The 111,014-nt window shown below is 39.1% G+C and overlaps 2 protein-coding genes across 7 annotated transcripts; one reads left to right on the top strand and one right to left on the bottom strand.

The window, feature by feature from the left end:
- Positions 1–265: 265 nt before the first annotated feature.
- On the top strand, positions 266–34,150 carry UBP1 (upstream binding protein 1). Of its 4 annotated transcripts, none has more exons than XM_050332036.1 (16): positions 266–799; positions 9,033–9,184; positions 13,258–13,334; positions 15,474–15,579; positions 16,183–16,289; positions 17,542–17,694; positions 17,845–17,955; positions 18,491–18,598; positions 26,357–26,460; positions 27,266–27,320; positions 27,510–27,603; positions 29,078–29,168; positions 29,802–29,884; positions 30,995–31,137; positions 31,479–31,530; positions 32,268–34,150. In XM_050332036.1, the coding sequence occupies exons 1-16, from the start codon at positions 687–689 to the stop codon at positions 32,303–32,305; spliced, it is 1,587 nt and encodes a 528-aa protein (XP_050187993.1). In that variant the 5' UTR covers positions 266–686; the 3' UTR covers positions 32,306–34,150. The 4 variants fall into 4 exon arrangements, with proteins under 4 accessions (XP_050187993.1, XP_050187984.1, XP_050187976.1 ...); XM_050332027.1 differs by having other exon boundaries at positions 268–799; positions 27,513–27,603; positions 29,802–29,911; XM_050332019.1 differs by having other exon boundaries at positions 277–799; positions 29,802–29,911.
- Positions 34,151–34,366: 216 nt separating this feature from the next.
- Positions 34,367–86,205, bottom strand: FBXL2 (F-box and leucine rich repeat protein 2). Of its 3 annotated transcripts, XM_050332071.1 has the most exons (16): positions 86,094–86,205; positions 71,123–71,184; positions 57,998–58,052; positions 56,482–56,556; positions 53,773–53,867; positions 50,778–50,846; positions 50,596–50,691; positions 50,161–50,287; positions 49,892–49,966; positions 46,520–46,650; positions 42,440–42,500; positions 40,977–41,021; positions 40,633–40,689; positions 37,279–37,491; positions 36,198–36,307; positions 34,367–36,050 (listed from the first exon to the last, which is right to left on the bottom strand). In XM_050332071.1, exons 1-15 carry the CDS (start codon positions 86,094–86,096, stop codon positions 36,200–36,202), a joined length of 1,272 nt encoding a protein of 423 aa, XP_050188028.1. In that variant the 5' UTR covers positions 86,097–86,205; the 3' UTR covers positions 34,367–36,050; positions 36,198–36,199. The 3 variants fall into 3 exon arrangements, with proteins under 3 accessions (XP_050188028.1, XP_050188018.1, XP_050188035.1); XM_050332061.1 differs by having other exon boundaries at positions 34,367–36,307; XM_050332078.1 differs by lacking the exons at positions 56,482–56,556; positions 57,998–58,052; positions 71,123–71,184; positions 86,094–86,205 and having other exon boundaries at positions 34,367–36,307; positions 50,596–50,710.
- Positions 86,206–111,014: the final 24,809 nt, after the last annotated feature.

Genomic DNA, 111,014 nt, shown 5'->3' with positions numbered 1-111,014 from the left:
GGTCGCGCTTCCCCCTCGCCCCTCCGCGCCCGCCCCTGATTGGGCCCCGCGGCGCTGCCCAGCCAATGGGCGGCGGGCGGGTGCGGGGAGGCACCGCCCCGGCCGGCGCTCGGGGGCGGGCGCCGCCGCCATGTTGCCGTGAGCGGCGGCAGCGGCGCTTCGGACGCGCCGGAGCGGCGGGCGCGGCCCCCGGGGCGGCCGGGACCTCCCGCGGCAGCGGCGCCCGCTCCTCCCCGGCGGGTGCCCGCGGCGCTGCTGCTGCTGCTGCTCCCGCCGCAGCCTCCCCCCTGCGAATGATGCGGCGGGAGGCGCCGCTGGGCTGGGTCGGAGCTCGGGCGGCGGCGGCAGAAGCGGCGGCTCCGGGCAGTGCCCGGTTAGAGGAGGAGGAGGAGGAGGCGGCGGCCGCCCGGTCCCCAGCGCCCCGCGGCGGCCGGGCGGGCGCAGGATGCTGAGAGCGGCCCCGCGGGCTGGTCGCGCTGCGAGGAAAGGGCCCCCCCGGGGCTGAGCGCGGAGCGGCCCCGTCCCGTCCCGTCCCGTCCCCCGCACGTGCTTCTCCTTCCCCCCTCCCCTCTCTCCCCGCGTCTCCTCCAGCCCCTCGCCCTCCCGGCGCCGCCCCCCCCCGGCGGCCCCGGTGCCGAGCGGCCCCGCCCCGCGCGGCCCCTCCCGCGGCGGGAGCGCGGCGGAACATGGCGTGGGTGCTGAAGATGGACGAGGTGATCGAGTCCGGGCTGGTGCACGACTTCGACGCCAGCCTCTCGGGCATCGGGCAGGAGCTGGGAGCCGGTGCCTACAGCATGAGGTAACTCCCTCCTGTGACCCGTGCCCGGGCGGCGGGGCCGCGTCCCGACCGCTCTCCCTGGGCCGGCCCGGCCCGGCCCTGCCCGTGCCGCGGGGCGGCGAGCGCGGGAACGAGCTGGGATCCCCCACGCCGCTTCCCTAGCTTTTTTTTAATGGCTCTGGCTCCCGGAGGCTCTTCCCGAGGAGCGGGCACGTGTCGCAGGGGCTCCCGCCCTGCCCTCCCTGTGCTCCTGGCAGGTGGCCGCTTGGAAAGGGCGGGCGAGCGGGCGGGGTGGGGGGGCTTTTCCCTTTATTTGTGCAATCTGTACCGTAAAAATGACCCTTCGCTGTCCCTGGGAGACGTAACCGGAACCTACGTTCCAGAAGATTGTCATCTTACACTGGGCAGATATAATTTCTTGTTCACAATAAACGCTAGCCGTTTTCTCCGGCGTTTAAAAATGTTCTTTCTTGAGCAGGTAAACGTGGTTAATAGGGTAGTACTGTGCTTGTATTTTAATCAGTATACTTATTCGTCTGTATTTCTGTGGAGTGACATTTTTCTTTTTACTCTTGCCAGGTAGCTCTTTCTGTCCTTAATTTAGTGGTTTCCTTACCTTTTTATTGATTTCCAGCTATTACAAAGTTTAGATGTTAAAGTAGCATTTGGGTGTGCTTTTTCAAAGCTAAGATGAAATCGTACTTGTTTGAAATGAGTTAATTTTATCTCGCTTATGGACCAAATGTGTGGATTCCTGAGTGACGATTTAGGATGGGAAAGAGAAGCTGTTTTGGAGGCACCGGGAGACATTTTAGTCCAAGAGTCTTGGACAGGGTTTGTCAGTGTTTTGAGAGTCTGGAGAAGTAGAGCAGTTGCATTTGATAGTTTTGAGGCCTAGCCTGTATGGAAGGCACATTCTCTCTCAGGTTTCATCACGTTTCATCTGTTACGTGTATTTTAAGGCAGTACTTCCCAGGTGAAGTGTTGGAAGTGCAGTGTCTTTGCTGGAAGTTAGAAATAAGGCCTTCAGCTGAATAGAAATGAGGACCTTTCTGTTAGTATTTGGGATTGTGAGCTCAGCAGGTCGACGGTGGGGTATGTTTTTGATGGGGGATTTGTTCTCTGTGCTGTTTGTTGGTTTTGTTTTTTTCTTTTTTTTAGTTAAAAATAACTTTGAGGACTTGGCAGTTCAGGGAACAAGGTGATTCATCGCTCTTGATGAGAATACTCTTGATTTTATATTCAGCTTGTCTGTATTTTATCCCACTTCTGTCCCATTTCTGCCTTAGCAAACATTCATCCCATGAAGTGGTGTGCCAGTTTTTGTGGGCAGCTGCATGGGGGTTGCCTGGATGGCTTCTCAGTGTGCAGACACCGATGGATAATGCATGTGCTCCTGTTCAAGAACTGATCTTCCTTGTCTGTCATGACTCAGTTCTTTCTAGGATTTCTTATGATTAAAAATACTGAGTTTCGATTGGGTTTTAAAAATATTTTCCTTCCTTTTCATAGACTTCAGTTCTCCTCCCAGTAATGCTCACTGTCCAGTTTCTTGGACCTGTAAGAATTGTAACCCTTACTGTGGTTGGATGGATTGTTTTTTCTGCTCGTGTCATCCTATTATGGTGGGGAGCAGTCCTAGGTGGTTTTTAGTTACAAAGACTACCTATTAGGACATTCTGAATCACCAGAAAAAGAGGTATAGCCGTTAAAAACACTTAAAAAGTAATATTGCACAAATTAAGCGATGTATTAGACTTAAATTTTCTTGCATGCTTTGTCTGGGATGTGTTTTTGGATGACACAGGCCAGTAGTATTATTTGTAGCTCCAATCTCTGACCACATAGAAAAAGGGATCACCTACTTGCAATTAGGGTTTGCTGGATTCAGAGTGATTTCAGCAAGCATGAAAGTTATTTTATGTATTATTTAGATTTCTACTTTAAAGAAATTATGGCCTATTAAATGATGTGAGGGGGGAAACTAAGAGAAGTAACATAGCATGAAGAGTGAGAGATGCTGCTCTCTCACTGCTCTGTGCCAGTGGAAGCTAATTACTTGTCACTTTCTTATAAAAAAATGATAGAAAAAGAAATATTGCCTAGAGGAGAGTGTTGGGAGAGCTCCCTAAGGTATATTCCATATTTTGTTAGCAAGGCCTGCATGTAACTATTTTACCTATTAGGGTTGCATATAAGGTAGTTGATGTGTCCTCGAGTTGATGATGAGTCAGTGCCCTGGAGTAGAATATATGGCATTACTCCTGTGTTTATTCTTATTAAGAAAGCTGCTCATGTCTGTTGATCAGTGACTAGGTTTTTTTTTAGAAGGCAGCTAAAGGCCTCCTGAATTTCTCTGCTGATCCACATGGTTTTAAATAGTTTTCAAAATTTCCTTATAAAATCTTGAAACCCAGTTTTTCTGATTACTGTTTTGACATACTCTCACACAGTAAGAACACAAAATTCAATTCGACTGATAATAACAGTTGTCAGATATGTCAGATAACACCCCCCCCAAAACCTATATAAAAGCACAGTACCTTTAGTGATAGTGAGTTTTGAGTATGTTATATTCAGTTGGTAATGACATCCATCATGTTTTCTTACAAATCCATCCTACTATCCATTGTAACACAACAGGAATTGTCTACTTTTGGGAACTGATGGTTACTATGAATGGTTAAAAAATGGAGGCTGTTTAATTGAAAAGATGTTTCATAGAACTGCCTGTCATCTCTAGGAGAATTCCATTTTTCATCTAATGAATTATTAGATTAATGACTCAATTTAAATTAAGTTAAATGAGCATTAGTAGACAGGCAAGTATCTTAATGACTGAATTTTTACATGTAAATTGGAAGCTTAATATATGCAGTTATTGAAACACTTGCAGTTCCAGTGGAGTTCATAGTCTAAAATTCAAGTTTGTCTTGGGGAACTTGATGGTTATTTCAGGAGTAGCTGTTTTGGTATATATTTGTAGATTAAACCCTGAAGTCTGTTAAACAAAGTTGAAAAAGATAACTCTTGGCTCTGAAATGGGAAAGTCTGTACAAAAGACTGTATGAAAATACATCCAGAGAATCCTCCATTCTTTTGAGAATTGGGTCAGTTTGACTCTGATGCATCTCCCAGACATTGAAGCGTCTTTGGAAAATGGAGGTGGCTGCTGCCTTGGTTGAAAAGAACAGAAGCCTAATGCTGTGGAGAGCATTGGATGGTGAGGGAACTTTGTGTATCAACTCCCCTCCAGGGTTCAGGCCAAGGTAGCCATTAAGGTGGTCAGTAAGGAGTTAAAGGGCTCTTGTCTTACAACTTACAGCTTTGTTTTTAGGTTCAGAAGAGAGGGAGGGTGTTGTCTTCTAACAGCTTTCGGGTCCCTGACATCCCTTTTTTGGCTGATGAACATGATTGGGTCATGGCAGTTACTGCCTTTAACTTTATAGTCGCTGTGCAAAAATAAAAAGAGTTATCTCATTCCGGCCCTGCTTTTGGCTGCTGTTACATTATGACAGACAAAATGACTTTATGCTTCCCCTAACGCCTCCCACTCTTTTGAAACTCTGCTGCTGGATGTGGTTTTTTATTTAAGAGGAATCCTTACTTAAGGTATCCTGAATTTTTTATTTACTTTTTCTTTTTCTGACGTACACAGTATTTTCTGCAGAATACATTATAAAGCTTCTGTTGCAGTGGTCTGTTCTATTTTTACGCTTTGCACTGTAGAAAAAAATAATTTTCACTGACGTCTAGACTCTGTAAAATAAAATTTTACAAACTGATTAGAATTGGAGCTTGATTCTTTGTGCAAGCGCACAAATATGTAAATACCTGTCAGGAAATGGGCATTTGAAGAAAAAGAGAATCCACAAACATAATCCTCCTCGCTTTGTTACCATAAAACATGCTGAAAGATAAACCTCATGTTGTAGATCACTGACATTGGCTTGGGGTTGAAGTTATTATTTTTTTTGTTTCTTCCTAGTTGAGTGTGTGAATACATTACAAAAGGTCAGGTGCCAGTTTAATTTTTAAGGAAAAAGTTTCAAATTCTAGAACTGTCTTCTCTGTTCCTGTCACCTCTCATGGTGGATGGACATCTCTGAGAGCAGGGCAGCAAGTCTGCCCTTGTTTACTCTTCATGCATTACTCCTGTGTAGGAGCAATCTGTACTAGAGCAGCTGCCTGACCTCCTTGTGTTGAAGGACTGGATGGAGAACTCTGGATTAGTCATGGTGAACATTCTTACTTCTTTTCCTTGGTGCCATCAAGAGCTCAGGAAGACACAAGTTTTGGTCTTGGCATTTCCTTCTTTCTTTGATTGGTTGTATTTTGTATTTTGTGCCAGAATCCCCTTAAGCTGAAGCCTTTAACCATTTGAGTTTCCATGTGGTGGCTTGTGGGATTCCCAGGAACAGCATTACATTTGCACCTGTTTCTCATTTGTGTTGCACTTCTTGACAGCTGCTGCAGAGCAAGTTGTGTCCCAGAAATTAATTCCAAGGCTCTTGTCTCACATCAAACTTGCTTTTGCAGACACAGGGAAAATGTTAGGAAGTACCAGCTCTCCCATTGCCTTATATTTTCCTATGGCTTGTTCACACTTCTTAACAGTGCAGAGCTTGGCTTTGAGATCGTAATTCTTAATTCAGATACTGCTTGGGAAAAATTTTTCTCGAGGTATTTGTCCTCGTAAACTGTGCTTTAAAGTTTCAAAAGGCCTGTGTGTTCTTGAGATGCTTTAGTACTCACACCCAAAAGTATACAATCCAGAAGACAGATAAGGCAGATGATTGATGGAACATCACTTCGAATTTTGATGACATAGCAGTTCCTGTTCTTGTAAGGACAGGAGGTTCTTCATTCATTCTGTGACCCTGTTATTATTAGGGAGGATTTTTTGTATGTGTGTTTTAGCTTTTTTAAAAATGCTTCAGACAAAGTGTTGAAAAAAGGGGTTTAAATTTATGATGAAGGTGATTTTTGAAGGCTGACAAACATTTCACAAGCTTGGGAGGGTAAATTACTTTTGTTTTCCATCTTTTTGTGCTATGCTCATGTAGGCTATATAACATAGGACAGCTTATGTGATTCATCCCACTGGATGCTTTAGTTCAGGTGTTTCATTGACCTTGCTTCCACTTCTAAACTTTCCTACTTTTGTGTGGTCAAGTCTCATTTATGCACTTCTGTAGCATAGCTTGCAAAGACTGGGTGTTGGAGGATATGTTTACTGCCTGCTCTTCATGTGTAATGAAGACTATTTCTATTCAGGTCTTTCTGGGAAAGGTTTTCCCCATCTCTCTAAGAGGAAAGAATGCCCCTCGTTTGAATGCTTTAGATAACAATTTTGAGGGACAGAGATAAGACTTTTCTCACTGGAGCTCATAGTTTCAAAAACTTGGTCTCAGCGTTCCTTCTATGAGGAGAGTGTATAGAAACCTTGATAGGTTGACTTTTTCAAATGATATCAAAAATCTGATGAAAGACGCTACTTGTCCTTGAAAACGTTGCTACTCACACGCCAACTTGTTTTTAGTAGTCTTAGAGTTCATTTAAATGAGACAAGTGAATTAGTCTTTACTTCACAAGATCAAAAGTTAACAGTGGCAAAAAAAGAACAGAATCTCTTAAAGGTCTCTCTTCTCCTGTGGCCTGAAATAGTTTCAACAGTAGCTATTTTGGAACACTTGCTTTTCCTCCATCTGGGCAGCTCTGCCAGTGGGTGCTTCAGTGTTGTTAAGAGATTCTTTGCCGTGTAACCTGAGCAAAGTTGCCAGTAAAAGTCCCTGTCACTAATCTGCACTGGGCCAGCAAAAATCACACCTCACCAGGTGAGTAGGGAAATAACTAAAGGATGGACACATAAGGATACATAAACATGGAGGCTACCAGAGATTTACTGGGGCAGATGATTTGTACTAGCCAGGCCACTGGCTCATTATAAATGCAGAAATTGTATTGAGGGTCTAAGGGGAAAAAAGCTGGAGCTGAGAAGGCACATCTGCTCTGCTGGTTGGTTTTTTTCTTCTTTTTGTTTTGTTGGATCTTAAAATAGAATCACTGTAAGACTAGAGGTGGTAAAAAGACTGATTCAGCATCTCCATAGTTTCTGGGAATGTGATTGACATAACATTTATTATTTGCAGTTTATAATCTTCACTTTATGTAAAGAGACTATTAAAAATACTAAATTTCTGTTTCCCATTGGTTTCCTTCTCTGAATTGTGAGCACTCTTTGCATATTTTCTTCAACTGTGCTGTGTGAGCGATGAATTTTATTTTGTAGAAAATCCTTGTCACTGAAGTTTACCTGGTCCCTATTTATCTGACACTTTAAAATCTTGCTTTCAAGTATTTTACTCATACTTCATTGACTGTTTCATTTGTCTTATCTTTTCTCTGTTTAGATGGGGAAAAACTGTATGTTCAAGTGTGAAAACACTGATATTTCATTCTTTATGAGTGAACATATCAAAAAGTTGTTTAAATTATATTTCCTTTAAGGATAGTCTGGGAAGGATTTTAAATTACAATGGTGTCTCTTTTTCTTTGGAATGTACTAGTATCTGGAAGACTCTTTTGTAAGAAACATTTGCCTTGTGCTGTTTTCTGGAGTGTTTTTTTGGAATGGTGGCATTTAAGAATGAACATCATGCTCTTTACAGCTGAATTGTGGGGTTGTGGAGTTGAATGTGTTTATTTTTATTTCTTCAGTGGCAATTAGTCATTACCACTTTGTATTAGCCAAAGCAGGGTTAAAGCTGGTTAAATTGGTCTTCCATTTGTATTTGTTGGCTTCCAATGCCTTGTCTCTTAACTAATTCATTAACCACATCACACTTTCTTAAGCCAGACCAGCTACAGTTTTACCTTTAAATTGTGGGTGGAAAATGAAGGCTTGAAAGATATTTTTCATAAATACATGAAAGACTTCTCGCTTTAATCTTGTGTGTTATGTGAAGGCAAGTGCTGCAGAACTCAGTTGAGAATTAACAGGTTATTTCTTTGGCGAGATACACTGCGTGCCTTCGCTGTTGCACGTCGACTCTTATGTGTATATTTGAAACACTGCTCTTGTTTCCATGTTCTTGCCGTTTTAAAGTTCCTCCTCATAAAAACACTAGTGTTTTATGTGCCAAAGTGTGTGGTGAGCAGCAGATCCTGTCTTGGAACTGTGCTTCCCTCTGCTTGTGGCAGTGCTCCCTCCTGTGTTGGGCTACTGTGCTGCCCTTCTGACTGACCCCAGTGGCACGGAGCATCTCATTGTTTCTTCTGAGTCATCCTCAAGGAGCAGTCTCCAATGTACAGAATTTTCTGTCTTACTCGTGGATGTTGATCCATGTAAGAGATAAAACAAGATACCTGTTGGTTAAAAACCGAGTCAGTAGGTGAGGTGGTATGAGAAATCTTTGAAAATCCATTTCTAAACTGAATTAAGAAAGTTTCATAGATCTTGCAGACGATTTCATCATGAACAAAAGTTCAGTGCAAGAAAAACTCTTTGAAGTTTAATTTATGAAAGATTACTGTATACAAGGGAGACTAATCTATTGCTAATACGGATTGTTAATTCTGTAGAAAGCAGAAGATGCGTTTGCTGGTTGAGGGAAAGCTGTCTTTCTTACAACAGCCTGTGGACAGCATGGATTACTCTTTACTCTTCCAAAATTTAGCAATTCTGAAGTTTTCTGGTGGTTGTGAGCCTTACATAAGTGAAATGAATCTTGGCATAAACTTTGTATAACTTTGTGAATATGTATCTTGATAATTTTTGGGCTAAAGCCTAAGAACAGTTATGATTGAAAAATCTTCAGTGTCCCCAGAATTAATAGGTTAGATATAATGGTACTAAATGGGGAGAGATACTTTCACAGTGTAGGTAACTTGCTTTGGGGAAGCAATGCATGTCTGTTAGGCAAGCTTGCCTATGCTGACAGGCAAAAAGTTTAATGAAAACTGGATTTTTTCAGTGGAGACAAGAACTGAAAATTAAAACTTCATAGGAACAGCACAACTTTATTTATTGCCTGCTTAGGTCTCATGGCATTGTTTATGTATCCTGGCTTAAAGTTCTGGTGGACAATGTTTTGGGTACTGCTCATAGGAGTTTTACTAATAAACTGAGTGACACAGTTCTGTATATGTATTTCATTGTGAGGTTTTTTTAAGTAACAAATAACTTTTTTCCTTAACTCCAGGCAAAACAGGGCCAACAGTCTCACAAAGTTATTTGTTTTGTTCTTTTCAGTGATGTATTGGCACTGCCTATTTTCAAACAGGAAGATTCCAGCCTTCCACAAGAAAATGAGACCAAACATCCACCCTTCCAGTATGTTATGTGTGCTGCAACTTCTCCAGCAGTAAAATTATATGATGAAACTCTCACATACTTGAATCAAGGTTGGTATACACATGTGAAGGCAGCTTGTGGTGCAGGTCTAAAACTGGAGTGGTATTTCATGTTTTGATACATGTATATATGTATATCCAAAATGAATGCATGTCATAAATGAGTTTGGATGCCTTACTAGTAGTCTCCTTTTTTGTCCAGCTTGGAGGCTCATGTATGTTGTTGCTTCCCCTTTATAATAGGGGGGGATGGGGGAGGTGTTTTGTTGTTGTTGTTTTGTTTTTTTCCTGCTGTGTGTTGTCCCTCTCCTTCCCCCATATCCCCCAATAAAATCAAGCCAATAGAGCTTTTAGAAGACAAATTTCAGGTAGTAATAGCTTAAAATACAGGACTGATTTTGCATTCCTGTTTAGACTTGATTGATCTTAGCAAGTATTTGCATAAGATACACACAAACTACCCTCAAAAGTCATACTAAACGTTACAGTATCAATCCCTGAACAAAAGGTGTTGCACAACAGAGGCCACTGTAATTGCTCTCAAATTAGCTATGCATATTTGCCTGGAACAGTATTTTGTTTAAAACATAAACACAAGTGCAGCTACCTTTGTAGTTACCTTTGGAATCTGTATGCATTTCACTATTGTCTGTCGACGTTTATCAGAAGTTAACTAGATATATACTTCACCTGAATTGTACTGGGGTTTTTTTTCTTGTAGCTTGTGGTTAATTTACATGAAAACTTAGGGGTTTTTTGTTGTACAGAGGGCACTGACTGCTGGGTAAAGTAATTTGCATGTAGTCATTGCCACATGATATAACCTCCCTCACCTCCGGAAATTACACTGAAGTCCTAAGTTTAATCAACTGTTATTCTGAACTCAAAATAATTTCTTACTTGTTTTGGTCCATATCAATAGCTTTGTACCCTCCTACCCCTCTATCCCTCTTTGACTTTAATCCTGTAGGATCACTATTTCTGGATTTAGTTCAGCTTTCTTTTCCTTGTGGATTTTGACTCAAAATCTCTACAGACTGCACTGTAATTAGCAGACAGCACAAGGCAGTGGATTGAAGGAAGAAGGTGCTTGCCATCTTGCTTCTGAGAAGAGCTTGCTATTTAAGTGACAGTGTCTGAAATGAGTGTAAATGTTTCTTCTGTGCTTGAAAATCTTCTTTAATACAAAGATTTCATTAACAAGAAGTTTTGCTGGTTTTTGGTGTCCTCTGTAACTTTTCCTGATGTTGAAAAATGAGGGCCTTGGAATGCCTTTTTCTAAATAAATATGGGAAGAAAGAAACACTTGGCCAACTACCTTGCTGTGCTAGTACTTCAGAGAGAAAGACAGTATATTTACTGCCTAGATTAAGACCTTTTCATAAACATTCCTCTATTACCTGTAAGTGCTATATATACACATATAAGTAAAAATGTGTATCTTGGGATAGCTTTGAGACGTGACCTCTTTCCTAGTGAAGCCAGCTTAAAATAAGGATTGGTTTGCAACACTGAGTTGTGCTGATACATGTTTGTATAATGAGTTGGATTAAGTCCTGTAGAAAATGAACAATTTAAATCCCTTTCACTTCAGTTACCTGGTTTCTAGTTTGCTCCCATTAGCAGGCTGTGTCTGGCTTACGTCATTTTCAGGATTTCAAATATCCTCTTTAATTTCGTCAGCAGTTATCTTAGTCTCCTGACTTGGGAATATCAGAAGCAATGGTAAAATTTGGCCTGTCTGTTAAACTGTGGTGACATTCTCTAAGGCAGTACTTAAGCAAGTCCTGACTTTACCCTCTGTCAGTACGTATTTTAATGAGAACAGCAAAGAGTGTCGCTCAGAGTACATCTGGCTGACGCTCTTAGTCATATGATTTAGCTTTAGGTGGTCCCATGAGGAGCAGGGTGTTGGACTCAATCCCTGTGGGTCTCTTCCAACTCAAGATATTGTATGAGAGCAAATGGAATGTTTAAGGTGATCAGGTATTCAGCTGAAGCTGATTTGAGAGGTTCAGATCTTGGAGTGGTGATGGTTGATTGTTCAGGGGTTTCCAGGGTTCTTACTGACTATGAAGTCTCTTAGATGAGTCCATTGAGAATGCATGTTTGAGTTGTGGGACAGTGTTTTGAGTTGGCTGTTGTTCAGCTTGAGGTATATATATCAAATAACAGAAGGACTATGGAAGAGAATTGCTTTTGAAAGGGGGAGTTTTCTTTAGGTTGGCTTGCACAGTGTGTGGCTTGGCTTGAAGTTCTGTGAGTGCAAGGAACTGCTTGGGAGAGATGGGATCCAGCTTGGAAAGGGGAGCAAAGGTATCCTTGCCAGCCTGATGGGTTACCTGGTAAGGAGGGCTTTGAAGTAGGAACAATGGGGAGGCGGAGAGTGACCAGCAGTACTTGACACTGCCATGGACATGGTTGACGAACAGAGGGGACCTGGAATGATGTGCAGAAAGGGAACACAGCATCCACAAAAGGAAGCTTCAACAGAGTCACCTCCAACATTTGAATGTAAGCAAACCTCTAAAGCATCATTATGAGGACACCCCGAAACCCTTTCTGTTAAACCAGCATGGCATCTGAAGTACATGTACATCAGTAGTGCAAGCAGCATAGTAAGTGATGCTTTTCACACTTCCAGAGCAGCTACATGTCCAAAACTCCAGAATGGAGTTTATCTCCTCCATTGTCTTGAAAACCTCCCGAGCTGTTCTTACATTTTTCAAGTCAGGTATCCCTTGATTTTGACCTTTACCAAATTTTCAGTCTTAATACTGTTATTTTGTACCTATAAAAGGTTAGCCACACTGTTGAGGAGGAAATCAGAATTTTTTTCTTCACCCACCTCGCCCAAAGACAATGATGAAAAAGAACAGAGAAATACTTGCAGAAGTTTATTAAAAGTACTAGATTTTAAAAAGTGCTGACTGCAAATACAATTAGACTTAGAATATCTCTGTGAGTAAAATAAGACTGGTAATTGAACAAATCTCACTGACAGGAAAAAGGTTTCTTCGTGTTAAATATAGGAGGAGAAATTTTCTATTATTTACTCAGCTGCACTAGGTTTATCTAAATTTTATATAGTCACTGATGACATAAATCCATATAAATGTTCACATGCTGCTGGAGTAAAGAAAGCCTGTACATATGTAGAGTATCTACATAAATGTAATAATTGTGTTACAGCAAAAAAAAAAAACCCAACAAGCTGAAATGGTCCACAGTTGAAGGTAACTTTGGTCTATGAAGGACTGAAAGGAGCTGAAGAAATCATTTGCTTGTTTACAGGGTTATTTTACCTTTCAGTGCAAGTCAAAATGTCTTTTAAGTGTGGTGGTATACATTGGAGTATAAAGGTACTTCAGAGGGCAGTGTAGAAGGTGATGAATTTACTGCATTTGATCTTGGTGAACATGTTGAAATTTATTTTGTCCTATAATTTAATTAGGGAAATGTGATTTTTGCAAATGAATATGTGCTCCTCACATTAGAAGGAAAAACAAATGCCTGTGGTTTAAATAGGTTACTTCAAGCTTTCCCTCCTTTGAAGCATGACAGCTTACCATGTTCACTGGAAAGATAGGTTTGTCCATCCATACCTGTTTGATATAAACAGTAACTGTTTCTTTTAAAGGCTTATTTCTGAAATCCTACAAAGCCTAAAAGTCATACAAAGGCAGCAGGTACATGGACAAAAGTAAACATGGGAGAATAGTATTTATGTTGTGGGAAGAGTATAAAAGCTCTGCCGGAGTTTGTTTTGGAAGACCAGCTAATGGTTCTCAGCATGTTGCCTTTCATCAGTTTTTTTAAAAAGTAAAGGAATTCGACTTTGAAATGTTTTTCTTCAGAAAAAAAATAGAGAAACACGTACTTACACTTCATGTAAAATGAAATGTTTAAACTTTGAAAGTATCTGTAGTTTTAAAAGGACCGTAAAGTTTCATTTTTCTCCATTAATTCCAATGCCATGAAGTACACATGGCTGTGAAGATCTCAAACACAAGTTTCAGGTATTGGTATTCCTGCAAACTGTGAATTTTAGTTTAAATGCGTTAAACACAAAGTAGCCTTGTGCTCTGACACTTTTACTGATACACTTGTTTTTCTCTTTGAAGGTCAGTCCTATGAGATACGGATGCTAGATAATCGGAAAGCTGGAGACATACCAGAGATCAATGGAAAACTGGTGAAGGTGAATTTAAGTTCTCTAACTAGTGTTACTAACAGACCAGAGACTGTATTCTATGGATTTTTTTTCCCTGCTGTCCCTAGATATTTGTTCAGAATGTGTGGACCAGCGATATTTACAAATAAAAACATGGGAATATAAATACCCAGTGCATATAATAGGTGTGTGTGCTGAAGACCTGAGTATTTTCTGCAAAGCTGAAGATAGTTGTTTGTAGATTGTATCCAGCATCTCCTGAGCCATTACATTGTCCATTTCAAGTGATTAGGAGAGGTGGGAGGAAGCTGGAAGATCATTTAGATGGAAGTGGAGGTATTCTGAGCATGTTTCTTTATAGGGGTTACAGGGAACGCCTGGAGCCAACCTGTGGTTTTTGCAGCAGTGGGATATTGGAGATATATCCATAGGAAAACAGATGTCTCTAATTTTGCTGTTCATTGAGCAGTTTATTCCACAGCTGAGCTCCTTTTCCCAGTTGCAAATTTGTCTCCTTGTGCTTTAATGTCAGCAGAAGGTACCGTGGATCTGTATCAAGTACAAGAATGAGGCAGACTAAAAAATTACCCAATTCATGGTGCAGATTATTAAAAGAACTGATGAAGGGGAAGGGTTTGGATTTTTCTTTTAAGCATCTGATAAGATTTTTTTAGATAATTCAATAAAATCTATTTGGGTATTAGGAAAGAAGGGAAAAACGTCAGTTGAAGTCACTTTGAAAGTGGTGCTGATAAATGCACAGCAGCAGTGTGCCTGTGGGAGGCTGAATCTTACCTGTCAACTTTGGGTTGTATAAATTGTGAACTTTGGCTTGCTTATATAGTCCGATGCCTTGTTCTTATTTGTCTGTGGGATGGTTGTTCAGAGACCACTTCAGGAAGTGTTAAGCATGAGCATAATATTGGGATTTGTGAGTTCTGTAGTTAAACTTGTTACAACCTGGCATCGTGGCATACGGAATATTCGCAGCCTTAGGTGCTATGTCCGTGTAGCCTTGGGATATCTCTCTACCGTAATTGTCTAGGTTTGTATGCAGGTGATGAGTCATTTGGTAGGTGGAATAGGACAAAGCAGCGTAAAAGTTTAAAAAGTAAATTTTACCATAGCAAGGTATTGTAATGCTGCATCAATGAACTTTTTGGTTTGGACATTTAAGTACTGGAATCCCAGTACTTTACCAAAGAAGGCATTCCATGATGGTGGAGGTTAACTGCAGGTATTTCCAAATTCCAAACTTGCCAGTTTGCATTGCAAACTGAGTGGTATGTTTGTGTGTGTTATCTTTGAAATAAACCCAAGGAAATGCAATGAAGAGGCACTCCATTTAAAAGCTCTTGGGTTTTGTGGACACTTTTGGCTGCTGTTAATACAAGGAAGACTGTAGAATAATGAAAAAAAAAGATGCAAATATGTCTATATTCTATTTGTTGGGTAGCAATTAACGTATGTAACAATTGCTTTGTATGTGCATTCCTATGTGGTTTGTGCATTCATACATTTAGCAGTACCAAAAGCGGTCACAAAAATAGGTGTTGTTAGATAATTGCTTCTACCTGAATAAAGCTAAATGATGTTGTAGTTGTTTTAGAGTAATATTTCAGATAGAGTAGTTGGGAAAGTTTGGAAGGTTTTTTTATCCTTTCTTTTATTAATTAAAATCACAGATTGTAAATATGCTTTTAAATACTAGGAAGGGAGTTTCCTATTTTAGTTCTCAAAATGTACTATAAACATTCACAGAATTCCCATTGAAAAAATGGTCAGTAATATTCACCACTTTTCATAAAAAATGAAATCTTTTGTGTTGCTGTCTAAAATAATTTGATGTTGCTTACACAGCGTTGATACTGTGCTGTCAGTGTTGCTCAGTTCTCTGCATGTAATTCATAGTGACCTTTAGAATATGCAATGAGATGTAATTCTCTCTTGCATTTTTTACCACGTTTTCAAGTATCTCCTGCTGCTCAGTTCTATTTCTGTGTTCTGGAATATTTTGGGATCCTGATGGTTGCCAATTTTTTTGCTGTGAACATGTATTTATCAGCTCTGTGGCTATTTTGAACTGTTTTAGTGCTTTATGTTTAGGCCGTTTCTAAATGTGCAGTAAGTTTTGGGTCATCAGATGCTTATTTTCTTCCTTATTAGAGTATTATAAGAGTTGTGTTCCATGACAGAAGGTTGCAATATACAGAGCACCAGCAGCTGGAAGGTTGGAAGTGGAACCGCCCTGGGGACAGACTTCTTGACTTAGGTATAATTGTTTCTGTTGTTTGATACTGTATGGAATTCAGTTTACAAATTTAAGTTGATCATGTTCACATTTGCGCTGGAGCTGGTGAAAAAGGACAGACCACTTTTTCTGGATTCTGCTTTCTCACTGTGTGTATTTTGAATATGAATGTTCTTGCTACTATCACATTCTTTTAAAACTATTAAGTACTATAGAAGTAAGGTAGCAACTCTGCAGCCTTACACATTTAATAACCTTTCTAATTTTGATTACTAAATGTTACAGTAATTTGGTGAACACAGACAAAAGTAACTTCTTCTAGTAGATTGTGAAAATGGTACTAACATGGTTTCTGTACTTTGCATAACTTGATCTATTTTGGTGCATAACTTTGGGTGGCAGCAGGGGAGGAGAACCAAAAAACACCCAAAACCTTGAGCACTTTATATGTTGAATCTGCTAAGTTCTTCATATCCTAGGAAACGGTTTCTGGGCTTATGTCAAACCACCAAAGCATTTACCCACCCTGCCTTGTATATGCTGATGGGTAACCTTTTTACAATTTATTTATAGTGTTTGCTTGCTATATGATTATTTTGATATATATGCTGCTTATTTTAATAGATATTCCAATGTCTGTTGGAGTCATTGATATCAAGACAAATCCAAGCCAGCTCAATGCAGTTGAATTTTTATGGGATCCAACAAAATGTACATCTGCTTTTATTCAGGTTTGAAACTTTATTTGACTGGATGTCTGTGTTTGGTGCCTTTCAGGTCTTAACCAGTAGTATGTTTGCACTAGAAAGAGTCTCAGTTTCTTACTTGTGAGATGACCATTAAATACCATCTTTGTGAAAAAACACAGGTTCATGGTTCTATTAAGGTCCCTAGCAAAGTTTTTCAATTTACTTTAGGCTTATAGAAAAATAACTAAAAAGCTTTCAAAAAGCTCTTTAACGAAAGCTGTCATAGTTAAAATATTTAGTTACAAGAAGTATAAGAATTAACTAATATCCCTCTCAGTAACTCACTACTACTTTCTTTTTTTCAAGTGAGGAGCTCACTTGCCTGGTGGTGGGCTTAAACAGAATCTTGGCTTGAGGATACAAAGTGAAAAGTATCGTGTTGCAAACTGAGGGGTTTAAATCAGACATTCAGAGATGTTTCTTACTATATCAATAGGCTTCCTTGTAGTAGGAATTTTATTATTTGTGTATTTAATATTCAGGGCAACTGAACATTCTTTGTTTGGAAATTATTAATATGGAATGTTCAGGTTTGCATTGGAATTTTTACTTTTTGTCTCAGATCTGGTTTTATTATAAAAAATATAGGTATAAAGGTTGAGGTAGCAGTGTTACTTACTGAGGCTGTCAAAATAGATTAAATTCCATATTGTCAATAAATGATCTTTGATCTAGTATGATAAAAGATACTTTTTTTAGTAATAGTTACATAATTACTAAAATGTAGTCTCTCTGAAGAAGTATGAGATAAACTATTGAATATTTTTGTTTATGCACTTCCTAAGGAAGTGGTAACAGACTGAAAATAGAACTGATGCATGTTATGCAAGTATGGTTCACTCATTCTAAAGGCTCACTTAAAATTCCATAAGGAAGCAAAAAAGAAATTGTGAGCGCTGTCCAGTGAGATTCATCATAACTCCTTCTGTTGCACTGATTTTCTCCTTAGATATCTTTAAGGGGTATTTCTAGCCTATAAATCCAGATTTCATATTGATGTCGCACCTGAGGCAATTCCTTACTGATTTAAAGCTCTGCGGACTTTTATTATAGAGTTGGGCATATTTGAAAGTACCCTGATACGAGGGTGTGTGAGATGAGAAACTCTTCTAGTCAGTGACCTCTTATAGCTTTGCTAATATTTATTGCAAGAAACTGTATGTGATGTTGGTAACATGTAATAAAGTTCATGTCTGGAATGCTTCTGAGGGTCGTTTTTGTTTGGTCTTTTCAGGTACATTGTATCAGCACTGAATTTACCCCTCGTAAACATGGAGGAGAGAAAGGAGTTCCTTTTAGAATTCAGGTTGACACTTTTAAACAGACTGAAAATGGAGAATATACAGATCATCTGCATTCAGCTAGTTGTCAGATCAAAGTTTTTAAGGTAACAGCAGAAAACAGATCCTTAAGTCTCTCAGAAGTTCTCATAAAGATGCAGAACATCTTGATGTTGCTGCTTGACTTCTGAGATCAGATTTAAATTATAAAACCATTAACCACTTGCGTTCTTGTTCACGTAACTGTTCATTTATAGCCCAAAGGAGCAGACAGAAAACAGAAAACAGACAGAGAAAAGATGGAAAAGCGAACTGCTCATGAAAAAGAGAAGTATCAGCCTTCATATGACACCACAGTTCTTACAGAGGTAACAAAATAAAAGTGCATCTGCTGACTGAGGAGAAAATACATAGATACAGCTGCAGTCTTGGAAGGGTTGGGGAATAATTAGTTCTACGTAAGGATAAGGTTTTTATTTGACAAATTTGTCCAGTGAGCAGCAACATTAAATTTTAAGCTGTTGTTTGGTTAACTTGCATTTAGATACTCAATAGATTCTTGTATTTAAACCACACTAAGATTGAACACTGATTGACTGACTGTACTGAACCCTCAAGACTTTTGATACAGATCTAAAAATCTTCCATCTGAAAAGCAAAAACAAAAAAAAAAGAGGGGGGACTCCAGAATTTAATTACCAAATTTGAGCTTCAAAGTCTGTTTTTCAGAGATGACTGAGTTTAAGGCCAGAGCCTCAGTAGGTTTTTGCATTTTCTCTTAATTTGAACATCAGTGAGTTCTATGCAGTTTTCTAAATATTTCAGAAGTTTTTAAAAGGCTTTTAGATCTTTCCTCACTGTATAATGAAAAGAAATTGATCCACATCTTTGGTGTTTGTCCAGATGAGGCTTGAGCCTATAATTGAAGATGCAGTTGAACATGAGCAGAAAAAGTCCAGCAAGCGGACTTTGCCAGCAGACTACGGTGATTCTCTGGCAAAGCGAGGCAGTGTAAGGGACTTCCGCTTACCTTTTGATTATGCAAGATACCTTGTGCAGTGTTAGATATAGGAGAAACTTCCATTATATTAAGTAAAAATATTTTGATTGCTGTGTCTTAATTTTATTCACTTTTATGTGTTCCAATTACTCCATGTTTGTTTTCAGCAAAGGAATCCTTCCTAAATCTAACACTTAAACTGTTGCAGAGGGACTGTGTAACTTAAAAGTCAAGAGCTTTCAGTTTATGTGCCTTTAAATGAAATAGCTTTTTGCTTTCCTAAATGTGTGTTACTAGTGGAAGTAAGAACAGTGAAATTTAGTGGTTTGTTCCTGTTTGTACTTACATTCAACAGAAGTTTTCATGTACATCAGTATTTTTAAAGTGCCATGTGTTGTAGATGGTTGTTAATGATTTTTCTTTTAACCATCTACATACTGTGCTCCAGGCAGGTTTAATGCAGCTCAGAAGAGTCAGTTCATCTTCCTGACGTGTTACATTAACCCTGTATGTTCACCCCAAAAGGAAGCAAACATATATCCTATGTCCTCCCTGATGTATGTCCTCTGCAGTTGTCCTGTCAGGGGTTAGCATTTTAGATCACTTAAATGCCGTTCCTTAAAGTGAATATCATTAAGACCTTACATGTTTAAGAGGAACAATCCTGCATCTTTCATTTAGCAAGTTTGAATGTCAGTTAATAGCGTGGCTGTGAAATACAGGTAGACTGTTCTTTGAGCAGGCACACTGTGCTGACAGTGATTTCCTGCCAGTGCTTAGGCCATGACTGTCTGACTCCTGTCCCTCAGACATAACTTGGTTTGTATTTATGGTCTGATAAAGTGATGTACAAGGTTTTATATTTCGGTTATAAAATACTTCAGTGGATACCTCTTCATTATAAACCATGTAACTGGGTGGCAGGGAACAAGCAATATTAAGTCAGAGGTGTTCTTGAAGGATTTGTGTTTTTTTTTTTTTTGTGTTGTGCACCCTGAAACTATTGTATGTACTGAGCTCTCTGAATTTACCTTCTACTGTTTGTGGCGGTTGGGTTGGTTTGTTTTCTTGTTTTGTTTTTGTTTCTTTTAAGGTGCACTTTAAGGATTTTTTTGGCACTGTATTCTTTTATTAGTTTCAACTGGCCGTGAGGTAGAAGCAGGGCAAAACAGGATTTTATCACTTTCACTTATAAAGCATCTTTTGAAGCTGGTCTTTGGAGGGATTTCTGTGTTATGCTTTACCCCATGCTCTCTTCTTCTGTTGTTATTTCACTAAATGACTGTTGCTTATTGGAAGAATAATAGAAAAAGGTATTTTTAAAAAAATTAAACAAATTCATTGTCCAGAGTAGAATGTGCTATAACCAAATGATACCTGCAAGTTGTCTAATCTTTTCTTAACAATCTCTTGAAATACTAAGCTTCTGTGAATGGAAGCATTGCCTTAATTGTACAGAAAAAAAGCTCTGAGGTGTTAGAAGTATTGGACTTCTAATGCCTTTCCCAAAGCCCATAAAGGATGATGACTCACAGGCTATTTTGAATGACAGGTATGCACAGCTTTCCAATTCTCTTAATTGTGCAGTTGACTTTTCCTGGTTTGCATTTGCCCTTAATAAAATGTCTTGAGAACTCAGTCAGTTTGTTCAGATGATTTGGAATTTTATCCATGTAGGATGAAATCCTTTCAGCCTTGCTAACTTGGTATTGTTTGCAGATTTAACACATGATATTTCCATCATTACAATGATTTTTATCATTAGCAAAATTATGAGAAATCGACAAGCCCCTAAAAAATACCAAGAAACACTATTTTTGCTGTATTCGTAGCATACCTTGGTAATTGCTATACACTCACTAATTACTGGTTTTTAGCTGTGTAAGTTGAATGTAAAACTTGTTTGCTTGATCGAGAAAAAGAATATCTTGATTTACATCTTGAAGGCCAACTCATCAGGCATTCTTCTCTTGTCACCGGACAGTCTTAAACTTGGCGACCCTCTAAGTATGAACGGGGATGATACATGTTTCTACTTAAAGCAATTCTGTCCTTGCAAATCTGTCTTCCCAGACGTGGCCATCAGGCTGTTACCAGACTTCTCTCGTACATGTAGATCAGATGTTCTGTATGTGCAGTACAGATGTCAGAGAGGGGCTTAGACACAAAAAGTGAAGGCCTGTTTCCATACATCAAAGTATGAAAATTTGACACTGTTTTACGTATTATGTGTGATGTATCTTTTTGCTTCGGATGTCCTAGGAACTGTAGCTCCATTACAGAAAAACAGTATTGTTTGGAGTGTGTTTTTCTTGATGCAGTCAGGAGTGCTGGCTGTTACTTAGACAGTGCTGCTTCCTAGATGCCCAGAAATAGTTCTCTGTTACCTTTCCTTGAATTCTGGAAATTAACATGCATACAATGTTTAGTTCTCTTCGTTTTTATAGCTGTGTATTCTTATCTTCCTCTAACACATAACCTATTATATAGGCTGTCTTTTTTATTCCTTGCTTTTTGCATCTCATTTTGTGTGTTGTTTTTTCTATTTTGTCCCTCTAAGATTCTGCTGTTCTATTTGTTAGATATTTCTGGTTTTTCTTTCTTTTTAATTCCCCTCCCCTAAATGATTACTTCCAGCTGAGTCACAATCAGATTTGGACAGATCAGTTTCTCACTGTGTTTCCTTCAGAAAACATTGAATCTAATATGTTTTCTTTCCAATTTAATTTGTATGGGATTATAACACAATGCAAGGAGTTGAGTGAAGCTTCATTTCTGAACAGCCATTCTGCTCTTTTCTAAGAACCAGAGGGTTTTTTCTAATTACCATAACCCATCTTTATCACTCATTTTCATAAGAATGCCATCTAGGTATGCTTTTCCATTACTTCTCTTAATTCACCTGATGTATCAAATTCAGTGCATTTATTGCAGTTTCTGCAGTGTTTATCTCAGTATTTTCCAAACAGATACATAGTTAAACTTCTTATTAAGACACTTTTTTTGTGCTATGGAGCACTGACTTTCTCTGTAGATAAATGTACTGGTTTAAAAGTAAACCGGTGGGAGAAATTAACCCAGCTCCAGAGAGATTACAAGTCAGAGTTACAATTTACTAAAAATGTTACAATAAATGCAATGATACAGAGAAAAACTGGTTTTAACCCACAAATACAGATGTATATAACCCAGTACCTTGGGACAAGAACAGAGCAGTGTGCATTAGTCCCTGTGCTGAGCACCACATGGCCCCCTGGGTGCAAAATAAAAGGAAAGGAAACCTGTTGGTTCAGATGATGGTCACAGTTCTGTTCAGTAATGATCACAGTCTTGTCGAGAGTCCCAAAACCCCAGGATTATAAATGCTTAGGTTCAGGTGGGAATGTCCAGTACCTCCCCCCAGGGCAGGGAGTTTCACAATGGGTGATTTAACTCTGTGAGTCTTGGGATGTTTTTGGAATCTGTGATGGTCTAAGTCGTTGCAGCTGCCTATTATGCCAGTCCAGGATGGCCCATCAGCAGAGATGACCCCTCAGGCTGGGTGTGAAGGTGTTAATGTCTCCCCGGAGGGGAGTTATCAATGTGAAGACAAAGAAACCCCCCTCACAGGGTTTCTTTAACACCCAGCTTGTATCCTGAGGTGTCAGGTGTGCCTTGGACAGCTACTGCAAATGATCCATTATTAACAGTCCATCAGAAATGACAGACGGTGTAGAACACACAGTTTTGGTTATATCCACACAGTGGTAAACTGGTCCCAACCACTCTAACTAGGGCGATATAAAAGGCTACAAACTCAACTCTATTTTCTGGACCTCGAAGTGGATGTTGATGTACAGATGACCTTCATTCAGGAACCCTTTTTACCAAGGAGGCACTTGGTGTTTCCTCTCTCCTAATATATAGAGGACAGTGCTTATGTAAGGCAAAAGAGAGAAAACCCCACCAGATTCTTTCTTTCTCCTGCTTTGAATTTGGAGAAATAGGAAAATTTGGATTGTGGCAGTTGGGTCTTCACACTTTTTTCTCTCTGCAGTATCTTGGTTGATTTTTATATTAGTGTATAGTATATGTCACGAGCTAGAATATATAAACTACAATTTGACTAAACATGGTCAGATGGTAATTTTTTTGCAGATTGGGATGGTTATAGAGCACATGGAAGTTAAAAGACTTCCTGGTATAGACCTTTAAATAAATTAGTACGTTAAGTTTTGGACATGAAAGATTGGAGCAGAAGTTAAATATTTTCTGTTAAGTGACTTAAATTTAGAATATAAAATCTTCTAGAGGCTACATGAATCAGAAAGTGGAGCTGGAACAAGACTAATTTAGCAACATGAGCATAGTACTTGTTCAATCTTTACATCTATATACTTTGTGTAGCAGTACAGGCATACAGGATATGTAACATGGGTGACTTCACATTTTGGGAATAACTTCTGCACTCATAACAATTGAGTCTGTATGCAAAGAAGTTTTTTGCTTTTGCCAGCAACTGTGTTGGTTTGGGGCAGACTGTATTCTATAGGTTTGTTGAAAAAGCTGTATACCATGTGTGAGAAAATTGATGTTCTTTGCTCTCTAAAGATGATTTTGTGTGCTCAAGTATAGTAAGTCTGACTTGGAGAACAGATTAGACTTACCATATCTTGTTTTCATGTTTATTTGGCATTTGAATATAGTATAGAGTTCTTTGTCAAGGTTCAGTTTAAAAAAGGCATGAATTTTGGGCATATTCCAGTAGATTGGAAGTAGGAAGGGAAAAGGCATTGAACGGTGGCTTAGAATTACTTGAGATTTTGCAGTTCCTCAGAAGCTAGGAACATTCTGAGTTTAGGTGCTACATATACTGAATCTGGAAAGTCACTCTGTCATTCTTAGAAAGATTTGATTTTTTCTTTTTAAATCAGTAAAACTAGTGCTCAACACTTCATAACTTCATTCGTGGCCTATACAGAAGGCTATTAAAGATTTGAAACCAAAATAGTTTTTCTTATGAATTAATCCACATTTGGAAATCAGACATAGTTTCCAGAGTCCAACTGTATCAGCAGTATCACACCAGTGTGCTAGTAATGGGGGCAGTTGGTCTTGAGACCTCAAACACCTGATCTTTGGAAATTCACCAGTGTATATTCTTTTGTGTATTACAGGTAAAGGTATAATGCCAATCTTGTTTCTGTTCTGGGATGGCTTTTTACAGAGTTGAATGCTTCCTTGTGACAGGATGATGTTTTTCTCCTGGGTTTGTGTTCACTGGCCAGGGACTTCAGTATTAATATCATTATCTTGCTGAATGTCCTTTGCTTAACTCAGTTTTACCTTAGAAATATGAGAAATATCCTGATTGATCAGAGGATGTCTGTGAATTCCAGTGTTCTGTTCCCCCCAGTGGCGATGGCAGGTGCTGTTTCAGGGAAGCCCTGCCACTTTCTGTGATCCATTCTCCTTGTAACCACCCACCCCCACTAGGATCCAAAATCATCACGCAGGATGTTAGAAAGCACATCTGCTCAGCCTTTTTAGTGCTACTGGATTTGATGCCCAGGCCTAACCCTGTTTCTGAACATGTGGGTTTTCTGAAGTGTAGGGCAGTTGTGCCATGGAAGTGATTCCGAAAGGATAATTAACTCAGCTCAGGTTAATTGCTGGAAGACGTTTTTGTTGTTCGAACCTTTCAGAATTAAGTATCTCAGTGCTCAGATACTCGTTTTTTCCTCCACAACCTGCAAGACAGAAGAAAGGAGAATGGAACCAACAGACATGTTGCAGTAGTATATCACTTACTACTACTTTTTTTTTTCTTTTTAACCAACTGATTCAGTCTCAGTGGATAGTTGGTGATGTTTTTGCTGGAAGAGGAGACTAGGTAGGAAAATGTATTTACTGGAGAAGAGAGGCTACTTGCTTTGGGTTGGCATTCTGTTTCTTCAAATACTTAAAATTTGCTTCTTCCTGGATTTAAACCCAGAGTTCTGTTGTGAAGAACTTCAGCTGGTTTGAAGGACAGAAACTTTGCGAAATGCCTCCAAAGATTCTCTGGCACCAGTGCATTCTTTGCTGACTCTGAATTTAAATATATGGTGAATAGAATCTTGTAAGGGAGTGGTGGCTAAGGATGTAGGGCTTGCATGTGTGTGTCCACATAAACATCTTAGATTAAAATATAGGAAAAGAATGTCAGAAAATTAAAGAATTTAAATTGCTCTTTCCAACTATTTCAGAAGAACAAAGTTAACATTATCGTGTTGCGCTTTTATTTTCAAATTGTGGCTTTGGAACACATAATTAGGGAATGAAGGTCTCTTGTAACTACCTGTGTGTTGTAATACATCATCTTTGATATTAATATTAAAAATGAACTTGAGAAGAGAAACAACAGATGGGAATATACAGAACAGGAGGAAGAACATGTCATCCTACAAGGTCACAGAGGAGCGTGCTTTGTGGGTGGGGCACTGTTTGTAGGCTGAAGGGTGGCTTTGACTGAATAATCAGAGATTGTGTATGCAGTGGGTAGCAAAAATGCTTGTTTGAATCAAATCTCAGACAGATAAAGAATGGTCCCAATTTTTAAGCTATTTGCATGCAAGACTAAGTTTTTTTTTTTTTTAATTCTGTGCTGGGGAACTTGCCATCTTAACTCTGTCAGGTGAGGGCTGGAGTCCAGCACAGAAGTGTTGTTGCGTCTCTTAGAGAAGATGGCAGCTGGTTGGTGTTGCACTTGTTTACTGTTTACCCTGGATGGCAGAAAGGTCTTTCAACACAAAATTGTTGAAATAAGTTTGCACTGATGTTAGGTCATACTTGTTCTCCTCCCTCCTCCTCTTCCTCCCTACAAGGCTATTGTATAACTCTGGAAATTCCTTACAAGGTATTTAGGTGGTGCACGATAAGTATATCAGAAATCTTTGTTGTTTTAACAAGCATGGTCTTAGCTTACCTCATCTTGGGCTACTTGCTTGTTTTAATCACATCTTCAAACATACCAAAATGTGGTTTTTGTTCTTCTTTAAAATATTGGATTTTCAATACTATCGGAAGCACTAAAGGTAGCCTTGTTTTGAAGGGCTTAATCATCATGATTTAAAAAAATACCCAAAAAAGACTGACAGAATTGGACAGCTGGTTTATCATATACTTGTGATGACTTAAATTTGTGTAAAAAATTCTAGCTTACCAAGCAGTTCAGAGAAATCAGTCCATGTAAGTAAACATATTTTAGTCCTGCAGTAAAGTAATAAAAATTTTGAACTTAACAGAATTTCTACTGAAAATTCCATTTGCATTTAATTGCTGTCAGGGCAAGTACATTCATTTTATCCACAAGATATAATCTAGCTTCATAGCTTTACTTACTGTTACTGAGCACCTATTGTCATGTTGTGACACCTGCAGTTTAAACAGCCCTTTCATCCCTTGCAGGATGAAAGAAGGTTTTTTTCCAGCAGATGGCTGGGGGTTGGTTGGTTTTGTTTTAAACTGAATAATCTGTACAGGTCTTTTGTCAGCTTCACAAATAATACCCTAATCTTTTTAAACAGAAGACAGTATAACTAGGAGTCTTCATGAAAGAACAAGATAAAACAGAACTGATTTTTACCTGGAATATCTGCATGTAATGTGTGGGATAGAGGGAATCTTGATTTGGAATTGCACATCAGAATACGCTGTGGATAAAATCCTGGCTTTAAATGAAACAACCGTATATCAGAGTAAAGACTGTACTGTCAAGAGAAACTGAAGTTTTAATTCTTTATCTTCAGTGCTCACCGTGGCCTGATACTCCTACAACATTTGTAAACAACAGTCCTACTCCTGCTCCAACTTTTACCTCTGCTCAGCATAATACCTACAGTGTCCCAGACAGGTAGGTTTCCATTCTGTACCCCAGTTAAAGATAGCATTTTAAAATCAAGATTATTCAAAAGTGTGTTCTGACTAAATTCAACTCTGTTCTGGTTCCATGGGGAGTTGAAAGATAATTTTGACCTATATATTCATTTTACAGTGTGACACTGGTATTAGTTGGTTCAATTATAAGGTTGTTACTTCTGCATCACCATTTTTCTTTCTTCCTATATGTTTTTGAAAACAAGTTCTTGCCCTTTGTCATATAGCAAATATTCTAATTTAGTCCTTGCCTATGGAAACTATTTTTTAGCTTTTTTCATTAAGAACAGTTCATTCCCCTCATACACGGTTAATATAATTTGTAAGAGAAAAACCCCACCAATTGTCCTCACAAGCATTTCAACAAAAATTGCATTAGTAACACTTTATATTGAGTCATTAATTAAACTACTATAACCAAATTTGCATTTGATCCAAAAGTTATTTACAGTGGTATTGTCTGGTCTGTATACTGTTTTTTGCCTTGTTTTTACTAATTCTTCCTCAGCCACCCTTTTAAGACAGTGAAGTGGCCATGTAACCTCCCTAGAGTGTTGGTAAAGCTACTCCTCCAGTATATAAAGGATATACAAAATAGGAACCAGATCACTTCCATATTAAAGCGGGATGATCTTTCTCTTGAGTTTAACAAGTTTCAATCTGTGTGGTGTTTGTCTTTCAACTGTGATATTTATTGTTTTGGGAATTTCAAGTTATTTTTCAACAATATTTTGGTTTATAAAATTCTAGTAATACTTTTCTTTTTGTTTTTTAATCTGTAGCAATTCTTCCTCCCCAAATCATCAAGGAGATGGAACCTCTCAAGGGTCAGGAGATGTGAGTGTTTGCTTTCTGATACTGATCATGGCTATATTTGTAAAGTTGTGTTAGAACACTTGATTTATACTTGATACTAATAGGTACTGAGGAAGTGTTTAACTGAGGGAGATTTTTTAATGGCTTGGGGTCTGTTGGTTTTTGGGTTTTTAGTATCCAAATTATCATATCCAATCTTGTTTCTTACAGCAGCTTCATCCTTCAGCCACAATCCAGGAAACTCAGCAATGGTTGCTCAAGAATAGGTTCTCTACCTATACAAGGCTTTTTTCAAATTTCTCAGGTATCTGTAGTTTACTTTTTTACTTTCTTGGTGTTAATGAGCAAGTTCTGCGTTGGAAAATAATTCTCTAAGAACAATATGGTATACATATTTATTTACTGATTTGCTTATTAAATAGCAATGCAGTTTCCACTTGTGTTTCTGGACACAACATGTGGCAATAACTGCACTGTGTGGGGTTGTGTTTTACTGTTTGCTTCTTCAGTCTTGAATGTAATCGTGCAAAGGGTGGGATGACACTACACACCATAAATAAAATTAATTTTCTGTTTTCTGTGGTGACACATGATGAATGATGCCAACTCTCTGCCTCTCAGCTTAGCTCGTGCTGCAGTCAGGATTCCCTTTGTACCAGACTTCTTCCCTGGCCAAGGGAAGGTTTATTCTTCTGCTGCTGGGTAGCTGTTGATCTGTGCTTCTTGTATTATGGTTGTGAAGCTTTTTCAGTAAACTTCAGTACCAAATTTCTGACCAAGACTCTTGGAAAACTTTTCTTCTTTTTCATTAGTATCGTTATAAAAGTCAAATACTAGCTGGCTGGTTTTTCTTTGAAGCAAGAGGTGTGGTGTATTTGGGTTTTATTACACTACTTCAGGTGTGGGCATTTTTTTATTACAGTATTTAAGGACCATGATAAATTATTTTTGCTGGCTTTTACCTGTGCATTCCTAGATAGTTTGTGGAGTATTTTCACAAATAAAGATTTTTTTTTTCCTGTTTTCCCACTCATCTATTACAGGGACTGATTTTTCAGGTCGTTGATTTCTTTGTTGACACCTATGCTGATTCTTCAAATGGAAGAATCCTTCCATTTTGTGTTTAGATCTGCTTAGTATCTCTGATTAAGGCTTCTTTTTCTAAAGTAAATCTTCAGGGAAGCAGTTGTTTTCACAGATCTCTTATTCCCAGCATCATTTAAAAAACAAACAAACCAAAAACCAAAGCTGATTCTGGATGGAAGTATCCCACAGCCTGGACTCGCCCCAAGTTGCTGATGTACTGCTTTAGTTATGCCAGCCTGTAGCAGCATTACATGAGTGCATTGTTACAACTGAAGTGCACGGAGGACATGAGGAATGAGTTGAGTGCCTGGGATAATTCACTGAGTGAAAAGCCATCGAATATCTTTGCTCTGTATTTTGCATTTGTTCAAAACACCCTAACCTGGGTGCCAACAAAAACCATTGTTTGTGTATAGAACAGTTGACTGTCTCTACAGAAATTGCATGCCTTGCAGACTCGTACTGTTTCAAAGATGTGAACGCTGTAAAGTGTAACTTAACTACCTCTGGAAAACAGGCCGATATTATTTATCGCTCACTAGATGCTAATCTTAATTTTACTTACTCCTGTTTGCTGGATTCCATTTTTATCATGGTGAACTTTGTTGTTATTGGTTACAATGAACATAGAATTTATTTTAAAAAGCATTCATATGCTAAAATAATCATTAAATCCTCATGTATTTCTCCAGGTGCTGATTTATTAAAGCTGACAAGAGAAGATCTGGTACAAATCTGTGGTCCAGCCGACGGAATTCGGCTGTATAATGCACTGAAATCCAGGTAATATGCTGATGGTGAGGTTGTTGGGTGTTCTGTCATTTCCTACAGACAGGGAATTCCAGAATTGGGAGATTTGGGAAGTTAGTATCAGGATGGACCTTGATGCCTGTGTGAGCTGCCTCGGGAATTGGCAGCAGGACACGTAAAAATTACCTATTATGTACACCTCCAGGGCAGAGCCAGGAGAGATGCAGGTGGGCCCTCCTGTTTTCCTGATACAGGTGGATTTGTTGCCAAGACACAAAACTTGTCATTCAGGGATGCTTAGAACAACCTTAGGCTTTTTGAGGTTCCAGGCATTGAGTGCTAACACAGAGAGCATCCCAAGTGATGTGGCTGATTCCGTCTGAAATGGGTACTTGATGCTGTTGGCCTTTTTAGAAGAATTGTTGTTGTTGCTCAGTAGCTGTATTCCAGAATTCCAACAAAGTGTCCTGATGAACTCTTGATTGATTGAAACGTTGTTCAAATGCAGAAGCATCTGAGAGACCAGTTACCTTTATATTAATTTAACTTTGGGGGGTCAGTGAAAGAGAACATGTCACGTGTACTGTTAACCTAACAAATCTATCAGATTCTGTATTTCCTGGGCACATAGCCTTCTCTCTGACATGTGATTTCCTTGAACTGCAGGTCTGTTAGGCCCCGTTTAACAATCTACGTGTGTCAGGAGCCACTACGGAGCATACAACTGGAAAGACAAGATGCAGGCAATGGTGAGAGCAGCAACGGTGCAATATACGGTACGGCGCACAGCGGCCTCTCTGCACACCATTCCCTGTCTTAAAAGTCTAAAACAAGATTTTCTGTTAAGAGTTTGCTGTCATTTTCTGTGCAGCTGGTCCAAAACCGTAGAGCCTGGACAAGTCAAAACAACCAAGCAGTGTATGGGCTCTTGATTTTAGTATTATTTTTCTGAAACATAGCTGTTGTTTCAACACAGATGGGAACACATTGTTTGTAAATTCATGTCAATCTCAAAAGAATGGTGCTCTTTGAAATAATTTTCTTGCTCATGGCTTTGAGAGAAGAGACCTCTCTTTCCCAGCTGAAACTTGTGCAGGCTGCTGCTGCAATGGTGTTTGTGTATTTTCCATGCAAGAACTGAGGTGGAGGAGGATCTGTAAATAGAATACTGCTGCTGTCAAAAACATATTTTCCCCCAGATAACTTCAGTCTTTGGTTTGAGGCAACAGAATGTGCAAACATGGAGTTGCCCAGGGTTTCAAACACTATTTAATAAAGCTACAGAACTGTAAATACAGCACCAAACTGAATAGCTGCTTTGTCTTGCTGTTCTGTTTGTGTGCTGTGCTGTATTTTCCCCTGCCACCCTTCAGCTCTGAGGTGATCTCTAGGAAGTTTACTCAGACAGTTGCAAAAGGCTTTCCTTACCAAAAACCCGAAATCCATATCCCTGTTTAAAGCAACAGCATAGACACGTAAGGCAAATATAGGTATCACCTGATTCTTTTGAGACTGCCCAAAACTACTTCCAAAGCCATCTTTAGGTGACTCTCTAAAGATCCAGTTAAGTCTGTTTGATGTCACTGTGCCTTTTTGTGCAGGATAGAGGAAAAAACGCCTTCAGTCTCAGAGCAAACAGAAGCCTCACCCTTGTCAGAGAGTTGTGCTTATGACTTTTCCTTGAAAGAAAAGTCAGAGCAGTTCATGCTTCTTAGTGAAAACGGGAGGAGAGTAAACTATATGTTTTAGTTTCTAAAACTTTTAAAAGCCTGGTGTGTAAAGAGATTCAGATTTTTTTTCATATGGTTACTTGTTATCCATTAGTACCATGCTTATGTAAATGCTTTTTTTTCTTGTAGTTTATCATGCAATCTACTTAGAGGAGATGGCAGCCTCAGAAGTCACACGCAAGCTTGCTTTGGCATTTAATATTCCTTTGCATCAGATCAACCAGGTTTACAGACAGGGTCCTACAGGCATCCACATTCTTGTTAGTGATCAGGTAATGGAACTTTTATTTTCTTGGCATTTTATTTATGAATTAGAGTGGAGGATTTTCTTATGCTTGCTTATTTATTACTGTTTTTTTCTGTTTGATAATGCAGCCTAATATTTTCTGACATTTTAGAGTATGTTTTCCTTTACATGGAAACAAGTAGAAGGATTCTTTCAATGACGCTCTTTCTGACTAAATTGAGACCATGATGAGAGAGGCAACTGGTCTGTATAGGTCTATATAGTTCATGTATATAGATGCTGCAGTAATTACTTAGATTTTTTTTTTTTTTGCATCGGTCTTATTCAGGAGGGTTTTGAAACTACTTTTTTTTTTTCTTTTTGCAGATGGTTCAGAACTTTCAAGATGAGAGTTGTTTCTTATTCACCACAATAAAAGGTATGTTGTCTTTTCTGACATTCTAAAACTTAATTGTTTATTTCACCAAGGAGCTTTCTGTAGTGCAAAAAAAAAAAAGAAAAATCTGTGCACACAGTGGCAGAAAATACCAGAGTGCTTCCTCTCCTGGTCAGAGCTTTCAGCCTCTGTGTAGCATCTCAACCGTTTCTCCAAGGTTTTCAGTTCAGCACCAAAGCAGCATTTGGTAACGAACCTCATACAAAACTCAGTCAGCAATCACTGGACAGTGCTTACTGCTGATAATTGTTGAGAATGGTGATGTTTCAAAATAATTTAAAATCCTGGCAGCAGTACCTCTGAAATTCAGAAACTGAATGTTAACTGAGTCATGAGAGTCAGCAGAACGGAGTGCAATGTTCTGTTCTTTCCTTGCTAGTCGATAATCATCTTCCGTGGGTTGGTGCAGAACCCCACCCTTCCTTAGGAGTCCAGTTTGTTTCTGGTGAAAGGTGCCAGCAAGTGGCTGTAACCAGCGGACAAGTTTGACTCTGTGCAGACTTTACCTACAGAAACTGTCCCGACTTCGAAGATCCAATTACAAATCATTAATCATCGCCATCTTTGTGTAGCACAAGCAGAACATTTTTAAAAGCTATGTTTTTGCTGTGGATGAGCTGTCCTTTTAAAACCAAGTCCGTACGTTGGTGGTTTGGTGCACTGGCTCTTATTTTTACGATTCTGTTTCAGAAAGATTGACACTTTATTCTTTTTTTCAGCTGAAAATGGTGAAGGCTTCCATATAATTCTGAAGTGACGTCACACAATTGCTACACTGATACTCCAACGCAGAATGAAGTCCTGCCTAAAGATTATGAAGATCATCCAAAACCTTAGGATCTAACTTCACTGTATAAGATGTTTCATATTGAAAACACAAAATGACCTTTCTAATGAGCTGTTTGATAGGTGAACTTTCTTATCACTGCCATAGCTAAGTGTCCTCATGAGAGGTTTAATGCCATGACAGCTTACGTACAGGCATGGAAGACAATGTAAGCAAAGGTGCTTGCCCTTTACTGAAATAAGGCAAATTATGGCCAGTAGATACAGTTCATAGAAGCAGAGCAGTGTTGCTTTTCTATTATCTGTATCCAGTTGGAGATGAATGTAAACTTATTTTGGGGCATTTACCTTTCTGTGCCAGTTTGTCTATTACGTGCTTGTACCTTACGCTGGTTTTATTTTTTGATGTTAGCAGAGCACATGCTAATCTGTGTGGAGATGAGTAGTTAAGGTGATAGTGATCAGGTTGTCAGGTCTTTGAGAGTAAAGCTGTCAAAACAGCTTCCCGTGTAAATTGTGTATAAGAGTGTATGTAAGAAGTGTAAATGCCAGAAGAGGGCTTTTAAGAAGCCCTAGACAGATGCAATATATGCATGCAGCAAACTGCATTATCAATAGTACCTTATTGGAGGGATTAATATAAATCCTATGGGGTACCAAGTAATTGTGTTTTGCTTTAATGAGTTTAATGGAAAAGAATTGCCTATGCATCCTTTATGTTTAGTTTCGTAGGTTCTCTGCGGAGCACTGCTGCAGTTTAACTCTTTGCTTGTAAAATTGTGGGTTTTAAAAATACAGCAGTGAGAGGTGGGGTTTTCTGACATAGTGGAATTATGCTGATGAGGGAGGATGACCCACTGGCACCACAGGGCTGTCATAGCTTTTCAGCAGCATCGAATAAATTGCTTCAGAAACACTAAATACACACCCTGTAAGTCTCCTTCCCAGCAGGGAATGTCCTGCTGGAGTTGCTATTACGGACAAACATCTTCTTACCTTTTCTGTTGACCTTTCTCCGCCCTCCAGTCCATACTGTACACCTGTTACAGTGCCTCTTCCATATGACCAAATACTCACTTCTCTCTGAAACAGGCGATGTGCTTTTTCGGTATTTTGAATATTTCTTGTAAAGTCATGGCACAGCATTTCCTAGGGTAACATTAAGTTTCAACTGGTTAGGTACTTAAAGGGGAATATTTCCAAACGTATTGGGTGACAGTTTCAGAGCTGTCATTTTGTGCCTTTGGAAAGTTCCACCTTTATCTCTGGCTAAAAGCTTGGGAATAGTTTTGCTTTTTATGCTGCAGTGTTCCGCGTAAGCAACTACTACAGCATGTAAAAAAGCAACTTTGATTTTTTCCATTTCCCCTTTCATAACTGGCTCAAGTGCTTAGCAGAAAAGCTTCTGAAAGCTGTAGCATTTTGAAAACTTAAATTCATCAAACCTAGAGGGTTTTTTCCTTTTTTTTTTTTTTCCTGCACTGAAAGTAAAGTTTTATGTACTTACTTAAACATTTCTGCCTACGAATTGTTCATCTTTGGGTATTGTTTGGTCCTAGTATTTTCTTGAACTGACACTTGTGTCTTTTTAGTTCACACCACATTCAAATCCAAATGTTTTATAAAAGTGGAAAAATCCTTGATTGGAAAGTATCCAAATATCTAATTTTAAAAAATCTTGAAAGTTGTACAGTAGTTTGTCCAGCTCACTCAAAATTGGAATTAAATTATGGCACCAGCAAATTGCTTTTGTTTTTTAATAAGATGTACACATTTCAATTTAAGTATAATAAATGTTTTTCAATAATTTTGTAAATGTGCTTTTCTTTTTACTTTTTTTCCCCTCACACACATTTCCATTGTTAAGACTCAGATTAACTGCAAGACCTGCCCTGGCACTAATGGTTTGTGAAGGCAAGAAAGGGAAGTAAAGTAGCTTTGTAGTGTATCCTGCACCCAGCACAGCCACACAGATCTTCTGCTTTCAGTAGCAAATATTGGGTAGATTTGAAATAATTGCAACGAATTCAAGTTTGACATCAGCTGATTGTTTATTTAAGTGTCCTATATCAGAGTAGGTTCCATTTGTTTTTGTACATCTTTAATGCAATGGACTTACAAGGTTCATTATGGTCTTAGAAAAAAATGAGCCAACAAAAGGCAACACATCTTGACATATTGGTACCAATGACTTTCCTGGTACAGTTGAAAATAAAATCTGCTTAAAACTCTTATTACAATAGCAGTGTCTTCATGGAACTCTAGGTACGATTGTAACAGCACTCCACTACTGTGCAAAAGAAGCCCAGGTTGGCTTACTTTGGAGTAGTAAAGAAATCCATGTACTGTACTCTAAGCTATAATTTAACCCCAACGCTGAGGTCTTAATTTACTGCCCCCATCCTCTGTGAATCATGAATGCATCCCGCCTGTTGCTATCCATAAAAGTCTCATGTTCACACTCCTTTTTAGAAGTAGCTTAAAATTTGGCAAGGGGGGAGGAATTGCATTACTATCCAGTAGTAGCTTTTCCCACTGCATTTTAATTTTCAGTAAACACAGCCCCTGAACTCTTAAAACGTACACACACACAATCAAACTTACACAAAAAAAGCTTTCCGAACTGTCAAGTAGTTTCTCTCAGATAATTAGGTTGCTTAATATAAAAAAGTTTATCTAATCCTCTAGCACTGAAAAACTAAGGATGAAAGCATGGCCTTAAGAGTTAATACACAGATTTCATCATTATTATTATCGTTCAGAAGTTGACAGCTTCTTACCCCAACCATGAAGAGTTGGGTTTCCTACATTTGAAAACCACAGGTTTGGTTTGGTTCAATTCCTGCCTACAGAGTGATTTGTCCTATGCTTGTCCCTAAAACAGATGGGACAAACAGCTTGGATTCCTTGCTCCATCGTATTTCCTGTAGCTGAACCTGGTTTCCGTTCTTCCCCTGTAGAACAGCGTGGATAATACACCCCTCTTCCTAGAACCGCTGCATCCTTTCCCTACAACCCGCAGAGGTAACTGAGGACACACAGGAATGGCGTTACAGTCAGCACCATGTATGGTTGTGGCAGCCAGTTACAGTAGAGTGCACAAGCTCTACCACAGTGGATTTCTTACCCCTGTTAAAGGCCGATGGTATCGGGCATAAACGTGCGTTTGGTGACGGGCAAGCTTTGTACGAGCATAGTTCAACTGAACCAAGTCCAAAAACTTGGGAAGTACTTCTATTTATATAGTTATCTTGAGGTACTATCTTACCTTTTGACATTACCTATTATGTCCTGTTATGTATTTAAATATGAAGCTGAATCATGAAAAAGAATAAGCTGCTGTTTCACTGTAAGAGCTTATGATTACTTTGCATTTTTTTGGTCAACATCTGCTAAAGCTGATTTGTCCTTACACACCTGATACTTAATCTGTCATGTATGTTACAGAACAGCAGGTTCAGTTCCTTGGTGTGACTGACTCCAGCCCCACATTAAGTTAGAACTTCACACGGAGTAGCGCTTACAAATGCAAATTAACTTCCATGTTTTTTAAGTTCCAAGTTTTCCAACCTTTCACCAAGTGGCTGCTATGCTGCAATGCCCACACGTTTTACACGGTACTGCAGTTCTCATGCCAACAGAAGGAAGGAGTTACTAATACAAACCAAAGCATCACCAACTTAATCCACAGCTGCACATTACGTTAAGATTTTTACCTGGAAAAAAAAAAAAACCAAAACGCTTTTCTTTTCACAAAACTGGATGACCAAACACCACCATCAGGACTGTCAGGAAACCACCTCCTTCCGCTGACTTGCAGTCCTTTTCTTCAACAACAGAATTTTCCGTGTGGTTGCACTTACTGTCAAAGAATAATACAGCATCTGCAGAGGCGCTGTCCGCTCCCTCCGACCGAGGGAGGGGGAGTTACTGGAGCAAAGTAAGCATGAACTTTCACGTGAGGTAGATGAGCCTGTGGGTGAAAAGTCTGCATTGTAATGGCAGAGAAAGAAACATAACTAAAAGAAAAGTGAAGAGCAGCAGTGCACCTCAACTGCTGCCAACAAGTACTCTCTCTCATGAAGGTGGGTTGGTTAGCTAAGAAGAAAACATCTATACACTGGATAGTAGCCAAGCAGTCTCCTCCTGTCTTGTAATTCCTCATGTCCCATCCAGCTAAGGCACACTGACATCTGGGCAGTCAACTTGCACAGGGCGACCATTGGTTTCCCAACAAAGCACTGATCAGCCCAGGCAGCTCTCCATCAGGAGAGGCACATGTTTTCCTGCAGGGGAGAGAGGGGTGGATCCCTGGCTACTTAAAGAGGACTTGTCTGTACCTTGTTTCCTATAGTTCTGCTGTTTTCATCCTGGAAAATGGTGTGAAATAGAATTGGGCATCTGCGCTCAATTTGACTCACTAGTGGGAATGAGTTTTCCAATTGCAAAAGTTTTTGGACACAAATTTGGGATATGAAGCTGCAGACAAGTTTTAACAGCAAGGCTAAAACACTGCCCCCACAAGGTAAGCAGTCCCTGACCTAATGGGCAAGGTACACAGAGAAAAGGTTTGGGGCTGGATTCCAGGACCTAAGGGCCCCACAACCCATCCACTGAAATATCCATGCAGATATGTTACTATTGGCTCTGTGTATTAATGCATATTTTATATTTATTCTAAAAGCAGAGAGGCCTCTATTTGAAAAAATATGGAAAGCAGAAGATAACCTTCATTCCAACAGCAAAAGTGTCATGGCTCAGAAACTGACAATTATTGCTGCTCATACAGGAAAGTTAAGTACAGTCCCTAGAGGTGGGGACCTAATGGAATGACAGTCAGACTGTGTCCAGCCTTCCTCGCTCGAGATACCTGTAGAACTCACACCATCTCAAGAGTATCAACAGCTCTGGCATTCCCATGGGAACACGTCAGTAAACACGTACTCTGATTCGTTTGATTCCAGCTCGCGTGACTTGCTGACAGTCGTACAGCTCAATTCTCTCCAAGTTGTGGCAGTTCTCCAGGTGTTCCAGAGTCACATCAGTGATGAGAAGACAGTTGTCAAGCTCCAGTACCTGCAGCCTCTCGTGACCACACGTACTGTTGCTCAGGTGAAGGATCCCATCATCAGTGATCAGTTCACAGTGAGATAAGCTCTGAAACAGAGAGGCAAGCAATTAACATCACTCAGTCCTGAATTAATCCAGCCTCTGGACATCAGAAGTACTCTTGAATCTCCTTTGTTCCAGTGCTTAAACAGTTACAAATAGTACACAGCTGAAATCCAGAAGAGTAAAAAAAACAAGCTGTGAGCACTTAGCACCTCAGGCTGTACATACAAGGAGCAACAAACTGCTGCAGGACCAGTCTTTTCTGCAACAGTCAGCATAATAAACCAAAAAAATCTGCTCCTCTTCAGAGTATTTTCTTAATCCCTTGAATTTCAAGAACATGGAAAACGTTGCTGCATCTCAGGCAGCATAAAGTATTTTCCTTGTTCCTTTAGGGAATTCATGACTTTTGGAGAAGCACGGATGATGACAACAGCAGGAAACAGGCATTTCTCAGAGGAGGCTTAAAAAAACCACTCTTTGTCACCAATGAAATGAACGCTCTCAAGTCTTCCCCAGTAGAAACATGCAAGATCTGTGAACTCTACTCTTGCCCTGGGCTCTGAGCTAATGCCTTTCTTTATGCTCAGCCCTGTGTTCTGCCCCTACTTGTATCTAAGTCTAATGGTGTCTGGTTCTGAAGTAGCGTTTCCTTGCCCCAAGTTGTTTTCTTCAGACAGCAACTGCTGAAGAAACACTTGCAGCAATCCAAAAGCACTTTTCAACTCAGAGCAAGCAAACAGCAGCGCTCAAAAGTACCTCCTGCAAAATCATCAGACTCTAACACAAAAGCTTTCCTGACCCTCGTTACAACGCATCTATCCTCTATTTCATCCTGACAGGGAAGCCTGAGCACTACCAACCATACTCTCTCCTGTACCTGCTTTCTCTGTGTACGTGCCCCGAGCCCTTGGTTTGGCTCACAGCCTGGGAACAATCAGGAGCCGCAGGGTTAAACAACGTTTGTAACAGATCTGCTGCTTCAGGGAAGGACAGGAGGTTCTGTGGAGCTGTTGGCTACTGCATCGGTCGCTGGCTAATTAAGAGTATTCCATCCCAGGAAGTAAGCAGCTTATAAAATCAGCTTTCCTGAGACACGGTATTCGGTACTGAAAGAACAATACAGGATGTACGGCCGAGTTCGTAGAACTTTGTAAAACAAATACGCCAAATGATACAAACTTCATATTAAACTACATGATTTTTCTGACTTCATAAGCCTGCTAGGAAATGTTAATTATGTGGAATTTTACAAAGACAGTTGCTTGAAATCTTAAGAACAAAAAGATATGGTCAAATTAATTTCTTTTTTTTTTGTTTATACATACCGAGCGCTGTGTATAAATCAAATATGGCATAACATGCTGTGAGAGTAAGAAACAGTGTGATCAACTTAAATGAAGAATTCAACTGTCTTCTCATCTCCAGGAATATCACAAGTATTTCACAGATTCTCTAATAATTTCAACGATGTACAATTATTTAACACTTTCACTAGAAATGACTTTTTAAGTACAATAAGTAATAAAGCACTTGAGTACTCTGATACTGATGAAGATTAGTAGTTGGCTACAATTGGTCTAACAGTTCTTTTGACTGTTTCCACCATCTGCTGAGTCTCCAAACATCAAAAAACAAATTCAAAGTTGATCTTTGCAACTCCAAAGTATTTACTGCAAATACACCTAAATATATGCTAAAGCACAACTACATAAGGGTTTATAGGACCAACATCAGTATGTGATTTCACATTTGAAGCATCAAGATTAGTTTGTGCAGTGTATTTGTCACCTGCTAGGCTTGTATTTTCTTTCCCAGCAATTCTCAGCCATTGCTGTTCATGGCCAATCTGAGCATATATCCTTCCTACCCACAGGATACACAGATCAACAAAACCACTAAGTTTTCTGGTTCCCTTAGAAAAGGTATGATATTTTACCAAGGCCACACTTCCCTGCCTGTGGGTTAACAAACGGAGGCCAGCAAACAGGAGCAGGTTCAGAAAAAAGTACTTGGAAACTATGAGGTTTTATGGCATCTCTGTTGAAGCACTGGCATTACTGGTACCAAAGATTTCTTGCAAAAACTGGTTACCACTGGGATTATAGTACAAAAACATGTCCCTTACAGAAGAACAGAACATGTACCATATGAATGGTCCACATCTTCTGACAACTCACTTGGTTTAACATCACGAATGATGGTTCAGAAATGAGGACAGACAATTATTAAGCAAAAATAAAGAACAACAACAATAATAAAAAATAAAGAACAAGCTCCTTTTTAAAAGACATTTTTCCTCATGTTGCTACCTTAGTAACCCTGAGTGAGTAACACTAATCATAACACAATTTAATTAAGGAAGCAGCAAACCCTCCTTTAATCCCATCTAAGAACAGATTATACAGGTACTTGTTCTCTCATGTAGATCTAAGTAATACATAACAAATCTACACTTATGGGACAAGTGGCCCTAAATACAGGAGCTCCTACTGTAAGGGCAATTGGGTAACTTTGGAGTACCTTGACTAAAGAACAGAAATTTATGTCGCCTCAAATTGGTTTTGATGATCTGAAAGGTCTAAGCCACCACTCCCTAGAAAACAGTTCTTTGAAAATACAGTGAGCGGAGAACCCCACTGAAGGCACCTCAATCCTCTCCAATTATGTTCAAAAGTCAAGTTCAAAAAAACCTTCCATAATTTGTTATGTAAATGGAGTCCTTGGGAAAAAAATTCTTGCATGCAAAGCTGATTTACAGAGTGATTGCATTATCTTCTCTGGGTGGTTTTGTTTATTCAATATTTGATGTGAAGTGTCATGTTCCCTAAGAAAATCATTACTGAACACTTGAAAGTGTCTATAAAGGATCTAAGTACTGTAAGTTGAATCAAGTCTGTAAGTAGTCAAATATGAAAGATGTTAACCATAAAACATAAGCTTTCTGGTTATTGCTCACCTGGTAACATTTTTTTTAACCCCACGACACATGTAAATATTTTAGGAGTAATATGCTGCTCTTAGAATGCTTTCGAAACTTGCACATGTTTTGCACAGTATCTTTGTACGTCAGGAATGTTTTCCAGATACAGAGGGGACAGCCCGGGTTTGTGTTGCAGGAGCTGCCTGCGTGTGTGGTTTGGCGGGGAAGATGTATCAAAGGTCACAGAAAAGAGTCACACTTACCAAGGCTTGCAGCTTAGGGCAATGTATGGAAAGTTGTATCAATGTGCTGTCAGTTATCTAGAAATAAAAGAAACCAAACAGCCATCAGCAGCAGACAGCAGGAGAGTCTACCCTCAAATAAGATGTCTCTGTCTACCAGATGAAAGCTCTGTTGTTTCTGGAAAACACCCCCTCACCTGTTACTCTCCAAGTATTTCCCTCTATAGAATTTCCCAATAACAATTTTTATTTCCTACCATAAACACAGCACTAATAATAAAAATCAAAGCACATCTAACTTATAGTGCTATTGTACTGCGTCCTTACACTGGACGTTCAATATTCCTTCTCATATTAAATCTCACCAAAACACACTCTTCCAAGTCCATCTTCTCCAGCTCATGGCAATTCTACAACAAACAAAACACAAACAGAAAAACAAGAGATGAAATAAAACAGCATAGACATAAAGTCATCCACATATAGTAATATGGGATAGCACCGCTTCCAAGAGGAAATTGTGAGCTGAATCCCTTCAAGTATTTGATCACCTCCAAAGGAGGAAAAAAAAACCTGTTTTAATTAATTAATTAATTAATTAACAAGCAATACACCACCTCTCTCTCAAACATCAACATTTCAGCCTTCATCTGACTTAGTGAAATGTCTTCTTCTTGCCCTCTAATGTTTAAGCCTTCCCCCTGCACTCCAAACCCATGGAACTTGTAGCCTGTGCACTAAAGCAAACTTGTCTGCACACAGATTAATCCAACTTCTGCATGTATCAGCCTGCACCAAACTCATCTGAAACACACTTAAGCCCAGGGAACATCTCTCTTCACCATCATACATTTAGAAAGAAGCCTTAAAACCAATTTGTTTTGCCAATGAATGCTGAAAATATTAAAACAGGCTCTACTTTAAGGCTGAGAGAAAGCTGCACGTCACATCTACACAAGCAATTTTCCCAGCAGTCTGAGAGATCCTGGGCAAGTTTTCAGAAGTGCTTTCAACATTCTGATCACAACTAATTTCAAGAAAATGATGTAGCCTGGTGACCTTGCAGCAGATCACATGGTGCAACAGCTCAATTCCCAAACTGGTTTTTTTTCAGGAATAGAAAAAAATGGCTTAACTTGCAGCCCCCAAAAGCAGGTTTGAGGTGACTCCTAAAAGCCTGAGACTGCAGTGCTGAATGACTAGAAAACCACTCTGTTTAAGCACTGAGGCTAAAACACTCCCATTCACACTAAATATCAGCAGCATAAATGAATGCCACTTACAGAGTATTATTTTTATGTTCAGATTTCCTAAACCAGCAAGCAAGCAAGCCTAACTTGAAGCGTTTGATAAAACCAATATGCTTACATCACATATTTACAGCATGAATCAGGGCAAAAGTCCTTGTAGTTTATAATGTATAATGTAAATATTCAGTAACTCAAGGGTATGCTCAGAATAATCTATTATATGCTGATTTTTTTGATGTAAATATCACAGGGGTATGTGTCATCTTTATAGGGGAAATTTGGCTAGAATACATAACACAAGTTTAGAATTACAATCAGGATAATAAATTCAATTGAAACAAACTGAAAAAATAGAGGGAAAAAAGTGAAAAATGCAATGATAGATGGCAAATCAGATCAAGTTGCAGATCTTAGTATAACCCAGAAATAAAATAACTTTTCAGTCCCCTCTTCTACTGGGTTCTTTCTGCTATAGCTCTCCTCTTCTCCTATTCCTTCCCAGCAGGAGTACATCGATTCACAGCTGCTCAGCAGCAATGCAAACAAGGCAAGCTCTAACCTTCTGAAATGACCCTTACCCGTGCTAGAAGGGTAAAGCCAGCATCTGTAAGATGTGAACATCTTGCAGCTTCCAAAATCCTGGAAAAGTTTTAAATGTTAAAAAAAAAAAAAAAAATTAACACAGAGAAAAAGCAAATGCATTTGAGATACAAATCTGTCTCCTGCAAGTAAAAGCTCTCAATAGCAAATGTAAATATGTATATGTCTATTTTTCACAGCGATTAGCAATTACAAAGCAGACTTTTTATCCATCTTATCAGAAGATTCTAATAGTCACAGAGCAGATTAAACTCAATCCTCAAATCTTCTCAACATTTAGTGGAAAAAAAATCATACACAGCCATAGGCATTTCTACCTCTCGTTTCATTCAGTAAGAGCATAATGCCCAAGTTTTCTCATGTGTTATCTGAGGAAAGATATATTTATAAGAATAAATCCCGAGATAAGAAAAATGCAGATGAAGCCTGCATCTAAAACCTGTTATCTAAACACAGCCTGCTGGGAAGCCCCAAAATTGAGGAACTGCTTACTAGAAATTCCCTCAGAGCCTCAGCATGAAGCACAGTGAAGCAAGTTACCAGAAAGCAAGGAGCTTAAAATCTCCAAGCCCGCAGTAAAAACAACAAACTATGCCAACACAACCTTAAAGAAAACAAGCACATTGCTTTGGAAAGACAATCCTAACACTCTTCCGAGAGGCACTGGTGAGCAGCACTGACCAAAAAAAATAAGTCAGCTCCCCCAAACAGCATCACTAGCATGCACAACAGGCTCTATCCCGCTAATGTTTTGTTATCTTTGTTTAATTTTTCTTTTCTTTTTTTTTTTTGTTAATGAAAACTTTTCTTTGCAGGTGGAGGAAGCATCAAGATGAATAAGGGGAAACCACAGCGCCGTGTAATGAGCAGCACAAACTAAGTGCAACTTACTCACCACAGCAAACACTACTGCTATACTGGGGCTGGTGGGGAGGAGGCAGGGAAAGATGGACAAAAGAACTTCTTGCTGTGGCAACACTTAGAGGCTTCCAGATCCTTCCACTGGTTTAGGAGGTCATTAGAATGCTCCCTGGAGACAAAGTGCAAAGGGAAAAGCCACGCTGTGTGCATGAACTAAATACGACCCCACCAAAGTACAGGATATGGGGCTCTGACTATGACTTTGCTGGATCAGCCTCCTCCAAGCCAAAAGCAAGAGAGCAGCCAAGTCGAGAGTTGAGGAGCCCCAGGGGACACACTCTCGAAACACTTCCAGAGTTCTAGTCTTCAACAAGGAAGTATGATAGAAACTCAAAAACAGCCAGCAGAGAGGTACAAGATAGATAACTCTTCCCAAATGGATGGTTCTAACATCTCTGCACTTTCTTTTCAGGCTCACATTTGGGAACTCTGTGTCCTTCCACCAAGGGTAGTCAGCAGCCTATCATAAAATACTCTCAGCTACCCTGAAAATTACCAAGGATATCAAATAGGAAGGAAAAAAACTCACCACCACACAGATGACTGAGGTCACATTTGTTACCCTTCTAACTCCTTTCATCAATTACTTGCTACGAACCCCACCTTATTACAGGTCTGACTTCAAAGTGAAGTGGGGGAGAGTGACAATCACAACATGCAAAATAGCGAAGATGCTACTTACTGCCCATCTGGTTGAAAATACAGAAACAGAGGAATAAGAAAGCAAAGGACAACAGCTCTAGCTTTCCCAAAACTGGGTATGCAGCTAGTCTGGGGAGCGGAATGGGGAGTGAGTTGTATATACACATGCTGTATCAATAAGGCCCCAGTATGAAAAAAACAGGTGGGAAGGCACTGGGCATCACGAACATCAGCAAAATTCTAATTTTTGCTTTTGTTTTAGTGATTGTACTTAAATACAGAGAGCTCTTCGTTTTTCCTGGTACAGCTGACATGTGTTTCCCATCTAGTGATTTATGACAAAGTTCCTAATCACAGCAGCTGATGAGGCAAAAGGATATCCAAGAGCAGATTTCCCACCCTTACAAAGCAATGTTCGGTCAGACCTCACAGCTGAATTTATTGTCTACAGATGTCTTTTGGGCACACCTGGAGTGTCTCTGAACACAGCACCTCCCTATTCCTGTTGAATTAGCAGCAGGTGGTGTTAAAAGGAATATGATCCTAATTTTCCCAGCCCCACCCAAAGACATTAATTGTTCACCGCTGCTTTTCTTGATAAGTCTCACCAAAACACCTCCCAGTATTTTAACACTAAAAAGCGCTAACAAAAAAAGAGAAGGTATCGAGCACCTAAAAGAGTAGATAGAGAGAGGGATGAGAAGACACCTATATCTTGATGTCAGATAAGAAATACAGCTGAAGGGTCAGCTGAAAGGTTTCTCTCCAAGGAGAGAAATTTGTGAGTGCTAAGAGCTGCAGGACACAGCAGTATCGTGGAAAGCAGCCATAGCAGGACGTTCAAGACCCTGAAATGAAGTGAGAGTAGCACAGCACAGAAAATACGGAAAGGTTTATAGCAGGGCCAGCATGTCCAATGGAGGCAGCAGTTTTCTTTCATACTCAACCACAAAATATTCAGAAGATATGAGACAGTGTGGCATTACACTTCCCTTTGATTTGCAGCATAATTTTTATCAGGTACTTTGCATACACAATCCCAAAACTCTACATGTAGCCAGCTGTATCATCTGTCCTTTCAACATGCACTAATCCTCAGCAGTAAACACTGCAAAGGGTCATTTTTTTCCTTATACTGTTCCTCATTACAGGAGAAGAGTGGCAGACGCCTTCCCCCTCGTGGCACAGACAGGGGCTAACAGTTTACCTACCAAAGTCAAAACAATTCCTGCTGCAGTTGTATTGCCCTTGGAAAGAACTGCAGGGCTAATAGCACTTTAGAGCTCCTTTTATTTCCAAGCTGAGCCATGAATTGAGAGAACAAGAGAAATAGTGGAAAAAGACCAGTAATAACAGCAGAGCTTTCCAAGCAACACAATTCGGTGTGTCAGAAGACTCCTAAGCCCCTACCACTGGCACACAAAAGCTCCATAAGTATGAACAGTTTCATGAAGGGGACTGTCACTCTGGAATTGTCTTAAGGACAGGTTTCCTACAGTAACAAAAGCTCTTTTTCACTCTATCAGCTAAAGGAACACAGTGTGTCACCATACTGCACACTGGCATTTGAATGCAGCTTCCCCTAATTTCAACAGTCTATACTTTTCCTCCACCTGAGATTGAAGCATAACAAGTTCCCACTCCTGTATGTTCCTGTCATAAATGACAATTTAACGTGATCCAAAAATCTTATCCTTTGATTTAATTTACACTAAAATGAGACCTTGTGAGAAGTATTAAATGTCTCTACACCCAGAGAGCTCTTGCATGACAGCCTCCTTATAAAAGTCAAAGCTGTCTGCACCGCTGAGAACTCCACCATAACAAATATGTTAGCACAAATTACACCAATGTAAAAGTTTATATTATTTTTAACTGATAAGCCCCAATCGCTCAAAACATATCTCATAAATATCAGTCCTCAGTGTTTGCAAAGACATTAGCACACCCCATATCAGAGTTCAAGAACACCCAAGATGTATTACAGAGCACATTAGAACACATTTGTATAAAATCTGTAAGTAAAATACTCAGATATGATTAAGCTTTTTTTTTTTAAGACAAACAGCTGCAGAAAGCCACATCAGAGTACAAACATCACAAGACACAACACATCTACAGATATTTTTACCTTTTAAAAAAATAATGGGCTTTATATCTTCTTTTCTTCTGGCTTGTAATTAGTACCTAAAATATTTAGCTAGAAGCACAGAATTGAACTGCTAGGTTCAGCATGTTTTATTTGTCATATATTAACTCTTGTTTTTCCAATACACAGTGAACTACATTAATATGTTAGCTACAGAGGACCAGCCCTTGAGAGATTATATTCTAAGCTGGTACTTCTAACATAATGTTTGGACTGCAAAGGTAATGCAAACAACACAGAGCTAAATCAAGCCTGTGGACATCAGCTCATTATCTTCAGAAGTGAATTTCCGAGCTGAGGCCAGTAACAACATGACATACTTACAACACGATCACGACATACTCACTTCAGCCTTGGACAGTTTAGACCAAGTGCTGTGAGAGAAGCATCTGTAAGGTTGCTACAGCCTGAAACACAGAGTGACTGGAGTCTGTGGCATCCTCTACAGATTTTTACAATGCCTTCATCTGAAATTTGCTGCAACACAGAAGAAGGGTGAAGTTACTTCCCCATCAAGTGATCAGCTAAGATTACACAGCAATAACAGCACAGCTTTTACTGGTAATCAACACACATTACTGAACTGCTGTTGTCATGCTGTACCTAAACCAAGGCAACCCAGACTTTCAACCAAAAAATACCGTCGTGAAACCACGTACAGTAATACTGAAGATAATCAACACACACAACTCCTACTTATCTATGGATTTTTCCAAGACCCCAAATCCTACTCAAAGGCAGTCTGAAGCACAGAGGGAGAGTTGTTTGTTGCTGTCTTCCTTTTTCACTTTCCTATTGTTTTATAACTTTTCACATCTCTTTTTTTTTAATTGTGTTTGCTTCCTATACGTTTGTGGAGTCCAGATCTTCCATTCCAGTGACTGTGTAAATTCAGGAAGAGTGCGAAAGAGAGCTTAAAGCCTGACAGCAGGAGAGATAACTACCTACTTTGCACTAGTGCAGGAGGACCCAAGGGCAAAAATCTTTCACCTTCAGATAATTTTTGAAGCAAGAGTTACAGGTAAACAATTAAACCTGCATTCTTCACAGGGTAGGGTTTGCCCTACCCTATGCAGTTGCCTTTAGATGAAAGATTTAACTCAAACAAGGTTTTTCATTTCTCAAAATTGCTTTGTACTAGATATTCTGAAAAGAGTAACTGTACATCTGGAATATGAATAAAAATGTTCTCTCTCTGAGAGTGTAAGAAATGGCCCCATTGCAGATGCACACAAAACAGCAACAGGAACTAGATTACTGGGGGGAGTGTGCAAATATTATTTTGTCTACAAATCTTCTATTCTGTAACAAGTTTTCTCTCCTCTTCACAATCCTAATGCCATGACTTTAACTTTTCTGCTGTATGACTAATCCTTCATGGCGAAACAGGTTGTTTTATTTCCTGGCTTAATATTACTCCTACAATAGTAACAAACACATCTACTGTATTTTTAATGGAAAATACACATTCCTTTTATAAGCCACTCATATAATTACGCTAATACAACTGTGGCATATTTCTGAGGCTATTACCACAAACATCACCTTTCACAGATGAAAACAAGATGAGAAATAGCAGTAGCTCAGCACAAAGAGAGACTACCTTATGCTCCCTCCCCCAACCCAGCACTTTTTAATATCAGAAGTTTAGATTTACAACTTGTTCTGTCAAATTAAATTTTTATAGACAGAAAACTAAAAAACCTCGTATTCCTTTTGTAGATACAGAAGGATTAGCATTATCTAAAAGTAAGAAGGAAAGTTTTGTTTTGTTTTGTTCTTTTTTAAATAAAATCCAACATCAATTAAGTATTTCTGATTTTGTTTCTCCAAAACCACCTTATTTTCTGGAACTGTTTCATTTCCTTTGAGAGATAGTCATGGCACTATTATTGGGAAAAGGAACTATTCTGGAGGTAAGTACTAGGTAAATTTTATGCTGCTGTTGGAGATGTACAAAGCCCTCAACTTTTATATGAAAACTTTCCATTCTTAAATTGCTTGTGGTTTCAATGCCTACATCACTCTCAGGAAAGTGCTAAAAAAATGCCTGCAAGTCCCCAGTTTCTAAAATCTTTCTCTAAAGATGGTACCTTTAAAAAGTGCAGTTTCCAGAGGTAATATCAGTTCGTTCCATAGCTGCTGGTGCTGGCCTGGCATTTTACAAGGTCCATAAAACACAACCACTAGAATTACAGTGTGGATCGTATAAAGCACAAGGAGACCCACTGTGTAAAAATCAGTGCTAACCTTTGGTCATAAGGAGCCTGGCTGTTTGTGAAAAACTGCTTCTAAGCCATAGCAAACAGGACACATTTCCAGTGAAATAAAGCTTTTAAGCACTAGGTAGGACTACCAACTCAAAAAATTCAAAGGTAAAAATACTTTCACTCAGGAGGTTTTTTTGCTTGTACTACACGACAAAAGACATCCTGGCCAAGGGAAAACTCTGGTACACTTCTATGCCAATGCCCCTTTTAAGCAGGAGATACAGTAACTGATTATAATCAGATCTCTTGAGACCCTTCCACAAAAATAATCAGAAAAGGTTGGGCTATTCATTCTTCATTAGTCTCATGTAAAACACAACAGAAAAAGAACTCTTGAGAAGGAGGACAGCAGAAGGTAGAGTGAAAGGAGAGGAAATTACATACTGACTTTATTTAAGTGTGGTTCTGACCAGAAGAAGGAACTTCCTTTCATTCTCATTATCTTTAGGTACCCAAATTCAGTGGGCACCTAAATTCAGACTGAAAAAATCTGAAAAATTCCCTTTCACTAAACACCCGGGTGCACGGAAGCTCAAGCTTTGTATTCATATTGTTCTTCATTTCTGCAATTTTTAATGTAATTTTTAATAATCCCCAACACTCAACAACGATCAACACTTCAAAGAAATCTCTTAGGTCAGAAAGTTTTCATCCAATCTTAACAAAAGATGTTCCCATGCCACATTCATTTGGGAATAATCCATAACACAGATTTGAAAGTTTTAGCAGATTTTTATGACACCTTCTAGCAATAAAGCCAGAAAATTTTCAAAAAACAAACGAACAAAAATCTAAATTCATTATTCAAATTTGCATGATTGAAACACTGAAATTCTAATTTATTTCAGTATTTTCTAAGGCTTATTTGCAGACAAAGAATGACGTAAATATATCTAAAATCTAAAAGAAAGTCTTTCCTATTTCTTAAAAATCACATGAGAAATAACAAAAAAGCAAATATAAACGAGAGCAAATCTCATTTGTGTTCTCTAAATAAAATTAAAAGTACATGAATGATTCCTAGTCATTTCATTACAAATGAATGTGTTTTTGCACTAATATTGAAAAAGCATGCCCTTCTGCTACTTTAAGGCCTCTGAACCATCTTCAGTTATGATGCCATTACATTTTACCCTCAATTATGCTAGCCCAGAACATGACTTTTGCTCAATTAGAAGCCTTAGAATTATGAATAAACCAAGATGCTACACAGTTCATGATAATTGAATGAATGCAGTTAATTCTTACTCTAGAGCTTCCCACAGTTACAGAAGTAATGAGGGGGAAAAAAACCCAATCCAAGTCCACACACAGCTGTAGAAACACCCAGCTCATTTACGACCTCTATTCCACACAAAATTCTATAAACTGCGGAAATGTACTATTTGACTGATTTAACTGGTTTCTGACTCTTAGAGAATGTATCTTTCAAAGTTTCAAATACTTACTGTACAGGACTGCAAATTCAGGATTACAAGTTCATGACAGTGATTCTGAATGTGTTTCAGTGCTTCATCTTCTAACTGTATTTAGTAATTAAATCAGACATAGGAAAAGAAACAAGAAATTAAAAGCACAGCAAAGCAGCCCAAAGAATGTACACATCTTACATACTGAACAAAAAAATAAAACAGAAACAGTATTTTTTAATTCATGGAGATTTCAAAAACCCAAAATAAAATTTTATTCCTAAAGGATCACCCAAGCAATTATGTACCTGTGTGCAACCTCTAAGAAATAGAGCTTTTAGTCCACTACACCCTTTCACCAGTGCTTCAATACCATCCTTCGTAATCTGATCACACCAGGAAAGATTCAAATGTTCCAGATTTCTGCAACCCTCACTGGGAGAATTAAAAAAATACATAAAGTTAAATCCAGCCTTCAAATAGTCATAACAGTGGGAAACCCAAATTAAATACACTGTTAGAAATTAATGATAGCCAGTGGACCGTGCCAGGCCTCCACAGAAAAGTCATAAGAAAAGACCACACACAAACACCACAGTCTACACCCAAGAAGTCCTGGATATATAATACAGTCAGTGCTGATTCACAGTAGTAAGGTTCAGCACCAATTTTTTAAACTTTATTAAATGCTGAACAGCTCTTTAAACACTTTTGTTTAACACAAAACACTGAAAACTTCTTACCTCAAGCCTTTCAAAGAGCTGTTTGTGATGGCTACGCAAGATGTCAGATCCAGATGTTTAAGCTTGGAACAGAATCTGCTAAGACTGTAACACGTGCTGCAAAACAGCAGACACACTAAAAATACCTTCAGCTACTTCTTTTTCCGAATTTTCCCATCCATCAAAAAACCTCTTTGACTTACCTGTCAGTGATTTTTGTGCACCCATTTAAGTTTAAGTGTTCGATGTTTCTGCAGTTCTGTGCAAAGGTCCTAAAACAGCAACAAAAAGCTGAATTAACATAATGTCACAAGTGGTGACACAGTCACCAGAGAGCGCTCCTGTCCTGCACCTCCCTCCACCTCGGTCAAAAAGATTAATCTTTAAGTCACAGACTAATTACAAAGTATTCCTCAAATACACCTATCCTAGTGATTGCTTTTTCCTTTTCCTACTGCAAAAGTTTCTCCCTTAGGTAAGTGTTGTTCCTCTCTCAAACACCACTTGGGCGAGGTGGCTATTTCTGTCAAATACAAGCCAGAACTGCCTTGCTTCAAATGCTGTAACTAAAAACACAAAGGGCATAAACAGAAAGGTTTAAATATCACATTAGTTAAATATTAAGCTTCTGGGGAGAGTTTTTGCCCATGTAATTACTGAAGTCTTTGTATGTCTTATTAAGGAGCTTGTTCCCACAGCAAATGAAAAGGGACATACCTGGTACAATGCAGAAATATCAGACTACCACTGGAAAGCCCTGTGGGCTGCAAATTGCTTATTTATTATTTTCAAAATTAAAATGCACCAGTGTGCAGTACTGGGTATGAACTTAAGGATGACTGGAGCTGTTGTACCACTGAGAGTCTGTATGTACTAATTACCCTGAAGAAAATACATAAACTTTCTTTTCATCTCTGCAGAGTAATATTTACAGCTGTGTTGCATTTCAGAGGTCTGTTTTTATGCCCATGTTTCCTTCAACTGCATGGATTTTGTTGGCAGGGGCGGAGGAAACACATAAAAACAGTTTTGTCTGGAGGCTTGCCCCGGTTAACAGATCTGACTACACACTCAGCTGGTAACAACTTCCTGGCTCTCCAGAGAGGACTGAAAACAATGGAGAAAAACCCAGCAAGCAGTTAAGACTGCAAGAGTTTCCACTTTAATTCTCAAAACAGCTATTCAGAAATTCATGTAGTGGAGGGAGATTTACAATGAAGATACTCTTCAAATCCCTGGGAAAGATGTTGCACTCTAGAAGAGCAGCAAAATGCCCCTGAGATTCAAGCACAGGGCCTGTCCCTAAAAAGCTGTCACAAACATTCAGTTGTTACATAGCCAATACCTACATCAGCAATTGGCTATTTTACACGAAAGTTGATGTAGAAGGATAAACAGAATCACCCACAAAACTAATGGATCTGGAAACAACTCAACACAAATAGCCTTATAGGAAAAGTCACTTTCGAACAAGTATTTGAAAATTAACGCCACCCTTCTCATGCTAATGTTTTGAAAGTCTTAAAAATCATGCACTGATTGTTCATTTGTTAATTTCAATACAGTCTGCTTATATGTCAGAGGTGAAGAATCTTCTTTTGCAAAGTGTCTTAGACACCACTCTCTGCACCAGTTGGTTTTTAAGGATGCACACGAGAACACTGGTCACACTCTGGCAGCCTGTCCTGTTACCTGCTGGCATGATCAGCTGTATCATCCCTGCAATGTACACATGCTATGCACTGAACTGATGAATACTTATTCTATGCATCTGCTTACTAAATAAATAACTATTTTCAAATATCTCATCTCCAAAATAGAATCAATCATAGGATTTTTGGTCCTATTCACAACTCTCGCTGCAGTCTCCTAGCCCTTAATGTCCCAAAAACCACAGCTGAGAGCCTAAACTAAGTGTGAAAACGGAGTTATTGGGCAGAAAACTGTCATCTACCATCCTCACTCTTTCCTCCTACATCTTTCTCAGTGCCTTCCCTGCTAGCTCCTCACCATGGTACTTGCTACCTCTCTCAGGTCCTGCCACCCCCTCTCTTCCACTTCTGCCACTGCGTTCCCTACTGAGGACACAGGGACTGTCTCTGAATGCTCTGGGAACTTGAAAGAGCACTGCAGAAAGTTAACTCTGGTTGAGACTAACTCTTCTTTGATAGCAGTTGCCAGTAATCTGGGAGAGGCAACAATATGCACTTTCCTATGAGGAGGCAAGACTGCCTGAAGGTGGAGACACCAGGGAGCAGTTAGGGAGATGGCCCAGAGGCAGGGAAAGCTCTGGGGAAATCTTTGGGTTTGAAGCCAGGATGCCCATTTGGGTCACTAAAGCAATCACTGCTTAACCAGTTGCTGCACGACTCTAGACACAAAAATCAATGAATCAGACTTATTATAAATTTCAGCAATAGCTAAAGGTCACTAGCTTAATGCTCACTGCTTAACAAAATCTTCGTGCTTATATTTTACATCCCAAACCTTCCTCCAAACATTCTTTGAGCCCTAAAGCATCTGTGGCTTAGGGACCCTTCAGCTGGAAATAGGATCTTCATGCTTAAATACTCAGAGAAATGTCCAAAGGAACCTGGCTAAACAGGTTGCATTAGAAAAAGCTCATACAGATTCAAACAACCTTGTGGGAATAAACTGCACAGTTCAGTTTATATACTGTGTAAAAAGAAGGGCTACTGTCACTACGTAGAGTCCCCCAAGTTGTTCCTGTTGCCTGCCTATTCTTATATTAGAGCAAGAAGAGTATCCCAGGTCTTTTCCAATTTTGTAGGCACTCAATTATATTGAGTCTACAGTCTTCATTCTCTGTCCCATTGCTACGGTCACCTCTTGTCCAGATTAGATGATAAACTATAAAATGACCGCTAATCTTGATTCTCTGACTATTGTAGGATACCACAGTATAGTCCTGAAAATGGAGCAATATCAACATAAGCCTATTGAAAGAAAAAGACACATTTCTGAAAAGCACAGCTCTCATTTCTTAGTTCATTTCCAGAAAATAACAGTAGCTATATTTTGATCTCAAAATGACACCTCATTTAGCCATTATTAAGGTACTTAGTACTTAAATATCCCATTTTGGTCATCAGTTAGTACTCAGAAATTCAAACAAATGTAACAGTAATTGCTTTTGGTCCAGACATTAGGAAATAAGTGACTGAGGATTTTACTTACTTTAAAGAGGAGTCTCCAACACCAAGACATCCTCTCAGACTAAGTTGTCTCAGGAACCCTCCACACCTTTTGGATATATTTTCCACAACACGACCCTTAAACCAAATGAAAGGAAGACTTTGTTGAGTTCTGCTCTGACATAACATTCTAACCAAACTAAAAATGCTGGGAATTAAGACCAGACTCACCTATACCCCACCAGAAACCGCATCTCTTTGAATTTCTTTTGCTACTTCAAGAAAAAACAGTTACCTGTTGAGAATCTCCACCCTCACTGAGGTGCTACTCAATTCAATCTTTAGATGTCTCTTCCTTTTTTTCATTGGATAGCACATGGCTCAACTTTTTGTCACAGCTGACCCTACCCAACAAAACTACTGAAATGACCTTCAAGTTTTGTCAGATGTGTTGTCACTTACCCTGGTTAAGTTCTTGTTTCACAGTTCCTGCTATACAGGGCTCTCTGATACTTGAGTCCCTGCTATCACTGTGTGAAAATACTTTCTTATCAGAGCTTATTTCTTAGTCCATAAGTAACATTGCTTATCTTATCTCTCAGAAGAACTTATACCAAAACAAACAAACTGAAAATTATGTATTTTTTTTAAAGTTTTCTGATTAATCAGAATTATTTCTTGGCCGAGGCCAAATACCTTTACTGTAAGGATAAATTCTTCAATAAACAACACATAATGCAAGTTCAACTTCCATTGCAAAAAAAAAATCCAAACCCTAATGAATTATTCAAAGAAAACAGAAATAAATAATGAGATAAGTTTTCCCAAACCCATTTATTTCTTTAAGCATGTAGAAACCCCCAACAACCAGCATACTAAAGAAGACAACTTTGTCCATTTAAATGCATTTAACTGAATAATTCTGTCACTCAAAAAACTAGTTCTTCAGTTCACCTCAGCTTGCATTTGGTTCCACATACCAAGAAATCCTAAGGCACATTTAACTTCAAGATCTTCATACATCTTTGATAGAAAGAAACATTTTTTTAAAAGGTTTTGCCAACCCCTTCTCACTTTATTCTCTACCACATGAGGTCTTAAATATGGAAAATTTCACAAAACCTAATTTTTCATTATTCAATATTTTCAGAATAAGCGCTAATTGAAAAATCACCAAACAGTACAACATCCAACTGAGCAAAAGTTGTCAAATACAATCAGCAGCTTTAACCTGTCCTAAATCTATAGACAAAAATATATGTTATTATAGCAGCTGAAGAAAAACCAGAGTTCTTAGACATCAAATGTGACACTGTATCTCGTTTAAGAACTACTTTGTGTAATAACTGCTGGTTAAACACACTTGTAGGAGTAAATTTAAGGGGTTTATATTACAAATATACTTAAATATAATATCCTGAAGTAACTGAATTGCTCCAAACCAAAATAGCTTCTTATAGCAAAAGAGGACCATAACTTAATTTCATTCCTTCTCTTTTGAATCCCATGCTGCAAATACAGGACTTCAAAGGGCAACACCACTAGATAAAACATAAGATAAACATATCAAAACTTAAAAATACAAAAACTGTTTTTCTAAATACTAGAAAAATAATTCAAACATACAAAACAGAGGGACTGCAGACCTGTTGGGTTTTACTTTATTTCTTAGCAAATAAGAAGCACAAGCTTTTTTAAAAGCAACTGAAAAGATGATATTAAAGCTCCAAGTCTCCTTTGACACATTTAGATTGAGGCAGATGCCAAAATCTTTCTCCTACCTCTGTAAGATCCTCTTGTTAAACAAGAGTAGAGCAGAGGAGTTGGCAATAAACTTTTAAAAGAGCATTGAAAAAAATTTACCCTCTATATTACTGTAAAGCTTTAGGAACAGTTTGTACCACGGTTAGCAAATGAAATACATCTGGATTTTATTCACACAACTAAGCTAAAACATAAAATTCAGAAGCAAATCTATTATTAAAGTCTAAATTTAATTTGTATCATCAAACAGCAATAAACCAGTTCTGATTTAATTACAGAATTGTTGTTCCCCATGGATTTTTGTCTTCATTTTCAGATGTCATATTTTATTTTGTTATGCACATCTATGATAGCATTAATATAGACATGTTTTTCATATGGAAGACAAGTCTGCCCTAATCCTTTCATTATATACTAGAAAGGACTTTTAATCCACATGTATCTGCATTTCATGCAAGGTTCAAACCTTATAAAGCAAGTGGTCATAAAATGGTAATCAAACACACACCACATCAGTGCCAGGCAACTCCGTGGTAAGAAAAGTTGTTGAAGCATTTTAGTGCTTCAATCTCCAAATCCCATAGCCAAGTGTCCAGAGAGCTTTCAGCACTAGATGGCCCCCTCACAGAGACTTGAGACCAGCAACAACCTATCATAGATTGTAGAAGTGATTGCAAGGATCTCACTCCATTCAGAGGCACCGTTTACACTTTTCCCTTCTGGAAATGAGCAGGTTTGAATTTCTAGAGCTCTGTATGGGTATCATATGTGAAAATTATCTGATACATAGCTTGCAAACAAAATTGAAACTCATCAGAAGAAAAGAAAAGGCAAATACACAGTTCTTTTCCATTTGTTCCTTCACAGTATTACTATCTTGAACTTAGTCTTTAAAATGTGTGAACGCAAGCACACTCCGTGGGATACTCAAAGTGGGCTGTGCTCTCAAACATCTCCATAAGAAAGAAGAATACCCAAAGACACTAACCTCTATATCCGTCTGAAAGTTAAAGAGGTCTATTCTCTGCCAATTGCTTCCATCCAGAGCTAAAACATTCCATGCCTACAGGAAACAAATACAGTTTATTTATTACCTCCACTGCCCACTCCCTTCAGTTCTCTCTCAGCAATTCAGATATTACAAACGAGACAATTCCAGGCAGCGTTTTTTAAAAAAAAATTATAGATATTAGTAGTCATACAGTATCAACTAGTTAAAAACAGAATTTGTGGAAATTAATCTCAAATCCTCTAAATGGATTATACTTCAAAGGCTAACTTGTGGCTATAAAACATGCAGAAAAGCAAGATATTAAATGTCAAGTGCACACGCAAAAAGATTTAACGCTCCGTTTTTAAAAAAGCTTTTGTACATTCATCTAATAAGTTACATTTGCTAGATCTGTATGGAAAAAAGTAGCTGCAGATGAGATTCCTTTCAATAAAACCACAGTTCCTCAACCTCATTAGTTACTATTCTGAAAAAACAGAGACCTTTCAGAAATCTGCTGACTTTCCACTATTAGGACCAGGCCTTTCCTTTACATGTGTTAATTTGTCCTTCACTGTCGCAACAGCAGTTGTTCAAAGTAAAACAAAATAAAAAAGCCAGAGAAACACAAATGTTATGCAGAAAATTAGAAAAAAAAAGAACACCACATCCAGCCGACAGGTAGTTGTGAGAGAAAAATACTATTTGTTCAATCCCTTTGGTTTTCTTATGCAGTTTTGCAGGCTTTAGCTGAAACCTGATGTTACCTGACTCACAAAACTTACTGAAGCTGGAGGCCAGGGTGACACAGGTGTAGAAATTAAGCAGTTACACGCTTAATTATACTTTAAAACAAACAAGTAAACAAAAAAACAAGTAAAACCAAAACCAAACCCAACTGTCATTAAGAGAAGGGACTAAAGCATGAAATAAAGTTCATTCATGTTGTATAATAATACAGTTCATTGTACAGCAGTGGATGTAGAAACAGAATATTATTCATTTTATTTCAAGAAAAAAAATGAAGACAAGCTAAACATAAAAGCTTTCTTAGCATGCTTTCTCTAATATCTTGTGTGTGCCTTTTTTCCCTACTAGTAGTCCATATACTTAACACCTTTTGTACTTGGCAAGAAAATGATGGATGTAGTTCTCAGACACATGGTGCACATTAACCAAACTACATGGAATTTTAAGCAGAAAATGCACCTGAAAAATAGTGTTATACAGCCACAGGCTTTATAAAAAGCAAATGCCATCATGCCAAACTGGATTTAATCCTCTCTCCAGATACAGAGCATACACAACTGGATATCTTTTCCATAGCCTTTAAGTCCTGTACATAGCAACTAAGTCCACATCTGAATGCAAAACTGGGGCTGCTGTTATTTCCTTTCATAAACAGACTGAGAAAAAATATTTTTTTTTTTCAGGAAGTAGATTGCAATAAATCCCATTATTTGCACGTAATTAAAAGAACAACAACAAAAAAAAACTCAACAGAAATACCTACCTTGGAAACTTGTGCACAGCGACACAAAGTAACTATGTCCAAGAAAGAAAATATTCTAGGAAGAAAGGAAAACAACAACAATTAAAATGTTTAATTATAAATTCAGACTAATATATGAATTCACAGCTATGTAGTTCTATGGAAAGACACAAGTTACACAAGAAGCAAGTTAAATGCAACAAGTGTTTTACCAAATTATTTTGGTTATTGAGACTTAAAGAATAATATCATAGCTATCATCTAAAGACAGGCAACACCAACATATTAGAACCCAGCAGGTGCTGTTTCTGAAAATCTATTTTCTTTTCCCTCTCAGTATTACCCAAACATGTATGAATGATAACAAAATATTTTTTCTTCTTTTTAATTCAGAGAAACTAGCTTATATGCCTTTAATTGTGCTACAATTAAAGAAATAACTTACACCAATACAGATGAAGATTTCAGAGGCTGGTGAAGAGTAATAATTAGAAAACAATACATAAATAAATCCAAGTTCTAGAATCTAAGTACTAATACAAAGAACAATGACCCAAATTTCTAAAGGGGTTTCACAGTAACTACCAAGTCTAACACCATCATTATGTTTTTTGGTTTTTTTGAATTTACTCTAAAAGAAACAACTACAGTTGAAAATTTAGCTTTACTATTCTGATCATGGAACCAATTCCTCAGGCCTGTCAACTCTTAACAGTTTTCAGAAAGAAATTTTTCACTGTCAAAATGGATTTTGCTAAAGCCATTTCCAAACAACGACACGGGTTCACAGGATGTTCTCAGCAAAAAAGAAATCGTTAACCTAAGCATAAAATATAGATCCTATTCCAAAACAATTTTCTATTACAGAGAATGAAAGCTTTGAAATACATGAAAGACACGACTGTAATTAATTTATAAACTGCTACTGCTTGCCAATTAACTTTTTCAGTCATCAAAACAATGAACAGTAATAAGAACAATTTCATATTATAGTGAGAATTAACACCGAGGAGCAAACAATTGGTAAGAGATGCTGAATCTAATAACATAAAATTCTGGTTACTGCTTTTCAAGTGAAAATCTGAAGCTAGAGCTCAAAATGGATGCCTACATCTTAAGCACTGTGATTTTTAGCTGCGGTAAGAGTAAAAAAATGTAATGAAAATACTTCTTAAACATAACAACCTTCTGGATATGTACTACAATCACTTCACATAATAGTTTTCCAATATTTTGTTGACACATGAAAATTCTTTCTCTTTTTTACCACACAGTAAAACACTTTCTCAAAAACCTAATAGCCAAGCAAACAGAAGGACAGATGTTCCTAGAAGCTATGAAACAACTTGTAAAACCCTCTCGATAACATTTATTTTTATAGCATCTATTTTGTCATTTGAACATCCTTTCTGAGGCCTGTCCTTTCTGAGGTACTTTAAGACTTAAACTCAGCAGCATTTAATGCACAAAATAAACACTTAATGTGCTCAGAAAGACTGATGGGCAGATAAGCACTGAAAAGTGTTCTCTCTCTTTCAAGAGCAGCATCAATATCAATGATCCAAAAGGAACCTCTTCTGAAATCACCTTTCTCCCTTTCACCAGGAGGGAAATGTCGGAAGATGTAGAGAGCAGAAAAGGTTTCTTGGCTTGTAGAAGCTTCCTCATAGAACCACTGTACGAGTGGAATCTGAGGATTAACTCCGATTTACAGAAGCACAAAAGACAGATTTCTGTGTTATTTGTAACAAAGAAAGAACTCACGACACCATAACTCTTGCCTAAATGAAGAACGTGACATGCTTTAGAAGTGATGTATCTCGGAAATAAGAAACAACAGAAGAAACTGCAAAATGTTGAAGAAAGGGTATTTTATACACCCCCGCTACTCTGAGTTGTCTGGCAGTCTGTCTTCATGTTTCATTGTTTATTGCTGTTGAGAGATTAACATGGATGCATGATTTCTGTTTAAAAAAAAAAAAAAAGGTAAATTAAAATCAAACGCAGACCAGATGTATTTATTTTTGTTTCATTCTGTATGAAGTGACTTCTCAAAAAGTCGAAAACTGAAAGTGGCTATTCTGTGTTAAGAGAAAAAGTATTTTAATAAGTGTAAATATTTGTGATGCTTCTAGGTGTGGTGGGAGTTTTTTTGTTCCAAAGAAAAACTTTCCTGCACGGCAGCTCAAGCTGTCCCCATCAAAACAGACAACAACATTAGGATGCACTATAAGCAAGCAAAAGCACAATCATTGCCCTTCAATTAAATGCTATGATAGGCAAGAGATTCCAGAAAATGCTTTTACAATTCCAAAGAGTCATCTGGCTAACGTGCTTGAAAACAATTTTTCCACACTTCTCTATTTTTTTACCCTCTATAATACTAAACACACTACTAGCTTGTCTCCTTGCAGTCCCACAGAATTACTAGCAAATACTTACCAGTCAGGAAAACTAGCCAACACGACACAAGACTCCAAGGTTTAAAATCATTTAAAGTCTTTAAAAGACTTCAAAGTCTTTAAGAGACTTCAAATGCGGCCAACAAACTGAGATGGAAACACTGACATTGTCACTCATCTGTTGGTGTCAGACACTGACACTGTCTGGCTCTTAAGGTGAAAGAACATCAGCAGGCACTTGTAATTTTAAAAAGTGGAAAAAACTACTGAGGGCAGCTGCTGGGTGTACAGCACTTCTGTCTTTATGACCAAACCTACATAGAGCGAAGCTAATGCAGCCAGCAGCATCATTAAATTCCACTTCAGTCTTTGGCATGGATTAATACAAGGAAAGTGGAAATTAAGTTAATAGATCCACAGTAACGTTTAGGATTATCTATTCTGGTTTCTAGTATCCCAGGCTATTCAATTAGTTACCCTGTATCGAGCCCAAGAAGGAAAATTCACTTACCAACAGCTGGGGCTCTTGAAGACTTTTTATCCCTCGGCACACACGGCTCTGGACATGTGCCTCATGAGTTTGGCCTTGGAGATCTTTCAACATTAACAGTACCTGCAGAATGAGCCTCATGCCAAAGGCACAAAGGGTTGTACGAGCTCACAGTTCCTCAACTCCCTTATGGTAAACTTGTGTTTGGCTAAAGCCTCACTTACAGAAAAGGATCAATTCTTTTTTTGAAAGCCTTCAAGATGTGGAAAATCATCACCTTCTCTGGTAGTTTGTTCCACTGGTTAATCACTCTGTCAAAATGTTTCCCTCATTTCCAAGGTGAATGTCTGACTTCCAGCTCTATGCTGTTTTCTACTTTTCTTCACCAAATTAAAGAGTAATTTAGCAGTTAATATTTTCTCCTCATCGAGTTTAAAAGCCACTTATCATGTCATCTTTAATTCTTATTTTAACAATCTTTTTACGTTCAGTTCTTTAAATCTCCTTTTCTCTGCACATTATTTTTTCAGCATGTTTTCAAAGCCGTTTCAGGCCACTGTAACAGCCTTTTTGACACAGCATCAAACAAGAATCCTTCAGTATCCTGCCCATTTCACCATCACACCCTATTCTGGAAGTACACAGTCCAGACTACAGCTCTTTTGGTAGCATTCTTTAGTCCTGTGTATCTATCCCTGCAAAATTATTCTGTAAAATTAACATAGTTTGAACACACCCCAATTTATCAAGTTATTGCCATGTTGTTGCCATGTCTTCATAGGGGTAAACCATTACACTTGTTTTTGTGTCCTCTATAACTTTATTCCCTTAAAATGCACTGATATACTGCACATATACTGATAACTTTCAAAATGAAAACATCAAATGTTAAAAGTCAAATGCCTAAGCAGAAATACATAATTTTGCCTGGTAAATCCAGCCCCTTGTTTAATCTCTAAGAATGATATTGTCCAATGACTTATTTTCCAGAAAACCACAACAACTGTCATATTCCTCTCTCTCAATTTCCCGTCAAATAAATCTATGGTGAATTTTTCCACAGCATTTGGAATAGGAGGCTGAGGTTTCTGGTCATCTCTCTCTTGCCTACATACAAGTGCTGCAGTCAGGATTCATATTGTTCTAGTATTCTGGAATTTTCTTGATACCCAAGATTCACCAAAACTCAGCATAAGAGGGCCCCAGACCTTTCTGAGGTATTTTCACTGCAAATTTTCACTGATGGTCCCACCAAGCAGAAGTGATGATCTAAGTGATAATTTCTATCATCTTCCCGTGTATTTCCACATGTGCTTCATTATTCCCCTCTGTTATAAACAGATCCTCCAATGTCTTTCCAAACACAGAGATGGCTGAGTCCTAATATTTTGTTTCCCTCTCCAAAGAGCCACAGAAAGAAACAGCTATTTCTCAAAACCCCAACACTGCACAGTATATCTCCTATGGAGGGAGAAATCAAACCGTACAAGTGCCAAACTGTTTCTCTTTTGCCTTTGTAAGGCCCTTCCAAATTTGATCACACGAGAAATAAGCTTTTGAACTAATGGCTTGGCAGTTACTAATTTTAAGTATTTTGATACAATATTATATGGATTGATAAAAAGTGGATAACAGAATGCATACAATAAGTATCAGACACACATATTTGACTTCCTAGAATTTTTGGCCCAAACCCCAAAATTTGGCATGACAGAAACATCTGGTAATTTGTAAAAATCTTCACCAATAATCTAAGTTATGGTTTTGTTTAATAAATGACTTATGAATGGAATTCCCTTTCAGAACTTCTACTTTCCATGCTGTTTAAATTCAGACTGGTTTTGCATGCAAAGAATGGTAACAAATTTTATCAAAATGAAAACCAAAGTAACCAAGATGAGAAATGCCTCACCAAAGACACCACATCAACCAGACAATCTGCTTAGAAGATCCTTTCAACTTTACCACACTATCCAGTTGTTATAAAACATGCACACAACAAATCTGTTATGTCCTCCCCATTTTAGGCTACAAATTTCTTACTGATTTGTACAATTCCTTGCACAGTAAATCTGCTCTCATTAAAGTCCTTCCACATTCAATATGGAAGAGAAAACCCTACATACATGGAAAACTATCACATAAAGACAAAGTACAACTTTCACAGATTTGATTTTCCTCGTTTAGCAGGTTTTTCTCAGAATTTTCTGCAAGAATGCCCAAGAGACAGGGGAAAAGGGCATCAGCCCCTTGCAGTTCATGTTTGAACTGATCTTGCCATACACAGTGGCAAAGTCTCATAACCACCACAGAAGTCTTGTTGTATTGAGCAAATAGAAGACATATTTACAATTCTTTACATGTGGAAGGTTTCTCATCGCCCTTTGTCCCCCATTTTACTAAACACCCTACTGAGGTATGAGACATTTCACTGATAAGTGTAGTCCAGCAGTATGTACAAACACTAGAATAAAAATATGCAGGTCCACAACCACATAGATAAACTAAATAATTCATATCCATAATCCATAAAAGCAGAATCTTTAATGAATAATAAATTATACAAATAAATTTATATCTATGTGATTAAATTAACAATGTTAATGTTGGTGTACTTCCAAACTTCAGCAACTTTGCAGCTAAGTCCTCTAATACCTTATTCAACAAAACTGCAAAATAACACTTGCCCTGGAAACATAAACAGTGAGGTATATTTAAATCTTAAGGAATCTGACTGTTTTCTATCTTTAAACAAACAACAACTATCTTTTAGCTCATTTCTGTCAGGCCTGTTTTCAGCAGAGTGTCACAAAAGGCTGACGAACACCAATTGCTACATGAAGCACACATCCACTGACTCACCTAATGCTTGACCTTCCGGGTCAATTATTAAAACAAATCCCTTTTCACTAGAGAGGAGCTATTTTGTAAAGTAAAGCACCTAAACTGGAAACTCTGCTAGATGCTCCAAAACTCTCCACTAACCTAACCCTGCAGTTTCCACTTGTAAGCTACTTAGGTCTTACTCGGCTGATGTACATCACAAGTCATTGAATAACAAACATGGCACAAAAACCCATTTCTTTACAAGCCAAATCTCCTTTCCTGTTGCCAAGATGCTTATTGCTACACAACCCTTGCATAAGTATTGGCAATTGCAAAATAACAGGCCGACTACAGGATGCCTGATATCTATTTTCAGTTGAAACAGAAATCAGCTTTTTCTACAAATAATCAGCTTTGCTGGCTTCATGTTATAGAGGGCAGCATCTAACTTTTTATGGCCCATACACTACTTGCAAGACAAGTGGATTATATTACTCATTATTTAAAAAAAAAAGTTACTTATTTGTAAAGTATGACCATGTGTAACACAACAGCAATATTTTCAGTACCTAATACTCTGAGTATCTGAAACAAAATGCCCAATGATAAACTTGAGAAAGCCCTATTCTGTTTAATTTTCCAGCCTCAGACAGTCTATAACTTTTTAATATAAATGTCATTTTTATGAAGTGTTTTTGTGCAGTACAAATTTGCAAGTATAGCAAATCTTCCTAAATAAAAGCAGTTAGCCTAAAGGTTAGTTCAGAGTGGTTTAACTTACAGCCCACAGTCCCAATCCAAACTGCTGGCCATTCCAACTATCCTATGGTCTACTTTTATCCACAAGTGAAGGGGTTATAATTTGGGTATCAAACAGGCAAATCAACTATACCCAAGCTGCACCAGGTAAAGATGTAGACAAATTACGTGATGCACTCGTGACATGCAGCCTAGGGATGCTCCATAAACCATGACCACCACTGCATACTTTGGTCAGTCACTGGAGTAGGATTCAGTAGACCTGATCCAACCTGCTACTAGCCTGGAGCATGACCTTGAACAAAAGACTTCTATTCCTGATGCTTGTGTCTGCACCATGAACACACAGATAAAGCTCACCTCTTCTGTAAATACTTCATGAGTTACAGATAAAAAAGGTCTAAGAATTTTTATATGTAGTACTGTGATTTAAACTGTCTAGTAACAGTATTTTAAAAAAATTAATTTTTTTTAAATAGAAAATAGAAATATCTTTTGATTGCCTTTTTGTTTTGATGGCACTTTTCACATGGAAATGAGGAAGAACAACATTTCCCCCTCTACCTCCCAAAGCTCCATATAAAAAGTAGACTTCTTCATATCACCAATCCTTCCGAACATTTAGTTTTGATAATTAACAAATTAAGAAACTGAGTTTAAATAAAACTCCAGTTTCAAGGTAAACAAAGCTCTAAATGGAATTAAGTCTTCATTAAGTAACAGATTATAAAGAGAGGCTTAATAGCAAAGAAAAGAAAAACAAAATGAAACCAAATAAACGGTAAAGTATGATTCCAAGAGTTGTGTAAGTCATTGCTATATCCCCTTTAGCTGTTACTCCTGCTTCAAATGCTTATTTACTTCTGTTTGTTCCAGTGTGACTAATCCTTCATCACAAGCATGTTCTTACTGACAGATAATACCTGTGCTTGAACCAAGTAATGCTGAAGCACTCCATTTACAAGGAAGTCCCAACTGTTCAAGCAGAAACATTAAAGAAAGTAATTCACAAAATTCACAAATCTTACTCAGCACCTTGACACAAAAAAAAATCCTCTTTCATTTCCAAATTTCCACTTCTTCGTTAACACAGTATACAAGAGCACTAGTGTGCAATTTTCTGCTCCTGTTTTTCTAAGCCTCTCACTCACATTTTAACTGGAATTCCATCTGAAATATCTCTGCCCAAAACATTCAGTTTTAAGCTTCTCTTGCAGTTGTTTGTGAACAAAACCAAATCACTTAAACACATTAAACAGAGGATGGCAGCTACCTACTCCAATTTCAAAAGGCCAAACTGAATTGTACACATAATCATTTGCAAATGTTTAGCATCTCATCCAGAGAAGCCAGAAAATGCGTACAAAGTGCCGACTGGCGAGGCAAAGAACTGAAAAATATAAACTTGCATCTGGAACTGATCTTGGTAAGAATTTCATAAGCAGACAAACAATACATGTAGCAGTGTAAAAAATAGGTCAACATGAGACCTTTCTCACATTCTGAAGGGGGTATGCTGACCACCGAGCTATTGACTGAGCCTTTGGTTTCCTCAAACAAAGCCCAAGTTCTGTCCTGAATACGAAGTAAATCACTGGAAAGTTTTAAAACCCATTCCATCATCAGAAGAAATGGAATGTTTCCTAACCAAAGCTGATTAATCAGAAAATGGTGACTTGTTTCATTCTCAGTGTATATTGGAAGTTAGATACACTACCTTGAAGGCTGAAAATACAGTAAATCCTAAAACAATTATAATTCTGTAGTTTCCCTGGCTAAAGATCAAAATATTTAACTAATTTTCAAAGGCCTTATCATAGGTCTATGCCTGTGGCTCATTTGGATGCCTTGCTCAGTTGATTTTCTGATCACTGTTTTGGAGGTAAGGACCACTGGAAAGGAATATATGACTCCATAGAAGTGAATCGGGCTTTGATACTATGCTGTCACCAGTCCCGTTGCTTCTGCTTGCTTCCTGCCGACGTTAGTCTCCATATTTCCAGTTAACAAACCTCTAAAGGAGTTTTCTATGTTGAACAGCGTGAATTAGCACTGCTCTGCACTGATTCTTTGGACAGATGTATTTCAGGCAAGCTAAATCAAAAGACTTACTTGATAAAAATTACTTGTATGAGGCACTACTAGAATTCGCTTTACAAAAAACCACAGATTTGCTTAAATACACAGAAAAGAAGTTTTACTTTCATAAGCAACTCCTACACGATCACTTGGGTTCCTCATCTGCATGACTGCAGCTTATACACTTGTATCAATTTAGCTGGTTTCAATTCTACATAGTTACATTGTAATTGCTTGGCCGACTACTATATAGGACTTGGAAGACATGCAAAACAGTCTAAAAGCAAAATAAAAGATTGTATGTGTATTATAAAACTGGAAAGTTTCCCTGAGACTGTCAAACACTGAACAGCAGCCTCAGCTACTCAGGGTGAAATATCGCCCATTTAATTATACAAATCCTTGAAGTGTGGAAAATTAATCATGTCCCAGATGACAGATTTTTTTTTTCTTTCCCCCTTCAAAACACATCTATTGTTTGTCTGCTTACAAAATTCTTACCAACTAAGACCTACTCCAGATAAAAGTTTATATTTTTCAGTTCTTCGAGTCACTAGTCAGTAGTTTGTAAACTAAGACACAGTACATAGCGCAGAACATTAGCAGTTAAAATACAAACGAACAAATGTTATCTCTCCTTCTACATGCCAAAAGTACTGGCTGCATCTCCATCTTCAAATGTGTATGAGCCATTTTAAGGGTGTGGCATCTTGCTAGAAAAGTTATCATTAAAATTGTATTAGCCTGACTTGATTTCTGATTCTTCTGATGATAGATATGGGTTTATGAATTTCAGTCACCAATGCAAAATCACAACGAATGTCCTTGTATATTCAACTGATGTTTTTTCCATAAACACACAGGCTAAGAAAAAGAAATAAAACTACAATCGTCTGAAAACTTTGTCTAAATGACATGATTTATAGTACCACCTCACAATTCTTACTTAAACATCCTACAATTTGGTATTTAGTCAACCTTTCTCTTCTTGTAATATATAAGAGTAGAGGGGAAAGAGCATTCCTTGCCAACTGGCAAACTAATAGCACTGGAACAGCTAACACAGGTGACCATTTCTCCTTTAATTCGAACAATACTACAACACAAAATTTTTAGAAGCAGCCTATTTCTTCCACAGGAAAAAAAAATACTCTAATATTACAAATGAAAATAAATGTCCAAAACCCAGAAAAAATTACAAATTAAACACTTCCCTCTCTCCACTCCAGTTATTCTACTACCATAAATGCATAACTGGCCCCTCCCAAGAAGGGTCTTCAAAACCACCACTGTCCATATAGTCAGATATGCCCTTCCTCCTCTGCCCAGTTATCTGGGTCTACTTGAGGAGGAACAAATAATCTCTGGTTTCTTATCCTTTCAATGAGTTTCTTGCCTGAGAGGCTGAGGGTCTCAGCCATCTACTTACAAGCGTAGTAAATGAAATGTGTAAGACACGACACTGCCTTGAAAACCTTCCAATCTAATTCTGATTGTTAGATTAACAATAATAATAATTATGAGTAAGAACTGCAGTATAAGACCAAGTCTTAATTTGATCAACTTTAGAGTATACAACTATAACAACAAATGAATACATTTTAGAGTAGTAGTACTTTGTAAGTGTACCATTAGGAAAAAGTTTCTCATTTTTAGAGAAAAAAATGGGATTGTTTGTTATATTCAGTTTATAGTAAGTTTAAATACTTGATGTAAATGAGAACAAGACCAATTCTTGCAACAGAAGAAACTGTGTTTACATTTAATTTCCACATATTTATAACAAGTTATTAACCACTCTTTTTCCACATGTACAGTATTATGGTTTTTTTTTAAAAGGGCTGTAGTGCTTTCTAACAGTGTTCATACATATCTGATATAAGCAAACAACAAACTAAGTGCATTTGATGACGCTTTCAACAGTATTTAGTATTCAGTTGCAGCACTGTGAGCAAAATGTGTCCACTGCAACTGGTTTACTCTTTTAATTAAAAGGTAGACTGCTTAGTAAATAAAGGAAACATAATTAGAATATTAATTACAGTCAATGCAGCAATATTTAATCACTCCTGCCATAACCATAGGGCAAGACTATTTTAAAACATGTTGCAGCACGAGCATAAACTGTTTTAGGTGCTCAAAGACTATTCAGACTCAGTCTTACAAAAGCCTTTATGTGCAGGCACATAAAACAAATTCCCCACTGATAAAGCTTTAGACAGCCAGGTTTGTGCCTCAAAATTTACCTAGGTATCTACACCCTGCAGGGATAAGAGCTCCCATCATAACACTCTCTAACATGATCTTCCACTGGCCTTGTGAGCTCGTCTCTGCAGCAGTACAATCTCAAAAACAGGTTTACAGAGCACCTCTCCCACTCATCCCCTTTCTGCTCATTCCAAAACCTTGATGGTCAGCACAAAACTGTGGGTATAATGAAACATGCACTTTATTTCTCTCCGGCAGGGCAGACCGAGTCCCAGCATTCAGTGTGAGATCATCATGTTCTTTACTGAGAAAGCTGACTGTCCCACTTCAATTTCTCAGATCATCAACTCCTCTGGCTACAGCTGCAATGCTACTTTAGTAAATCACCGTGCAATTGCAAAAAGCACATACGAGCACAAGAAATAGATGGTTGGCTGAATCAGTTCTGTGTATGCTTGGCCTGGAAAATTTTATGTTGTCGCTCCAGCCCCAGGAAGGCTTTTAAACCATGCAGAAAGCTTCTTCAGACACTGCCACAACAGTTAGTGTAGTAGTAGGGACTAGCTGCACTACTTCCTCAGCAGACAAATCCATGGTAAGCCTATATATCCTTCAAGTTGCTTTGTAAGAAGGTAACTTGAACATGAAAACTAACAGCTAAGCCACTGGTTCTGCCCAATTACTTGTACACGCTGGGTTCTTTTCCCGCTGACTTCTTTAAAATCACAGAATGGATAAGGTTGGAAGGAACCACAGTGGGTCACCTGGCCCAATCTCCTTGGTCAAGCAGGGTCATCCTAGAGCACATTGCACAGGATTGCATTCAGAGGGTTCCTGAATACCTCCAGTGAAGGAGACTCCACAACTTCCCTGGGCAATTTGTTCCAGTGCTCAATCACCCACACAGCAAAGAAGTTCTTCCTCATATTCACATGGAGCTTCCTGTGCTTCAGTTTCCACCCACTGGCTACTCCCCTATTCCTTGGCACCACCAAAAGGAGCCTGGCTCCGTCCTCTTGACACCCTCCCTTCAGATACCTATGAACATTGATGAGGTCCCCTGTCAGTTGTCTCTTCTCAAGGCTGCACAGTCTCTCCTCATAAAAGAGATACTCCAGCCCCTTAATCATCTTTGTTGCCCTTCACTGGACCTGCTCCAGGAGCTCCATGTCTCTCTTGCCCTGAACAAAGCCCAGTACAAGACAGCACTCCTGATGTGGCCTCACCAGGGCTGGGCAGAGGGGCGGGATCACCTCCCTCGACCTGCTGGCAATGCTCTTCCTAATGTACCCCAGGATACCATTGGCTTTCTTGGCCGCCATGGCACACTGCTGGCTCACGGACAGCTTGTTGTCCACCAGGATCCCCAGGTCCTTCTCCACAGAGCTGCTTTCCAGCAGGTCAGCCCCCAACACGTGCTGGTTCCTACCCAGGTGCAGGAGTTTTTTTTAAAGAAGAAATCATCAGCTCAGTTTTAATAACACCATCACTAAAAACTGTAATTGCACCATTATAAGTGAACATTTAATTTATTTTTTATTTCACCTTAAAAAGTGTAACACAGTGGGCTGTAACAAAACCTATATGTGGGTATGGAAGATGGTGGTAAGCTGGTTCAGTTCTAGCTCTGGAATGGTCACATGCAATCAAGCAACAGCTCCACATCTGGCAGTTTATACTTTTCTTGAAATCAACTTTCAACAATCTGAGGGCATGAAGACATCCATTAGTGTGTCTCAGGATGGGCTGGACTTTTTCATGTTGGTGTTGCAGCTAACTTCGCAAAGATGATCTACTCACACACCAGGAAGCTGATGAAATTTCTGAATAACTGAATGACTACAGTAAGAAAGATCCTCCTGGTGGTTTTGCTTTATATAAGAAGGAGTAGCAGTAATGGTAACAGACAGTGCTTTTCACTGTGGTGACTTTTTCGGAAGCTTTGAATTGGAATTTCTATTTTATTTTGCTGTAATAAAGTTCACTGCACAGAGTGTGAGCTACATTAGAGAAAGAATTATAAGCTCTTCAGACAGATTAAAAAACATTGTAGTATGGAAGTAGGAAGAGTATGTAGTATGCGGTATGGAAGAGGCCACTACTCGGTACAGCAAAGTTTTCTGGACATTATATTTCAGTTCTTTCTCTGATATGCAAGGAGAAGATCACTATTAAATGACATGTTCCATGGTATAGTATAATTTGAACACATTAAAACAAATCAAGGCAACAAGTTCAAGAATTCCAAGAACTAAATCAGGTATGTTGCTATGTATTTCAAGAGGATTTAAGAAAGAATGAATACCACTTGAGAGCCTGCAAGCCACATAAGTAATGTACAATACTCAGATTTTTACTCCTTGATACATTATGTAGAATTACCTTAACAGAAGTTCTTTGGGTAGTTTTTTGTTAATAAGGGCTTCATCACTATTTGAGAAAACCTAGAAACAGACAGAAAAAACACCATTTTAAAGACCAACAAGAAAAACATGTTTTAAAGAGGTTTTTCATCATTTATTTAGGTGCTTAATGCTTTTAAATTACTGTTAAGGTCAAGTTTTCAACATATTAGTTGTTAATACTATAAAATTATTTCAACATTCAAAACAAGGCCACACCTCCCACATACACCTGCTCTTCCCTAGTGGTAAGATTCAACTGCACAAAAATTGTGGAGCAACTTAATAATCATGAAACAAGCAATCAGAAGCACACTTACACCCCACAAAGAAGTATTTTAGGCAGTAGGGAAACCTGGAGCAATAGCAAGACACATACAAACACGTTAGTTGCACAGTCCTAAAACTGTCCCATTACAGAAAACAAACTGGACACTTTCCAGTCATTCAAGCCACTCCCTACAGTGCAAATACTTTGGCCCAAGTATGTTAGTATGGATAAAATATAATAATCCATAGATTTAAATAATATAATGCCACAGACAGGACAGCAACAGCTATATAAACTAAAGAAGCATGTCAAGACATGCTACAAGAGAAACTGAAAACACCTCTCATCCAGAACTTCATTTTACTAACATATATCCTAAGAAAAAGAAAATGGAGAGACTGAAAGAAAACACCACAGGGAAAAAGCAGGCAATAGCTAAGATTGTATAGGAAAACGTTTCTACAAAAGGAGAAAAGGATCAGTCAACAGTAAAATAGAAAGACTAAAAAAAGGAGATGCTGACCAGCTTTACAACTTACTGTAAATATTTAGGTTTGAGACATTTTAACAGAGGAACACAGCAATAAACAAAACAACAGTGAATTGGTATTTAAGGAACCATGGCAAAGACTGGAAGATGTCAAAGCCCCAAGCAACCACTTCCCATGTAAAGTAAAGACCTTTATGGAGTCCATTTGCTGTACAAAACACCAGAAGCAAAAACTAGAGAGAAGGACCCAAATAGATGAGTTTTCTGAAAGCTAATAGGTAAATATGAAAACCAAACAAAACAGAAACATGAAAAAGAACTGGAAGGAATCTTTTCCCTTCACTAAGAATATGCTGTTCCTGCATCAGGGTATCATCCCTTGATCATCCTACCATCCACACACATGACGTATTTGGCAACTGTTTGCTTTGTTCCTTGGTTAAAAAAAAAGAAAACAAAAACAAAAACCAAGAAAACAGGAAGCACAACAAGAGGTGGTTCTGAAAAAGGGTCCATCAAAGCAAAAAATGAAAAAGAAGTCAAATACAAGCTTGGCTCTGTCTTCATAAAAGAAGGGAGACAGCAGAAAATACACATCTGGGAATTTTGAAAATGTCTCTCTCAAAAATACTATCACATTTGAAAACTTCAACTTCCTTCTGGCTGCTGTCAAGAACCCTTCTTCTCTTCCAGTACATCCTAGGCTGATTCCAGGTCAAACTGCATACTACTGTTTCAATTTTGACACTAATTTCTTCACCCACTACCTTGGTGCACAACTATTCACATATCTAAGAACAATTAAAGTGTCAACTTTCAATGGGACTGACAAGTTTAATCGAGCTTCCTTTTCCGGGAACTGGAGCAGCACAATTATTCACAGACTAAGGACTACAGACACCCAAAGCATAAAACAACCATGCATATCTATGTCAAGAGAACAATTCCAGCTCCTTCAGAAGGGAGGCGTTGGCTTTAAGCAGTTCCACATGGCTGACCCACAGGTTCAGCTTTGCCCTGGTTGTGCTTTATATCCAACATCCGTTGCTCTTGATATTTTCAGCCTTTAGGCTGAAATACACCATGTACATCAACACTGTTTTTAGAACTGGTTGACTGCTTCTGAGTTTGGCAACTCTAAGGTTTATGAACTAACTGCATGCATGCCATTTTAATATTAAATGCTACTCACAGTTTGCAGCTCCTAGCCTGAAAGCAACAGCATAAATTGGGATTTATTTTTTTTTAAGAACATAGTCAAAACATAGGCCTAATTGCATTTACTGCAGCACTCCTTCAGAAAAAGGGGACACACAGGCCATTCTCACAGAACTTAAGATCACTAAAAAGCAAAGTGAGGAAGTGATCTTGTGCATTACAGGTTAAAAAAAAAGTTGCAAAAAAAGTTACCTCAGGGAGAACACACAAGATTTGTAGTAAAACAGACAAGCGAACTCAGATCTCATTAATTCTGGTTCAGAATCTGAACATTCAGTATCACAGACTACGAAAAATCCACTTAATTATTTTGCAATTGCAGATAATTCTTCAAAAGTTACATCATCTAGCATATACTTCCCACATATATGCATAAGTACATATTTTTAAATAAAGCTACTTTGTGGACTGCTGCTAGTTTACATGTGTGCACTCACTTTGTCTGTATAAAAGCTGTTATTATCCAGTTTTTCTTTACACCATAGATTCTCATATATATCTAACATGGACATATATATAAATACACTCACTGTGTGAGGGTAACAGAACATTAAGTTGGTAAGGCATGAGGCAAGTTACTATTTAACACAAAGAGCTATAATGTGTGCTCAAGCCTTTAGAGTATTTCCAACTACTCATCAGCTCCTGCATTAAAGAGCCAAATCGCTACAAATCATAGTACAGATTTTTGGGAACAGTAAGTATTTTTCTACTGGGGCCAAGCTGAAACGTGCAACCCAAGCTAAACATACAGCCAAACTGGCAACTCTTATGGGAAAAAGGCTTATTCTTTATGTAAGATGATAAATCTGAAGTTCAAGTTGGACAGACAAACTATTTTAATTATATGACAGCATATCTGACCAATACGGTTCATTTAGGAATCCCAGTTAAAACTGGAAAAAAAAATGTAGCTTTTACTACATAGTGCAAGTGTGTGATGTGGCCAGCCCCACAAACTACAGCACCTACTGCACAAGTCACAGATGAGGCCACAAACAGATTCAAAGCTGTTTTCCCTCAGACAAGTAACTTTTATGTGTTCTTGTACATGTTAGCTACGATCCTCGTACCATAAAGGATTACTTTTATGAAATAAGTACATTTAGAAAAAGGGAAGTGTCTCTTTATACTACTCTTTTACTCTGTGGAAGTTTATTAGCCTCTAGAGCCATATTGCATTTGCATCTCAGAGGAAGAGAGGGGTTTCTTTAAAGGCTCTTCAATACGTTTCCCCCAAACAGAGAACAGACAAGGGACAACTGGTGTAGTCTTCTTCTAGACGAACATTTGTAACGTGATTTTGAATGCATGCAAGCAGAGAGAAAAGACAGAGAGTGCAAACAGGATAATATATTTATTCTTTGAACAGTTCCTGATAATTTAAAACTTCTGGTAAATGAAACAAATACCCTAGTACATTCATGTATCACTTCTCTGAAGTAAACAGTGCTGTCAATTTTTACTTCATTATTATTACATAACCTCTAGTTTTCTATTAAAAAAAAAATCCACCAAAAACAATCACTCAAGGAAGTGTTCAATCACTGTAAAAAATATTCTAGTATTCTTGTCAAATATGATTTATTTTTCTTCAGTTACAGACAGTACTGACAATGACATGCCCTCAAAATACCTGTACACAATAATCCAAAACAGCAATTAAGAATACCCTGAATGTAGCAGAATCATAGAATCATAGAATTAACTGGGTTGGAAGAGACCTCCGAGATCATCAAGTCCAACCCTTGATCCAACCCCACTGTGATTACTAGATCATGGCACTCAGTGCCACATCCAGCCTTGTCTTAAAAACCTCCAGGGATGGTGAATCCACCACCTCTCTGGGCAGGCCATTCCAATGCCTGATCACTCTCTCTGTAAAGAACTTCTTTCTAATATCCAACTTAAACCTCCCCTGGCAGAGCTCAAGCTCACGCCCTCTTGCCCTACTGCCAATTGCCTGAGAGAAGAGACCGACCTCCACCTGGCTACAACCTCCTCTCAGGTAGTTGTAGAGAGTGATGAGGTCACACCTGAGCCTCCTCTTCTCCAGATTAAACAATCCCAGCTCCCTCAGCCTCTCCTCATAGGACTTGTGCTCAAGTCCCTTCACCAGTCTGGTTGCTCTTCTCTGGACCTGCTCTGGCACCTCAATGTCTTTCCTGAACTGAGGGGCCCAGAGCTGAACACAATACTCAAGGTGTGGCCTCACCAGCGCTGAGTACAGGGGAAGGATCACTTCCCTGCTCCTGCTGGCCACACTGTTCCTGATCCAGGCCAGGATGCCATTGGCCTTCTTGGCCACCTGGGCACACTGCTGGCTCATGTTCAGCTTCCTGTCGATCAGCACTCCCAGATCCCTTTCCACCTGGCTGCTCTCCAGCCACTCTGTCCCCAGCCTGTAGCGCTGCAGGGGGTTGTTGTGGCCAAAGTGCAGGACCCGGCACTTGGCCTTGTTGAACCTCATCCCATTGGAATCAGCCCAACTCTCCAGCCTATCCAGATCCCTCTGCAGACTCCTCCTGCCTCCCAGCTGATCGACACTCCCTCCCAACTCGGTGTTGTCTGCAAATTTGCTACTGTTGGACTCAATCTCCTCATCTAAATCATCAATAAAGATGTTAAACAGGACTGGGCCCAGCCCTCCAGCCAGTTCTTAACCCAGCACAGAGTGCCCCTGTCCAAGACATGGGCTGCCAGCTTTCCCAGGAGTGTATTATGGGAGACAGTGTCACAGGCTTTGCTGAAGAAGTATGAATATTTCTTCTCTCTTTGCTTTTGCATTTTGTAGCAAGTTTGATTGTGTTAATGACAGGGTATCTCAAACTCTAGAAAGTGTGGGTTTAACTATAAAATGTATAAAATGTAAACATAAGAAGAAATAGAGAAGATCTCTACATTCCTAAAGGAGCTGTGAGAACAAACAGGATGAAACCCATAAGAGAAAATTCTAATTGCTTATTCCTTGAATCTTGAGCCATTTCTTACATTCATTGACTGACCTCTCTTGGTAGTATCTTCACTGCTCTTTTGAAAAATTCATTATAATGAGCTAAAAAGGCAGTATTTTTCAAGAAAATTACCTGATACTTTCATACACTAAATTTCTTCAGCAACTACACTTTTTAAAGGTTTCTTTATTATAAAGTATCCATTTGTGTAAATCTATCAAACACAAAAAGAATAATCTTCCTATTTTCCTTCCCCTTTCATGTTATTAAACATACTAATTGCCACTAATCCTAGAACATGACTCCTCAGTCACACCACAGTTAGCTTGCCACCATTGAAAGCAACACATATTAATCTCTTCTGGTCTAACAGTTGGTGATAGAGGTCTCCTGTTTCCATGAAAATTAGTGATATAAAGAAATCTTTTCTGATAGAGTAATTTCAACATCAAAATAAGTTTATACTATTAATTCTGGTGATAGTTTTTATGTTTTTTTAAGGATGCAATTTCAGTTGTCATTCAGTTCTCTACTGAAGAGGACTATTTTCTTTACAGATGAAACAGTTTTGCTAGCAGCTCATCCATTATGGCTCAGTTCCACAGAGATATTTATGTATCTAATTTCCACTGAAATCAGAGTAGATAAGGACTTTCAACCTGTCAACTTTTCAAATGAGAAGTTATTAAAAACCCAGACTCTCAAAAATAGCCTTGCTTTTTAGCACACTAAAGGAATTATGGGCAAAAGTAGATTTGGGAGAGATGGAAGATGAAGTGTGAAAGACTCTGAAGAGTATCAGCAAAAAGAGAAGACATCTATATTGAAAACAAGGCTGAAGCATTTATCAAGTCAGGAAAAAACCCAATGTTGGGTCATTTTGACCAAAGGAGATAGTAGGTTAGACTTAAATCCATGTATTTCCCTTCTGTGGTTGACAGAGCACATGTCCTAGTTAAATTGTAAATATTGCCATGTGTATAAAGCATCAAGTCTCTCAGGTTTTCACTGGTAAGAATAGTATTTATTAAGTATTATTTGTGCAGTAATAGGCATGGTAAAAACAAGATGTTTCAAAGGAAAATCCTGACAAAATAAAATTAAAGTTTCATTCAGTTCCCCTGATGTGCAGGTTTTTGTTGACAAACACAAAAACCCAGGAGCTTGCTGCACATCTCTCCTCCTCAGTGGAGATGCCTAATTGTTGCCTGTGCAATTTTCCCTTCACTGAGCTACTGAAATTGCCTGCTGCTATAGTGGCAGGGAAGGCAGCAGATCAGCTTTGCTACTCAGAGCTCCACATGAGCACGTTAAAGTAATGAATGGCATCCTAAAAAGCTCTCTATTTAAACACACCAGAAAAATGGAGGAGGGGGAAGAAAAGAGAAAACAATGTTCCTTTACCATGAATTTCAGATTATCTCACGTTACACTATAGCATAAATTTTCTCTAATGCTCAGAGAATTGCTGCTCGTTGATGCTTCCTCCAGAAATGTACAATCAATGCATCAGACAGGCAGACAGGCAGAATCATTTAACACCATGCAAGTGGCAAAACGTAACCGTATCCAGGCAACAAAGGGAGCGTTAGACAGGATATGCATTGCCAACAGAACTGAAATAAGTGATATGGAAGACACAACAGCTGATGGCACAGCACTGGTGCTAAATTAGAAACCTTGGGAAAGCTTTCTGTACAATCAATAAAAATTTTGACACGCCAAAGTGAACCTTGAAATGCGATACACCTTGAACCAAACTTGTCTACAGCAGAGACAGACAGGCAAAGTCTTTTATTTCAACACACAGACATTCTGTGCCCTCCAGGCTCTCATTCCTGTGCTCCAGCTGCTCACCCTGCTCTGGCTTTGATTTCATGCACTTCAAAATCCCACCCATCCTGGTCTGTTTTGGTCACTAACCTTTTTTTCTCCCTTTGGACACTCTCTACTAGAGCCCAGGGCATGGTTTTTAGTAGACTGACAGCTCCCTCCTTGCTGCCAGATACCCAATGGATCTTTAGCACTGGTCTTTCCTTGGGATATTTTCTCTTCCAACGCTGTGACAAACTGACTGATCAAAAGCAACACCTCCTATCAAATACTTCTGTTCTTATTGTGCTAGTCATCTTAAACAATTAAGGCTCACCTTAAGCGAACAAGATCAAATACACCTGAGAACATCTCTCTGTCTTTCCATAATGCCTTCCAATTACTTAGGGCTGCTTATAAGGGCCATAATGCTTTTAAAGTTTCCCCCAGAATAAGTGCTGCCCAATATAATAAAACCTTCCAGACAGAGGCAGCTGGCCACACTGCCCACTTTGCTGCTTGATTTTCTTCCAGAAGAGGCATCATCCTTGTTTTGCCAGCCCTGGTATTCATATCACATCATTCACATTTTGCTGGAGGGCATCAGCCTGGCTCTGCAAGGCCCTGCTCTCACTGGGTGACAGATCAAGGTCATTTGTGAGCTGATGTCCACAGCTGCACAACTCTACCTTGAGGCCTTTGGCTGTCCCAACTCAACTGCCTCCTAGTGCAGAGCAGGAGGTGCTTGGAGGTTGCCTTTCCTACTGTCTCAAGCACATCAGCTTGTCCTCAGTTGATCAATTAGCTCACACCACCCTTTCCTGTGTGTTTTTCAGAAGGCTGGTCACCTATTGCCAACAACATATTTGGAAATCACCAATCCAGCATTTTAAAGAGCAGGGCTTCACTCCTGCAAGCAGTCAAGGTAGTAAGGTGTTTGCCTGACCTGCACAACTCAGCCTCGTTTCCTACTAAGTCACCAAAGAGACAGCAATCCTCTCACTCAAGTGTGATGGTTCCTACTTTCGCATGTTAAAAATTCTGAAGGGGAAATCCAATCGTTTGCAGAATTAGTGATTGACCTAATTATCTGCAGGCTTAAAATTCAGTTGAAATATAACATTTTATCAATACTTGCTATCATGTAGCTAATGTTCAGTAGCCTGCATGACAGAAAACATTATGTTCAATCCAATACCTCACCAAAAGAAACTGGTATTGCAGTAGTCTTTGCAAAAAAAGGTTTGCAAGCTCTGCTTCCCCACATTGCTCTGAGATAGGAGCTACATGGAAAACTAACCTTTCATTCAGGTTATGATCCACCAAGCTCACACTTTGCCTTTCGAGGCATCTTGTTCTAACCACTACTGGAAATGGCAAAACAAACTTGAACCACGTGGAAAAATAAACTACTCCTCACCTAATCTTCCATGACTAGAGACTGCTTCCGATCAGGAAAGAAAAAAAAAATAAATCCAGTAACTAACGTTTGAACACTACAAGATTTGGAAAAAGCTGTTAATTGTATCCCCATATTTTCTTTGAGAGAGACAGCTGAAAAAACAGGTCTGACGAAGTTCTACCCTCATCATCTGTTAGTCACATACTGATTGGCAAATCTTTTCTTCAGTTTGCTTTCTTAAAAAAAAAGTAAAGTAATGACTGAATATTTCCTTTTTCAAATAATTATCCGTTACTCCTCTTTTAAGGTTATTCCCTTCCAAATGGAAACAGTACATGATGATGCATTTAGACATCTTTCCTGAAAAAAAAATTAAAAAACGCAGCATTCAATTAACAGCCCAATCTACAAATTACTTTAAAGTGGAACATGGGGAAACTCATATCATCTACTTTATGGGCCTGGACACCATCAGGCCTGTGGCAGAAAATTAAAATCAAATAGAAGAAGCATTTGTTCCCTGTAGCCCATCACAAGGCTGATTATGCATCGTACAGATTCTGTATTTCTTGACCAGGTAAATGAAAAATTCCTCCTCAAGCATCAAGCAGAGTCTCAAATGGAATTTGCAAAAGCCTAAGTTCAAAACACCTGAGAAAGGTACTTTCCTTTGACCACTCCAGTAACTTTGAGACCCTACACAGACACACTGAAACAGAATGTAAGGCAGCTTCCATCACAAAATCCACAAGGACTGTGTGTTGTGATTACAATTTGTGTAATCACAAAAATGATCCATTTGGTGTCACACAGTCTTGTAAAATCATGCTATAAATACACATTCTCAAAGCATTCAGAGCATGATATGTTTCTGAAAAAGCAAACAAACAAAAAAATCAGTCTGAGAGAAAAGTTAAGAGTCCTCTCATTTTAATGCAGCAATATTTGGTTAGGGATAGCCATTCAGACTCAGCTATCCAAATTTAATCCACATCACAGATTCATCAGAGCCCTTAGGAGAACATCTTTCAAAAGTCCTCTGAATCACCACTTCTTCATGTAGCTGTTTTTACTGACATACATATGGCTAAGTTTTATTCCCAGTCTCCAATATCAACATACAAACTAACAGGCTGATGGCACGACAACAGAGACCTGAAATCCTCCCGGAGTGTTCACACAGAGATTCTTCTGCAGGTCTGTTTCCCCAGGAGTTTGCACCGTTCTAATTTGAACTGACAGAGCCCTCCCTCCAGTCACGCAATCCCACACCCAGAAAGGCAATTCTTATTATTGTACTTAGCTCAAACTGTAAATGAAATTACAGCTTAAGTACTGACTGAATGGTTGAAGTAGAATCCCTTCTTCTAAGCACCTGTGAAACAGAAATCTTGACTACCAATATCCACACATACACACACACAGCTGCTCTTCAAAAATATATTTGAGACATTAAAGGTATAGTTCATTACAGAAATAACTCTATAGCTTCTACAAAACCATTTCAAGGCAATGCTTGATCTGCCTCATAAACACTATGTCAAAACTGAGGTTTCTTCCTTAGTACTGAGCGTGAAATTTTTACTATGAAGAGTAAATCTTCTCTGCAAGGCAATCTCCCTAGAGAACAAACCATTAAAAAAAGAGATGACAAAATCTACATTGTGACTACACACACTATATAGGTAGTGCATAATTAATACAAGCTTCCATATATGTAATGCATAATTAATAAAAGCTTTCAGGTATAAGAGAGAAAATTAGGTACCTCTTCATGATTACAAGCAGTAATTACAATTGACTTCAAAGGAAATAGCATCATACTAGCATTTCCAAAACATCTTTTTCAAACTGTTCCAAGAAAGGTAATAGGTTGAGATTAGAAGAGAAACTGGACATTCACTCAGTTCTCAGTATTTGCCAAAACATATGGTTCTTGAATTTCTGCAGAAGTAAAATGACCTCGATGCTTTTGTTCTAGAAGTAGCTCTGAAAACAGTTATAATCTACAAGCACATTTAGACATTTTGTCTCTTAATATTTAGATTACTACTATGTAACATCAAGCCAAGATATGGAAATGACTTTTCTCTGGGAAGCTCTGACCTCAGTTTCAACCTCTGAAAACAGACGAACTTGACATACTGGTAGAGTTTCACATTTACACAGATTTGATGATGTTCTTGTCTCCTTGATTTAAATTTACAGAACATACTGGGTAACCAGTTGAACAGCAATCAAATCCAATGAAACCCAAATTTAGTGTTTCCTTCTGCCTACCAAGGAGAACATAGGAAAACACTGGGATAAAAAAAGAGAGTATACCGTGAAGTTTGGCCAATATTTTAAGTGCTACAGCCTGATACCAAATTTTAAGTACTTTCATGTGGGCTACACAGCAGCAGTTCATAGTTCCAAAAAGTCATAAATGTGCAAGTCCAGAAAAGGGCATATTTCCAGTCCTCCTCTAGCAGGAGTACAGTGGTTCCTCCAACACGAAGATGAAAACCTAGAGGGAATCCCTCAAGAAACCATCTATAGTTGGTTATGTCAGCTGAGGTGTCCTGGTACCAACTCTTGTTGCATTTCCATTGCCTCTCAGTACCCAACAAAAATTATTTTAATCCATTTCAACACTTAAATTCATACTGTAATTTTGTCTGGGTGGGTTTTGTTTTGGTTGGGAATAGAAGGGAGGTCATTTGAGACAGCAAAAATTAAGCAACTTACAGATTCTGTGCTTTCTTTTCCTTGACCAGGTAAATAACAAATCCCTCCTAAAGTATCAGACACTCAAATTTAAGTTGCAAAAGCCCAAGCTCAAAACACCTGAGAAAGGTACTTTGACCACCCTTTGAGACTGTACACAGATATGCCAAAACAGAACCTAAGGCAGCTTCCACCATTACATGACTCAAAGGGAATCACAAAAATAAGCCATTTGGTTTCCCACAGTCTTGTAGAATGACACTATAGAGACAGATTTTCAGACATTCATAGTACAGTACATTTTTGGAAAAATTAGGTGGAGAAAAAAAGTCTAATCTTCACAAACTACTTGTTCTTCAATCTCAAGAACAACTAGGTTAAATTTTGAGAGACATACAAGTAAATTCTTGATCCAGAAAAAAAAAAAAATTGAATTGACAGAGGAGATACCAGTATGCTGTGAATTTTAGGTCCATCGTTATACTCTTTTAATGCTTTATGCATACATTTTTCTGTTGTACCAACACATAAAGGTTTCCTGCGATTTATAGAATGCAAATCTGGTTTTTCCCAATTTAGAAGTTACTCTGTGTTTACAATCTTCCTTCTCAGAAGCTTTACAAACAATTAGAATACCCTACTCTGTGTTAAAAGTTCAAGTGGGAAAGCTGTTTTGTAAAAACTTAGGCAGACAGATGGACTCCAATCCTATCGCATTCAAATCAAGTCATCCAAAATGCACAGTCAAGTATGATCAGAAATCGTAAAAGTTCTTGCATTGTGCTAAAACATATGGGGGGCTGTGAGGAAGAAAAAAGAAATCTATGGAGAATATGGATCACCCTCCTAAAAAGATTATTAGAAAGAATGCAAGTGAACGTTGTGGCTGTTGTTTAAACTAGTTCGAGGGAGAACTCTTTGGTGTCAAAATTTCATCTGGTTTTGTCCTACTTAGCATATCCCATTTATGTACATTTCTAATTTAGTAGAGAGCCTACCAGAATTACCACACGAGTTGATAACAATTTACATGAAATTAATGCAGATATTCTGACTTCTTATTGACAAAACAGCTGAATTACTGTTAATGTGTAGCCTTCTGCTGGGATTCAGATCAATATTGTCACAGGGCCAAGATTAGTACTACTTTTCTACACTAACCTAAAAATAGTTGCCATGCTTCAGTGAAACCTGACTTTTATTTTAAACTTTGCACATCTGCTAGCCCCATGTTATCCCTAATTTTAATTAAGATGACTAAATGTTCCAGTGTGTTGTCAAAATAAGCAAGCACTGAGCTAATAGTCCTTCTGATCTTTAGGAGCACTGATATTCTCTGTACTAAAAAGTCTGGCTCAAAATTAATTCCATGAAGCAATGAAGAATTAAGAGGGAAAGAACAACCTGAACAGGAGTAATAAGCTGTCCCATAAGACAGAGCAATTCAAGTATAAGCAGGGATACATAAATAATAAAATGCTTGAAAAATATGAAAAGAGTAACAAAACCGGTGCTGTTTCATCCTTTTCTTATCAGCTGCCAAGTGCAAGGAGCTGCCCAATATAAGAATCTGCACAGTAGTGAGGCTTATCTGGTATAATTTCTGAGATTTCACCTGTGCAGCCACAGCAACAATTCAGTTGCTGCTTTGCAGATTCCATGTCTGCTGAGTTTAGACTGCTAAAGGTATCTAATTGGCAATGTCAAAATGGACCACAAAGGAAAACTTCATGTCTGGGGTTTGGTAAACGGAAAATATTTACTTATAGAATCACAGAGTCATTAAGGTTGGAAAACACCTGTAACTTCATGGAGTCCAACCTTTGACCAAACATCACCACGTCAACTAAGCCAGAGCATCAAGTGCCATGTCCAGTAGTTTCTTGAACACTTCCAGGGGTGGCAACTCCCTCGGCAGCTCATTCCAGTGCTTGACAAGCCTTTAAGTGAAGAAATTCTTCCTGATGCCCAACCTGAACCTCCCCTGGCACAGTTTGTAGACATTTGGTTAGTTGTTTTTTCAGTCTGTAACCTTTCTTAAGTTTAAAACATGAGATAAATCCATTTTACTCAACTGACTTTTAAGATACTGCATCTTCTCAAATGTGGAACAAGATGTGTCAGAGTACTGATACAAAGCAGCATGTCATTAAGTCACATCATAATCACTTCACCAATACTGCACCATCCACAATCTCATTTCCTTATGTTTACTCCTCCTTGTAGCAACAGATGCATCCTAAAACCTTTGCAAACCAAACCCAACATGATTCTACAAAGAAGCCTACTGCAAGCACACAGTCTATTCATATTTTTATTCCATCTCACATCTTAGCTTTCAAAGTTGCTTTGTTCAGGTTCAAAACATATAGGCTAGAATTGGGAAATAAAGAAGGCAAAGCGTAGAGACAGAAAGAGAAGGTTCATGAATGAGCCTTCATGCAAAGGAATAGGTTGCACCACCACAGGAATATGGTTCTTCCCTTTGTGAGGTTGAGCACTCCCTCCCTCTCCCCAGAACTTGATACAGGAAACTTACTACCATTACACACACATAAATATATACATAAAGTGATTTTCTGCCTTAAAATAATTATTATGCATTTCACCAAGTGTGAAAGGCCAGCATCTGAGCTGCCTTCGTTCATCTACTACTCTATCACTGTAAAACAATAAGGCATCAGACAATTAAGTTATAATTGAAGACAGGGATCATACCAATCATACCTTTCCGAACACGCTGTGCCTGTCCCCACACACTCCCCCTTACATGCCTTGTCATCTCCCTTGCACAAACATCCTGATGCATCTCTCCCCTGCCTCTCGCTGCATACACGTTCTATATCACATCCGCACATGTTTTCCCCGCAGAGCAAACCACAACCACTCTCTCCCTCCTTCACTGCACCCTGCACACACGTGTGCTCCATGTCACGCCATCCCTACATACAGGTGCAACAAACCTTGTGCCCACAACACACGCACCACAAATCTGCCGTAACTGCATCTGTGCACACACATCAAAGCATCACAGCTATACACACTCACACATACAAGCCACTGCTACTCCATACACACAGAATACCATACCCTTAATCTGCTACGTACATATAAAAGTACAGATAATCCTTGCCACACCCATAGCATACATGCCTTTAAAAATACCCACAGATTATGCCACACCCAATATTCACTATATATACACGCAGGCACAAGCCCATTCCAGACAGCAGCGTGCAGACACAACTACACACATACACGATGCCATGTCATGGCCCTGGCACACAATGTCACATCCCCGCTAAAACACAAACACGCACATATCCGAAGCCCAAACAGCAGCAGACACACACGCGCTGACAGAGGCACAACAATTACGCTCATGTTCGACTGTGTATCTGCTACATACAAACACCCCAGGCCCCACCCTGGCTCAAGGCACATGTACAAGCATACAGCTCAGCGCGCCCACACCGTGACATCCCGCCCCTGCCCTGTGCACCGACACACGCCTTCGATCCCTCCCTACTTCACAAGGGGCACGGCACACCTCCATCACTGCCCAGCCGCTTCGCACACCCACACGCACACACACCACCCCTCCCGTGCCATCTCCGGGGGGGGACACCGCGCCCCGCCACACCTGACCCGCTCCGCACGCCAGGCAGAGCCCGGCCATGGCTGCTCCGGCGCCGCACAGGGAGGAGGCGAAGGCGCCCGTCACACCTCACCACTGCCACGGCGAGGGGCAGCGCGGCCCCACCTGCCTCGGACTGACTGAATGACTGACAGACAGACAGACGGGCAGGCAGACGCTCTGCTTTCCCCACCGCCACAGTGGGGGTGGGCACAGCCCCCGCGGGCACAGCCCCGCTCCGGCCCGCACGCCCAGCGCCGCATCCGCACCCGCACGGCGCCCGCGCCCCGCGCTCCCCGGGCCGCCACCCTCCCCTCGGGCGGCGCCGCCCGGCCCCGGGGCCGCCCCGCACGGCCCGGCCGGCGCTCGCTCCCGGCCCCGGGTGCCCCGAGGCGGCCGTGCCGGGCCGGGCCAGCCCCGCCGGGGCCCGGCGTTGGGGCCGTGCCGGGGCTCCTCACCATGGCAGAGGCGCGGCGGCGGCGCTCCCGGTTGTCCCGGCGACGCGGAGCCCCGAGGAGGGCGCCAGGTGCACCCGCCGCGCGCCGCCGCCGCCGCCGCCGCTGCCGCTGCCGCCGGAGCCGGGGCGGGGCCGCCGCGCGCCCGCGTGACCCGCCCCGCCCCTGCGCCGTGAGGCCGCCCCGCCCCTGGCGGGAGGTGCCGGGAGCCCTCAGCCATCAGTCCCTGGAGCCCTCCCAGCCCCTGGGAGCCCTCCCAGCCCCGGGCCCGCGGGGAGCCGGGGGAGAAGGGCCGGTGGGCGCGCCCGCCCTCCCGGAGGTCTGCCGGGTGATGCCGGCGCAGCAGGTGTAGCAGCACCCCCGGTTCGCAGCCTGGCACCGTGTTTGCGCGGGGCAGAATGCCCTGCTGGCGGCATGGAATCGTCGCTTTTCGAACAGACCTCGAGGACCGTCCAGTCCAACCCTTCACCCAGCACCACCACTGTAACCCCTAAACCACTAAGCCGTGTCACCCCGCGGCCAGATCCAGGCGCCTCTTAGACTCCTCCAGGGATGGTGACTCCACCGCTTCCCTGGGCAAGCTGTTCCAGTGCCTGACCCCCTAACAGTGAAAAATTTTTTTCTAGTACCTAACCTGAATCTACCCCGTCTCAGTTTAAGGCCATTTCCTCCTGTCCTCTCACTTACAGGCACGGTAGGAGAGACTGGCCCCCAGCTCACTGCAATCTCCTTTCAGGTAGTCGTAGAGAGCGGTGACACAGTTCAGTCCGAGGTGCTGCCTTGTCAACTAGGGAGGCACTTGCAAAACTACGGGCATAGATAACCGGCAGAGGATAACGATAACATCCTAAACTTCTACAGAAAAATCCACAAAAGCTGGTCTGTCAGCGAGCCAAGAGCTTTCAGGCGATGCGTGCTGTCAGTAAGAGCACGGCTTGCCTCTGCAAACACTCCCTGCATAAAACCACTGTCAAAGCCAAACACAACATTGTTAGTAGCGCACTTACGGGTCACATCTGTTCAGCAGAAACAAGGAGATGGGGAAAACTGTGAAGAAAAAAAATCACCCCGGCAGGTATTGTTTTCTGTTGATTCAGTCCTTCAGATTTCTAAGAATCGTAAGTGGCCATTGTAGAGTAACAGGAGTTTGCTATTTGGAACGGGCTGAGTTCCTTCCTTTAAGGAACGAAACATTCTGGTTTGATTAACGGTAAAGAGTTGTTTCTTACAAAAGTGTTCTTTCTCAGAACCCACACGGAAATAGCTGGTACAGGCACACACCATTTGTTGGCACATCTCTGAATATACTGTCTTATACTCTCCGGATTTTGGAGAATGACCTGGTTCATACAGCTGATCTGGTTTGTATAGTAGGGAAGAAAGCCTCAGAAATGTGAAATATGTATAAACAGTTTAGACATGTTCAGTGGAACTGCAGAAGGTCCAGACTAGCAGTTTCTAAATTCTGTTGGTTCACATTTCAAAAAAAACCCACATGATTATCAAGGTTGTATATTTTTTTTTAGTTCTGTCCAAATCTCTGGACTGTATTATAAGGATAGAGACAGATTTCCCTATCGCTACAGTAAAAAGAAAGAAATCTAGAGAGTTAGAATCAGTTCAAGTTGCAGCAAGCCGAAGAAAAAAACCAAACAAATCCAATTTTGCAAAAAGAAGGGACATTACAAAAGAACAAACATGTTCAGCAAAGAGGAGTGCAGGATAATTAGCCAAATTTGGATCTATTTGTGCAAGGGAGGCAAGACAGGAGGCAAATGTGTGAGTACATTCTCCATGGCCTAACATCATCTCTCATTTGATTGAAAACTGTCAGAAGGAGTGAAGAATTACAAAATAAATGTTAATCAATGTATTATGTGTAAAAAGACTGTAGGAAGAAAAGGTCCTTGTTTCGTCCCTCAAGAAAGAGAAGAGTGCCATATATATTTGCCACCTGTGTATCTGTTTAGGACGTGAGAGACGGAAATCCAAATCTTTGTGTCTGGACCAACTAATGACGTTATAGCACCACGCTCCTGACTTTCTGGACTCCTTTTTGTCTATATTGTGGTATCACTTAAAAATTCAAGAAAATTTTAATCAAAGAAACCCTCTAGATTGGCTTGAGTTTCTCCAAATAAACAAAGAGTTATGGAAATGAGACTTCAGAAATGTGTGTGCAGGGTGTATCTCTCCTGGTTTGTCTTCTCCGTTTACTGGCTGTGGAATGTCTCAGTATATACATTTGAAGTGTTAAGAGAATATATCCATTTTTAGTGTCCAGTTTTCAACCAATCCACAGCAGTATTGTGCCATGAAAAGCTTTCCATCCAAAAATTCCCTGCTAGCTCTAATTTTATCATTCTTTTAAAATCACTGGGTTTTAAGATAATTCTTTTTCACCTGTCATTTTAGAATGATGGATTAAGTAAGTTATTACTGATGCCTTTTTATATTTGGTAAGCTACAGAGCTACATTCAACAGCTTGACCTTTTAACTTGATCGTCTGAAGTTCTTCCTAACTGTTCTAGATTCCTGTTAAATGTTGATTCCATTCCCCTCTTTCTTACCTTTTTACCAAACTTAAAAGAAGTTTGTCAGATAAAAAGGAAAAAGTGCCACCCTGGAGAGGGTGGGTTAGTAGAAAGATTCTGGAAGTCTTTGGTCTTGCTAAACAGCAGCTTCAAGGCCTCTGTGCTGCCAGGTCCCAGAGCCCAGAAGAGAATTTCAGCTTTCAGAAAGTCATTGCAGACACTGAGTAGCCCAGTCCCACAAAAGGGGTCTTGTTTCTGTATTCCACCTATTCATGCTTTCCCCAACTCCACCCTGTATCCAGCGAAGACTTTCCCATGAGGGTTGTTACCAAATGATGCCAAGCGGCAGTAACTGAACCCTGTCAGCACAAGAGGACATTTACATTGGTCCTTGGATGGTTGGATTTCCTTAAGACTAGAAGTGAGTCAGTAGTCTCAGCAGTGCTCATGTGTCCATAAATCTACATGTAAATTTCTTTCAGGAATTTGCCTCCCTGGCTGAAGAAATTTGGTTTGAAACAAGCTAATTGTTGGACCCTTCCTTCCCTTTTCCCCATCTCCCTTCATGCAAGTTAAATGAAAGTTTGGATGCCACCATTCCCAGCTGTTTATAACAGCTCTTGCCTCTGCAGCATAGCAGAGGCTGGTGAGGCTTGCCTGGTTGTGCTTCAAGATGCACCAAGACTGATGAAGACCTCACTTGGTATCATGCTAACCAGACTCATCTGGAAAGGGCTTTGTCTACCAGTGAGGAGGAAAATGGTTGTAGGTGGTTAACTTTTAAACTATTGCACTGAATCTGAAAAAAACTAATCTTTCCTTGGTTTAAATGATTGTGATAAAAAGGACCACATCTGTTAATTACCATTGCAAGCAAAAAATGGTCAAGGAAGCATATTTTGTTTCTAGGATGCTTTTTGATAATCTTTGCATGGTCACATTAGAGTGTAAATAGGTGATGTTTAAATGTCTGATGTGGCTTTACGTGTACTGTCTTGTAAGAATTGATAGATCAAGACTTCCCAAACTGTTTTTCTTCCCTGAGTACGGCACCAGCACATGTTAGCTTTGGGCCAGGATTTATACTGCTGTGCTGCTGTTGCCTTTTCAAAAGTTGCTTTTATACCACTAGTAGTGCACATACCATAGGTTGGGAATATCCTGCCCTACCCAGATAATTTGTGGGAGTCCAAACCAGCAACCTGACTGTGTGAGCTGACAGAGGCAGGCAGTTGGGAAAAACACAAACTCTCAGTCAGAACTCAAAGAGTAAATTTATTTCCATTACCTCGCTAACGAGGGGATCCCTGAAGCAACACCCAGGCAGAGGTACACAAGTGAAGATGCAGGCACCATTAAACTTGATCCATGCTAAAGGATCACTGGGCTGCTATTCACACAGGCTCATCAAGAGTTATTCCAGCCTGCAAGGTCACTTGAGTCATTTACAGTCCTCCTTGCCAGTCTCCTGTTTTTAACCCATTCTTCCCAACACTGATACAGTAACACAGTTGCATCCTCAGCCACCTCATTTCTGGGGCTGATGGAAATCTCATGACACTTAACAAAGGCAAATGCCAAGTCCTGCATCTGCAAGAGCACAGGCTGGGCCTGGCTGTCTAGAAAACAGCTCTGTAGAAAAGGACTTGGTGGACAACAAGCTGAACATGAGTCAGAAGTGAGTCCTGGCAGCAACAAAGAACTGCATTAGCAAGAGAGTATCTTGGAGGCTGAGAGAAGTGATTATTCCCATCTGTTAAACACCTTTGAGACCGTGTCTGAAGTACTGTGAGCAAGTCTGAGTCCTGATCGTCAGAGAGGTGGTTACAAAATGAGGGGAGTCCAGTGGAGGAGCACTATATAGTTTGAGAGCTGCAGCATATGCCAAGCAAGGAGAAAAATGGATGTTTGTTTAGTCTAGAGGAGATGACCAGGTGGGATCTAATTGCAGGCTTCTACTACCTAAAAGAGGGGTCGTAGAGAAGATGAAGTCGGACTCTCCTTGAAGATGCCTTGTGAAAGACTAAGAGATAATGGTCACAAGGGAATTTCCAATTGAATTTAAGGAGAAGGTTTGTGGCAATGAGAGTGTCTGTGCAGTAGAGCAGGGCTCAGAATGACAGTGTGTCTCTAATGTTGGACATTTTCAAAACATGGCTGGACAAGCTGATGAGTAACTTGCACTTACTTGAAATTAGCTCTGCTTTGAACAGAAAGTTGGTCTAGGTGACCTTTGGTAGCCACTTCCGACTTGTAGTATTCTGTCAATTCTAAAGTGCAAAATTAGTTGCCAGAAATGTATGCATGGATGATTTCAAATGAAGCCACAGAAAGTGCAGGAGAAGAATCGACCTCCTTCATGTTCCAAAAGCAGTGAATATATACAAACCTGGAGATACTGAGCAGTCAGGTATAAACAAACTGTCACGTGTGTGCAGTCAGTACAGTGTTTTTTCAAAAGTCATCAACTTCTGTTCATATGCAGGTCTATGAGTATGTTCCAGGTCATCTTAAAGCATGGCAGCCTGGTTGTAATCCCTGTACAGTGGCTCTGATCATGCTGCCATACATCAGGAAATCCCAGGCAAATAAGGAACTCTTCTGAATGTCAACCAGACAGTATTTTCAGTCAGAAAAAGACAATGTGTGATATTCCCATAACACCCATTTTTCCTAGGTTTGAGAGGTCAAGGTCAGGTCTTCCTTTATGTTCTCATTATTTCAGAAAAAATCAAAGGGGTGCTTTTAAACTAAGTTCTGTGTTGGTGAATCTTTGCAGCAGAGAATTCCTTTGTGCAAACAGAGAACAAAGATTTAACCAGATAAAATGCTGTTGCATATGTCTATCAACAGTACATGAAAACAGACTAATTTTCCATGTGGTGCAGACTTTTGGTAGCGGTTTGACCATGTATGGTTTCCCCAGTGGCCTCGTGTAGTTGGCTTAGACCTATGTTCAAAAATTACAAAGTCAAAATTAGAGGTATAAAAAGCACTGTAGTAAGATTTGTGTGGTTGCAAATAAAAATAAAACAGATTCACAAGCAGACTGGTATTTTATTGCATGTCTTAATGTTCTGTCTGTGTCATAATAAATGTCAATAAAACTTACCCTTTAATACTTCTTTGAACTAGTTCCCATTTGCTGCATTCATATGAACATATTAGGATGGCAGAAGCAGTGATGGAATAGGATACTCTTTGCAAAATACAATAAAATCCTTTGCTCATACACTGTGTTGCAGTGCTTTTTGCTTATTTTCTTTTTAATTTAAAGACATTTGTAAACCACTCACTAAAGAATACAAATGTGAACTCTTAAAGATGTTTTGCAAAGATTTTTATTGAGCTTTGTGTTTTGGAGAAAAGTGTGTGCACTTGTTTGTATAAAAAGTACCAGAAAAAAAAAATTCATTTTGTTGCACTCAAATTACCAATAAAATTTAGTAGACCTAAAATTTGAATTTAGATTAAGTGTGTCATAGCTTCCAACAGTTCTGCGGTTTGAGAATGATATTTGATAAGCCCATTCTATGCTGTACATTGTATCTTGGAATTTTATAATAATGTTAGTTTGCAACTGTGAAATAAAAGCCTTTTAATTTGCTTAGTTGTTGGTCAACTAAACTAAAAATCATTGCATCTGTGTTGCCTCAGCAGGTCAAAATCTGAATGGAGTTTTATTGGATAAAAGCAACAGAGAAGAAAAATACCAGAATTTTAAATGAAGAATGAAAATTATTGTGGTCAAATTCCTTGGCAGGATGTCTATTTTCTCTAAACTTTCAAAACATTCTGTTACTTTAACAAGAGAGATATTTCATGCCTCTGCCATTTCCATTATCATATATTTCTTATTTGTGATTTCTTAAATTGGAAAAATGTCCTTGATTCTTTGAAAAAGCAAACATTGTGAAACCCTGGACTTTGGATTAGACTTAAATGCAGAGACGTCCCTCTCATCTGGCTCACCAACAAAAGGTTGGAGCACAGTACAGAACACAGACAATGAGATACCATAGATACCTAATTTATATAGTCATTTCTCCTTTTAGTAATGATTCCTTCCCAAATTACTACTTTGAACTTTATGCCTGAGGTTTTTCTTCTGTTTGCATTCAGTTGCTTCAATGCAGAGTTTTGGGTGCAGCTGAGTTTTAAGCATCTAAATTAGCTGCTTAGACTAGAAGAACATATTGTCTTTATAATGACCTGTGAGAAATTGAGAATCCACCTGTTCCCCACTGATTGCATAGGAAACCTGAAATTATATGCCTCAAGATACAAACACAATTATATGGACAAAGTGAAGCATAAATACTGATGCTATCAGGGTGTTCTTCTTTGATGTTTAGTGTAATGGGCCCCAGAGTGGAACCACTGGATACAGAAATAGTGGGAGTTACAAGTGTGATGCCCACCTAAAAATGATGGCTAGTGTCATATCTTTTTAAAAATTTTTCTCTTCAAGGACTTTTCAGAAGGGTACATTTCTACTGAATACCTCAGTGTACTTCTGTCACTGGCACTGTTAGTTCTCAAATTATCTAATGAAGCATTTTGTTCCCCAATGCCCAGGAACAGTTTTTGTTTCTATTCTAAATGCAGTGTGACCCATGTTCAGTGACATGCAACCGGTCAGAGGCAGTGTTAGAACTAGAAGGGAGGCCTTGCAGAACATGGTACATACTTGTAGTGTGAAACACGGTTACCTGAATGTCCTCCCAGAATTAGGTGAACATTTGCAACCTCAGCTCCAGTCCTCCAGACTCCCATTACTAGGTAAAGTGCTTGCTACTTTGATTTCACAGTGACTATTAATGGTAGCAAGCACTGCTTTGCATAGCAAGTGTGTGCAGATGGATCCCTAAGTTGCCTTCTATGGAATAAAAAGGAGAACAAGAATTTCGAGGGAGGTTGAAACAACTGCTAAACCTATTACTAATGGCTGATTGGAAATATTGTAACATATCCAAAAAACTATACAATAGCATAGAAAAACATGCAAAAACAAGGCCAAGACCATATTTCTAAAGAATTTCCACGGTCTTATGTTTTATGTAGAAAATATCTTTTAAACATTGAATACATAAGATATAAAAATAACTTTCAGTTTGGTTTACATAAAATGGTGACAAAATTCTAATGACAATGCTGCAACTATCTGTTGCAATGAGCACATTAGTGAAGAGAATAATAAATTATGAAGGGTAAGTCACACTTTAGATTGAATATGTCATTTAGACAATACAGGGGTCCATACACAATATATTTTTGTCTCCATTACCAGAAAAAAAAGGCACACCAAAAAAAAAAAAAATCCATAACTTTACTGGCTTCTTTCCTCAACAGTCACAGAACTATATTAATTTCCATTCTAATTCTACTGGCATCGATGAAATTAGTTCAGGAATTCATGCTGTGAATTTCACTTTAATTTTTTTCTTTTAATTATACTTTATATGGAAAATAGAAACAGCCGAGAAATTCCAGGGGATATCTAGAAATTATCAGTGTCTGCTTTCATAGAGGTTATCCACTGTAACACGTATTTCTTTGGTAGATGCATTATGATGCTGTTTTAATGTTCTGGAGTACAAGCACTTTGCAGGAATAAAGATTTTCCAGAATTACAACAAATGCCCCAAAAATGTACCTCAAATAGAGAAAATATTTCAAAGGTACAGAATGGAACAATTTAATTAATCTAGGGGGAAAGGGACCAGTTTCATTAAGTCCCTTGGAAAAATGACACTGATATCAGTGGATCAAGATTTGGCAAGGTTTAGGATTTCCTTGGAAGTCCGTGAACATTTTGCATTAAATGCTAAGCCATATAAAAGCATTTACCTTGCACGTGATCTCTTGAACAGCTGCTGTTGGTCCCATCTATCATAGCTGTGATGTCCTATGACTGGGAGAAGGCAAACAAATTCCTTGAAGAGCCTGAAAATCCCCAGTCTCTAAGGGAAATATATTTATAAGTCATATCCACAGACAACAGGAGTGTTGGATGCTGGGTCTCACGTTCTCACATCTAATCAATTCAACTGCAATGTCTCCTTTCTTATGTCAATTAATGTTTTACTTAAGGTCACTTGCTGGAATGTGCCTTACCTCCCATGTTGTTCACACAACATATTACCAAAGAATATTACCAAGCCTGCATATTTGTTGCATCCGTTGTGTATGTTTTCTGCAGCAGGTTGACTGACCTTACATATTTTCTCTTTCTGTCAGTCACAGTCTGGCTAACACTGAATGCAGAAAGCAGTCATAAAATGAACAGGCTTGGGGTCTCTGAAACTGTGGGGAGAAAATCAGAATTTGGAGGAGAGCGAGAATGGATAAAAAACAGATGTTCTTTGGGGGAGTGGTGACAGCAGGATGAAGCAATAGCAAGTTTCAGGCAGAAAGAGTTATCATTGTTAAAAGTTTGAGTTTGATGTTAGGTCATTAATACCAATAATTTATAGTGTGACTTTATGTAGTATTCTGTTCTGTTCTGTTCTGGGAAAAAGTATCAATCCTGAAGTGATGACAAACAAGCTAGTCTTATGCAAGGAAGGCATAAAAAGCTCTTTACATACCAATTAAATTACTTGGCTTACAAATACTTATTTTATAACATTCTGCACCATTATTTCTTCCCTCTGATTTTACGTGGTTGCACTGGAGTTACACATGGTCATCCTCCTGCTGTATTCCTTGCATTTACTCACTACAGCAGTACAGGGTTGAGGTGTGGATTTGGTAGATAGGGTACTGGAAGAAAAAAAATCATATGGAAACACCAGAAGTGTCTACATTTTCCCAGAGTCAGTTCCATAGAAATTATTAATTTGGAAGACAGTCATGATTTTAGACTAGCCTTTAAATTGTTCAGAGTGAAACACAGCATTCTTCTGAGTGCAGAATGTCAGACAGGGTAAAACCAATACCTAAGAGGTAACTAAAGTTGCCTTTTCCAGCAGCTGTTTTTCTGAACAGCACGCATAATGATTTAGCATTACAGAATCACAGAATAATTCAGCTTGGATGGGATCTCAGGCAGTCATCCTGTCTGACTTGCTGCTCAGAGTAGGATTGGCTCTGAGATCAGAGCAGGTGGCTTGGGACTTCAGCCAGTTTGGTTTTTAAAATCTCCAGTGATGGAGAGACAGTCTTTCTAGGCAACCTGTTCCACTCTCTGATTATCCTAGTAGAGAAATAGGGTTTCTTAATATCTGGTAAAACCCTGTTTTTTATCTCATATCTATTGTCTCTTGTCCTTCCTTCATGTACCACTGTGTGAAGAGCCTGGCTCTATCTCCTCAACAGCCTCCCAACAGGCACTGGCAGTCTTCTCTTAGGTCCAAATTATTCCCTCCTAAAGGCTTAACAAGCTGTGGTCCCTCAGCCTCTCCCCTCAGGACAAGCACCCCAACTGTCCTTAATCGTTTTGGTAGCTTTTCACTGAGCTTACTACAATTTATCTTGTACTAGGGATCCAAAATTTTATGCATTATTCCAGATGTGATCTAGTGAGTACTGAGTAGAGGGAGATGATAACTTCTCTGGAACTACTGGATATAATCCTGTCAATATAGCCCATTGTGCAGTTGGCCTTCTTTGCTGCTCGCTGATGACTTGTCTTACTAACCTTCAGGACCATGAGAATATTTTCCTGAGAGCTGTGCACCAAACAAGCGGATGATACTTTGTTCTGGTTTGACCACTTCCACTCATGTCTTCTGTTGGCATAGTCCTGGAGCCTGAAGGCTCCAGCTGTATGGCAGATGGGTGAATCAAAGGGAGTTTCTTCTCAGAAATGGTAAAGATAGTCTAGGGCTGCAGATATTGCCAGATGAGCTGCAGCCTTTGGGTAATGGATGACATAGAAGTACATGTGTTGTATGTGTTTGTTCTATAAACAATGTGTCCGAGTTCCCTTTGCAATAAATGAAGAGAGACAAGTTCCTTGTTCAGTGAGGCAGGAATGAGACACTGACTACCTTAACAATTTCTCTCAGCAGTCCCTTGCCTCCCACAGTTTGATCTTCCTCAGTCTAAGGAAAAGTCTGAGAATCTTAATTTCAAACCGTCATTGCAAATCTGAAATCACTAACAAACAAACATCAGTTCCACTTGCCTTATCAATTTTTGGTTTTGTAGACATATTTTGTTTTCTTTACTTGTCTTTTTACCCTTTACAGATGAAAATGACATTTGACAGCAAGAATGACCAAGCTACAGAAATTAACTTGAAAATTATACTGAGAAGCAAGACATTTGCATGAGCATATTTGTAGAGGCTTCGGGTGGGTGGAATGTGCCTATTGCAAAGGTTCTGTGGTAAAATTTACTGGAGCATAACATAGGGGATTTGAAAGACACAGATAAGCCAAACTAACATATGTGTTTACACTGTTTGGAGCGGCGTTTACAACACACGGTGGTAAACCAACCTCATTTCAAAACAAACCAATTCTCTAGGCATCATGTAGATCAACAGGAAATGGAAGCCTGTGATCAGAAAAATGCCAGAAGAGAAACTAGTACAGTTTAATGGACAACATAACACTGCACTAGGGTCATGACAGGAACGGACAAGGGAGAAAAAGCTGGAAGAAAATCAATGTGATTAAAAATCGTAGAAAGAAGAGCAGTGTAATTGCCTTTAGATCCCAAGTTAAAATTCTTCACCTTCCAAAAATGTATTTTTCAGTAATATGACATTGAAAACAGTAAGCTATTGTGGTGACAAAACATTTCCTTTATTGAAGTTATTTCCTGTCAAAACCAAGGTGTTTTCTGTCAGTTTTATAGTAAAGAAAGAATAAGTCAGCTCTTGCCTGGCACCTGACCTAGTCAGAATATTAGGATGTGTCGAGTGTGGTCAGAATCAGAGGCAGCTGTAGTATATTTAATTGAATTTCACCGATTTAAGCTCGCATGATTTGGCATTCACAGCAGCTGTTTAATTGAAGTGTTACTAAAAAAATTCTGTAGTCATTCAGCATGCAACAACTTTATACCACACATTTGTATTCTCAGAGATAGTATTAAATTTAACAGTTGTTATTTTCCCTGTATTTTGAAGTGATACAGATAATCCAAATGTCTGCTACAAGTTATACATTAAATTACCTAAGCCTAAATCATTCAAATAACTTTTTAAACATCTACAAACCAAGTAGTTGTATCAAATCTGTTTCCAGTTTGGGGACAGGTGTACTGGCCCATAAGATTGCATGTATAGCATCTTTGCATGGATATTTAGGCCAAAAGTTTTAAAACAGGAAAAATTACAAAATGAGATATTGAGACCTCTGAAGTTTGGAAACAAGGCTAGTAGGTAACTGAATAAGTACTAATTTACGAGTCAACCTTCTTGATTCCTCCTGCACATCGTTAGAAAATAGTTTGTTGCTGGTGTTTCAAGAGGCATGAATTGCAATGAATTCCAAAATGCAACAGAACATACAAGCACACAAAGAGAGTATATTTACAATGATAAATAAAGTGAATAGCTACTTCAGACTGGTAATTATGTAAGCCTAGGAAGGTAAAATTTTGACTTCCTAGCACCATTATTCTCTTTCAGAACCACCATTTTCTTTCTCACTTCCATTCTTTCTAATCTCCCAAATTGTTTTTTTTAATGACACAGCTTACGTGCTTGTAATGCTTTTCATCCAGAACAGTGCCAAAGTGCCATACAGACTCTGTATTGTATTAGTGAAGCTTCACAACAAATACATGCTTCTGTATTAGGACTCTCTAGAAAAAGGACCCTGTGTACATGACGGAAAGTATGTCAAGAAGAGGAGAGCATGTATATTCACATATGATATAAATGGTTAGATCGAGAGTGAAGACTGAGGTAGAACCTTCAATACTGTCTGTATTCATTTTCTTTTTAATAGTTCGATTATTTTAATGGCATATTAGTTGAGGTTTCATGATTTGTAGGACAATCAGTAGATATTCCAGGCTTCTTTAAGTTATAGAAGAAAAAGAAGCAGAAAATACAAAATGTGCTAAAATAAAAAAAAAGTAATTCTGAATTTAATTCCCCATAATATAAATCATTTGCATTTCACTTCTTTTTGGGTTTTTTTGACAATAGATGTCTGCAACTCTCCTTTTTCTGTAAAGGGTAAAAAAGCACAGATTTTATTACAACTGTTTTCTAAGTGAAACTAGTATTGAATAGTTTTTGTTTTGTGTTTAACATCCAAAATATTGTTGTAACGTACATTGTAATATTTTAAAAACTTATGGTTTTACATAGAGGGAAGGCTTGCATTTTAGATATGTTACCTATGTCTTCTTATAATTAGTTATAAACCTTGTCCTTGATAAGTCCTCTGGGATAAAAACCAGCTGAACTTTGCAGCTATTTATTGTCTTTACAGGGGATTAAATAAAAATTCTGTGTAATAGCCTCTCAATTTCAGGGAATTTCAGTTCTAACTTTAGCATTTCAGCAAGGTCTAAACCAAGCTGATTATCTATCTCCCTAATTACAGTATTACAAATGCAACTTTATGTCCTTGCAATGAAGTGAGACACTTTCTTCTTTGCTTGTATCTTAAATAGCAGAACTTTTAATACAAAATCTGCTTTGGAAGGAACTGCTGAATAGACTTACCTTTCCAAAACTGTGGGGACCTAGAAGTGTAGCACCTCTGCAACTTCCATTTCAACAAGAAATGGCACACACTGTATCTCAGTGTACTCCTTGAAAGCATTTCTGAGTTCTGGGTCTATTCGTGCATCACAGCTAATAGTCCTTGCATACCTCTTGCATCTCACCCTGTGGGATCGTGTGCCCACGAGTTTTGGTCATTGCACAAATAACAGATTTCCACACACTCATTGAGACACATCATAGGTTTAAGTAGGATCTTAACAACAGCCCTATCATGCTGGAATGAATTTTCCCAGCAATACCCATTGCTAGGCATAACTCTGAACTCCTTTTCGATGGTGATAGCCCTACTGACAGCTGACACAAACACAAGGTCAGGTATTCAGCATTGTTTCCTCCTCCCTCATAAGCAGAAATGCTGAGCGGTATAAAATCAAGTTCCTTGTCACAAGAGTGACAAAAGTGGACCTACTCTACTGTGGTTTTGATTATTTGCCCAAAACTCTGGTTTGCTGCAAGCCCTTTGCAACAGTGAGAAGGTGCTCTACCATGACACAATGGCAACCATCACTGTCATCCTGCTTAGTGGCTTGCCTGGAAGTTGCTTGCAGTTTAGAAAAACTTTCCTTTTAATTTAGTGCATATGTGAAATAAATTATACTATGGAATGGCACTGTCAAATATTTATTTAGTATCTCAGTACTTGAACTCACTTGCCAATCAGATAAAATTAGTTTTGAATTCTTTTTTACTGACATCATTTTCCTAACTTACAAATTCCCTCTCAGACGGAGAAGTAACAAATGTTTGCATTGGCCTGTTGTGAATAGCAGTGATGTTTAGGAATTTTAATGCACAGTTTAGTGTTTTCGTAATGTCACTGTGAATCCGTGCTTAATTTTAGCTGGAGACAACTCTGTCCTTAAACAACTTACTTTGTGTATTTTTCTATTTTCTAATTCAGCCTGAGTGTTAATGTTGGCTCCTTTTAGATGATTTGCATGGAGTTTCAAAGGCATAGGATTTCCCAAGACATTACTAAGCAGCAACAGTGGCTGCAAAGCCAAGTGTATATTGCTAGGTCAACAAGATTGGCTTTTAATAATAAAATAGAAAACATAATTGAAAATAATGACTAGTATTTTGAGAATTGTTTTACTGTGTGTGTAACTCTGCCAACATCTTTCCACATAATCCTGCTGATTATGTCTCATAAAAATAGCATATTAACTTGTGAAGTTTATGAAAATAGGGTCTGCTCTAAAGTGTGTTGAAGTCAACGCAGCTAGTTTAAAAATAGCTTTTTTTCTCTGATGTTTTCTTCATATAGGATGAGAAGTTGTTGTCTTATACTTTCAGCCTTAGCTGAAAAATTTGTACAGAATTAAGTTAACCATGTACTATATAGAAGCAGCATTGTATTTGGATTAATTTTGTATTGCTAAAGATTGTTCAAAATCCAAAAACTAAACATAGACAAAAATGAATCTACATGGTTTTGATAAATTTGCTTGCTGAAATGTAGTAAATCTTGAAAACGTAATTGCTATAATAACATTGCATTCCTACTGTGTATTTACTTTTTTCTTTGTGTTTTGCATGACTGAGAATTTTATCACTGTCATTTTCGGTCAAACGATAGAACATATTTGAATAAGCTTTGCATGGCCAAGGTTAAAAAAAAAGGAAACTGTGCATGAAATGATGGGGAACAATTTATTTTGAGTCTTCAGTTTTTAAGGTTTCTGGTTGGATTTTTTCCTTAAAATTTTACCTGTGTGGCTGCTTTACTGATGCCTGCATTGCTAGTGATGAATCACCAGAGTAGACAGGTTCTTGGGACCACTGCTGGGAATGTTGCTGAAGCCATTAGTGGTGAACAGTAAAAACCCAGGAAGGTGAAAATGTCTCTGCCCCTTGTCTGCCTGGAGAGGAGGAGAATCTCTCTGTATGTATGCTGACTGTCAAGTGTAAGACTTGAAGAATTAGGCTAATTGGGCAGCCAGGAAAAAAGTTTACTTTCTTAAGTGCGTCATGTTTTAGAAAGAGGCATCACATCAAGTCTGTAATTCTAGTGGTTATTTTACTCTTTACTGATCAAAAGTCTTAACTGTGCTTTTATAAGGATTGCTTCTGTCTGACTGAGCCATACCAGCTTTTTACTAGAAGTTATAATAGAAACAGAAATTAGATATAACCATATGCAGCCTAACCTAGTAACACAGTCCAACTTCTGTGGGGCCATTTACATCTGTGACCGTATAGAACAGTCTGTTACAGGATTATCCAAGAACAGAGTGAGCTCAGGCTGGAGAAACCCCAAATGGTACTTTTGTACTCAGAATTTCTCAGTCATAACCAAGCATGTAGCTTTTTTTTCACATTGTGTTATGCACAACCAGACCATAGAAAATATTGCTTCCACCATTTACAGTGAAGAAGGCCAAGAAAAAAAGGCTGAGGAATTGAGGATCTAAAACTGTGGTGTGTGGATGGACTGCAAAGCCTTTTCTTGTGGTTCATTGAAAAAAAGTGTTTAAGAACTGTAACGTTGTAGGTTAAGCTACCAGTACCGGAAGGGAACTGGATCTGCAAGAAGATATTTTCTTTACAAAGTGGTCTGCTGACTGAAAATCTGGAGCACCATCAGAGTTCAACTAATTGAGCCAGACAGCTTGTTAGACTGTCTTATAAAAGCTGGATGTCTGGCTAGATAGCTTTTGGCACTTTGAAGAATAGAGAGGCAGATTTATGAACTGGACAAATGAGCGTTACAGTCAGGAATTTTTCTAACAGTTTGGCTGTATCTCTGAGAGACCCTTTGACTCTTGAAAAGGTGCTGCTTCAAAGGCCATTTTCTGCCAGCTCCTAAATGTACCATTCAGCCTTAGATATTACTGCTGATTTTGAGCACCTTATCTTCCTGTACAGCTCCCAAAAGAAGCGGGTAAGTTTAGAGCCTATATTATGTCCTTTTACTCAATAACGTGAAAATTTCAAAATAGCAAGAAGGGTCAGGAAAGAGACAAGATGTGATGTTAATATGCAGAAAGAGCTTGATGCACTTGTGGAAAGGTGAACCTGAATCTGTGATCGCCTAGCACTGCTGAGACTTTAGAGACACTCATCTGCCTCGTGACGTACACGTAATTACAGCCGTCACGCATCTCTGTGATACACCCACAAAATCCTTGTACTAGGTTCAGTTTGGGCAGAAATTGCTCAACCCCTTCCATGGCTCACTCTCAGCAGCTGAGCCCTAACTCACCGTGTCCTGAGCTACACTGCCGATTATCCTCCACATGCTCACCACTAGCAGACAGCCAGCAGCAGCGCTGCCAAGGTTTCTGCATTTGTTTCTGCCTTGCCAGTGTTGAACGTCATTCCAATTCAGATCCATCAAATTATCCACCGCAGAAACTGAAACACCGTGGGCAGCGGAATACACAAAATCAGAATTTCTTGGAAAAACCCCAGTCGCTATAATTGTAAATAGCTGTTTTTCTTCTTTGTATGCTATTTCCTTTATGGATTCCACAATTCCTGATTTCTGAGCTTTGTACCATGTCAGAATGGAGTAGATGAGTTTGTGCCTGGAAGAGATTGAAAAATAAGGTAGCAGCTGCACAGAGAGGGGTATGCATGGCATAGGGCATTTCCAGTATGACCTCGGTGCCAGACACCTTGTCCACACAAACAGAAGAAAACAACTGAGAAATGGGAACACCATTGCACTTCTGCAATTTTTTTGATGCTGCTGCTGCTCCCTCTCCTAAAAAACAAAATAGAAAATTCAAAGGTGCTAAGTATTAAACACTTTTTCATTCATCACAAAGATCTGGTCACATTTGAAGACATTTTTTAAACTGAGCTATTACTGAAACATCATTAGGCTGTTAAAAGCAGAGCTAAGCAAAGGGGGGGAGACCAAATACCCCTCAGACCCAAGGGGAAGGTGATTCTGTGGCTTAGCATGTTCCCTTCTCATTCCTGGGAACATGGGGACAAATACTGCTCACCTCTTGCTGACGTTGTCACACTACCACTCATTTTTGTCATTATTTGCTCTCTGTGGTCACAAAAGGACATGTGGCCTGGTGGACCTGCCCTAGAAATGAGGCAGAAGAATGCATTGGTTTCAAATTCAGACTCAGAGCCCATCTTCATTTGGAAATTGAGAAAGGAGGAAGCATGACAGTCACAAAATTCCTCTATTCCCTATTTCAATTGCTGCTTCTTCTTTTCACCAGTTTTCAGGGTGCACACTGCTGTTTTGCAGCCAGTAGATTTTAACAGTCAGTCCTAAAAAATCCTGCACTAAGATTTAAGGTAAGAGTAGAAAAGGAAGCAAATGTATAGAGAAAACTCAGACTGATTTTTGGCAAATCCTATGCTTAATCTTTGTTGCAGTGTTGCCAGCACTAAGTGTTCCAAAATCATACGTGATGAGGGTGGTTTAAAAATAATCAATTTGGAGTTCCTTTTTATTTGCCTTCTGGCTTAAAAATAATCAATTTGAGGTTCCTTTTTATTTGCCTTTGGTTTCTTAGCCTTCAGATAATGTTTTCTCAGAAACCATGTGTGCTAGAAAGTTGCTTTCTCTTTTCCAAATAAAAATTACTATTTCTCAAGTCAAGTCCTAGCCCTATGCTAAGGCTTCATGTACCAAAAAGCATAAGATGTGCAATAAGCTCACTACAGATGAAATCATTCATCTTGTTCCCCTCATATTCTTTGTTTGCTGTAGTCAAGGGTAGGACAGAAAAAGAAGAAAGTGGACAAGTCAGTGTGAATAAAAACACGAGAACAGAGAGTTAGGGAAGGAGGAGCAGCAACTTAGACTAAACAGAAAAGAGAAAGGAAAGCAAGTGTGGAAACCAAGATGAAGTGGTAAGATGGAAATATTCACCATGGGAAAGATTTAGGAGGAGAAAGCAAAGCAAAGAAAGAGCAAATAAAATTCTGCATGTACCTGTCCTTCAGTTTGGCAGCTGCTTTGGGGCTCTGGAATCTATCAGGGCTATAAATAGTTATGTATCTGTAATTAATTACTTGAAGTTGTGCCAGTATTTAACCAAGGATTAGCCCTGCAAAAGAAAACAGGCAGCAGCAGGTGGACCATTGGAGACCAGGTATTTTCAAACTTCTAAATGCTGCACACTCATATAGTTCTGCATATATTTGTCTTCCAGAGGGCCAGGTTAACTTGAAATTTGGACATCTTTAGGAGTGTTGGATTGGACAATCTAAAAATCCCTAAGTCTGAAATTAAATCTGCAAAATTTGTTTCCTTTAGTAGGTATGTAACCCTGCTGAGGGCTGTCACATTCTACTTTTCCATAACCTGACTTGTAGAACATTTGAGGGAACTTGCAGAAAATTTGAAGCAAAAATTCAGAAAAACACACCGAAGTCTGGGTATTTCTTCAAAGCAGAAGGTTGTTCTCTATTTTAAAATTTCTTCCCTTTTTACCCTTTCCATATATTTTTGCTAGTGTGTCTCCTGTAGCCTTCCTAACCCTTTCATTTGATGTAGAATTGTCTTTTCATTGCTCTTTCTCTATTATTAAATTCTTTTATGTTTCTCTCTCTGCCCCAAAAATGTGAAAAGTCCTACTTAATGTACATTGAAGTACCTTCCATCTCTTTTTAAATATGTCAGTGAATTTGCAAGATTTCTATAACATGAGCTATAACATGCTCTCTTTATAACCATCTTCTCTTACAGCTTGTGAAATAGATGTGTCATGTTTTGTCTCTGCTTAGCCACTCCATGTATCCTGTGTCCCTATGGAACAAAGAGTAATTAATACGCTACCTTATTCAGGAAGTCGGATTTAGCATTGTTGTAGTTAGTGAGCCATATTTAATCTCAGGTAAATGTCAGGATTAACCTCCCCCCTTCTCCTCCCCCACGATTTCAAATGCAAAGCCAAAAATCAAAGAAGATTCCTTGTATAGTCTACCTGGATGGAAGTATTTTCACTGAGTGCTGAACACACTGGAGAAGTTTAAGGACAACCAAAGAAGCACTGATTCTGTGACTTCAATGAGAAGCTGAGATTGCTATTGTGGTACAACTCTGACCAGTAAAAGAAGGTTGAAACACTGAAAAAAACCAAACTGCTCCCTCTTGCACCAGGGGCACAGAATATTTGCCCTTGTGTTCACATGCAAAGCTCTCACTCTTGTCACTCATCTCTTCTCCGCTGAGACTGCTTGGCTTAGTCGTTGGTTGTGCTCCACAAGGGTGACAAATAGACCAAAAGAGACGAAAAAAGATCAGACAGATAAAGAAAAAAGATGATTTGATAAACATGGTATGACTAAAGACCAAACCAGATTGAGACAGGACTTATTTTGGGCACTATGTGTTAGTGAATAATTCACTGCTGATTTAAAACTGACTTTTAGTTGACTAACTTGGTCAGCAATACCTCAGCTACAGAAATCAGGTAATATTTATTGTATAATTAAATCTTGGATTATTTATTAAAATATTTTATTAAATAGTTTGCTATTTAACCTTTCCATCCAATAATTTATTTTTTTTTGCAAATATTGAACTTCAAATCTAACTTAATTTCATTCTTTAGAGTATCTTTTTCATACATTTACTGAAACATATCACATGCTCATGAGGCACAAAGGAAAAAAACCAAAGTACTCCAAGTGGGAAGCCTTAGCCAGATGTGTAATTTTGGAGGTATCAGCATATGATGAGGTCTGCAACATTAGATCCATGTCTGTAAATCACCTATTGCCAGGTCCTGAGTTGCAAAAATAAAGAATCAAGGGAAATATTTCTCCTTTTTTCTCTCCCTCCCTCTTTCTCCTATACCCAGATGAGCACACTCACCCACACATGTGCGTGTGTGCACGCACGTACACACAAAAAGCTTCTGTTTTCATTCCCTTCTCCCATCTTCTTTGTACAATTACAAATTGTAGATGTTCCCAACTTCAGGGCAGGATTCAGTTTTGTTTGAAAATTAAATATATGATTTATATGTTAAAAAAGAAAAAATTAGTCATCCCCACAGTAGCAATATTCAACCTCTGGACTGGCCCCAGGAATACAGAGTTATTACAAAATTCCTTCTACTTATGGAGCTCAAATGATCTATTCTTTGAGGACACACAGTGCTGAGTTATTTTTCTTTTAACCAAATGAGAGAGAATACATCTTTTCTTTTTTAAATAAATATTTTAATATCAAAAATACCCTGGCTACTTCCACTGCTAAAAGTACATGTTTTGGTGTCAGTTTAAATTTAATGTAACAACATATTTATATTTCCCTTTTTTTTTTTTTTTTTTTTTTTTTTTTTTTTTTTTTTTAGCTAATAGTAATCCACTACTATTTTTGTAGTAGGTAATAAAAAGTAATGGTTGCAATTTTAGTAGTCTGGCATTTGTGGACACACTGATTACAACTTCTCACATTATTCAACTCAAAGCCATTTGCAAGAGCTGACCAGTTCAAGGGGCTGACATTAACTCATAGACTGTTAAGACCAGAGTTTGGTACCAAAATTATGTTGTTTGCCCAACCGTTGTTGCCATTATGGCTTGTAGGGTCCGCTTTAGCAGTTGTTTAATTGTTTTAATTATTAGACAGCTCCTGACAAATGCAAGGATGGAAAAGTAGTGAACTTTAGACCCTGTGGATGGTATTTGGCTGGCAGTGTGAACAGCGTTTGAATGCTGTGCATCCATTTTCCTTGACACAAACTGAAGCACGTTATGAAAGGGAGAAGATGAAAGATGCTGTTCCCGTTGTAAAACCGATAGCAGGGAAGTCTGCTGATGTAAGTTGGTTAGGTATTTGATACACGTGCCCCTCACCACCCTGCCCGCACCCACACCTCCACACACACCACCAGAAGAGCTAAGTGTCAGCATGAGACTCAGAAGCTGAAGAGCTGGAGGAAAGACACAAGAACATGCAGAAGAGATTGAAAGGACTCTAATAAACATATTTGCTGAAAAGATGGAGGTGGGGAAATTGAGAAAACAGGAATCAGTCTTTCCCTAGCCTAAGAGCTAAAAAGCTTGATAATTTTCTTCCTGTCCTTTTCTTCATGCTTCAGTGCCTCAGACTCCCATGGTTGCTTGGTACCATCTGCATCTGCCTGAGCTTTTCTGATCTGCTCTCACAACCTTTACATATCACTCAGAAACTTTACACTCCCAGATGCTCAGTTCCACTCTCCTCAAGTATCTGCATATCTTGGAAGACATCATGGAGAGGTATGAAAGAGGCCTTGTGTGAAAGCTCTATGTTCTACCTGGAAGAAGGGAAAATAGGGAGGCTGAAAGATTATTTGCTTCCTAAATGTGAATGACCATCTATGACAAGAAAGACTCGAACCTTCTTCAGTCTTTACCCTTCTCCTCCTCTTTATTGTCTTGTCAAAAAGTTATAGTGACCTTAGTAACAGCATGCTTGGCTTGTGCAAGGAGGGAAGGCATTTCAAATATTGGTATCAACAGCCATGCTTTCAGCTCCTTCTACTCAGTTCTGCTGAGTTAAGAAGCATGACAACTTTATCTTAACTGCTACAGTGTGTTTGAGCCATGTCATTTTCCCAAAGTGTAATTAGGAAAACACAGCACTTTAGAGTTTGCATAAAACGACTTAAAAATACTACTGCTTAAGTGCACAGCCCTATCACAAGTTCTTGCAGGAGGTTTGCAAACTGCAGAGACTCCAGGCCAAAACTCAATTACGTTTCATGACTATACCATGTCTGGTTACTGTGACAGCCTGCCATGCAAACCTTTTGATTCAGGAGAGTCCTGTTCTCCGTTTGGCTTAGCTGCTCTTTCCACCATGACCCTGAACTCCAGACACTGAGGTGAAGAACTTCCTCATTTGCCTTTGCTCAAAGCAGCACTTGGTCACATCCCCAGCAGCTGAGAACCTGTGGGGTGGATCACAGCCACAGGTTGAGCCACATAAGCATGCAATAAATAGATTTTAGTTGAACCAGTCGGTACTGTAAAACGCTGGGGTTTAGGCAGGCTGCATTTAAGAGATCTGCTGTTATTTAAACAGACTACAAATAGACTGGTAACCCACTCCCAGGAGGCGCAAAAAATGTCAAGTTAGTTTAGTCAACATGTAAATTTTTGACTTTTTAGCATTTGACCAGTCAGGTTTTGAACACCATCTGGGCTTTATGTCAGAGCCATGGCTCTGTGCCACAACACCCACTCCCTGTGCCACATACAGCACTAGAGGGCAGAGTTAACACCTAATGAGAAATTAGGGTGCTTTAAGGTCCAGGGAACATAGGTTAGAATGTAGTTTGACAAACTTCTAGGAAATAGCTGGAGAAGGAGGCTGAGACACAAAAGTCAAATTATTAGGCAACTGGTAAAATAAATGACAAATTAATTGTTGTACTGGAAGCATGACAAACACTACAACCATGGCTTTGTACATTCCCCACAGCCCTGGCTGGGAGCATTTGCAGCTCTGAGAGATGCTGTTTTCAGCTTTCTGCGCACCTCCTTCTCCTGTATTTGCAAGGGTCTGTCTGCAAACGGAAGGACTAGACGTGTCCCTTTGAAAACCAAAGGTGAGATGCTGGAGCACAATTCTGTCATAGGAAAGCAACTCCGTGCCATGTGCTGTGTGCCAGAGAGGTGGCACCTTATAAATTTCCTGGGGTCAAATTCTTCCTGCTGCTGTAGGTACAGGTGCTGGTGTGGGCACCCTGCTCTGGAGGAGACTCCCAGCATCAGTGGGACTGCAGAAAGAGACTGTCTTTAATCTGGTTGTTGCCCTGGAACAGTGAGAAGATGAGTCACATCCCATGTGGCTTGCTCATGCCATGCTGCATATCCACAGTGGGAGGCATTCAGCAGCTCTAGACCAGGTAGATGCAGGTAGCCTTGAATGTAGTTGCTCTCTCTTGCCTAACTGAAGACATTGCCTAGTGAAGGCTAGAGGGTGTGAGAAACAGAGGATGAAACAGTGAAATGGGAGTGGTTTATCTGCAGGCTGAAGATGACAGTCTAGGCAAGGTATTAGGTTCTGTCTCTACCCCTACTTTTACAGATGCCCACAGAGACCAAATAGAAACTGTTTGGGTAAACCTGAGTATGTTTTTACTCTGCGACATAATTTTCACCCATTAAACTGCTGCTGGAAAGATTGAAAATACTTAAAAAAAGATTAAAATATTTAAAAGAAGAAGAAAGTAAAAATTATCATGCTAATCCCAGCCAAATAACACCAACCAAGAGCAGTCAGATGTTTGGTTTACTTCTGCTAGACAAAAAAAAAAAAATGATATCACGTATTGCTGCTGCTGTTTTATGGCCAGATATCTTCATTCTTTTCTTGAGACTGCTCAGTCTCCAAGAAATGAAGTGTGATTTTTACAGTTTACATGGCAATGATTTATATGAAGGTCATGGCCTGTCACATGACAACACCTGACCCCACATAACATGATGTAAATGTAAGAATCACACTCTTTCTCAGGGTCAGCAGCACCAAGACACAGGTCCCTGTGTGCAACCCACCACCCATGAAGTGGGGTATATGCTTTTTACTTTCTTTAAATTTCTTTTTATTTTTTGTCAGCTCCCTGAATTACTTTCAGGTAGTTCTGCACATTTCTACTTTTTCATTTAATTAGGTGCAAACACTCTGTATAAATAAAATAAAAAGTTCCCTGCAGCTAGTAGACTGTTGCAGACTGCCAGACACTGAAAAATGTTTGTCTGTGTTACTGTTGCTTAATAATTCACATTTTATAAACAAAGAAATCTTTCTCTCTTTTCTCTCTCACTTTTCCAGTTGGTTTTTGGGGGTTAGAAGCTTGGATACAGCTGCAGAATAAGTTTGGATCCCAGTATACAGTAGGTGTACTATCCGTGCATACAATAGGTGCACAGTACTACCAAGGTTTCCTACCTGCCTTTCAGTCACACAGACTCCATATCCTTTAGGAGATGTCAGTCACTGCAGTGCTTGTATGTAAATGCTACATCGTCTGTTAGGTATTTAAGATCCCTTTACATGGTCCTTGGGAGGCCAAGCCGTAATTCTTTATTTCCTGTTTCTAGCAGCAGCACAAGCCGTAGACCTCAGGAAAGCAGCCGTCCGTCACTGTGATGATACCATACTACAAGAGTATCTATGAAGAAACTTATGTGGATTTACTAAGAGCATATCAGAATGGTGTGTAAAGTTGGTTATCTCCATTTATGTGTGGAGAGAGAGACAGAAGAGGTTGCGCAGACTTTAAAGTTGATGTGTTACGAAGCCACACAACCCAAATTCTTTTGGTTTTCACAGCTCTCACCGTTCTAACTATGGACAGATGTTGCCAGCATGTCTGGCCCATAGGAAATCAGTTATTTCATGACATTTATATATATATCAACTGGTATCTGAAAGTTTGGATATGATAACTCATACCTGGGCACGGATCACCACAAACAGTTATGGAGTTATTCAGTAGTGCCATCATTTTATGTAGGCACTGCAGCTGAGTGTAAGGCAAATAGCAAGCTGTATGCCTCAATTATTTCTGTATTTATCTCCTTTCAACCTCATCTTGAGACAGTACTTCAGAAATTCCAGGCTGTATTATAAATTCTATTAATAATCATGCTGGTTAGAGCAATTTAGTCACCACCTCACTCATATATTAATGTGGATCTCTTTCCTAAAAAAAAAAAAAATAATTAAAATTTAGGATGATAAACCTAAAGACTATATTCCATTTAAA

This window comes from Myiozetetes cayanensis, unplaced genomic scaffold (genome assembly GCF_022539395.1).
Source record: "Myiozetetes cayanensis isolate MyiCay16 unplaced genomic scaffold, myiCay2020 scf1, whole genome shotgun sequence".
In the NCBI taxonomy this organism is placed as follows: Eukaryota; Metazoa; Chordata; class Aves; order Passeriformes; family Tyrannidae; genus Myiozetetes; species Myiozetetes cayanensis.
The sequence above is the reverse complement of the archived record's forward strand: the minus strand, read 5'-3'. Positions and strand labels throughout refer to the sequence as shown.

Excerpts from the sequence above, each read along its gene's own strand:
- FBXL2 (XM_050332061.1), bottom strand. Across the intron at positions 42,501-46,519 it reads CTAAACTGTCCAAGGCTGAA|GATTTTGGAAGCTGCAAGAT; the intron begins GTGAGTATGTCG and ends AAACTTTTCCAG. Across the intron at positions 37,492-40,632 it reads GCCCTAAGCTGCAAGCCTTG|AGCTTATCTCACTGTGAACT; the intron begins GTAAGTGTGACT and ends TCTCTGTTTCAG.
- UBP1 (XM_050332019.1), top strand. The coding sequence starts at position 687 with ATGGCGTGGGTGCTGAAGATGGACGAGGTGATCGAGTCCGGGCTGGTG. Across the intron at positions 26,461-27,265 it reads ACCTACAGTGTCCCAGACAG|CAATTCTTCCTCCCCAAATC; the intron begins GTAGGTTTCCAT and ends TTTAATCTGTAG. Across the intron at positions 31,531-32,267 it reads CTTATTCACCACAATAAAAG|CTGAAAATGGTGAAGGCTTC; the intron begins GTATGTTGTCTT and ends TCTTTTTTTCAG.